The sequence below is a fragment of the Dama dama genome, chromosome 5, assembly GCF_033118175.1.
Source record: "Dama dama isolate Ldn47 chromosome 5, ASM3311817v1, whole genome shotgun sequence".
Lineage (NCBI taxonomy): Eukaryota > Metazoa > Chordata > Mammalia > Artiodactyla > Cervidae > Dama > Dama dama.
In genome coordinates, this window is record NC_083685.1 from 59552741 (window position 1) to 59656110 (window position 103370).

Sequence of the window (103370 nt, forward strand, 5' to 3'; positions counted from 1 at the left end):
AGAAATTCCTAGATATATTTTTACTATTTTTTTTAATTAAAAAAAATTTTTTTTGTTTTTTTGGGTTTTTTCCCTCTTTTATTTTCTTTTAAAATTCCCTATTACTCCTCTATTACTTCTTAATTTTCATTTTCTTTTATTTTCTTTTAAAGTCCTCTATTACTCCTCTATTACTCCTTAATTTTCATTTTCATATATTTTACTGTTTTTTAACTTAAAATTATTTTTTCTTTTTTTTCCTTTTTTCTCTTATTTTCTTTTAAACTCCTCTATTACTCCTTAATTTTCATTTTCATTTCACTATAACCTTGCAAAAAAAAAAAAACCTATTTTTAAAGTGAGCTTCACATATATTTCTTAAATTTTTTGTGTTTTTGTTTTTAATATTGCATTTTTAAGAGTCTAACCTCTAGATTTTTAATCTTTTTTTTCAGTATTTGATATCAATTTTGGACATTTAAGAATTCAATATTCAGTACCCATTTTTACTCAGGAGTGTGATGATTACTCTCTTCCCCTTTTGACTCTCCTTTTTCTCCCCCAGATCACCTCTATTTCCTCTCTCCCCCTCTCTTCTCAATCCAATTCTGTGAATCTCTGTGGGTGTTCTGGGCTGTGGAGAACACTTAGGGAACAGAGTACTGCCTAGATCTGTCTCTCCTCTCTTGAATCCCCCCTTTTCTCCTGCTCACCTCTATCTCCTTCCTCCCTCTCCTCTTCTTCATATAACTCTGTGAACCTCTCTGGGTGTCCCTCACTGTGGAGAACCTTTTCACCATTAACCTAGAAGTTTTATTATCAGTGCTGTGTAGTTGGAGAAGTCTTGAGGCTACTGGAAGAATAAGACTGAAATCCAGAGGCAGCAGACTTAAGCCCAAAACCTGAGAACACCAGAAAACTCCTGACTACAGGGAACATTAAGTAATAAGAGATCATCCAAAAGCCTCCATACCGACACTGAAACCAACCACCACCCAAGAGCCAATAAGTTCCAAAGCAAGACATACCACGCAAATTCTCCAGCAATGCAGGAGCATAGCCCTGAGCGTCAACATACAGGCTGCCCAAAGTCACACCAAACACATAGACCCATCTCAAAACACTACTGGACACTCCATTGCACTCCAGAGAGAAGAAATCCAGTTCCACGCACCAGAACACTGACACAAGCTTCCCTAACCAGGAAACCTTGACAAGTCAATCTTCCAACCCCACCCACTGGGTGAAACCTCCACAATAAAAAGGAACCACAGACCACCAGAATACAGAAAGACCACTCCAAACACAGCAATCTAAACAAGATGAAAAGGCAGAGAAATACCAAGCAGATAAAGGAACATGAAAAATGCCCACCAAGTCAAACAAAAGAGGAGGAGTTAGGGAATCTACCTGAAAAAGAATTTAGAATAATGATAATAAAAATGATCCAAAATCTTGAAAACAAAATGGAGTTACAGATAAATAGCCTGGAGACAAGGATTGAGAAGATGCAAGAAATGTTTAACAAGGACCTAGAAGAAATAAAAAAGAGTTACTTAGTAATGAATAATGCAATAAATGAGATAAAAAACACTCTGGAGGGAACCAACAGTAGAATAACAGAGGCAGAAGATAGGATAAGTGAGGTAGAAGATAAAATGGTGGAAATAAATGAAGCAGAGAGGAAAAAAGAAAAAAGAATCAAAAGAAATGAGGACAACTTCAGGGACTTCTGGGACAATGTGAAATGCCCCAACATTCAAATCATAGGCGTCCCAGAAGAGGAAGACAAAAAGAAAGGCCATGAGAAAATACTCAAGGAGATAATAGCTGAAAACTTCCCTAAAATGGGGAAGGAAATAGTCACACAAGTCCAAGAAACCCAGAGAGTCCCAAACAGGATAAACCCAAGGCGAAACACCCCAAGACACATATTAATCAAATTAACAAAGATCAAACACAAAGAACAAATATTAAAAGCAGCAAGGGAGAAACAACAAATAACACACAAAGGGATTCCCATAAGGATAACAGCTGATCTATCAATAGAAACTTTTCAGGCCAGAACGGAATGGCAGGACATACTTAAAGTAATGAAAGAGAATAACCTACAACCCAGATTACTGTACCCAGCAAGGATCTCATTCAGATATGAGGGAGAATTCAAAAGCTTCACAGACAAGCAAAAGTTGAGAGAATTCAGCACCACCAAACCAGCTCTTCAACAAATGCTAAAGGATCTTCTCTAGACAGGAAACACAGTAAGGTGGTATAAATGCGAACCCAAAACAACAAAGTAAATGCCAACGGGCCCATACCTATCAATAATTACCTTAAATGTAAATGGGTTGAACACCCCAACCAAAAGACAAAGACTGGCTGAATGGATACAAAAGCAAGACCCCTATATATGCTGTCTACAAGAGACCGACCTCAAAACAAGGGACACATACAGACTGAAAGTGAAGGGCTGGAAAAAAATATTTCACACAAACGGAGATCAAAAGAAAGCAGGAGTCACAATTCTCATATCAGATAAAATAGACTTTAAAATAAAGGCTGTGAAAAGAGACAAAGAAGGATACTACATAATGATCAAAGGATCAATCCAAGAAGAAGATATAACAATTATAAATATATATGCACCCAACATAGGAGCATGGCAATATGTAAGGCAAATGCTAATGAGTATGAAAGGGGAAATTAACAATCACACAATAATAGTGGGAGACTTTAATACCCCACTCTCACCTATGGATAGATCAACTAAACAGAAAATTAACAAGGAAACACAAACTTTAAATGACACAATGGACCAGCTACACACAATTGATATCTATAGGACATTTCACCCCAAAACAATCAATTTCACCTTTTTCTCAAGTGCACACAGAACCTTCTCCAGAATAGATCACATCCTGGGCCATAAATCTAGCCTTGGTAAATTCAAAAAAATTGAAATCATTCCAGTCATCTTTTCTGACCACAATGCAGTAAGATCAGATCTCAATTACAGGAAAAAAAATATTAAAAATCCCAACATATGGAGGCTAAATAGCACGCTTCTGAATAACCAACAAATCATAGAAGAAATCAAAAAAGAAATCAAAATATGCATAGAAATGAATGAAAATGAAAACACAACAACCCAAAACCTATGGGACACTGTAAAAGCAGTGCTAAGGGGAAGGTTCATAGCAATACAGGCTTACCTCAAGAAACAAGAAAAAAGTCAAATAAATAACCTAACTCTACACCTAAAGCAACTAGAGAAGGAAGAAATGAAAAACCCCAGGGTTAGTAGAAGGAAAGAAATCTTTAAAATTAGGGCAGAAATAAATGCAAAAGAAACAAAAGAGACCATGGCAAAAATCAACAAAGCTAAAAGCTGGTTTTTTGAAAAGATAAACAAAATTGACAAACCGTTAGCAAGACTCATTAAGAAACAAAGGAAGAAGAACCAAATTAATAAAATTAGAAAAGAAAATGGAGAGATCACAACAGACAACACTGAAATACAAAGGATCATAAGAGACTACTACCAGCAGCTCTATGCCAATAAAAGGGACAACTTGGATGAAATGGACAAATTCTTAGAAAAGTATAACTTTCCAAAACTGAACCAGGAAGAAATAGAAGATCTTAACAGACCCATCACAAGCAAGGAAATCGAAACCGTAATCAGAAATCTTCCAGCAAACAAAAGCCCAGGACCAGATGGCTTCACAGCTGAATTCTACCAAAAATTTAGAGAAGAGCTAACACCTATCTTACTCAAACTCTTCCAGAAAATTGCAGAAGAAGGTAAACTTCCAAACTCATTCTATGAGGCCACCATCACCCTAATACCAAAACCAGACAAAGATGCCACAAAAAAAAAGAAAACTACAGGCCAATATCACTGATGAACATAGATGCAAAAATCCTTAACAAAAATCTAGCAAACAGAATCCAACAACATATTAAAAAAAATCATACATCATGACCAAGTGGCCTTTATCCCAGGAATGCAAGGATTCTTTAATATCTGCAAATCAATCAGTGTAATATACCACATTAACAAATTGAAAGATAAAAACCATATGATTATCTCAATAGATGCAGAAAAAGCCTTTGACAAAATTCAACATCCATTTATGATTAAAACTCTCCAGAAAGCAGGAATAGAAGGAACATACCTCAACATAATAAAAGCTATATATGACAAACCCACAGCAAGCATTACCCTCAATGGTGAAAAACTGAAAGCATTTCCCCTAAAATCAGGAACAAGACAAGGGTGCCCACTCTCACCACTACTATTCAACATAGTTTTGGAAGTGTTGGCCACAGCAATCAGAGCAGAAAAAGAAATAAAAAGAATCCAGACAGGAAAAGAAGAAGTGAAACTCTCACTGTTAGCAGATGACATAATCCTCTACATAGAAAACCCTAAAGACTCTACCAGAAAATTACTAGAGCTAATCAACGAATATAATAAAGTTGCAGGATATAAAATTAACACACAGAAATCCCTTGCATTCCTATACACTAACAATGAGAAAACAGAAAGAGAAATTAAGGAAACAATACCATTCACCATTGCAACAAAAAGAATAAAATACTTAGGAGTATATCTACCTAAAGAAACAAAAGACCTATACATAGAAAACTATAAAACATTGATGAAAGAAATCAAAGAGGACACAAATAGATGGAGAAATATACCGTGTTCATGGATTGGAAGAATCAATATTGTGAAAATGACTATACTACCCAAAGCAACCTATAGATTCAATGCAATCCCTATCAAGCTACCAACGGTATTCTTCACAGAACTAGAACAAATAATTTCACAATTTGTATGGAAATACAAAAAACCTCAAATAGCCAAAGCAATCTTGAGAAAGAAGAATGGAACTGGAGGAATCAACCTGCCTGACTTCACGGTCTACTACAAAGCCACAGTCATCAAGACAGTATGGTACTGGCATAAAGACAGAAATACAGATCAATGGAACAGAATAGAAAGCCCAGAGATAAATCCACATACCTATGGACACCTTATCTTCGACAAAGGAGGCAAGAATACACAATGGAAAAAAGACAAGTGGTGCTGGGGAAACTGGTCAACCACTTGTAAAAGAATGAAACTAGAACACTTTCTAACACCATACACAAAAATAAACTCAAAATGGATTAAAGATCTAAATGTAAGACCAGAAACTATAAAACTCCTAGAGGAGAACATAGGCAAAACACTCTCCGACATAAATCACAACAAGATCCTCTATGACCCACCTCCCAGAATATTGGAAATAAAAGCAAAAATAAACAAATGGGACCTAATTAAACTTAAAAGCTTTTGCACAACAAAGGAAACTATAAGCAAGGTGAAAAGACAGCCTTCAGAATGGGAGAAAATAATAGCAAATGAAGAAACAGACAAAGGATTATTCTCAAAAATATACAAGCAACTCCTGCAGCTCAATTCCAGAAAAATTAATGACCCAATCAAAAAATGGGCCAAAGATCTAAACAGACATTTCTCCAAAGAAGACATACAGATGGCTAACAAACACATGAAAAGATGCTCAACATCACTTATCATCAGAGAAATGCAAATCAAAACCTCAAGAGGTAACAATACACACCAGTCAGGATGGCTGCTATCCAAAAGTCTACAAGCAATAAATGCTGGAGAGGGTGTGGAGAAAAGGGAACCCTCTTACACTGTTGGTGGGATTGCAAACTAATACAGCCACTATGGAGAACAGTGTGGAGATTCCTTAAAAAACTGGAAATAGAACTGCCATATGACCCAGCAATCCCACTCCTGGGCATACACACTGAGGAAACCAGATCTGAAAGAGACATGTGCACCCCAATGTTCATTGCAGCACTGTTTATAATAGCCAGGACATGGAAGCAACCTAGATGCCTATCAGCAGACGAATGGATAAGGAAGCTGTGGTACATATACACTATGGAATATTACTCAGCCATTAAAAAGAATTCATTTGAGTCCGTTCTAATGAGATGGATGAAACTGGAGCCCATTAGACAGAGTGAAGTAAGCCAGAAAGATAAAGACCAATACAGTATACTAATGCATAAATATGGAATTTAAAAAGATGGTAAAGATAACCCTATATGCAAAACAGAAAAAGAGACACAAATGTACAGAACAGATTTTGGACTCTGTGGGAGAAGGTGAGGGTGGGATGTTCTGAGAGAATAGCATTGAAACAAGTATACTATCAAGGGTGAAACAGATCACCAGCCCAGGTTGGATGCATGAGACAAGTGCTCAGGGCTGGTGTACTGGGAAGACTCAGAGGGATGGGATGGGGAGGGAAGCAGGAGGGGGGGATCGGGATGGGGAACACATGTAAATCCATGGCTGAGTCATGTCAATGTATGGGAAAAACCACTACAATATTGTAAAGTAATTAGCCTCCAACTAATAAAAATAAATGGAAAAAAAAAAACAACAACTGAGGCATAGGGCTATGAAATAACTTATTCAAAGTCACTTAGCTCATGAGTGACAGAGGGGCTGGACCCTTCTCCAAAGCCCATGCTGAGTCTGGTGCATGGTCAGCCCTCAGTAAATCATTGTTGACAGTGAAAAATGCACTTGTTGCAAGGTAGGGAAAGGACTTCGGACTGGATCCGAAGTCCTTAGACTCTACACCCAGTAATTGTTCCATTAAGGTTTAGACATACTTTGACTTTCTCTTGCTTCTGCATGCAATTATACTCTTCTGAGCCTGCTAAGTGTCCCTTAGTTTCCATAAAAGAACAAAGAAGCAAAATCAGGCAGGAGTCACCTGTGCTTCAAGCTGAGGCTGTGCCACTCATAAGGCACTCTCAGGGGATCTTTACAACTTTTATGCCATAGATCCCCTTGGACATCTGGTGAAGTTTCTAGAACCCAATGCAAAAAACAATATTTTTAAATATGTTACAAGGAAGTCAACTTTTTAAAATTAAAGTTTTCAAAATATTAAAAAAAAACTAATTTGCAACTTATGTGCTCATTTATTAATGCATTAAATGAGATGTAGCAGTAGATTTAATAACTATTCTTAAAGCAACAATGAGTATGAATGATATTTTGAGATACCTGTAACCCTTATAATGTGATTCCAATGTATCTTTGATTTCTATTGTTAACAGAGATACAGTTAATGTTAATATCTGATTTATATCCATAAGTAATGAAAATACAAAATTTCAGTCACTATGAAATTAATGAAAATAAAAATTTCTTCTCATCAAAGTTCATGGCCCCCTCACCCTCTTATATTAAAAAATCAATTGAAGTTAATTACTTATAGATAAATCTTTTCAAAAACTAAATTATAAAAAAGAATCTAATTCAAAAATGCCCACAGCAAATATATATATCATATACATAAAATCCATTGATTCACACATGAAATATTCACTTCAATATGAATGATCCAATGTGAGGCAAGGCTCTGGTTAGATAGCATCGCTGACTCAACAGACATGAAGTTGAGCAAATTCTGGAGAGTGGAGAACAGGGAAGCCTGCCATGTTGCAGTCCATGAGGTCACAGAGTCAGACATGACTCAGCAACCAAAGAACAAGGAAACTCCAAAAATAAGCATGTGTAACACCTGGTTCCAAACTGGGAAAGGAGGGCTGCATATTGTCACCCTGCTTATTTAATTTATATGCAGAGTACATCATGAGAAACGCTAGGCTAGATGAAGCGCAAGCTGGAATCAAGATTACCAGGAGGAATACCAATAACCTCAGATATGCACCACCCTTATGGCAGAAAGTGAAGAAGAGCTAAAAAGTCTCTTGATGAAAGTGAAAGAGGAGAGTGAAAATGCTGGCTCAAAACTCAACATTCAGAAAACTAAGATATGGCATCCAGTCCCATCACTTAATGGCAAATAGTTCGGGAAACAATGGAAACACTAACAGACTTTATTTTCTTGAGCTCCAAAATCACTGCAGATGGTGATTGCAGCCATGAAATTAAAGATGCTTGCTCCTTGGAAGCAAAGCTATGACCAACCTAGACAGCATATTAAAAAGCAGAGACATTACTTTGCCCAACAAAGGTCTGTATAGTCAAAGTTATAGTTTTTTCAGTAGTCATGTATGGATGTGAGAGTTCAACTATAAAGAAAGTTGAGCACCAAAGAATTGATGGTTTTGAGCTGTGGTGCTGGAGAAGACCCTTGAGAGTCCCTTGGACTGCAAGGAGATCCGACCAGTCCATCCTAGAGGAAATCAGTCCTGAATAGTCAGAAGAACTGATGCTGAAGCTGAAACTCCAATATTTTGGGCACCTGATGCGAAGAACTGACTCATCAGAAAAGACCCTGATGATGGGAAATATTGAAGGCAGGAGGAGAAGGGGACGACAGAGGATGAGATGGTTGGATGGACATGAGTTTGAACAAGCTCTGGGAGTCGGTGAAGGACAGGGAAGCCTGGCATGCTGCAGTCTATGGGGTCGCAAAGAGTTGGACACGACTGAGTGACTGAACTGAACTGAATTTTATTAGCTTTTTATTAAAATGTGTCCTGTCTGCACCAACAGCCCACACAATGTTAAAAATCATTTTACCTTCCTTGTGTTCGGTAGGTAGAATAGGAAAAAGGAGTCCAAAATGGCAGTGGTTAAAAGACAAAGAAAGGGAAAAGCCTGCAAAAATGGAACAAAAGAAAATCCACAGACCAGTGTGAGAACCTCAGGTGAAACAAACATGCCCCCTTCTTGGCTGGCTCAATTTGCATCGGGCAGGATCAATGGGGAGGAGACAAAAGATATAAAATGAGGAGGCCAAGACAGATTGAGGCCTCTCTTTTGGGGTCGGTCCGCCCTCAGGCCTCGAGGGTGTACTATCCTTTGTTTGCCAAATAAAACTCTGAGCTGTAACTGAACTGTAACACTGGTATGCCATTTCAAATCTTTGCTGCCACAAGACAGAACCAAGGAAATTACACAGTCTCCTGACACTTGGCCACCCAGTCCTCCCCTCTCTCTGCCTCCCACATCCAGTTTATTTGATTTACTTAAAAAAAATCTAAAATTGGCCCTAGGAGCACACCCTCCCTTATGTGGCCACTAACAAAGGAGGACCTCCAAAAAGAGGAGAGCAGCAAATAACCAGGTCCAGATGACAAGTGAAGTCTGAGCCAGACCTTGATTTCAGCCCAGTGAATGCTCAGCAGAGAAAATGCCACCTGACCTACTGAAATCATGAAACCCAGCAGGACCCTGTGGGGCTCCTGTGCACTGAAGGCTTTCTATGTCTCCACCATCCACACCGGCCATTTCCTGTGTGTGGGAAACAAATAGGCTTTAGCCTCCACGACCTTCCCTGAGTTCCAAAGGGCAAGTTCAAACAGTTGCTGATCAGGGAAGGGAGGAGATGCAGAGACAAGGGAGGAGCAGCCAAGAAAAGATAGAGCAGGCTTGGGGCAAGGCCCTGGTCTCCCTGCAAGGGATACACAGAACAGTATTTTTGAGCTCTTCTTCAGAACTAAAACCCTCAACAAATGGAAGACGTTAACATGATGAAGCATTCTTCATTCCAGACACAAGGTCACAGTTTAATAACCTTGAGAATCACAGAAGCTCATCAGGAGATCATCTGAGGCCAGATTAAAGGCGTGCTGGCCCTGCACACACCCTGATCCTTATCAACCCCCCCCCCCCAAACCATATCTATAAAACTCCTCACCAAGCCCCCCCACCCACCTCCATGGTGGGACATATGTATTTATTTGAGGGCATTAGCCCACTGTGCTCCCCTTTGTCTGGCAGAGCAATACACCTGTTCTTCTCTACTTCACCAAAACTCTGGCTCAGAGATTCAGTTCAGTGTTGGTGCACAGTGGCTGCATTTTGACCTCGATCATGAGATAATCAATTTGTACTGTTGTAAGCCACTAATTCTGGTAATTTGTTACCTAGCAATAGAAAACAGATACACAGTAGATGTAACAACTTGCCCTTCACCTTAAGAGGGATGCCTTGGCATGTCCAAATGACTAGGCCTTAGAAAATACACAAAATGATGACCCAGTCTACACATCTGGAGAAGAGCCCACCCTGACTCCTGGTGCAGAGCTCTCCTCTCTGTTCAACACTGGCCCTTGATCATCCACTCAGTAAACATGATCAAAGCTCCTTCTAATTTCTTACATGTAGCAAGAGAAAAGTCTGTGTTCACTCTCAAGTACATTTAGTTTAGCAAGTGATAAAGAATTTGCCTGCAATGCAGGAGATGTGGGTTCAATCCCTGGATTGGGAAGATCCACCGGAGAAGGAAAGGGCAACCCACTCCAGTATTTTTGCCTGGGAAATCCCATGGACAGAGGAGCCTGACAGGCTACCATCCATTGGGTCACCAAAAGAGTTGAACATGACTTAGTGACTAAACAACAACAACAAATCAAAACAAACATCCACACTTGATAAAATCATGTAAATTGCTACTGACACTGTTTCAGACTTAAGAACCTTCAAATAGAAACAAAGGTCAAAGCAAAGTGGAAGGATGGCTTGGAAGTTTATTGTTTCTTTTCCTTCCAGAATTTCAACAACAACTAATATCTGTTGAGCATGCTATTATAAGGCACTCTACCAGGCATAATAGAAAAAAAGCGGGGTATAAAACACAGTCCTAGCCTTTTAAAATTTGATCGAGTGCTTAGAATACAAACATAGAATATAACCAACTCTTTATGATAGTGTATTCTAACTACTAAATGAAAGATACAGAATAAAGAATAATCAATGAGGCCCAAACAGTCAGGAAAGATACTATAGGGACTTCCCTGGTGGTCCAGTGGTTAGGACTCCACACTTCCAATGCAGAGGGTACAGGTTCAGTCCCTGGTCAGGGAACTAGATCCTACATACCAAAAAAAGCAAAGGTACTACATATATCTGAATCACTTTGTTGTATACCTGAAACTAACAGAACACTGTAAATCAACTATACTTCAGTAAGAGGAAATAGCAACAGTGTGCAGACTGGACAGTGTACAGAGAATCATGAAAGCTATCATTCCACTTGTCAACAAAAATTGATCAGTTGATCAAAGAAAGAAACGGAAAATTTTATTTGAACCAACTTGAAGATTATAACCTGGGAACAGCCTCTGTCCATCAGAGGTCAAAGAAGTTATATAAGTTTTTGAGACAGAGTGCTATACATTAAAAGATGTGCTCATCTTCTAAGAAGTTTTAAAAGTTTCCTCAGGAAACTCAAACAAGGGCTCTCTATCAACCTAGAAGGGTGGGATGGGGAGGGAGGTGGGAGGGAGGTTCAAAAAGGTGGGGATATATGTATACCTGTGGCTGATTCATGCTGATGTTCAACAAAAAACAACAAAATTCTGTAAAGCAATTATCCTTCAATTAATAAATACATAAATATTTAAGAAGATGTATTATTCACAGTTTATACAGTCTAGTGAGCAGTAGGTTATGGGTCATCATGGTCTCTTACCATGATTTAGAAGGTTTTAAGCTAAGGATATATGAATATTCATGAGGGGCATGGGTGATAGATGCATATTCATCAAGGGGCTTAAGCCCAGGAGAATTCGGCAGAGAACTAGAGCAACAGGTTGACAGAGTCCAGGCTTGGGTTCACTGCAGTCATGAGGGTCAGGAAGGTCAGCAGCATCATTCCTTAGGTTCCAGTTAATCTGGTGGTTGAGTGGTTTGAATTCTGAGAAACAGCTCAAGAAAGTGCTTCATGCCAATCTCTACTTTTGGAACAGAACTGGGAGTCTTTACAACTGATACATTGTCTCCTGGTACAGTTTGTCTCCCTGGCCTCGTTATAACTGTTTGTTTTTACTTTCTTTTGTTCCCTTAAAATCTTTCATTCCTAAGGTCTATTCTTCTACAAGGGCAAGAATTGTCTTAGATCCCAAAATGACTTCGGCCTAAAATAGCTTCTCTTATGTTAAGAAAACGTTGTCTGGTCCTCCTCCCCCTGACTCCGCCCAGGAGACTCCTTGCTCTTACAGGTTGTAAGCTCCTTATCTGCTTACAGGTCTCCCTTGAGCAAAAGTTTTTTTTAAAAGTTATGAGAAAAGCAGTTGAGAGGGAATAAGTTGTAACACTGCTAATTCTTTTCTTGAAAGTGTTGCCAGTTAAGACTAAAGAAAAATCCTTTTCCTTCAGTCAGCACTAAAGTGGATGATGTGATCTTGTGGCCGTGTGGTGCGCGTGAGCCCCGCAGGACCGGGGAGGCACGGCTGCCGCGGGGAGGAGGCCCAGGCTGAGCGTGAGGGAGGCCCCGGCCCCTCTGCGCCGGTGTCTGGCAGAGCCGGTGTGAGACAAAGAGACAATCCTTCCCAGCCGCCGGGATAATCAAAGAGCTTTGGCCGGAACTTCGAGCACGCACCGAGATAGTAAGGAGCCAGACGAAAAGCACAGACTGTGGCGCGGAAACGGATTAATAAGGAACTTAGTGCTTTGGCCCCGTGACCCTCCAGCACAATGTTCTGCATGTCCAGTTGGGGATGATATGTTTCATTGGCAAGCCACAGTTATGGGACCTAGTGACAGTCCATATCAAGGCGGTGTATTCTTTTTGACAATTCATTTTCCTACAGACTACCCCTTCAAACCACCTAAGGTTGCATTTACAACAAGAATTTATCATCCAAATATTAACAGTAATGGCAGTATTTGTCTCAATATTCTAAGATCACAGTGGTCTCCTGCTTTAACTATTTCTAAAGTTCTTTTATCCATTTGTTCACTGCTATGTGATCCAAACCCAGATGACCCCCTAGTGCCAGAGATTGCACGAATATATAAAACAGACAGAGATAAGTACAACAGAGTATCTCGGGAATGGACTCAGAAATATGCCATGTGATGCTACCTTAAAGTCAGAATAACCTGCATTATAGCTGGTATAAACTTTAAATTACTGTTAATAAATAAATAAACTGGATGATGAGGCCTCCTCAATAAATATTACTCTATATTACTTATATGTAATACATAATATGAGGACTTCCCAGGTGGTTCAGTGGTAAAGAATCGCCTTCCAATACAAGAGATGCAGGTTTGATCGCTGGCTCAGGAACATCCCCTGGAGAAGGAAATGGCAACCCACTCCAGTGTTCTTGTCCAAAGAGCTCCATGGACAAAGAAGAACCTGGCAGGCTATAGTCCGTGGGGTCTCAAAAGAGCTGGACATGACTTTGAAACTAAACAACAACAATATATAACATATTTGTAATAAATAAATAAATGAATGTTAGAAATATCAGTTCATATCAGTAGGCTTCCATAAGACAGTGTCTAGCTTTACAAACCACCTTTAGGGAAAAAACAAAAATAAAATCCAGCTCTATCTAACAATTTGTAACTGTATACACACACACACACACACACACACACAAATCTCCTAAGAGCAAAATAATCTGATTAAGAAACTATAGCTTCCCCCTTAAAGCTGAAATTTTTTATAAGGCCATTAGTGATAATGACAAAGATATAACTGTTGTAATATACCATGATAGTTCTTTATTAGAGATTTTAAGGGTTAACTATAATTGGAAAGAAAACTAAACCACCATGCCTCATTTTGGTATTATATATTTTTGCATAAAATTTTAACTAGTCTTCAGTTGCAAATTTTGCTCTCACTCTGCTTGATTTCAACCTCTTTTCAGAAAATATATGTCATGTAGTTCTGGGCTCCCTGAGGATAACCAGTATGGTCAGTTCAGTGTTGCTGTAAACTTCAGATCTAGATATTGTCACCCATTTGCTCTTTCCAAAGACAGGGCACTTATTTCAGGACACCTGTCCTACTGTATTAGCTTTTAAAAAAAAATGCTGGTGACAGTGTAGCTGAAAATTCAAATGGAAAAGAATTGGAAAGGGTCAGCATCTTTCCTTCTGCTGATTTTTTAAAACTGATTCTTGAGAAGACTGTTTCCGTGCAGCACGACCAGGCTACGGCACCGCTGATCCTATCATTTGCATGCAAGTCCCTTCGTTATCAATATAGATGGCCACACGGTTCATTCAACCTGTAGTGATGAGAATCAAGCGTGAAGATGGCTGAAATAATTGGGTCAAATCTGCAGCATGCCAATTCAGTGGTCACATAAAATTGAGGGCATATTCAAAAATTATAACAAATCACTCTCTGCAGGTAAAAAAGGAGTGATGCTAGTGAGGTATCAGCCCATTTCGGAAGGACACTAGCACGTAAAATGATGTAAATGATGCACTTATGTAGGAGCAGAATAAAAATAAACAACATTGTTTACTATCAAAGAAAGGTAGGCAGACTTATGTCCCAAACATCTGATTTCCAGTTCATTCCCTCTCATAATAAAAATTAGTCAAGTAATGGAAGCATTGGGGAGTCAGGATATTTTAAGCTATTATTTCACATACCTTCTGTGCTGCAGTCCCCAGCATTTTTGGCACCAGTGACTGATATCGTGGAAGACAACTTTTAAGCAGACCAGGGAAGAGAGGCGATGGTTTCAGGATGATTTGAGGGTATTACCCTTATTGTGCACTCTCTTTCTGTTATTATTACATCAGCTCCACCTCAGATCATCAGGCTTTAGATCCCGGAAGTTGGAGACCCCAGATTATGTTACACTGGGTTGGCTGTGTCACTCCAAATCCATCCTCTAACCTTCTTTGCTGCATTCTCTGCCCTGGGAGGCTCATGTGCTTGGACTACATCAACAGGCTCCTTTGTCCTCTGGTTCTCAGTTGGTTTGGGTCAATAAGGGACATGAATGTGACATCAAGGAAGGCAGGAGGGTGGGGTCCAGCACTAATGGTTTCTGCTCCCCTTGGAGGGACCATCCCTCCACAGACAGTCATAACTCTTTTTCTTTTTTTTAATTCTTAGCAAGATTCTGACATGTTTACTTGAATAAACACTCCTAGGATTGTTGCAAGCCTTTAGTTAATATCCAGAATTCTGAAAAGGTAATTTTGGCAAGTGTTGGCCAGTGTGTTTATCACTTTTATGGAGGAGCAGGTTTGGGACAGCCATAACTCTTATCATTCAGATGTTAACCTCCTTCTGATGTTGTAGGAAAAAGAGTGAGATGCAAGAGGATGGTCAGATCCCAGGTAATGTCCAAGTCCCTGGGACAGCCCCCAAGTATGGGTTTTTGGCTTCGCACAGGGAAGAATTCAACAGCAAGCCATAGCAAAGAGAAAGAAGGTTAATTCAGGAAGGAAACACACTCCATAGACAGAGTGTGAGCCATCTTGGAAGGAAAGAGGCCCCAGGGTATGCAGTTGTCGGATTTTATGGACATGGGTAATTACTTAGGCTAATGAGTGGGAAGAGTATTCTAGCTATTGGGGGGATGGGGTGGGGATTTCCAGGAACTGGGCCACCTACCATGGGATCACTTTATGACGTTTTGTGATCATCGTCCGTATAGTCAAAGCTATGGTTTTTCCAGTAGTCATACACAGATGTGAGAGTTGGTCCATAAAGAAAGCTGAGCACCGAAGAATTGATGCTTTCAAATTGTAGTGTTACAGAAGACTCTTGAGAGTCCCTTAGACTGTAAGAAGACCAAACCAGTCAATCCTAAAGGAAATCAACCGTGAATACTCATTGGAACAACTGATGCTGAAGCTCCAGTACTCTGGCTCCCTGATGTGAAGAGCTGACTCATCAGAAAAGACTCTGATGCTGGGAAAGATTGAAGGCAGAAGGAGAAGCGGGTGGGAGAGGATCAGATGGTTAGACAGAATCACTGACTAAAGGACACAAATTTAAGCAAACTCCAGGAGATAGAAGAGGACAGAGGAGCCTGGCGTGAAGCAGTCCACGGGGTTGCCAAGAGTTCCATATGACGTAGCAACTGAACAACAAGAAGAACCATCATGGCACCTGGGGTGTGTTACAGTGAGTGTATACTGAGGCTCAAGGTCAAGCAGAAGTTGAGTTCACCATCTTGGACCTAATTGGTTCTAATCAGTTTATGTCTTGTCCTGGGGCTATATCATTCTTTTAAAGGTTGCACACTGCCCTCTTCCAGTCTCACTAGGACAGCATTTTCGAGATTCATTTAAGTTGGATTCGTAATTTGCTCTTTTTTTTATTCTACCTAGTATTCCTAGTATATCACAATTGTTTATCTATCTGCCAACATATGTTTGTGTTTCTTTGTGAATGTCTTCTTTGTTCTTACATAAAATCCTAATACTTGCTGGGTTATAGTTTTACAAGGAAGTAAAACACTGTAAGTAATGTTAGAAGGAACAACTAGTTTTTCAAAGTAATTGAATTATGTTGCACTCCTAAGTGATATTATGAGAGCCACAGCTGATTCACATCATTACTGTCATATCTTTTTTGGTCAATCTTTTTTTTAAGTGATTTATAGTTGATTTACAATGTTGTGTTAGTTTCAGATGTACAGCAGTCGTTCAGTTAGATATACATATGTATCTTATACATATGCTACACATATATCATACACATCTCATAGCTCTTTTTAGATGACCCATTCCTTCCGCACAGCCTCCCCACCTTCGTGTTCCCATAACTGCATCCTCCGCTTTGCTATTACTGCACCATCTTAAGTGGTTTCTATGCTCCTTGAACAAATCTTTGTAAATAGTCCCTGGAGTGGGAATGGATAAAAAAGATGTGGAACATGTATACAATGGAATAATATTCTGCTATAAAGAAGAAGGGCTTCCCTGATAGCTCAGTTGGTAAAGAATCTGCCTGCAATACAGGAGACCCTGGTTTGATTCCTGGGTCAGGAAGATCCACTGGAGAAGGGATAGGTAGGCTACCCACTCTAGTATTCTTGAGCTTCTCTGGTGTCTCAGCTGGTAAAGAATCCACCTCCAATATGGGAGACCTGGGTTTGATTCCTGGGTTGGAAAGATCCCCTGGAGAAGGGAATGGCAACTGACTCTAATATTCTGGCCTGGCTTCCCCAATGGCTCAAGTGGTAAAGAATCTGTATGCAGCACAGGAGACACAGGAGATTAGAGTTCGATCCCTGGGTCAGGAAGATCCCCTGGAGGAGGAAACGGCAACCCACTCCAGTATTCTTGCCTGGAAAATCCCATAGACAGAGGAGCCTGATGGGCTACAGTCCATGGGGCTGCAGAGTCAGACATGACTGAGCACACACTAGGGCTGTAAAAAAGAATGAATAATGCCACACGCAGCAACATGGACCTAGTGATTGTCACACTGAGTGAAGACAAGTGGGACAGAGAAAGACAAGTATCACATGATGTCGCTTAGATGTGGAATCTAAAAAACAGGCTCGAATGACCTTACCTACAAAACAGGAATGGAGTAACAAATGTAGAAAGCAAACTTCTGGTTACCAAAGTATAAGCGAAGGGGAGGGATACAACAGGAGATTGGGACTGTCATATACACATGCTATATATGTAACAGATAACTAATATGGACCCACTGTATAGCACAAGGAACTCAGTACTCTCTAATGGCTTACATGGGAAAAGAATCTAAAAAAGAGTGAATATATAATATGTGTAACTGCTTCACTTTGCTGTACACTTGAAACTAACACAACATTGTAAATCAGCTATAAAGTGAAAGTGAAGTCGCTCAGTCATGTCCAGCTCTTTGGGCTCCCATGGACTGTAACCTAACATGCTCCTCCATCTATGGGATTTTCCAGGCAAGAGTACTCAAGTGGGTTGCCATTTCCTTCTCAGAGGATCTTCCCAACCCAGGGATCGAACCCAGGTCTCCCACATTATAGGCAGACACTTAACCATCTGAGCCACCAGGGAAGTCCGTAAAAATCAACTATACTCCAATAAAATTATTTTTTTAAGTCCCTCCATTGAACACTCTTCAAATCACCTAGTTTGACCAACCATGACTGAACTGCACAACTGTAATCATTATTTAGAATTATTTGCCAGCTAGTGTTAATTCAAAACAATTGTTTGAAAATAACAAAAGGTGTGGCTGTTTCCCTCCACCATGTGTATACTTCCATTGATAAATCTGAGACAAGATTCATGGAATGTATCTTCAATGTTATCTCAGACCTTCTTCAGGGATATATGGCCTCACTTTTATTAAAATGGTTATAGGTCTAAAAACTGCCTTGGGGAAGGAAAGCAAGTAATTCCATCAGGTCTACTCAAGTCAGGCTTCCATTCACCAAATGTGTAATTTTGGTGATACGAATCACCTGGTCATCCAGTTTAATCTTTATTGGGGGACAATTCTCCATGGCATTTCTGTTTGCTTTTGTTCTGGAATATCCTTCCAAGGATATTCATATAGCAAACAGGCTTGTACATTAGGAATACTTTGAACCTCCACCAGAGTTTCCTCTGGCTTATCCCTGTCCAAGGATATTTCACCATATTTCAGGTCCCGGTGAAATATACATACACACACACACACACTTTTTTTTTCTTCCCTGGTAGCTCAAATGGTAAAGAATCTATTTGCAATGCTGGAGACCCAGCTTTGGTCTCTGGGATGGGATGATCCCCTGGAGAAGGGAATGACAACCCACTCCAGTCTTCTTGCCTGGAGAATCTCATAGACAGAGGAGACTGGCGGGCTACAGTCCATGGGGTTGCAAAGAGTCAGACATGACTGAGCAATTAACACTTCTACTTTGAAACAACCTTGAAAAGTAGAGATAGCATTCTCTTTTAGCGAAAAGAACACATTTGTTTCCTGACTTGGAGGATAAAGACAATGTCTCTCTCCAGGGCAAAGGTTGACAGGTTTACTTTCAGGTCATTATGCAAGATGGGGTTTTACTAAGCTCCGAGTTCCTCAACTGCAAACTCCTTCCAGTGCAGCATACCTCTGGGTGACTTGGGAGACAAGAGGAACCAGTGAAACATGAAGCTCCTACTGCCTGCTGTGCTGTTCATAGAAGGTCCTTTGTCTCTGGTCCAGATGTCTCAGGTTTTGTCAGCATCTATGAAACTGTAGCAGGCAGACCTGTTCACTTGCTGGGGTACAAATCTCAGCCCCTTCACAGTTATTAACAATCCAAGGACTCCTAACCCGATGACCCAGCATCCTGAAGCCATGTGTTTCTACATCAGTCACTAATTTTGTGATCATTTGTTATGGCAGCAACAGAAAATATGTCAGGCAAGGTATTTTTGTACTAAGTCTTCCTTCCCGGGGGCACTGACCACAGACCCAGGGTTCCTGAGAATAAGGAAAACTGAAAAGCTTAGTTCTGGGACACTTGCCTGATTCTTATATCCTGACTTAGCAAGGATCCTAGGAAGAGTGTCAAGGAAGAAGGGAGAAAACAGACACTGCTCCCCTGTTTTCCTCTCCTCTTCAAGTGAGAAAATTGAAAAGTGCATATCATAAGGTTTACACTCTAGGAATAAAAGAAAAAAGGTCTAGTTTGACATCCACAAAGTAAAGATTATACGAACATATCAATAGGAGCACCAATTACATAGGCCCTAGCCTGGTGAAGTCCACTCAGAGCTATGCATGCACAGAATAAGGGCTTCCCTGGTGGCTCAGATGGTAAAGAATTGGCCTGCAACATGGGACACCCAGGCTCAATTCCTGGGTTGGGAAGATCCTCTGGAGAAGGGAATGACTACCCATGCCTGGAGAACTCCAAGGACAGAGAAGTCTGGGGTCACAAAGAGTCGGACATGACTGAGTAACTAATATATATGCACAGAGAATCACTCTACAGGGCAGGAGAGGAATCAGTTCTCACCCCATCCCTATATTCAACCCACATAAAATCATGTAGAACTTGTACTCATGAGTTTACACAGGGCAACCAATACAGCCTGAAATACATGAAAAAAGTAAGAGGTAAAACTAAAGCTCCACAGAGAGCTTGGCTCACCTGTGAAAAAGGAAACTTCTCCCACCCTAGGGCAAAATCCTCCCATGAATTCTCCTTACCTCATGAAGAAAGCCTTCTTTCTGTGGGGATCACCACAGTCGAGCATCTAAAGTATACTAAATGATACGGGGATTTTTGCTTAAATCCTAAAGGAATCTGTCTCCATAAAAAATGTTTCTTTCCTCAACAGATAATGCACAGAATCTTCTTCCTAACCAAACACACCTTTTCTCCTCCCAAATGTCCTAAATTATCTAGCTGTGAATCTCAAAATTATTAAAACTTTTTACATTGCTTTTAGCCTGTGACTTGATAGTCAAATGTCACTTAAACCAGTCTGAAAATAAAAAATCAATTAAAAAAGAAAACTTCCCCATCACATAGAGCTACTGGAAAGTTCATCTCATGAGTAATAATTTATAGACAAGGTAATATATTATTTACCAAGCAAGTCGTTTGCATCATTTACAGCGTCCTCTTCGCTTGAGTAACAAACAACAACATATACCACACTAAGGATTATCAGGTGGCTTAAGATACTTCATCACCTTTCTTGTGAGGTAATTGGAGATCCTGACAGTCACTAATCCAGTAATTCCAGTAACATGCTTTTGAAGAAGACAGCAAATGTGCTATTTAAATATTTCAGTAGTTTAAATAAAGAGCCTTTATAAAGAAAAGCCAATATAAAAGTTAATGTACTGATAGAATAAACCTAAATCAAGAATATGAAAATTAGGGACTTCCCTGGCAGTCTGGTGGTTAAGACTCCACACCTGCTAAGCAGGAGCACAGGTTTGATCCCTGATCTGGGAACTTAGATCACAAATGCTGGGTGACCATAAAGCAAAACAAACAACAACAACAAATTTAAAAATAAAAAGTTGGAAGAGTGATGGGAGAGTTTAAATTTTTGAGAGACATCTGGTCAGACACTATATGAATGTCTACAATTAGGTTGTTTGAACTTTAATTCCTTAATAAATGGAGCTATTAGAAATTTCACTGGCCTAAAAACACCATGTGGAGAAGGCAATGGCACCCCACTCCAGTACTCTCACCTGGAAAAGCCCATGGATGGAAGAGCCTGGTAGGCTGCAGTCCATGGAGTCGCTAAGAGTCAGACACAACTGAGCAACTTCACTTTCACTTTTCCTTTCATGCACTGGAAAAGGAAATGGCAACCCACTCCAGTGTTCTTGCCTGGAGAATCCCAGGGACGGGGGAGCCTGGTGGGCTGCCGTCTATGGAGTCGCACAGAGTCAGACACGACTGAAGCGACTTAGCAGCAGCAACAAGAATATCATGAAAAAATTACTAAGTTCTAAGGGAAGGAAAGTTATGACCAACCTAGACAGCATATTAAAAAGCAGAGACATTACTTTGTCAACAAAGGTCTGTCTAGTCAAGGCTATGGTTTTTCCAGTGGTCATGTATGGATGTGAGAGTGGGACTATAAAGAAAGCTGAGAGCTAAAGAATTGATGCTTTTGAACTGTGGTATTGGAGAAGACTCTTGAGAGTCCCTTGGACTGCAAGGAGATCCAACCAGTCCATCCTAAAGGAGATCAGTCCTGGGTGTGCATTGGAAGGACTAATGTTGAAGCTGAAACTCCAATACTTTGGCCACCTGATGCGAAGAACTGACTCATTTGAGAAGACCCTGATGTTGGGAAAGATTGAGGGCAGGAGGAGAAGGGGACAACAGAGGATGAGATGGTTGGATGGCAACACTGACTCAATGGACATGGGTTTGGGTGGACTCCGGGAGTTGGTGATGAACAGGGAAGCCTGGCGTGCTGCGGTTCATGGGGTCTCAAAGAGTCAGACACGACTGAGCAACTGAACTGAATTGAACTGAAGGGTGCAATGAAACAAGAAGATTTAGGGACAAACTGAGGTTTAAAGGACATTGAGAGCCTGCTCAGAGTAGAATCACAGAAGTATCCACCATGCAGTCTCAGGCTTAGGGTCAGGGCTAGTTTCTACATAATTACACACGGTGGGGCCTTTTCTTTCACATGGCCTGACTCTAAAGAAAAGGACTTCCTGGAAGTCCAGGGTTAGGATTTCCACTTTCACTGCAGGGGCCCAGATTCTATCCCTGGGTGGGGAACTCACAGCCACAACCACTTGTGAGATCTTGTGGCTTAAGATCTCACAAGCCACATAGTGTGACAAAAAAAAAAAAAAAAATTTGTGTCCTGGATTTACTTAAACACAAAAACAAGTCCTAATAATAACAACAACAAAAAACATTATTTTTCAATGTTGATTTGGGGACAGAACTACTATAGAGTTCCCTAAATATTAAGTGTGAGAAAGTCTGCTGAAATTTAAATACACTACTCGTGAAGAAATGGTGGAACTTTATGTTGAGATTCATTCAGCAACTTCATAACAGCCCATTATAAACTTTTTGAAATTTATTCTAAATTAGGAGTTGGAAGACTAGTACTATAAAAGGCCAGATAGTAAATATTTCTAAATATTTTTTTTACAACTTTAAAAATGTAAAAGCCAAAAAGAAGTGAGTATAGTCACATCATCCAGCCAATCTCCAGATCGCTTTACATCTTGCAAAACTGAAATTCTGTCCCCATTGAACTAACAATCCCCCATTTCCCCTGTACACCAATGTATATAGCAATATTGGGCACTGTTAGTGGATCAGAAGGAGGATTCTCTGATCAAGGTCAAAAGCAGCAGAGAAGGATCATATCCATACCTCCTTCTCCAGGTACACACACCAGTGTTCACAGCAGCATTATTCAAAATGGGCAAAAAATGGAAAGAACCTCATTGTCCATTGACAAACGAATGGATATACAAAATGTGGTTTATACCTACAGTGCAATACTGCTTGTGCCCAGCTGCTCAGCCGTGTCCAACTCTTTGAGAACAAAACCAATATTCCATTGTATGTATAAACCACACTTTATCCATTCATCTGCTGACGGACAGTTGGGTTCTTTCCATTTTTTGCCGATTTTGAATAATGTCCCTGTGAACATTGGTTTCCACTTTCTGCTTGTTGTGAATAATGCTTCTATGAACATTGGGGAATAGATTATCATTTAGCCTTAAAAAAGACGGAAATCCTGATAGGTGCTACAACACAGATAAACCCTGAGAACATTATGCTAACTAAAGTAAGTCAGACACCAAAGGACAAATATTCCATGCCTCCACTTCTATACAGTACGAATACCTAGAGGAGTCAAATTCAAAAAGAGGCAGAAAGTAGAAAAGTGGTCACTACTAGTAGAACAGGGTCTGGGGCAAAGTGGAATGGAGACTTAGTGTTTAATGAGCACAGAACTTCAGCTGCACGATGAAAACGGCCCAGAGGCGGGCAGTGGTGACAGTGGCACAGCAGTGTGAATGAGCTTATCACCACTGAATTGTAACCTCTTAAAAAGAGTCAAAATGGTAAACTTTATGTTATGTGTATTTTACCACAATTAAAAAAAATGTAAAAACTGTTCTAGGTCAGAGTCATACAGAAGCAGACTAGTGACCACAACTGGGTTGCATTCTATAGTTTGCTTTAAGTCACTGAATGAAATGAAACCACTAAATGAAATGAACAAAATGACATAAAATAATTTTTAAAATTATAATTCATTTTTATTTCAATGTGAACATATTACAATGTCATATTTAATATACTTATTGCAGTTACCAAAATTTATAAACACAACTACAGTATTTATGGATCAAAAAATACTGGAGTCTCTTTAAGATGAGGTAGAATGTATGTAAAGACAGGATGTAAAGACAGGGTGATACACACAAGTATCCACAGCTTTACCTGTTGGAGAGGTAGGGAGGTACAGGAGAGGTAGAGATGAATTAATCATGGTGTCTGCAACAAAGCATAAAACGTAGCCTGAAAGATGTGGTGGGTGGGAGGGGTGGAAAAAAAAAAGAAAAGAAAGATGTGGTGGGTAAAGCTGAAACGATGGGTGAAAATACCCAGTTTCAAAGTTCAGATTTCAAAGTCTGGTATTACAGCCTATACCACTTTTACCTTCTTCCCCACTCACCTGGTGCGTAGTAAACCATTTTCCTTCCATCTGGCCGGGGCAGGGGTGGGGAGCGCAGTGACACATTACAAAATTAAGCATACTGCTGGAGATTTGCCCTGAGCTCCCCCCTGCATTCTTGCAACATTTAAACCTAAAACTCACTTAATTCTTTGATTGGTTGGCACAATCTCAGACTCTGAAGGCAACATATTCCTAAAGGAGAAAAGCCTGAGGCAATTTCTCCAGTCTTCAAGTCAGCTCAAAGCAAAAAAAAAAAAAAAAATCAATAATCAGTTTCAGACTAGGTAGAGGGTATATACATACATCGACAAAAGATATTGTTTCAGTTATCGATTCACTGGAACAAATCCAGCAAAGAACCCTAAACTCAGTGAGGGAAAACCATTTCATTTTACTCATGGACTTTTTTTAACTTCATTTTTTTAGAACAGTTTTAGGTTTACAATAAAATGGAAAGAAATGTACAGAGAGAATTCCCACATCCCCTCCACTCCCACACATGCATGGCCTCCCCCCATCATCAGCATGATTCACCTGAATGGTACATTTTTCATCAAGGATGAATCTAAACTGATCCATCATAATCACCCAAAGACCATAGTTAACCATCTAGAGTCCACAGTTTACCTTAGGGTTCACTCTTGGTTTTTGTACATTCTGGGTTAGGACAAAATTATAATGACATATATTCATCATTATCATATCATATAGAATATTTTCACTGCCCTAAAAAACCCGCTGGGTTCTGCCTATTCATCTGGCAATTACTGATCCCATCTGACAATTATTCATCTTTTTATTGTTTCCATAGTTTTGTCTTTTCCAGAATGTCATACACTTGGAATCATATTGTATGTAGGCTTTTCAGATTGGCTTCTTTCACTTGGTAATACGAATTTAAGATTCCTCCATGTCTTTTCATTGCTTGATAGCTCAGTTCTTTTTAGTGCTGAATAATACTCCATTGTCTGAATGCATCACTGTTTATTAACCTGTTAATCTACCAAAAGACATCTTGGTTGCTTCCAAATTTGGACAATTATGAACAAAGGTGCTATAGACATCCATGTGCAGGTGATTTTTTTTTTTTTTTTTTTTTGTGGACATAAGGTTTCAACTATCTTTGGATAACCAATAAGGAGTGTGATTGGTGGATTGTATACTAAGAGTGTATTTCATTTTGTGAGAAACCACCAAACTGTCTTCCAAAGTAGCTGTACCATTTCTCACTCCCACTAGCAGTGCGTGAGAGTTCACACACTGGTGAAATCCTCACCAGCATTTGGTGTTGTCAGTTCCAGATTCTGGCCATTTTAATAGGGATGTGGTGGTATGTTGTTGTTTTAACTTGCATTTCTCAGATTACATATGATGTGGAGCATCTTTCCACTATATCTGGTATCTTTGACATCTGGTATTATTTGACATCTGGATATCTTCTTGGGTGAGTTCTGCAAAGAAAGTTGGCCCATGTTTTAATTAAGCTTTTGTTTCCTTACTGCTGCATTTTAAGAGCTCTTTGTACACTTTTGGATCACAGTCCTTTAACAGATGTGACTTTTCCAAATTTTCCTCCCAGTCTGTGCCTTTCTCCTAGTTCTCTTGAGCTCATGGATTCTTCAGGCCAGGAATCAGGGTAAGGCAGAGCTGGAATGGTTTCCTCTGGTCCACAAGTTTAGCACCTCAGCTTGAAAGACTCAAAATGCTGATGGGTGACTCCAGTTCTGGGAGCCAGAATCAGCTTCTCCTCTCACATGGTAGGCACTTGGGCTGGATACCTGGAGGGCTGGGCTCAGCTGTCACTGTCACTCAGCATATCTTCAAGGGAGCTTCTGATGTATATTTGGCTCTTCACAGCACATCAGCCTCTGGCAGACTTCTTACATGATGGCTGAGAGTTCAGAAAGCAAGTATTCCAACAGACAAGGTAGAGTGGCCTAGCCTCTGAAGTCACATGGTAACTATGATCACCTTTCACTATACTCTAGTGGTCCAATCAGCCATGCCCCACCTATATTTAAGGGAGGGGATTCAGAGTCTCTATCTGTATGGGACAAGTAAAGAAATTGCAGCCACATTTTAAAACCATCACAGACATATTTACATAGAGAAATGGGAGGATACAGGCCAAGGGCTTAACAATGTGCACCTCTCAGAATCCCTCAAAGCAAATTTTGCTAACCTATTATTTTAAGTCAGACTAATCCAAACATACCCTCCATGGATGGCAACCTTTCACCTACTTATTTTCAAAGGACACAGTAACATCAGCAGAAATTCATTTTCTCTATGTACATTGCATCAAGAATGACTAACAGCTTGCTTTTGACCTTAGAACCACCTGCTAGTCATAACCATTTACTTTTCAAACGCGATCAAGTTCAGATCCATGCTCAAACTTAGGCTAACTCATATTCAGAAAGAATACAGAGAATACCTATAGCAAGTCAGGAGAAGAAAATGCCAACCCACTCCAGGATTCTTGCCTGGAAAATCCCACTGACAGAGGAACCTGGCAGGCCATGGGGTTGCAAAGAGTCGGACATGACTGAGCAACTAAACATAGCAAGTAAAGCAAGGAGATGAGGATAAGGCCAACACTATGGTTGCTGAAATCAGAGGCCGTTCCCTGTCTCAGTGATTACTAGGCTTTAGGATTTCATGGGCCAAGAATAATTTCAAAAGTAAACCAAATGGAGCAAATAAAGTTACTTTCTTATTTTCCAAAGTAAAAATATTTAGAAAGCAACTATTCTTTTATTATCCTCACATGAAAGGAAAATAGAATAATTTCAAAATAAAGCATAATCATTTAGAAAGAATAGATTAGACTAAATAAAAAACTACATAATTTTTTTCCCTCATTTCTCTGCTGACCTGCAGAAACTTCACTGTGGATGAAGTTCACATACTGGGGAGGGAAACCACCTGTATATTTGACATTCCAGTCCCTTCCCTTCCTTGCTTTATTCTTTTTTTTTTTTCATTTATTTTTATTAGTTGGAGGCTAATTACTTTACAATATTGTAGTGGTTTTTCCCATACATTGACATGAATCAGCCATGGATTTACATGTGTTCCCCATCCCCATCACCCCTCCCGCCTCCCTCCCCCATCCCATCCCTCTGGGTCTTCCCAGTGCACCAGCCCCGAGCACTTGTCTCATGCATCCAACCTGGGCTGGTGATCTGTTTCACCCTTGATAGTATACTTGTTTCAATGCTGTTCTCTCAGAACATCCCATCCTCGCCTTCTCCCACAGAGTCTAAAAGTCTGTTCTGTACATCTGTGTCTCTTTTTCTGTTTTGCATATAGGGTTATCTTTACCATCTTTTTAAATTCCATATTTATGCATTAGTATACTGTATTGGTCTTTATCTTTCTGGCTTACTTCACTCTGTCTAATGGGCTCCAGTTTCATCCATCTCATTAGAACTGACTCAAATGAATTCTTTTTAATGGCTGAGTAATATTCCATAGTGTATATGTACCACAGCTTCCTTATCCGTTCGTCTGCTGATAGGCATCTAGGTTGCTTCCATGTCCTGGCTATTATAAACAGTGCTGCAGTGAACATTGGGGTGCACATGTCTCTTTCAGATCTGGTTTCCTCGGTGTGTATGCCCAGGAGTGGGATTGCTGGGTCATATGGCAGTTCTATTTCCAGTTTTTTAAGGAATCTCCACACTGTTCTCCATAGTGGCTGTACTAGTTTGCATTCCCACCAACAATGTAAGAGGGTTCCCTTTTCTCCACACCCTCTCCAGCATTTATTGCTTGTAGACTTTTGGAAAGCAGCCATTCTGACTGGCATGTAATGGTACCTCATTGTGGTTTTGACTTGCATTTCTCTGATAATGTGTGATGTTGAGCATCTTTTCATGTGTTTGTTAGCCATCTGTATGTCTTCTTTGGAGAAATGTCTGTTTAGTTCTTTGGCCCATTTTTTGATTGGGTCATTTGTTTTTCTGGAATTGAGCTGCAGGAGTTGCAGCTCAATTAATTGAGATTAATCCTTTGTCTATTGCTTCATTTCCTATTATTTTCTCCCATTCTGAGGGCTGTCTTTTTCACCTTGCTTATAGTTTCCTTTGTTGTGCAAAAGCTTTTAAGTTTAATTAGGTCCCATTTGTTTAGTTTTGCTTTTATTTCCAATATTCTGGGAGGTGGGTCATAGAGGATCTTGCTGTGATTTATGTTGGAGAGTGTTTTGCCTATGTTCTCCTCTAGGAGTTTTATCGTTTCTGGCCTTACATTTAGATCTTTAATCCATTTTGAGTTTATTTTTGTGTATGGTGTTAGAAGGTGTTCTAGTTTCATTCTTTTACAAGTGGTTGACCAGTTTTCCCAGCACCACTTGTTAAAGAGGTTGTCTTTTTTCCATTGTATATCCTTGCCTCCTTTGTTGAAGATAAGGTGTCCATAGGTTTGTGGATTTATCTCTGGGCTTTCTATTCTGTTCCATTCTTGCTTTATTCTAGTAGTTCTAGAACTTCAGCTTGCTCCTAGAAATTCAATCTAAAAGACAAATAAGGAAATGATTATAACACACAACAAGTGCTATAAGCATATGGGGAGCAAGGGGGAATCAAGGAAAGTTCCACAAATTATGTGAAAAAGATTTGTCCAAGAGAAGGAATGGGGAAGATTATTATGGATGCCAATGACTGTAGCTGAAAGGCACAGGGGCAATCTATGTATCCAAGGCAACCATATGGTGTACCAAAAAAGTAAGTAGTGATTATACTTGGTTGTAGAGTAAATGTTACTTTATTTTTCTATTTTCCAAAATTTAACAATGGAGCATGTATTAATTAATGATCAGAAAATTTTAAAATAATGATATCAATTTTATAGGTTAGCTTAGGAAGAACAAACAAAAGGCCCATTTCCCCTTAAAAAAAGCAGTATTAAAAGAGGCCAGGGGGACTTCCCTGGTGGTCCAGTGGCTAAGACTCCAAGCTCCCAATGAAGGGGGCCAGGGTTCAATCCCTGGTCAGGGAACTAGATCCCATGTGCCACAACTAAGACCCAGTGCAGCCAAATCATAAATAAATAAAATTATTAAAAAAAAAAAAAAAGAGGCCAGGTTGTAAAAAGGAGATGCTATCAAGCTGCAGGCTCTAGCTAGGACAGATGACACTAGGGAAGACGACATTCTGCCAGTGCCTCTGTCAGAATCCTAGGCTCAGTATATTCAATACTGTAGGACTTCTTGTCTATAGATGGTCATTATCAGAAATTCTCAGGTGGTAGGTATGGACAGATCCAATGCTCAAGTCAGACACCAAGGTTAGAATCCTGGCTCTACCACTAACTAGTTCAACAAGTTCCTCAAACTTTATCCTTAAATACTTGAATCTGTTTTCTTATCTGTGACATGGAAAACAGCCTATCTTTTAGGAATTTTGTACAGATCAACTGATATAATGTAAGAAAAGCACTCAAAACAGTGCCTGACCCTCAAGAAAATAACAGATACAAGACATATTTGTGTATCAATTAAGAAGTAGATAATTTGTTTGCTCACTCCAGTATTCTTGCCTGGAGAATCTCATGGACGGAGGAGCCTGGTAGGCTATAGTCCACGGGGGTCGCAAAGAGCCGAACACGACTTAGCGACTTCACTTTCACTTCACTATTCGTTTAGAAAGTCTTTAAGATCCCACCATTGTTTGCCTCAAAGCTTTAAGCACGTAAAACTTCTTTGTCAGTAGTAATGTAAACATTTTGAAACTTAAATATATGCCAGTTTTTACCAAGTTCCAAATGCGGTAAAGATATTCAGTACTGCTTTTAAAATTAAGCTATCCCTAGAATGTTCTTTCAGAGGATCCCTAAATAGCTAAGTGGCTCCACCCCTAGATTTTAGCAATTGACACAAAACTAGGAGGACGTTTCCCACTTTCGCTTATTCCAGTGGACTCCCCTATCCACTCCCAGGGAGAATCGCAGATCTTTGGGTCAGAGAAAGGTTCAGCTCTAAGGTAATGGCTTCTTACACAGCCTTTCTTAAAGCTGGAATACAGTCAGCAGAACAGTGTAGTAGGAGTTCCTCAAATGTTCTCAAAAGACTTGTACAGCTTGCAGAACCTTCCTGGACCACTGAGCCAGCCGGGAGCAACTCCACAACTTCCCCACATCTCAGCTTCTTCCACCCCGGTAGCTACGCGCCCAGAAGCCCCGCCCCGAAAAGCGACCAATCAGAGAGTGAGAAGTGAGCCGGATGGGGCGGGCCTATCTTGCGCAGTCCTCGAATCACCAACTTCAGACAGCGAGGGCGGAAACGGAAGCCCTGGTTTGGCCTTGGGTTCCGCCTTGGGGGAATGTCCCGAAAGAACAAGTGAAGAAATCCTGAGGCTGGTGGGTTGGCGTTCTCTTCTGTTATCTGTCCGCGGAGTAGTCAGTGACGCCTGCAGCCGCGGCAGGGAGGGAACGCCACCACCCAAGGAAAGAGCGAGAAGGCCGGCAGCCGCGGGGCAGAAACGAACAGAGTGCAGGGTCTTTACAGGCTGGTCCCGTTCGGCGCCGCTCCCCTCGAGGCCATGGTGCCGGCGGAGCTCTGGGCAATCCCCAGGTGAGGGCAGCGGCTCTGCCGGAGATTCCACCGCGGAAGAACTGGGTCGATGCTTTGTGGGGAAGAAAGAATGTTGCCCTCACTGCTCCCCGGTAGCCCCGTGAGCGGCCGCGTTTGTGGCAGCAGCAGCAGCAGCAGCAACAGTAAGCACGGCGTGGCCCGAGGAGGCGGTTCAGGCTGCTGGTAGAGTCGCTCGTCGGCTCTTTTTCCGTAATATGCGAGACGAAAAAACAGCCCAAGAACAGGGCTCCGCGTTACCATCTACTTCGAGCTTTTTTTCCTTCCTACGTGGAGCTGATTTATGCGGAAACATGCCTTGCACTTGTACCTGGAGGAACTGGAGACAGTGGATTCGACCTTTAGCGGTGGTTCTCTACCTGTTGTCCATAGTGGTTGCGGTTCCCCTCTGCGTTTGGGAATTACAGAAACTGGAGGTAAGAGGGTCCCGCATCATCAGCCGCTACCCTCTCTTCTACCGTCCTGTCCATCTGAGGTAGCCTGTTTTTACCCGGATGCTCCAGGCTTTAATATCCTGAAAAACATGTCATGCAATGAACCCTAGCAGAACCGATGTCTGGCTTCTGGTTGTTCACGGTTTTTCAGAGCATGCTACTGGTGGAGGTAGAACTGAGAAAATAAAATATATTACTATAGCAGCTTCGGAGATCACTGTTTTGCAGGCAGTCATCCATTTCCTGAAAGTAAGATAACTTTATTCCTGAAATCTGTTCTGTTCAAGTACTGAACTTAGTTAGATCTACCTTAAGGACCAGGTGTAGAATATTATTAGCATTTAACTAGCTTCCTTAATTAAAGGGTTGAGTTGGTTCGACTTTGTTCTTTGTTTTTACTTTAAAATTGAACTCTTAGCCAACAAAGTTTTCAGGGAAAAATGCCCTGTATGTTTTTTGATGTCATATTCTTATTATGACATCAGTGAAGTACTATAAGCTGAAAGACACCAAGGTAAATACTTAACTAAGCACTTTGTAAAAAAAAGTTGAAATGAACTTTTAAGTTTGAAGTCAATAAAACCCAAGGGACTACTTTTACTTAGAAACAGCTGTTTCACAAGAGTTATGACAAGACCATGGCAATTTGGGGCCTTTTGTGTGGAAATATTTTTATATAATTAAATTGCATTAATATATGTTTGTTTTCCATATGTTCACTCAATTTTTTTGTTCACTTTCCCATACTAGCATAGCCCATATAGTTTTTTTTTTTAATGTTAGTAGACTATTACACTACATTAAGTATTTCTCATTCGTTAGAAATTTAGGTTATTTCCATAATTTGTCTACCAAACTTCATGTATAGACATCTTAATACGACTAGAGATTTCTTACTTTTAAGTATTTCTCTAGACTCTGAAATATAGGAACTATTTTAAAGATTAATTATATGTATCATAATCTAATTTAAGATTTCTCTTAGTTGTTGGTGTCAGTGACAAATAGTAGTCAATCTAAGAAAGAAATGGAAAATTTTATTCAAGACAAACAGAATTATAGCCTGGGAGACAACCTCTCAGAGAGCTCTGAGCCCTGTTCTGAAGAGATACAGGGGAAGCCTGTATATATGTGATTCTGGCTAAGGAGGCAGATGCAGTCAAGTACTAGGTAGAAGATCACTAGTCACAAGCAACAGGCTTGAATTTAGTGAGTTTCTAAGGTGGCTCAGACGGTAAAAGCCTCTGCCTACAATGCGGGAGACCCTGGTTCAATTGCTGGGTCGGGAAGATCCCCTGGAGAAGGAAATGGCAACCCACTCCGGTACTCTTGCCTGGAAAATCCCATGGACAGAGGAGCCTGATAGGCTACAATCCATGGGGTTACAAAGAGTCAGACAGGACTGAGCAACTTCACTTTCACTTTCACTAAGTATGGAAAGATGCAAGAATCCAGGTTCATAAAAAAATTTCTCCTGAAAGTATCTGTCTGAAGGCCAGTTTTGCTAATTTTCCCAGAGTCTGCACCGCCCCCCCCCAACACTCCGGATTCCTTCCAGGGTGTATTGTAAGTCAGCACCCACAGTGGCTAGTGACTTGATCTCAAAGAACTGGGTGGGCAGTATTTGTTATTTTACAGTCCTTTCACTTTCATTCTTAATTTAAACCAAAGTTTGGGAGGCATTTTGTGACCAATTTGTCCCATGGGACTGGGAATGCTTGTTCTCAGGTCAAATAAGGATTCTCAAGTTACGCCATTCAATGTACTATTACTGACGCGATTCAATGTACTATTACTGAATTAAGCCCTGTCAGCAGTGACCAAAAGCCGATGGGCCTCTGTCTTATGTTACTGTCCAGGAAATGGTTCCCTCTTGTTGCTTGTTCCCAGGAAGAAAAAGTTACACTGTTACAGTCATGGATCTTATATAACTATGTATTAGGTCAGTCATTTCAAGTGGCCTAATCATTAGTTTTATTGGAAATTCAGACACACATTTGGTAGTGCCAGAACCAATAACCATAAACAGGCATGAATGCAAGTAATTTAGTTAGTAACATTACTAAGGTTATAAGTAAGTATTTAAGTTTGAACTTTGTTACAGCCCAGCATCTCCCCAGGTCTGACCACTCTTCAGCCCCAGTCACCATCTTTAAGGGGAGTGATAACGTTGGCATTGCACATAAAGCTTAGCAGTGGACATGAACTTGGGCAAACTTCAGGAGATGGTGAGGGACAGGGAGGCCTGGTGTGCTGCAGTCCATGGGGTCGCGAAGAGTCAGACAACTCGGCGACTGAACAACTAGAGAAAAGCTCACCAGAGACGTCTGCACTTACAGGTCAAGTAGTGGGTCATCATGACCCCTCTCAGAATCGAGAGAGGAATGCTGTCTTCTAAGGAGAGAAAGTGATCATTCTGTTTGAGCAAGTACGTCTGCCATTGGCGAGGTCTGGCTAACATAGTGCAGATGCACAATGTACCCCAGAGGGGCGGGAGGATGCCAAAAGTCAGAGACAAAGTTCTGTGTGAAAATTTTTATTTCATCATTGATGTCAGCTCTACTTTTTCTGTACCAGCTTTGAATGAATGTTTTAATCTACCATCCCTTCTGCTAACACCCTGAGCCAAATTATCATCATGTATTGCCTGGACTATTCTGAACACACTAGCCAAAGTATCTAGTGAAAACATAAGTCACGTTATGCATGTCCTCATAAAGTTTTCCAGTCACTGCTAGTCCCGGATTAAAAGCCAGTATATCCCTGACTGTGGCATCAAGCCCCAGCATGATCTGAACCCACCCCTCCCTGTCTCACTCTGACTTTCTCTCCTTAGTTCCTGAACCTCCTCCACACTGGCTTTGCTCAAACATGTAGGGCACGCTCCCTCCTTAGGGCCTTTGCACGTCATAATATGCCTTTCCCGAGATGGTATTTTCATTGTTTGTGTCCTTCAGGTTTTTCCTTCAGTGTCACCCAGCTCCCCTGTTTAAAAATTACCAGCTTCTTTTCCTCAACTCTTCATATCCTCTTCCCTTCTTTATATTTCTTAGGACTCACCAGCATAGAACATGATTTATATTTTACTTGTTTTCTCCTTTTGCCCAAATGTCTGATACTTAACATATGATTGTTTGAGTCCTAGTGATATTGTATTCCGTATGGTTAGAGAGAGAAACGTGGCACCTGCTCTCATGGCACTCAGTGATGGAGACCAGCACAACCAACAAAAACAGATCAGTAACTGATGTAAAATGCGGTGAGGAAATGAAACAAATCTGACAAGTGAAGCGCAGGGCAGCATTGGTACACATCCTCCAAAAACAACTCTACCAGCCTGTGGAAAATTAAGTGGAAGTGGAAAGAAGTTAGAAAGCTCTTCAAGGTGGTTCAGAGGTAGTGGGTGCACAGGCTATGATGACTTATGGCCCAAGTCAGGATAGCAGAAATAGAGATGGAAAAGTGAATTTTAAGCATCATGGAAATTGAAGAAACAGAGCTTGACAGGGGATATGATTGAGGAAGAGAGGCAGTGAGAGAAAGGGGGACGTCAAGAACCACTCTGAGGTTTCAGTCTTGAACAACAAGGTACATGGTGATGCCAGGTCCCAAGATGGAAACTCGATGGATTCAGGTTTGAGAGCACTTGAGTTCTGCTTGGGACGCATAGTTCAAGGTCTGTGAGAGACATTCACACGGGCTCGTCAAATATGCGTGTGCTAAGTTGTTTCAGTCGTGTCTGACTCTCTGCGACCCCACGGGCTGCAGCCTGCCAGGCTCCTGTGTCCATGGGGCTGCTCCAGGCAAGAATACTGGAGTGAGTTGCCACCTCCTCAGGGGATCTGCCTGACCGTTCCCATTGCAGGCAGATTCTTTACCGACTGAGCTATGAGGGAAACCCCAGAGGCATCTGGGCAAAAGCTAAAAGTAAATGTGGAGTGAAGAAGTGCTATCAGTATATGAAGACAGGTTTTTGTTCATTTTGTTTGTTTTGAGTATTTTTTTTTAACTCAGGAGAATGAATGGCACAGTAGATAGAAAGGAGTGTGGATTAAGTGAGGGCCTCCCCACCATTGTATTTTGTTGTTAAGATGTTAGAGACACTACTACAGCATGTCCCTAAGATAAGGTGTAATTTTCTTCATGCTTTAAAGTCCTGAAACAAGAATTATCCCCATTTTACAGATGTGGAAACTGAGACTTGGAATGGCTAAAGTGACACTGTGCTAAGTACTTAGTAATCAATCATGCTCATTATTTACTGGATGAGTTTATGTCTTTAAAATGCTTAGCGCTGTCCCCAGCACATAGTGGGTGCTCAGTAAGCCCCTAATTACCACTCTTTTGTTTTTAAAATAGCACTGTTGTTATTGCTATTTATTTGCTGTTGTTATAGTGGGGCACCAGTGTGATAGCATTTTTGGATCACATTTTCACCGGGATTAGGTTCACAACTGTAATGTAAAGCAAAGTTATATGCATCTGATTAAGCACTGGAAAAAGTAGTTGACATGTTTAGAGCCGGTATTGTATGAAAAAAAATACTTAAATCTTTTAAACACCACAGTCACAATGCTCACGCTGTGAGAAGTCAGTGGGAACTGAGGAAGCAAACTGGAGGTTCGGCTAGCCCATCCCAGGCCCATGAGGAATATGCTCAGGACTGGAGCGGCCAGATGACCATCTGTGCCACCATCTGTCTCACTCTTACTGGGCTGAGCATGTGTTTACATATATAGAGGTCACGTAAGTGACCTGCACCCCTGATGCCGCACTGCCCTGCTAGTCCTGTGTCCCAAGAGGCCGCTCTCTGAGCGTGCTTCCTGCTTCTCCCTCAGGAGAAGTGAGCTCAGAAAGCCCTCCTGCTTCTCTCTGCTCTCTGCTCTGAAGGCCGTTGGCTGAGGGACAGCTGACTCAGTTCTGGATGCTGGTCTGTAATGGTTTTTTCTTTCCTCTCTGCTTTCTTCAAATTACCTTAGGAAAAAAATCTACACTACTTGTCTCCTTTTTTCTGAGCCCAAAAGTGGCTGATAAATTTAATATTAATCGCATCCTTCTGTCAGTGTGTCTCAAGTGTGAGTAATTTATTTAGAGAGAAATGTAAATTAAAATAAATGTAATAATCATATTAATAATTTGTGCAGATACCTAGAGTAAGATCTTATTTTATATTACCTTAGTAGAACATATTATATAATTTTATTATATTTTATTATAACGTTACATAAACATGTACACACATACGATAGGTTCAATTTCTTATGCATACAGCTTTTTAAATAGCTCAAAAACCAAAACAGTTATAAGACCAGTGATTCAAATTAGTAGCATTAATGTGGACGAATGATGCTTTTCTAAACTGGAATCACCACTTGCAATGTAAAACTAGTACTAACTCTCCTATGCAAGATTTCTAAAATTTGGAATCACTATACTGAAATGAGTCCATTCTCCAGTCACTTGTTTTATGATCATTTGAAAAAGAACTTCATTACAGCATACTGAGGATGCTTGGCTTTAGTCATGAGCACATCTGTTTTCTCTCAAGTCTGCCACCAAGTTCTACCTTTTAGCGCTAAAGCAGTCATAAAAACAAATGTAGGCATTAAAAGTACTTGGCAATACTGTTCTTAATGATCACCTTATAATAAAGAAGATCTAGGGTAAGTTACTATTATTGCCATCATTAAAATGAGTTGTTGTTTAATTGCTAAGTCATATCCAGCTCTTTTGTGACCCCATGGACTGCAGCTCTCCAGTCTCCTCTGTCCATGGGATTTCCCAGGCAAGAATACTGGAGTGAGTTGCCATTTCCTTCTCCAGGGTGTCTTCTTGACTCAGGAATCGAACATGAGTCTCCTGCATTGGCAGGCGGATTCTTTACCACAGAGCCACCAGGGAAGCCCAGTACTGAATTTTAAATGAAATTGAGTCAAGCAGAAATCTCTGGAAAATTATTGCTCAGACATTCTTTTTAGAATCTTCACCTCTGCATATTCACTTTTGATTTACTGCTTTATTAATTTCCAGCATTCAGCAAGACTTTTTAATCTTCTTTTGAAGTTTTCCGTACAGTTGAATGTAGAAATTCATTGTTATAAAAATACATTTGTTCTCTATACTTTTGTTTTCTACTTCTGTAATCTTTGACTCTTGATGAAAAAAAAATCTTGTTCAAAACAGCAAAAGATAGAAGTTGTGGACTTCAGTTCTGTTTCCATTAACTGCTCAAACTCCTCAAATACTAAAAATAAATTCCCAGCTTTTTTGCTTTAAAAAGCTAACATTTGCTTTTTTTTTTTTTAATTAAAAGGATTCACTTTCAGGAGTACAAGGAATAAAATTTATTCCAGAGGGCTCCTCAGATGGAACAGAGGTTCAAATAAATTTTTTTTTTACCAGAAAATGAGTGAATTACTTTAGCTCTGCCTTAGGATGAAGCAGTTCAAATTATATTTTTAGAAACTGAGCTTTTAAAGGAAAAATATTGATCAGATATTGACCTTAAAAATTAGATCTTTTGAAAATGTCTTGTCCTGAGTTGATAATATTGTGTATAAGAGACATGCGTGTGTCATGTCCAACTCTGCGACCCTGTGGACTGGAGCCTGCCAGGCTCCTCTGTCCTTGGAATTTTCCAAGCAAGAATACTGGAGTAGGTTGCCATTTCCTCCTCCAGGGGGTTCTCCCTATCCAGGCATCAAACCTGCATGTCATGCATCTCCTGTATTGGCAGGCAGATTCTTCACCACTGAGCCACCTGCAAAGCCCTGCGTACTCTGACAGGGCAATCTGTATCAGCATGGGTCCTCTGGACAGGTCCCTTGAACACTGGCGGTACTTATTAGCCAATGGGAGGATTAAAAGACATGATGCATGTAAAGAACTTAGCAAAGTTATCAGGCAAAGTGTTCTCAGTAAGTGTTCTATTCATATTTTGTGTAACAGTAAAATTTGCAGAAAACTTTGGTAAATTTTATCCCAACTTAAAAACAGAGGAATAAACCAGAAGATTTTTAGATTTGACTTATAGAAAATTCTAAAATTGCTGTACATCCTTAATCACAAAAATCAAATATAAAAGGCCAATAACAATCTGAGGGAAATGACATGGGATTAATATTCTTAATGTATGCAGCGCTGTAACTAAAGACCATATGAGGAAAAATCCACCCCCTCCTTCCATAAAAGCACAAATAGGCTGTTATTGAAGAAGAAATAAAAATAGCCACTAGTTATTTGGAAAAGACTGAACCTCAGTAATAAATAAAATTTTAAAATACAAAAATCATATTTACCTGTTTAGTTTTAATATCAGAGAATTATACCATTATGTTCTTTGCTTCTTAAGGTTGGAATACACACCAAGGCTTGGTTTATTGCTGGAATCTTTTTGCTGTTGACTATACCTATCTCGCTTTGGGTGATACTACAACATTTAGTGCATTATACACAACCTGAACTACAGAAACCCATAATAAGGTAAGTCCTTATATGTTGATTCTACTAGTGTTGTGTTGGCTTATCTCATAAAATGTAAATGTTATGTAAAATGTAAAAAAATTTTTATCATGTAAAATGTTTTAAATTTATGTTTTTTGCTTTCTAAATAGGATTCTTTGGATGGTACCCATATACAGTTTGGATAGTGTAAGTATGCTTCATTTTAACTCATTAACTAGAAACTTGTTTTATGATACTAACTATAATTAATGTAATAAAAATAATGTTATTTGGCAGTAAGGAGTCAGGTTAATAAGTGTTTTTAATGTTAATAAAGAAGATAAAGCATAACCATAGATATGGCAGATGTTTTAAAATTTCAAATGAGTTGTTCTTAGTCCTCTAAAGATTGTAATACTTAAAATTACCTTATCATCCTCTTTATTTATTACAATATTTATTTAGACCAAAATAGAAATCTTCCCCAGTGGAACTGAGTATATGTAATTGTTACAAATAACTGCTTTAATTTGATTAAATATAAAGAAAATGCCTTTAACATCATTTTCTATGGTCATGTCAAGAAGTTTCGGATTATATTAATATTGAAGAACTCAAGTACATAATGTAACTTTTCTCTTCATATTCATTGTTCACCCCCCAACACAAATGTTTTTGTTTACCAATATGCAAGATGTTTATTGCTTTAAAAATTCATTTCACAGATTGCATGGTAGCCCTCATAACATTAAAATTTAGCAAGTTTGATATAAGTATGTGACAAGACAACTCAGGTTTTAAAATAGGCCTATTGCAAGTGCCATGAATTGCAGTGGTAATTCCTTTTATTGTAGTCAGAACTGTTTTTAACATCTATGCTTCTTCATAGTGGATAGCTTTGAAATATCCCAGCATTGCAATATATGTGGATACCTGCAGAGAATGTTATGAAGCTTATGTCATTTACAACTTCATGGGATTCCTTACCAATTATCTAACTAACCGCTATCCAAATCTGGTATTAATCATTGAAGCCAAAGATCAGCAGAAACATTTCCCTCCTTTGTGTTGCTGTCCACCATGGACTATGGGAGAGTAAGTATGTTTGGTTTTAATTCTTTAAGTTTGGTTTTACTTAAACAGATATAAGTGTCATTTCTCTGCAGTATGTAATGTTCTATATGCAGGATAAAAAGTATAAGACAGAGTCCCTACCCTCATGTAGTTCATAGTCAAGTTTGAAGACTTAAAAAACAAGTTTTTATAATCCACACATACGAGTTAGTTTTTTTTACATTATTTACCCTAAATAGAAAACTGACAAAGTTGTGGGGGGGGAAACCTTAGAAATCATTTAATCAACATTCTTTTACGATTGGAAACCAGAGCCTGCATAGATTAACTTCCTCGAATCACACAGCAAGTTAATGGCAAAATCGGGTCTAAGACTCAAGGAGAAGATAGTCTAGGTGGGGAAACGGCATTGGACATGAAGTAAGAGCAACAAATAGCAGTGTTTATTCTAGTTATAGGTAAGTTAGTTGACCTTATTATTCATTCATGTAGGACGGAAAGGAAATAAAGCCTGCAAAGTTAAGTTGAACCTAAGATTTCATTCACTCTATGAATGAACCACTGGATGTTTTTCAGCAGGAAACATTTGAAGACTGGCATTTTAGAAAGATTAATTTTAAAATACTATACAAGACTCATTAGGAGGAGAGGAGTCCAGAGGGGGAAATAAATTATGTTATTAGAATAGTTCGTTTGTGAGATAAGCTGAAAAAGAGGGGTGTGGAATTGAAATAGAAAGGAAAGATAATAAGAGAATCCAATGGAGAATCAATAAGACTTGATTGCAGATAGATGGGTATGTAGGTGAAATTTGCAAGCCAAGGTGGGTGGAATGACTTGGAGGAATCAGTGTAGATATACGCCCTAGGGTTAGCTACATTGCCTTCCATGCAATACAGAACCACTTCGACAGCATCAGCACCAAATGTAAGTGTCTCCTTAACACCCTTGCAATGACAGGAAGCCGCCTGGCTATTTGAAATAATAAACTCCTAAGGTGTTTATTTGACAAATATGTATTGAACACCTAGTATGTGCTAGTATATAGATATATCATAATACATATAACAGATGTAGAACTCATGGAACTTACAGCTTGGTTAGGAATTAAATGAAGACACAAATATATAGTTAGTCACTTCAGGAAGCACTGTGAGGGAAAAACAACAAGAGCCTATGAAGGAGGATAGTGAGAATAACGGTTAGGGGTGGAAGGATATTGTACTCAACTCCAAATACAGTCAGAACAAACAGGGATTTATAGCCAAAGAGATTGGGGTGGTCACTGGATGGAAAATTACCAAGAGGAGACATCAGGGTAGGGGGATTCTCTCTAAACTGCCCTAAAAAGAATGTTACTTAAGGCAGACCAAGAAGACATCAAGAGTGAGGGATGAGGAGCTGGATTCAATATCAAGGGTAATCAGATATTGGGGGATAGGGTGAAATGATGGAGGGGCAGGATTTTTTGCTCAGACTGATTTCCCAGGCCAAGAACAGGGCCTAGCTGATGCCTAGTTGAAAAGAAGGCTAAGAGGAACCCTGTCTAAAGTTTGGTCCAGGAGAGAGATTATCAAGTGAGAAGCCATTATAGGATGTTAAGCAGAGGGCTGATATCCACATTTCATTTTCAGAGATTACTGTATTCTTTGTGTACTGAACTGGAAGTGGGCATAAATGCAAGAGATTGCAGTGGTCTAGTAAATATGATGATGATGGTGGAGGTGGCAATGGCAGCTTGGCTTTGATCAGGACTCCTCTGTTAATACAGAACCTGAGATGTGGTCCTAGCTGCCTCTTCAGGCTGGCTCATCCCAGTTAGTAGGTGGTCAGCTAAAACCCAGAACCTTTTTCAAGTGATGCTATAGACCAAAATTTCCCTTTTCTGTGCTTGTGCAATTTATTTGTTCCTAACTACACAACTATAAACCAGGTTTTCTTTCCTTGAAGACTTTAAACGACCAAAGCCATGCAGTTTGGGGATATGGTTTTAGTAATATAAAACTTCTCATTCTCTTGTATATAAATACAGTTTAGGATACCAGTCTCCTTCTGTTGGATAACTGGTGTTATATGTCTGATCATTAATCAACCTGTTGCTGTTGAGGATAATTCAGTATGATGCTTTGGTTTTAAGCATTATACTGAATTTAAGATGCAAGTTTCCAGTCTTTAGATGTAAAACTGCATCTGCTTTTTAGACTATGATTTATGTGACATATGCAGTGAGCACAATGAGTTTTCTTCTATGAAGACCTAGAAGACCTCCTAGAACTCACACCAAAAATAGGTGTTCTACTTATCATTGGGGATTGGAATGCAAAAGTAGGAAGTCAAGAGATACCTGGAGTAACAGGCAAGTTTGGCCTTGGATAGCAAAATGAAGCAGGGCAAAGGCTAACTGAATTGTGCCAAGAGAATGTACTGGTCATAGCAAACACTCTTTTTCAACAGCCCAAGAGCGATTTACACAAAGACATCACCAAATGGTCAATACCACAATCAAATTGATGACATTCTTTGTAGCCGGAGATGGAGAAGCTGTATACAGTCAGCAAAAACAAGACCTGAAGCTGACTGTAGTTCAGATCATCAGCTTCTCATAGCAAAATTCAGACTTAAACTAAAGAAAGTGGGGAAAACCACTAGGCCAACCAGGTACGACTTAAATCCCCTATGACTATGTAGTACAGGTTATGAATAGATTCAAGAGATTAGATCTAGTAAACAGTGTGCCTGAAGAACTATGGTCGGAGGTCTGTAATATTGTGCAGGAGGCAGCAAACAAAACCATCCCAAAGAAAAAGACAAGCAAGAAGGCAAAGTGCTTATTTGAGGATGCCTTACAAATTGCTAAAGAGAAAAGCAAAAAGCAAGGGAGAAAGGGAAAGGTCCATCCAAGTACATACAGAGTGCCAAAGAACAGTATAGAGAGACAAGAAGGCCTTCTTCAATGAACAATGCATAAAACTAGAAGAAAACAACAGAAGGGGAAGGACTAGAGATCTCTTCAGGAAAACTGGAAATATCAAGGGAACATTTTGCCCAAAGTTGAGCACAATAAAGGACAAAAATGGTAGAGACCTAGTAGGTACTGAAGAGAACAAGAAGAACTGGAAGGAATACACTTAAGAACTGTACAAAAAAATCTTAATGTACTGGATTAATAAGATGGTGTGGTCAGTCACCCAGAGCCAGACATTCTGGAGAGTGAGATCAAGTGTGCTTTAGGAAGCACTGCTTTTAATAAAGCAAATGGATGCTGTGGAATTCCGATAGAACTATTCAAACCCCTAAAGGATTATGCCATCAAGGTGTTGCATTCAATGTGTCAGCAACTCTGGAAGACCCAGCAGTGGTCACAGGACTAGAAAAGGTCAGTCCTCATCCCAAAATTCCTAGGAAGGGTAGTACTAAAGAATGTTCTAAACATCAGACAGCTTCACTCATTTCCCATGGTAGTCGGGGCTTTCCTGGTGGCTCAGCAGGAAAGAATCTGCCTCCAGTGCAGGAGACCTGGGTTTGATCCCTGGGTAGGGAAGATCCCCTGGAGGAGGTCATGGCAACCCACTGTAGTACTCTTGCCTAGAGAATCCCATGGACAGAGGAGCCTGGCAGGCTGTAGTCTCTAGGGTTGCACAGAGTCAGACATGACTGAAGCGACTAAGCAGCAGCAGCCCATGTTAGTAAGGTTGTGCTTCAAATCTTGCCGGCTAGGAATTATGCAGACCAAGAACTTCCAGGTGTCCAAGCTGGGCTTAGAAAAGGAAGAGGGACCAGAGGTCAAATTGCCAGCCTTCACTGGATCATAGAGAAAGCTAGGGAATTTCAGAAAAACATCTACCTCTGTTTCATCAACTGTGCTAAAGCCTTTGACTGTGTGGATCATAATAAACTGTGGAAAACCCTTAAAAGAGGTGGGAATAACAGAACATCTTACCTGTCTCCTGAGAAACCTGTATGTAGGCCAAGAAGCGACAGTTAGGACCCTGTATGGAACAACTGATAGTTTCAAGATTGAGAGGGGAGTACGAGAGGGCTGTCTGCTGTCACCCTGTTTGTTTAACCTGTATGCTGAGCACATCATGAGAAATGCTGGGTTGGTGAGTTACAAACTGGCATCAAGATAGGCAGGAGCAAGATCAACAACCTCAGATATGTGGATGATACCACTCTAAAGGCTGAAAGCAAAAAGGAACTAAAGACCCTCTTGATGAGGTTGAGGGAAGAGAGTGAAAGAGCCAGCTTAAAATTAAAATAACTAAGATCATGGCATCCGGTCCCATCACTTCATGGCAAATAGAAGGGGAAAAGGTCGAAGTAGTGACAGGTTTCCTCTTCTTGGCTATGAAATCACTGCAGGTGGTGACTGCAGCCATGAAATCAGAAGATGATTGCTTCTTGGCAGGAAAACGCTAACAGACCTATACAGTGTGTTGAAAAGCAGAGACATTACTCTGCTGACCAAGGTCCTTGTAGTCTTGGCTATGGTCTTCCCAGTGGTCATGTACAATTGTGAGAGCTAGACTGTAAAAAAGGCAGAATGCCAAAGAGTTCATGCCTTCGAACTGTGGTGCTGGAGAAGACTCCTGAAATTCCTTTGGACAACAAGGAGATCCATCAATCTTAAAAGAAATCAACCCTGAATACTCGTTAGAAGGACTGATGCAGAAGCTGAAGCTCCAGTATTTTGGTCATCTGATGCAAACAGCTGACTCATTGGAAAAGATCCTGATGCTGGGAAAGATTGAAGGCAGAAGGAGAAGAGGGAGTCAGAGGATGAGATGGCTGGATGGCATCACCAGTGTAATGGACATGAACTTGGGCAAACTTCGGGAGTTGCTGAGGGACAGAGAGGCCTGGCGTGATGCAGTCCATGGGGTCACAAAGAGTGGTGCACGACTGGACGACTGAACAACATAGACCATACATGAAATGACAACCACAAGAAGTCTATTTAAAATCTCATTGCCCCATGAATTGGTTTTCATATTTAACATTTCTTTCATCCAGTAAGGTTTTTAAATTTCCATTTGGATTTCTTCTTTACACAAGTTATTTTGAAGTATATTTTAAAATTTCCAAATATAAAGATTTTTAAATTTTTTTTCATTATATATTTGCATTGTAGTCAGAGAATGTACTATAAGACAGTCTTCAAACGTGGTTAAGATTTATTTCATGCCCACTAGTACATGACCAGTTTTTGTGATGGGTCTCTGTATGCTTGAAGAGAATGTATGTGCTGTACTAATGAGTGGCTCTGTTACATTTATGCACATGAGGTCAGTCTTATATTATTCAGTTTGTCTGCATTTGTGTTGATTTTACCTACTTGTTCTGTCAGTTAGTGAAAGAGACGTTGAAACTCTGTCACTGATAGTTTGTCAGTTTTTGCTTTATATTTAGATGCTGTTTCTGTTCAGGAGGGCTCGCATAGTGGCTCAGTGGTAAAGACTCCACCTGCAATGCAGGAGACACAGGAGATGTGTGTTCAGTCCCTGGGTTGGAAGGGTCCCCTGGAGGAGGAAATGGCAGCACACTCCAGTACTCTTGCCTGGAGAATCCCATGGACAGAGGAGCCTGGCAGGCTACAATCCATGGGGTTGCAAAGAGTTGGACATGACTGAGTATGCATGCAAGTTATCTGTTCTGGAACTTTTTTTTTTTTTTGGTCTTAAAGTTATTTTGATGTTAACAGATATCCTATCTTTCCTTTGTTTAGTATTTGCCTGGCTTAACTTTCTCTGCCTTTTATTTTCAGGAAAAGATAGAGAAAGTTAGTTGTACAACTTTGAGTGTTTTTAGGTATATTACTTTTTTTTGGGTGGTCCTACACAGAATGACTCATAGTTTCATTGAGTTAGACAAGGCTGTGGTCCATGTTGGGCTTCCCTGATGGCTCAGAGGGTAAAGCATCTGCCTGTGATGTGGGAGACCCAGGTTCGATCCCTGGGTCGGGAAGATCCCCTGGAGAAGGAAATGGCAACCCACTCCAGTATTCTTGCCTGGAGAATCCCATGGACAGAGGAGCCTGGGGGGCTACAGTCCAGAGGGTCGCAAAAAGTCAGACACCACTGAGCGATCAGTTTGATTAGTTTTCTGTGATTGTGTTTTCATTCTGTCTGCCCTCTGAAGGAAAATATAAGAGGCTTATGGAAGCTTCCTGATGGTAGAGACTGACTGTGAGGGAAATTGGGTCTTGTTCTGATGGGTGGGGCCATGCTCAGTAAATCTTTAATCCAATTTTCTGTTGATGGGTGGGGCTGTGTTCCCTTCCCTCCCTGTTTGACCTGAGACCAAACTGTGGTGGAGGTAATTAAGATGATGGCACCTCCTTCAAAAGGTCCCATGCAGGAACTGCCAAACTGCTGCATTTGGTGCCTGCAGCAGGCCACCGCCGACCCACGCCCGCCAGAGACTCCTGGACACTCACAGGCAAGTCTGGGTCAGTCTCTTGTGGGGCCACTGCTCCTTTCTCCTGGGTTCTGCTGCACACAAGGTTCTGTTTGTGGCTCAGATCATGAACTCCTTATTGCAAAATTCAGACTTAAATTTGAAGAAAGTAGGGAAAACCACTAGACTGTTCAGGTATGACCTAAATCATCTCCCTTACAATTATACAGTGGAAGTACAAATAGATTCAAGGGATTAGATCTGATAGAGTGCCTGAAGAACTATGGATGGAGGTTCGTGACTTTGTCCAGGAGGCAGTGATCAAGACCATCCCCAAGAAAAACAAATGCAAAAAGGCAAAATGGTTGTCTGACGAGGCCTTACAAATAGCTGAGAAAAGAAGAGATGCAAAAGGCAAAGGAGAAAAGGATAGATATACCCATTTGAATGCAGAGTTCCAAGGAGAGAACTTGGTCTCTGCCTTCCTTAGCAATCAATGCAAAGAAATAAAGGAAAACAATAGAATGAAAAAGACTAGAGATCTCTTCAAGAAAACTAGAGATACTAAGGGAACATTTCATGCAAAGACGGGTACAATAAAGGACAGAAATGGTATGGACCTAACGGAAGCAGAAGATATTATGAAGAGGTGGCAAGAATACACAGAACAACTATATAAAAAAGATCTTCATGACCCAGATAACCACGATGGTGTGATCACTCACCTAGAGCCAGACATCCTGGAATGTGAAGTCAAGTGGGCCTTAGGAAGCATCATTATGAACAAAGCTAGTGGAGGTGATGGAATTCCAGTTGAGCTATTTAAGGCAGAGGAACCAGAGATCAAATTGCCAACATCTGTTGGATCATCAAAAAGGCAAGAGTTCCAGAAAAACATCTATTTCTGCTTTATTGACTAGGCCAGAGCCTTTGACTTGTGCGGATCACAACAAACTGTGGAAAATTCTTCAAGAGATGGGAATGCCAGACAACCTTATCTGCTTCCTGAGAAATCTCTATGCAGGTGAAGAAGCAGCAGTTAGACCTGGACATGGAACAACAGACTGGTTCCAAATAGGGAAAGGAGTACGTCAAGGCTGCATATTGTCACCCTGCTTGTTTAACTTATATGCAGAGTACATCATGAGAAATGCTGGGCTGGAAGAAGCACAAGCTGGAATCAAGATTGCCAGGAAAAATATCAATAACCTCAGATATGCAGATGACACCATCCTTATGGCAGAAGGCGAAGAAGAACTAAACAGCCTCTTGTTGAAAGTGAAAGAGGACAGTGAAAAAGCTGACTTAAAACTCAGCATTCAGAAAACTAAGATCATGGCATCCAGTCCCATCACTTCATGGCAAATATATGGGGAAACAATGGAAACAGTGACAGACTTTAATTTTGGGGGCTCTAAAATCACTGCAGATGGTGACCTCAGCCATGAAATTAAAAGACACTTGCTCCTTGGAATAAAAGCTATGATCAACCTAGACAGCATATTAAAAAGCAGAGACATTACTTTGCTGACAAAAGTCCATCTAGTCAAAGCTATGGTTTTTCCAGTAGTCACGTATGAATGTGAGAGTTGGACTATAAAGAAAGCTGAGTGCCGAAGAACTGAAGCTTTTGAACTGTGATGTTGGAGAAGACTCTTTAGAGTCCCTTGGACTGCAAGGAGATCCAACAGCCCATCCTAAAGGAGATCAGTCCTGGGTGTTCATTGGAGGGACTGATGCTGAGCTGAAACTCCAGTACTTTGGCCACCTGATGCAAAGAACTGACTCATTGTTAAAGACCCTGATGGTGGGAAAGATTGAAGGCAGGAGGAGGAGAGGATGACAGATGATGAGATGGTTGTATGGCATTACCTACACCATGGACATGAGTTTGAGCAAGCTCTGGGAGTTGGTGATGGACAGGGAGGCCTGGCATGCTGCAGTCAATGGTGTTGCAAGGAGTCAGACGCGACTGAACGACTGAACTGAACTTTTTTTTTTAATTTAGTGATTTTTTTAATTCTAATCTGACAATCCATCACTTGTACAAGATATACTATTTATATTTTTGTGATTATCTATGTATTCATTTATAATTTTGCCATTTTTTATTTATATCTCACTTTTCTAATTTCCTTTTTTTAAATGATTACATTTTCAAAATAAACTTAATTTGGAATAATTTTAAATTTACAGTAAAGTTGCAAAGACAAAAGAGAGATTTTCTATTACTCTTCATCCAGCTTCCCCTAATATTAACATCTTATTGTAATCCTGGTACATTCATCAAAAGGAAGAAGTAACAATGGTATAATACTATTGCTGCTGCTGCTAAGTTGCTTCAGTCTTGTCCGACCCTGTGCAACTCCATAGACGGCAGCCCGCCAGGTTCCCCCATCCCTGGGATTCTCTGGGCAAGAATACTGGAGTGGGTTGCCATTTCCTTCTCCAATGCATGAGAGTGAAAAGTGAAAGTGAAGTCGATCAGTGTCTGACTCTTAGCAACCCCATGGCCTGCAGCTTACCAGGCTCCTCCACCCATGGGATTTTCCAGGCAAGAGTACTGGAGTGGGTTGTCATTGCCTTCTCCATTAATACTATTAATTGCAGACTATTCAGATCTCTTCATGTTTTTCCACTAATGTCCTTTTTCTGTTCCAGAATGCACCCCAGGAATCTGGGTTGCATTTAGCCTCTTTTTAAAAGTACAGATTTTCATTAAATACTTTGAAAATGTACATTAGAAGTTTGAGACGATCCTTCTAATTATTTAATAAAGATTTTTACAAATAATTTTGAAGTTTTTCAAACGTGTGGGATACCTATGTAGTAAAATATAATAGACAAGTCTATTTTATACCACCCACATTTAACAAAAATAAATATATTACAGATCCGTGATTCCTTATTTCCAATTGTTTATATGTATACATGCATGTGTGTGTGCATGCTAAGTCACTTCAGTTGTGTCCAGCTCTTTGTGACCCTGTGGACTATAGCCCACCAGGCTCCTCTGTCCATGGGATTCTCCAGGCAAGAATCCTGGAGTGGGTTGCCATGCTCTCCTCCAGGGGACCTTCCCCACCCAGGGATTGAAACTCAATCTTATGTCTCCATTGACAGGTGGATTCTTTCCCACTAACACCACCTGGGATATTATTTATATATATTTATATATTTTTATATATATTTATATATATATAGATATATATTTATAGATATATCTATATATATATATAGATATATATTTATATATATCTATATATATCTCCTTAAAAACCGAAGCTTTTTCATAGCTTATCTAATGTTAAAACTTTATATTGAGTATTTGTAATTTGAAGGTGGCTGTCTTACCATTATGGAATACGTATGTCTCACTGCAGCTCTGTCAGCGTTGAGTTACAGGCACTGCTCCAGATGCGCCTGGTAGTTGTTTACCTGTGTTTGTTGATGTTTTTCTTATTCCCTTTTTTTTTTTTTGCCCTCATTACTAGTTTGGAAGTTATACTTTCTAGTCTTTAATCTTAAAAAAATAGATATCAATTTGTATAGAATGTTTTTGTAATGCTTTTATAGATTTAACTACAGTGTCACAGTTTGTTCATTACTCCTTGCATCTCAGATCTTCTATCTGGATCATTTCCTTCTTTCTAATGTATGGGTCTTAAAATTTCTTGCAGTGTCAGCATAGCAGTGGCAAATTTTCTCAGATACACTTATCCAAAAGTGTCTTTATTTTTGCCTTCATTCTTGAAAGATTGTTTTGCTGGATGTAATTCTTTGTTGACAAAAATTGTCTACAAACATTGTGGAGATTTTATTCCACCCTATCCTGGCATCAGTTGTCACTGTTAAGCCTCTACTTTCCATCTAGCTGTCATTCAATTATATTAGTAGGTGACCTTCCGTTATATTAGTAGGTGCAGTCTTCAGCTGCATTTTTAAGACCCTGTCTTTGATATTTCGAGGTTTCACTACAAAGTATCTAGGGTTTTTTTGGTCTTAGTCCTGTTTAATTTACAGTGCGCCTCAGTCTGTAGATTTGCGTGTTTGATCGGTTCGGAAAAGTTCTCAGCCATAATCTCTTCTGAGTTCGCTCTTCCTCTGCTCCTCCCTAACTTTGAATATATGTTAGACCCTCTGGTTCTGTTCTGTTCTTTGTGTCGGCATTTTTGCACTCTGGCCCATTTCTTCAGGTACACCTTCCAGTTCATTAATTCTCCACAGCTTTCAAAGGTATCAAATTGACTAATACGTTTGCTTAGTCATCCTGGGGGTCTTAAGTTTGATTTGACAATCAGTTCGCAGAGCACTGCAGGTTTAACTCAACTCCTGCTTAGTTTAGCTTTGTAGGGAGCACAGCATGTGTGGTCCAGACATTTCCATCAAGGGTTCTTGCTACACCCCCAGGTGCAGCTTCCGGACACACCTCCACAGGGGCACTCAGTTGTCAGTGGGAGCGGACTCCCTCGGCACAGAGAAGGCACTCAGCATGTAGAACCCCATCAGTTTTTCCTTCAGTCCTGGTAACCCAGGGCCTCAAGATCTGTGTGTCAGACTCGTTCTTCTCAGTTCAGATGTAATTCTTAAACTAGGGGATTTGTAATACATAGAACTGATAAAAGAGTCTCAAATAAACATTTGCCCTCAGAGCATCTTGGTCTTTTTAAGAAAGTTCCACAAGGCTCTCAGGTAGAGGCCTTTTTTTTTTTTTTTTTTTTTTGGTAGTAGCTGTTTGGGGACTTTTTTGTTTTGTTTTTGTTTGTGAATTTTCCCCTATGTTAAGTGAGCTCAGTGATTAAAAACTGTTTTATACAGGATCTTTGTTTTGTTCTTTCAGAGTATCTAGTCAGTGATACTGTCTGGAATGATGTATATACAAAGGCCAAGCTTGAAAGGAAACTGAATCCTAAATGTAAATATCATTTTCTCAGTACACTTTCATACATGCAAGCCTACATGTAATTTATTTGGTACTTGGTTTTTCTTCCAGAAACACACAGGGACCCACTTCCATTCTTTTTGTTCCTGTTCTGTGCTGCACTACTCAGGAATTTGAAATTAGACATAGAAAGGAAAATCTTTCAGATGTCGTTGTTACATAATTTAAAAAACAGTATTTAAATAATGTGTTTGCTTCCACCCACATTCTTCCCCAGAAGCCGTTTAGAATGACTAAATTAAAAGAATTATTCTAAAAAGGAGTAGATGTATGTATATGTATAACTGAATCACTTTGCTGTACAATTAAAACTAACACAACATTGTAAATAAAAATAATTTTTAAAAATTAAATATAAATATGGCATCATTTGTCAAAATTATTTTAATTTGGGGGCTTTGGAGAAAACCTGACAGTATAAAATTAGTAATTCAAATGCTAAATTCTTTTTCTTTGACAGAGTATTGCTGTTTAGATGCAAACTGGGTGTATTACAATATACAGTCGTCAGACCATTCACCACCATCATTGCTTTGTAAGTACACAGAACTTAAATTATTTTGTTTTTTTTAATTCTCATGCTCTTACCTATGAAACACCTGAGTAGAAAGCATGTAAAACTTGTTACTTGTTTATAACACATCTCGTCTTTTATAAAAACAGTATGTATAAACCCTGCTATGTTAGAATAAATGAGGTGACCGTTTATAGGCAAGGAATCACATAGAATTCTTCTAAATAATATTCCCTCTAGAGATTTCTAGAAAGCATTTTCAAAATAATCTTTTTCAAGTGTTAATATTCACACAGCTTTACAGAAACATCTAGTACATGAAGTTGAAGTATGCCACTTGAGATTCATTACATGGCTTTATTTTCTAAATGAGTACTGTATTTTAAAGAAGAAAACATATTTTTCCTTTTTAAAAATTCGGTCAAGTCTTAGCATTTGAGGTAAAATGGGGCATCATTAAGCTGCCTGGTAAAACTATTCCCTAAAAATTTAAGAACATCAAATAGATTGTGTGTCTTATCTGCTTATCATGCTAGCATGCTGTCTGTTCACAAGAATGGGAAGAAAGGTGAAAGAAGCATCCAGCTCTTTATTATGCTTTTGTGCTACCAGTTCTTCAGCAGCATTTGCCTTGGAATTAAGATTAATTTACCTTTTTTTAAGGCTGCTTTATTTATACAAGTAAATACTTAGATCTGGGTTATCATAAAAGTTGCCTGCAAGACAATTTGGGGGGGGAAATTATAGTTTAGTTATAAAGGTGCATTACTTGTTTTTAAAATTAGGCAGCATCATTTTTTTTAATCTAATAATTACCCTTTCTAATTCAATGTTTTTGTCTTTTGGATTTATTTCAAATTGGAGAGATAATCATATGGTAACATTTCTAGAAAAATGTTTTTAATTTTTGAACCACCTCTGTGGCCAAAATCAAGTGATTATCTACAGAAACTTTGAAATAATCTTACTTCTAAATTTAAGTATTGGGGCTTCCCTAAGCGGGCCAGTGGTTAAGACTGCACTCCTACGGCAAAGGGCATGGGTTCAATCCCTGGTCAGGAAACTAAGATCCCGCATGCCATGTGGTACAGCCAGATTAATCAATTAATTAACTATTAATGTCAATGTTGTATTTTAAAATATATTTTTGACTTAATTATTCATTAAGTCTCATTTTTACCATTTTTTTTTTTTTTTTTAGAGTCTGTGAGTTACTTGGTATATATGATGAAGGGAACTTTAGCTTTTCAAATGCTTGGACTTACTTGGTTATCATAAACAATATGTCTCAGTTGGTAAGTAAATATTCATCTTAACTATACTTAATTTAGATCTATAACTAAAATTTTTTAGGGAAAGTTTCTTCTGGAATAAAGCTTAATTGTAACTTTAATATTGAACTTGATTTATAGGAAGAATTTGAAACTTTAAATCTTTATACATAAGTACTTATACATTGAATTGTTTATGTAATGTGGCTCAGGGGCACAGTGTTTTTTTTTTTAAACACCAAAAACACTTTGTATTGGGGTATAGTCAGTTAACACTCTTGTGATAGGTTCAGGTGAGCAGTGAAGGGACTCAGCCACACATCTGCATGTATCCATTCTCCCCAAACTGCACGGAATTGTTGATTGTATTTTTTCATTGGTTCTGGTATTCATTGCATAGTTACATGGATATGTCATTAGTAAAAGCATAATGCCTCTCCTTAAAATAAATATCCTAGGTATATTCAGTAAAAAAATGTCTTACTGGTATATGACATTATAGGGTTTTAATAAAAGTGGGAGAGTAAAATTCTCTCATATATTTGTAATTGAAAATTGAGAATGCCAAGTTTTTTTTAAATGTTATAGAAACTGAAATGAAATGAATCCTTTCAACTTAAGGTGCACTTTATTGAAAATCTTTTAATGTAAATATTGAGATTTTTTTAATTGGAGGATAATTGCTTTACAATGTTGTGTTGGTTTCTGCCATACAACAACACAAATCAGCCGTAAGTTTTATGTGTACATATACACATCTTCCCCCCTCTAGAGCCTGCCTCCCCCTCCTGTCCCACCCCTCTGGGCCATCACAGGACACCGCACTGTGCTGCTTGGGTTACGAGAAGCTTCCCACTTGCTGATTATTTCACACATGATTATGTGTATGTGTCAGTGCTGCTTTCTCAGTGCGTCCTACCTGCTCCTTCCCCCGCCATGTCCACAAGCCAGTTCTCTACATCTGAGTCCCCATCCCTTCCCTACGAATAGGTTCATCAGTACGTTTTCTAGATTCCATGTATATGCATTAACACACGATACTTGTTTTTCTCTATATACTCGTTTCACTCTATATAACCGACTCTGGGTTCATTCAGCTCACTACAACTGACTTAAATTCTTTCCTCTTTATGGTTGAGTTATATTCCATTGTATATATGTACCACATCTTTATCCATTTATCTGTCAACGGACATCTAAGTCGCTTCCATGTCCTGGCTGTTGTCAGTAGTGCTGCAGTGAACATTGGGATACATGTGTCTTTTTGAATTGTGGTTTTCTCAGGGTTTGCCCAGGAGTGGGATTTGCTGGGTCATATGGTAGTTTTATTCCTAGTTTGTTAAGCATTCTCTATACTGTTCTCCATAGTGGCTGTATCAATTTACATTCCCACCAACAATGCAGTAGGATTCCCATTTCTCCAGCATATATTGTTTGTAGTTTTTTTGATGATGGCCATTCTGATTGAGGTGTGTTGAAAATCTTTAATGCTTTCTCCAAAATAATAGTTTAGGTACAGTGGCATGCACGTGAGTTATTAGAGATTTATAATAAAAATTAAATGCTTATGTATTCAGAGCTTTTCCACGTTTGTATTTTCTGGAACCAATAATTCCATTTTTGGGAATGCCTCCTCAAGAAATGGCCAGAAGTACTTTTGCTTTCAATATGTTTGTATAGAAAAGGCCTATTGCTTACAAAAGCCTGGAAATAGTCCAAAGGCAGTTACTTAATCAAATATATGGAAGGAGGTACTTTAAGTGGAAAAACATAAGGCAACAAAATTTTATATTTATGATACCTGTTAAAAACCATCTTATGTGTAGAAAAGAATGGTTGGATGATGGGACTATGGACAACTTTATACTTTACTGCTTTCATATTCTAAAATATTTTAAATGAGCATTTTATAGTGGGGAAAATAAACTTTTAGGAAAATGTTTATTGCTGTGCAATGCTAATTACAACTGATTTTTTAAAATAATATCTTGAGCACTTACCTTTAAAAAGTAAATTCAGCAGGATTAACATACTGCCCTCAAGAAAAACGGTCTCCCTGATTCCTTACTTTCTGATTTCATGGGCATAGTTTTATTGAAATAGTACTTATTTAACGTGTTCACTTAGAAATAATATATGTACAGTTGGTAGTAAGCTGAGCCCTTATAAAATGAATGGTAACTTGTATGTAAAAGCTGTTAATAAGCAGACAGATGTTTTTATTTTGGTTAAATGAGAGCCTTTTCTTCCATTCACGGTAGTCACTTCTTACTGTGTTTTTTGTGGGCCCTGTAAATGAACAATTAAAATCATTTTCAGAGATGATGTTACACATCTCTTCTGAAAATTTTCATATTGTATATTTTCATCCGTAGTAAACGATTTAAAAGCTTCTTGTTAATCTAAAAGGAGCATAATAAAGCCTAGAAAATTTTGCCTGAAAAATTACTCTGTACCAGGCCTGGTCTGTGACTTTGATATTTCTAATACCATATTTATTTATTCTTATTGAATACATTTAATTGTTTAATTGTTTCTAGTTTGCCATGTATTGTCTCTTGCTGTTTTATAAAGTGCTGAAGGAAGAACTGAGTCCAATCCAACCTGTTGGCAAATTTCTTTGTGTTAAGCTGGTGGTTTTTGTTTCTTTTTGGTAAGTGTTGCTTTCTCTTAAATGTTGCCATTTCCTAAAGGGCAGTAAAACTTAGAATTTGTTAAGTCTTAATTTGGAAAAGGAATTAAAATATCTACTTACCTTTTAAAAAGTTCATTCTTTTAGCCGTCCTTGGTTTTTCAGAAATAATCAGATGGTCACATAACATTTATAAGAAAATACTTTGAGACACTAAATGTCAACACTAAGGGAATCACTAAAATAAGTCATGTTTTTTTCATATAGTACAGTGTGAAAGATACACATGATACAGAGTACTTAATAATGTGAGAAAATGTTCATTAGTAAAAATTTTAAAACAGATGACAAAACTATACATGGTCCCAGTTTAGTAAAGGGGGTTGGGTGATAGGGTCCTGGAAACAAATATACTAAGTATAACAATATACAAATAATACAAAGAGGGGGGAAAGAAAAGTCTTTGCAATTACACCACCCAAAATGAATGACATTGTGGCCCACATCGTTTATAAAACCACAGAAAGAACGTCATACTATAAAAACCTGTAGAACTCAATGTATACTGTATAATGTATTTAGTATACTGTAGTTATAGTTCTTTGTAAATACAGTGAGAATATAATTTTGTTGTTATTGGGTTTTTTGCTTTTGCCACACACAGTATTCTAATATATGGATACAACTTTTTAATCAGCTTCTTATTGACATTTGGGTTGTTCCTAATTTATTTGTTTATTTATTTTTTTACCATTACAGGTAATACAGAAGTGAATATTCTTGCATATAGATATATGAAACCTTATCTCATTTTAGCTGTTTAACAAGACTGGTTCCAAAACAAAAAGAAAAATAAGACTGGTTCCAAAATGTTCTTTAAAATAATCTAAATAACCAGTTAATATGTGCATAAATTAACATTTAAGTATCTGTCCTTTTATTTCATTTTAAATTCCTGTCGAATAAGGTGTTAGGCATGGTCTGTGTATAGGACCAACTTAAAATGTAATGACATGCACACTTTCAAAACAAAAAAGACTGTAAACCAAGTACCGAAGTTCTAAGAATATATGATCAAAATTCATATGACGAAACTGTACTAGACAAGTCAGTGTGTAAAGCAAACGTGTCTAATACAGTTATACAGTGTCTTCGGGAATACGCTGTAAAGGCAGGGTGGTCATGGTCCACAGGTTGTGCTGGGGTTTGACTTTTTAAATGGCATATTTTTTAAACAACTGCTGGTTTTGTGCTTGATATAGATTTGGCGTTTACCTTTTCCTAACATATAGGCAAGCAGTAGTTATTGCTTTGTTGGTAAAAGTTGGCGTTATTTCTGAAAAGCATACATGGGAATGGCAGACGGTAGAAGCGGTGGCCACAGGACTCCAGGTAAGCAGTGCTGACTCCCAGCAGCACTTCACTGTTTGTTAAGCATTGTTACATATTATCTCCTGAAGCTGACAGCAGACACATGTGCAGGCTCTGGGGCTACTGTTACCCTCACTCTACACGTGAGGGAATGGGGAACCCCACAAAAATTGGCCATACTTCCTGGTTCTTCTACAAATTAGTAACAGAACCTAGATTTCGTTATTCCTACTCAATTTGTCTGTTCTGCATTTCTCTGAGTCCTCGGCTAGTGGAAGAGAATACATTGTACTTGGCCAAGAAATACTTGATTGAAGTAGTACAAAATTGAGTTAAACTTCTGGCATTTTGTGTTTTTGTGAAGAGGTCAAAAATCATTATTTTGGAAAATGAAAATATGAGTACAGTCTTGTGAGGGAAAAAACAGCTGTTGATACTCAAGTATTTTTGAAAAGAGACACAGTGCTTTTTGCCTGCAAAACTAGATTTAAAATCCAATGTGGCTGATGATGATGTTGATGTTGTTGTTGTAGGACTTTATTATCTGTATTGAGATGTTCCTTGCTGCTATCGCTCATCACTACACTTTCTCATATAAACCATATGTCCAAGAAGCGGAAGAGGGCTCATGCTTTGATTCCTTTCTTGCTATGTGGGACGTTTCAGATATTAGGGATGATATTTCTGAACAAGTAAGGCATGTTGGTAAGTACCAGCCATTTTATTCATTCTAATAGGCTATTGTGGTTCTCCTGCCCAGTCTGTAGAAGAGGTTTTTGAAAAGACTTTGTGTAAAACAGTACCACAATAAGGCTCTCCAAATTGGGAGGGGGGGAAAGGAGCTTAACATTTAGCATGGCAACATTATAGTGGATTTAAAAATAACCTAACTTTTGGCTAACTCAGAAAATTTTATTTTACTTTAAAGGAAGGACTGTCATGGGACATCCTAGGAAAAAGTTTTTTCCTGAGGATCAAGATCAAAATGAACATACAAGCTTGTTATCATCATCATCACAAGATGCAATATCCGTTGCCTCTTCAGTGCCACCCTCACCCATGGGTCACTATCAAGGGTTTGGACACACTGTGACCCCCCAGACTACACCGACTACAGCTAATGTATCTGATGACATAGGCAACGATACTGCAGGGGAGAGGAAAGAGCCGTCAGAGAAGCCCGCGGCCTCCTGAGCAATGTGCAGGAGCAGACTGCGCTACCACCGTGTTACTTCATCACCTGGTGTCCCGCTGCTCAGGACTCTGTGCTTAGGACAAGCCATTAATGCAGGATTTCAACACAACGGCAAAAACCAGGTACAGCCACCTGATCTATACAACTAGGTTTTGTATATCACAAGTAATCAGTCTAAATATTCTAGACTTAGACTTGACTTCTTAACACTACAGAGTATCACATACTCAAATGATAGACAATGACTACTAACCATTCCTGACATTACAGTACTCTATCAAGAGGAGGACATTTTAAAAAATCAGTGCTTCCTACCACTGCTGCATGAATATAATGCTCTGGAACTAGCAGAAAGTATAATTCAGAACTGCGAATTAGTGGACCTCAATCATAATCATGTGCCATATATGCTTACCTAACAATTATTTCTCTATTTCTCAAATGAATGTCTTTCAATAAATGAGAATTTATCATTTATTTTCTGCAACCTTTTATATCTCTTGTGATTAGAGGCACAGCAGAAAAACTTAAGCCCCCCAAATTAAAGGGTTGAAAATCATATACCTAACAGTGAGAGATGCCTGTGTCTTACATTCCTACTAGGAGAAGCGTCTAGGACCTAATCTATTAATCTTAAAACAACTACTGTCTAAAAAATCATTATCTGCACCAAGGTGAACAGACTAATAGGTTATCTAGGACCTGGAGATGAAAAGAATGAACTGGACGAAAGAGTGGAAGAATAAGAAACTTGTGATAGAGTCTGCTCTTCTTTAGGGCTACTAAAGGTGTCAGCAAACATAAATCTGGGCTGAGTAGTCCTGTTTATCAGACCCCAGTCACAAGACTTGCAGATACTCTCTGGGAGAAATTTACTACTTAGGTTAGATAGAGTTCCTCTAATTCTTAATCTCAACCCATTGCGCCTAACATTTTACACTGAAAATAAATATAGAAAGTGCCAGGTAGTATGTTGCAAATAGCAAGGGTAAGTATTTATTTCTCAAAATCTGTGCTTTATATATTTAAGTGCACACACACACACACACAGGTACACAATAATTAGGTACAAAGTTTTTATTGTCTATTATAAATGAAACATTTCTACTGAAAGTAAAGTTGGGCAGTATACTACTAAAGGCAAGGAGAACAGACAGTGTGGAGAGAAGGTACATCTTATTTTCTGCGTGGCTTACCTACGGAGCACACAGTATATACAATGTATGATAATCTTTATTAATCTATTTCAGGTCTGTGAAATCTGGACTAATTTTTTTTTTTCTTACTGTGTTTTCACATCAGAACTTTGAAAAATACTGGTTTAGGTTTAACTCTTTCTGAATTCATCAGCTTTAAAATTTTTCTTTGCTTAAGGTAGACCAGGAAAAATGCTGCTTCCTAAGATTTTTTTTGTCCTTTTACTCTTAAATTACATTTAGTCTGTAGCTTAAAAGTCTTACTCAGATTTGCATTCCCAAAACACAAAACTGAGAAGGTGGTTCAGAAGTATTTGAACATTTACAAGAAGCAAGCTTAGAATTTACAGGTAGACATAAACATCCTCAATCTTCAGTGGAAACCAACTTTTTGAGGTACCCTCACCAAAAGTTCAGATTTAAGGAAAATAGCCAGAATGTCTCAAAAATGAATAGGAGACTCAAAATTCCTTATCTTTACAGCTTTAGAGTACAGACTAACAAGTTTGGCAAAATTTAATTATAATTAAAACCAAGCAATAAAAAGTTCCTAATTTGAAAAATTAATGACAGCCTTTGCCAGAAAGGAAGTCTGCAGCAAGATTTTTGTAATAACGCTACTCTTTAGTTAGGGCCTTTTAAATACACTTTATTAATGTCAATTTTTAAAAAATATTTGACCATTTCAAGGACTTAAATACACCTCCATTTTATGATTACAATCCCACTACTAATTCAGACTAGAAGAACTGGAAACCCGCTGCTCTACTTCCACATTTTTTCATTAGAAAACTGCTCTTCATTGCTTTATGGTGATGCTGACGTTGCTTTTGTGGTGCTGGATATTGAGAACAAGTTCGTCTCCCATTTCCACTTGGATGGGATTGTCTAAAACAACTGCAGCCTGTTTCCAGTGAGAGGCTTCACTCGAAGTATCTAACATAATCTCATCATCAAGGTACATGTGATACCAAAATGGAATGGCAGTCACTTGTCCAGATTTACAAATGCGTACCTATGAACATTAAGAGATCACAAGAATCCCATCAGATGGAGTAGACTTGGATAAGTCTTTGTCTTTTTAGTCAGTTTTAGATCCAAATTTTATAAAGAAATACATTTAATAACCCAGTTCAAATTAATTACCAACCTATTCTAGTCACTGATATTTACCCAAACTCAGGTCTGGATACTGTTTAGAAAGTAACATTTAAATTCAAAGAAAGTGGCTAAAGCTATTTTAAGTATGTAAAGTATTACATAATCTAAGATAGTTCTGAATATGACAAGAATGATCATTTTACCTTTACTTCTCTGTTAGAGGTGTTCAAATATGGCGTCATTAAGTCTAATCTTAAGAGCTCCACTGGTTTGCTTAAAGGTATACAAGGCAATGAGGATAGGTCCAAAAATACACGAATAGGTACCTAAAGAAAGTATAAAAGTTTTGCTTTTAATTCAGTCCTTTTTGTGACCCAAGTTTCTTGCTTTGTACTTAGCTCAGTGATATGGTGCTTTTTATATCAACTACCTCATTTAATTGCCACATCAACCTTAAAGCAAAAAAAGACTTCCACGACTCCAGTTTTATAGGAAGAATGAACAAACCAAGTTTTAGGTTTGTTAAATAACTTTCTATGATTTCAACTGCTCAGATAAAAGCAGATTAAACAGCTCCCAAAACTGTTAAACAAGGATGTGCTTATGTGTGAAGATGAATTAATAAGCAAATAGCACAGCATTAATTATTATACTATTTAAGAAAATATGCCAAATTCCACTGAACAATTAATAGATTTCATTTTGAAAACTGTTTATTATCTGGAAGACAGTGGTTCTCAACTTTGCAAATTATGATTAAAAAAAAAAAAAAATCACTTCCTTAGTAGCTCAGACAGTAAAGAATCTGCCCATAATGCAGGAGACCTGGGTTCTATCCCCGAGTCAAGATCCCCTAGAGGAGGGAATGGCAACCCACACCAGAACTCTTGCCGGGAAAGTCCCATGGACAGAGGAGTCTGATGGGCTATAGTCCCTGGGGTCGCAAAGAGTGGGAAAAGCCTGAGTGACCGAGCACACCACGGAGGAGGGGACGAGACAACAGCTCAGGAAATGAGCGAGCGGACTAGGAAACGTAGAATCGCCCAGCGAGCTTATGGAGCCTCTTGGGATGACTGGTCATACGTTGAAGTAAGGCCACCGTCAACATGTTCAGCTGCAGGGGTACCAGTGTAGAGAAGGCAGAAAGTTGGGTTTAACCGAGGTGGGACTGCCCCCAGGCCAGCAGAAAAATGGCAGCATGAAACTGTATCGACCGTGGAATATAAGCTGTTAAAGAAAGGAGGATATGAGGTGGGAGGCAGGGTGAAAAGATGGCAGGATTAAAATATTGTAGATTCTGATGGAATCAAAGAACTGTTGATGTCAGGATCAAAGAGAAGCTAGAAAGACAGTAGAAGGTGGTATTTTTGGACTACAAACTTAGGTCTTCTGGTAAGTACATTTTCTTTATTAAACTCTCCAAAAAACAGAGATTAAATAAACTCCAAAACTTTAGCCTGCTCTGAAAAAATCATTTCCTCTAAAAAATTTATATTTGTTGAGCAAATACTGTTCATGGAAGATCTAACAATGCATATTCAAGAGCTTACTACCACCTATAGGCTTTAGATATCACTCCTTTAATTTAGTACTCAACACCCCACTTCCCAAAATGCTGTTCTGGCTTACTCAGCAGATTCCACCTCTTTCCCAGCCCAAACCTCTTCCCTAGACATTCCATCTATTCCACAATTACAACTGACGAATTTTACTTTGCTGCTGGTACTTTTGCCAGCACTATATTCTTGTTTTCCAAACAGTAAGTAACCCCTTTTCCTTGAGCTCCTACACTCACTCTTGCTCCCTGCAGTCTGAATGCCCAGACATGAGCTGCTCCCGCCTTCCCCTGCCAGCCTCAAGTCTCAAGTGTGATTAAGAGCTCATGTTGAGAACAGAGGTCTCCTGGTGGCTGCTGTTTTAGACAAGGATCATAATTTTTCATAAGACTAAACCTGGTACCCTATTTTTCATTTACAACAGCTGTTCAGAACAAGAGTTATAGACTTCTGTCAGGAACAGAATTCTTGGCTATACTAACTGTAAGGTTTGATTTTTACCACTAGTAAGTTCCTTGGCTCTAGAAAACTGAGTACCAGAGCAATCCAGTTAAACACAGTGACTACAAACCTACAGAGAGAGAGGGTAGACTGTGGGTGACGGCCACCCGGCTGAACTTCTTTCCTAAACACTTACCTGAAACTGGTTAATGAAGGGCGCTATAGTGAAGCCAAGAGTTCGCTCCGCCCCCCGGACAGCACTCTCCTCCATCAGCGTCTGTGACTCCACGAGCAACCCAAACATCAGCACGTGCTGGGGAAAGATCCTGCCTCCAGACTGGAGCAAACACCTGGAGGAGGACAAGTGCTTTAAAAAGCATCTCGATTCCCTACATTTTATAAACATCAGTAACCAAATCACTGGGGATCTAAGACAGTATACAGTGTAATGGTCTTTAGACTGGTAGCTGGCTGGTAGTTCACCATGGCAGACTGGTAGACCCCCTGAAAAGTAACCAGTGAGCTGGATGAGTGCAAGTTTTCAGGTTCGGGAAGAGTCATCAGTGGCTATTAAAACTAGAGGCTGAAAGTTTAATTAGGACAAGGATATTTAAGAGTCTCAAAGTTTCACCCCCATAAATGACTTATCACAAAGGGAAAAGAGCAAGTTGAGTGGAAAAACCTCATGGATACAACTTAAACCAACTCATCTAAATTCAGATCCACAGATCTAGGATAAAGCAACATATATGCCTCCTAATGTGACCAAACTTCTGTGGTATTCCTCTCTCAAATGAATACTCTGACTCTAGTAAGAAACATGAGGAACATTCTACAAAATAAAAGGCCTCCACTTTTCGAAACTGTGAATGTCACAAAAGGCTGAGGAACTGTTGCAGAATAAAGGAGACTAAAACTAAATGCAGTGTGTGACCCTGGATTGAATTCTGGACCTATGAAGGGCATTACTGCCACAAGTGGTGAAATATCCAAGTAAGACTTTGTTTCCCTTAGATATCAGTACTATGTCCATATAGATTTCCTCCTTTTGATAAGTGTGTGATGATTATATAAAATGTCCTTTTTCTTACAAAATACACACTGAAGTATTTAGGGGTACAGGAATATGGTATCTGAAACTTTAAGTGTTCAGAGAGATAATAAAGCGTATGTGGCAATACAGTAACAATCTGTGAACCTGGATGTAAGGTTCATGTGTGGTTTTTTGTACTATTCTCTAACTTCTCTGTAAGCTTGAAATTATTTCAGAATAAAAAGTTAAACACTGAAAGAAAAAAGTGATTAAAAATCCAAATACTCTGAAGTCAAGTGTATGAATAAAGGGCTAACAAAACACCTTCTCTTCCTACAATTATCTTGGATTCACTTTTGTTTCCCTGGAAATTCTATAAAGGTGGAATGTCAGCTGAGTTATCAACAACACTGCTTATGATTTAAAAAAAAAAAAGTTTTTAAATGTTTCTTAATGGGTACATGCACCTGAACTAGGAAAACTATACACTATAAACGTCCATTGGGAAGGTACACCACCTCTGGGCTTCCCGGAGTGTGGGGTAACTTGTAACCACATGTTCCTATTGCTAGAGCTTGGAAGCTACGCCTATGGGAGAAGTTCCCATCTGAAACATGAGGCGCTCAGGCCAAGGCAGCTCCCACGCCCACATATACAGTCTTGTCTCCACACCCATGAGCTCTGGGAGGTGTGAGAGCAGTGTGGGGCGGGCTTGGGGGGCAGGGTCACTGCCGCCATCCAATGAAAGAGGCGTGGAAGATACATTAAGGTACTTTAATCATTTGCCACATTTGAAATCAAACGTTAAATCCCTCATCCTTACTGAACAATCCAAATCGGTTTCCACTTGAACTTCTAGACAGGCTGCTACTACAGACAGCTGGACTTCATACTATCATATAGACCTTTCATAGTAAGCTTTTACTATTAAATATTTCTAGTCAGTAAGGATCTATTTATAAAAATACAGGACAGAGTTTTTGACCAATACATACATTTGTGCATACCTAAAAAATTAGCTCCTATACATTTCTAAAATTGTATGCTATGCAGTTTTCCTGAAAAGATCATTAAAATCTTGACAAACTATAAAACATCACATTCCTCAAAACCACTTTGGCACTTCGGCTCTTAAGTTTCAAATTATTTTAATATTAATTCTGTTTTTACTAAACTGATTATCTCAACCATTTAAAATGATCTAAAACCTGAATATCAATAACAGTCACAAGACATGGCAACTAAATGTAATACAGACCACTTGATTAGAACTCAACTGGGGAGGAAAAAAAGCAACGAAGAATATTACTGGGATAAGCAGGGGAAATTTTAACACAGACTATCTGTTAAATAATAGTATTTGATCTCTGTTAAGCTTCCTGAGTGTGATCATCTTACTGCGATATGTAGGGGAAAGCCCCTGTTCTAAGGAGACACGTGCTCAGCTGTTAAAGTGAAGGGGGAAGGTCAGGAGGCCAACAACCATCATGGTTCAGCAGAGAAAACAGTCTTGTGTGTGCTGTACCTTTTCTTGCAATTTTTCTTAAGTTTGACATTTTTCAAAGTAAAAACCTGACAGAGAAGTTGACAAAAGTTAAACAGGCTGCTCTCATTAACAGCCTGCCCTAAAGACTAGCTGACAGGGAGCCAAATCATAACCAGGTCATTTCATGAGCAAAGAAACAGCAAAGAAAGAGATGAATCCTGAGTGTCATGGCCTCAGACTGACTGAGACAAGTCTTCATCAGAAGTCAGGAAGATCTGTCTGCACGAAGTACATGGTCATTTAAGTTGTGATAAGTTCTTACATAAATTAGCCTAAAAGTGGACCCCACTGACCCCAATGCTTTACTCATTTTCATTATTCCTGTCCTACCAACTCTTAGCATTTTGGGTAAAGTCTAGTAGAAACTGAATCTCCACACAATTAGTAAAATCACATACCTCAACAAAATCACACAGCTCACAATCACACAGCTCTTAAAAAAATTCCAATCCATGCCTTTACCAAATCATATACAATTTTAATATCTCCCTAAAGAATTGAAAAAACTTACCCATTTCCCTCAAATGGATCAAGTTTATTCCTGACAACTCAAGGTACTAAATTTTCTGAACTGAAGTTATCTGCTAATTGTAATCCATTTAAATGAAACCAGATCTAATTTTTCTTAAGATCACAAAGTCTTACATGCGATACTAAGCCACAGCCCTGCATGATGCTTGACTAATTCCCTCCACCCCTATATAGCCACAAGAGGGTACTGTTCTATGAAATCAGTAAACAAAAAGCACACAGGTTAGTAACAGCCAGCCTTCTAGCCATAAAATCTATAGGAGACAGAACAGGAGGGAGGGTAATACAGTTAAATCACTTAGGGAGTAACCAGAAAATCAGGCTAAACAAAGTAAAAAGTACATCAGGGGATACCTAAAAAGTCAGAAAGGTTGGATCATGTACTAAAAGCCATGCCAGAGATAAACACGTCACGAAAGCAAGTATGCAGATTATTTTAAAAGGCCACGTTCACACTATTTTAATCTAAAATCCTGTACAAATCCTCCTTGACCCAGTGTTACCACTACTAACGGGAATGTGTCTTACTTATGTGTAGATAAAACAGTAACTCCCTGAAGCTCTGCTTGGCTTTCCTGACACTGAGTGTTTTGTTGTCACACCAAGGCAGCTGCCAGACTCCTCAGTGGAATCCTCTGCAAAGCCAATAATATTTCTGAACCATCTGTGCCTTCAAGGAAAAAAATAAAAATTGTTCCAACTCAAAAGTCTAACCATAAATGGCAAAAATTCTGAAGAAACTCTTCACTGTTTCCTTGTGATCCAACACAAAAGTGTTTTAAAACAGGTTTAAATTAAAAAACAAAAAAAGTCCACCAAGCTTTTAAACTGTCTCCTGTATTTTAATCTACTGGGACTGAAAAAATAATTAAGAATAAACATTTTAAAACAGTAACAACAAAGGAACTTAACAGTTTGTGAAATGGCTTGTTTTTTCCTTGACCTTTCTTTGGGAGGGCTGGTATTCAGTGATGTGACAGATGCCTTTTATCCTTATCCTAAAAACAATCTCGCCTCCCAACCCTGAACTTCATCCTCTTTGACTGGTCCTGAGGCCTCTCTGCTGTCAGTAACTAAAGATGATAATGAAAGGCCTGGGTGAGAGTCTGCACACCACTGGCCCCAGGACCAAGGGAAGCCGTGTCCACCTCCAGAGGAGCTGGCAAGGAGCCTGTGCACAAGCTTATTAGGCTGAAGGGACGGAGGACTGGTTCTCTCCCGTTACTCAGGAGGCGTCCCGAGGGGAGAAGGGGAACCCTGGCTAACAGGCTGGTCAAAGGGTTATGAGCATTTTTTTTTTTTAATTAATGTATTTATTCTTGGCTGTGCTGGGTCTTCAGCACAGGCTTCTCTCCAGCTGCAGAGCTCAGGGGCTGCTCTCCAGTTGCAGCAAACAGGCTTCTCACTGCAGCAGCATCTCACTGCAGCGGCGTCTCACTGCAGCAGCGTCTCTTGTTGCCGAGGACGAGCTCGCGGGCTCCGGAGCACAGGCTCAGCAGGTGTGGTGCACGGGCCCAGATGCCCTGCGGCATGTGGGATCGTCCCCGACCAGGGACTAGACCCATGTCTCCGGCACTGGAAGGCAGGTTCCTGGCCACTGAACCACCAGGGAAGCCTGCTACTAGCGTTGCGTCACCAGAGGTGCCACACATCCTGCAACACACTGTCCCCGTCCCACCCAAGCCACTGGTAGGACCCCTCCCTCTACTGAGAGAGACATCAAAAAGGGACTGTAGGCAGCATATAAGTTGTTTCCCACTAAAATAACTATCAGTCCATCAATGAGTGGATAAGCAAAATGTGACAACATAATACATACAAAGGAACATTATTCCACCTTAACAAGGAAGGAAATTCTTACATGTACTACAACATGGATGAACCTGGAGAACATGATGCTAAGTGACATAAACAGTCTCTCACACGCACACAAAACTGCATGATTCCAGTCATATGATGCAGAGTAGTCGAACTCAGGAGCAGAGTAGAATGGTGGTTGTAAGCAGCTGCAGGGAGGGTGGGATGAAGAATTACTGTTTAATGGCTATAAAGTTTCAGTTTTACAAGATGAAAAGAGTTATGAGAATGGAAGTAATGACTGCACAATATTAATAAAATATTTATAATAATACCACTGAACTTAGAGATGGCTAAGATGAAAAATTTCATGTTATGTTCATTTTACCACAATAAAAAAAAAATCAGAAAAAGAATTAAAACTAAAAATAAACCGTTAGGTAAACAGTACATCTTTCCACAGTGATTCTGCCAAATAAGTCAAACCTTATTTGTGTGACAAATTCGGGGAGCTAAAATGCCTTCAAAGGCATCTAGTCCAGGACCCCTCATTTCATAACTGAAGACAACAGGTATTAAATGGCTTACAGAAAATGTTACTACTTTAGGAATTCAGGGACAAATTTGAGACTAGATTCACACCCTTTCAGCTCCTTGTTCCACAATCTAAAGTACACTTGTTTAAAATTTTAAGAGAGAGAGAGTATGAGTATATATTTCTATGTATGTATGTCAGACCTCTATATCCCCATAATCTAGGGTATGTACAAGTTTGTTTTAAACAATACAAAATGGTAGTGATTTTTACTGGTTACCTCATATGAAAAGTGCGGTTAACAAAAGAAAATGCACATGAAACCTAAAATATAGTTAACTATATAAGCAAATGCTTTTTTCCTGACAATCTGCCTTCTGCTGCCACAATTTGGTATGCATTCTCACCAGTGCTCCTATACTGTTTATATACCACAAAAGTTAAAACCTATAAATTCAGGGGGGATTCCTTTAGGGGGAAAAAAAAAACAAAAACTCAATAATAACATGCACAGAAAAAGAAAGACACAAAGTCACAGGTCCTGAAAAGCAAAGCTTGAGGAACACACAATGATCATGACTCATTGGTGCAGTTATGCTATTAAGGAACTAAAAGAGTTTACATGAAGTCTGAGCTCAAATAATACAAAGGTTGTATTTTTGTGTTTTACCTGGATATTGCAGCCTTTTCCATTATTTCCTGCTGAATGAGTCCAGATGGCTCAATGACATCCAATATAATTATACTCCACAATTTGTCTGATTTTGGCCTTTGCAACACAGCAGACTCATCTTCCACGTGTCTCAACCAAAACTCAAGTGTGTCTTTAGGAAAGTGATTGGCTTCACATATGAGGTCCAGAGTGACACGATGCTGGTCTTTCTCCACAGAACTGTAAGGTTTAACCTGCCCAAGGGTGCCAGCAATCACAGGCAGAACAGAGAAGCCCTCAGACACATCTAACACATACAAAGGCTCAGGGATGCTCCGGTCAGCATTACTCAGTCCACTTTCACAGCTCATCTCGTTATTCTGACACTGAGTATCCATGGCCTGACTCAGTTTCTCCGGAGTCAATGAAGACAACACTTTCTTCATTGCCATTTTAAAGCCTTCATGGTATGGGATGTTATTAAGCAAAGCAATTTCTGTAGATTCCAATACACACGTCTGCTCCACAACATCTGGCTTACTGGTCTGAAGGTTGGCCAGAGCACTACAGAGTTCAGCCTCATTTCCGAAAGACAGCAAGTCTTTATTCCTGGTAAAACTTTTCCCCCCCTCCATCTCATGTTCTGAATGGAAGACATTGATACTCTGGATTCTTAAGTAACAATCTTGACAAGACACTTCCATCATCACCTGGTCCCCAGGCTTTATCCAGTAGTCTTTGTAAAACAGGAAAAAAGGGAAAAAAAACATGTAATCAATGAATATGAGTATTTATAAGCCCAAGGATCACACAAACACCTCCGTCCTCCCCCCATGTTTTAAACAACTACAGGAAAGACTACATTTATGGACTTAATTACAATTAAGTGAATTAATCTGTCTTTAAAAAAAACTAGGGAAATGCCTTCAGCTTTACATAAGGAAAAATTGATGTCTGAAGAGCCAATTAACTTACAGCATAATAGATTCAACAGCTCATTATTCGACCCTAACTAACAGCATTATAGTGCTTTTACTGTAATCACTATGTATCATCAATGACCCCCATAATAGAGGGTGGGGGAAGGACTATAGGAGACTCCCAATCTTCTTTGTTAACGAGGCCAGCAATAACAAAGATAGATGAAATTCAGAAATCAATACCAAACCTCACTTTAGCTTAAAGGGACATTCTTTTCTCTAAGAGAAATTTCTGAAAAAACAAGGCAGCATTCAATAGCACCTTATCAGTAATATTTCTTAACTGTAAGTGTTTAGATATTCTTAAATGTTTAGAAATCTGAAAAGGTAAGGAAGGACTAAGTCCTACAATAAAAACTACATCGTGGACTTCCCTGGTAGTACAGTGGTTAGGAATCTGCCCTCCCATGCAGGGGACACAGGTCCGATCCCTGAACCGGGAAGATTCCACATGCCGCCGGCTCTAAAGTCCACCACTACTGAAGCCCGTGCGTCTAGAGCCTGCACTCCATCACAAAAGCAGCCACTCAAAAAGAAGCCTGCGCATTGCAGAAAAAGAGGAGCCCCTCTCATCACAACCAGCAATGAGAACCCAGTGCAACCAAAAATAAATAAATAAAAGTAACGATAATAAAAAGACTATATTGTCCATGAGCTTTCACATGTGGTAAAACTTTATAAAGTGTAAACATAATTGCATTTTCTTATCAGCCATAGAGCCCGTTGAAAATACAAGTTGCTATTCTTGTGTTTACACGTTTAAAATATCCTTTCCCTAAGGATTTTTTAAAAAATACCATATAAGTTACTGAGAGTTAGAATAAACAAACAAAATTTTAAAATGTTACTTATTCAGTGCTAGTCACTATGGTAGGCATTTTACATTCGATATGTCTAATAACTCCTACAACAATCCTGCAAAGTAGACAGCATTGTCACCCCTCACTTTTCTTTTTCTTTCTTAGCACAACCGCAACACAGCTTACAGGATCCTAGTTCCCTGGCCAGGGATTGAAACCGGCGCCCCCACGACAGAAGCTGGGAGTCCTAACCCCTGGACCACCAGGGAATTCCCAGCACCCTTCCATTTTTATAAATCACATAACAAAAGCTCTAAGAAATAACCAGCAAGACCAGCAAAGGAGTATTAGCAAAGATCTGATTTCAAATTTATCTGACTGAGTCTAGAACCATACTCTGCCATAATACTATACTGATTCCATGACTTAACGGGCTTGCCAAATTAGATCCTTGATGGACAGACTATACAGAAGTAAATATTACCTTCCAGTTATAAAACAGTAGAATTTTTCTCTGTAATACAACTGCTGTAAACTATATTGAACCACACCAAATTACTAGTAAAAACTTTCTTTATAAAAAGTTATCTTTGGGACTTTCCCTGGTAGTCCAGTGGCTAAGACTCCATGCTCCCAATGCAGGGGGCCCATGTTCGATCTCTGTTCAGCGAACTAGATCCCAAATGCCACAACTAAGAGATCCCACATGATAAAAAATATATATATATATTTTTACAAAGTAAGTAAATAAAAAGTATCTTTAATATAGGACTTCCCTAGGTAAGTTCATGGATTCATGAACTCTAAACTGCAAGATTTTGTACTTATATGAGTGTGCATATTTTTAGGGCCTGGGGCTCCACAGATGCCATCAGATTCTGTGAGCAATAAAAATTTTTGCTCTGTAAGTAATATTTCTCCACTGTGTTCCCAAAAAATGGACTAGCATTTCTCTCATCTACTCATAACAAGAGTAATCAGAGCCGAAAAAATGATTTAATGATACATATTTTTGAATGGTATGCAGCAGATTTGTGTTTTAACCTTTTTTTTTTTTAATATTGGAGTATAGTTGATTAACAATGTTGTGTTAGTTCCAGGTGTATAGCAGTTGTACATAAACACGTATCTATTCTTTTTCAAATTCTTTTCCCATTTAGGTTATTACAGAGTGTTCGGCAGCGTTCCCTGTGCACTACAGTGGACCCTTGTTGGTTATCTAGTTTAAATGTAGCAGTGTGTACAGGTCGACTTAAGACTCTCTTCTTAACCATACATATCACTTAAAACTACTTTTAAAAAACAAAGAAAGAGCAAATTTTGAAAGATTTAACCAGTCTCCCTTGACTGGAAACTTCACATTCAATTTTCTGACACTGACTCAAATGCTTAGAGGATTAAGACAACATTTTTTTTTTTTTTTTAAGAAAAACAACAAAAAAATTAGACAAGATATACCTGCAAGATCATGAACAGGGTAGACGGCCTGTTCCCAGCATGTTTCCTCACTAGGACTTGTGGATAAACTGTGCTCGTCATCAAGCTGGAGTACAAACCAAACCACAATGGCATCAAGTATGCCTTCCTTAGTGACGGGGATACCAATCTTATCAGGTTTGTTAGTTGCAAGGCTTTTTAATTCCTGATAAAAAGGTAAAAGGAATAAGAGAATTTTAGACATTTAATACATGCATGCCCCAGTATCATATCACTTCCCATTTCTATAAGTTCTCAGCCCCGCCCAGAACCCTTAGGGGACCAAAATCACAGCACACCTATAACCATCTAAGCATACTAAATGGGAAGATGTGATATACAGTATATGGTAGGGAATACCGCGAGTCATTACAATGAGGCAGATACATACTACTGATGTAGAAAAAGTCCACGACATACTGTTGAATGAAGGTAGCAAGTGGTGAAGCAAGAGGGATTATTCTATTCTAAAAAATGTGTGTGTGCATTCGTGTGTGTGTGTGTGTGTGTGTGTGTGCAGATTAGAAAAGCAAGTCTGAAAAGATATATTTCAAGCTGGTGACCTGGGGAAAGAAGGACCCAGATTTGAAAAAGGAAGATACATACTTTTTCTTCTTCCTTTTTAATGTATTACTTGAAAATGTTAAACAGGCAGATATTACTTTCAAATTTAAGGTCTTAATAAGGTGTTTTTTGGGGGGCTGTTGCGGAGAAGAAACATTAAAATATTGGAACAATGTTGGTGAACACGTGGAGATTCGGGGAGCAGGATGCTCTTGGAGACGACATGGAAGCCCTGTTTGCCTTCGCTCACCCCTATCCCTAAGCATCTCATGTGACTGTCCCCAAGTTACATCCCTGTCTAATAAGCCTAATAAGTAAAAAGGGTAATAAGTAATGCTTAAGAGCCTAATAAGTAACATGCTTCCCTGATTTTGTAAGCCACTCTAGTAAATAATAGAACTCAGATCATTGGAACTTAACAATTTATGGATTATCACTTAGTAAAGAATCCACCTGCAATGCAGGAGACGCCAGTTGGGGAGAAGTCAATTCCTGGGTTGGGAAGTTCCACCGGAGAAGGGATAGGCTACCCACTCCAGTATTCTTGGGCTTCCCCTGTGGCTCAGCTGATAAAGAATCTGCCTGCAATGCGGAAGACCTGGGTTCGATCCCTGGGTTGGGAAGATCCCCTGGAAAAGGGAACGGCTATCCACTCCAGTAGAGAATTCCATGGACCGTATAGTCCATGGGGCCACAAAGAGTCAGACATGACTGAGTGACTTTCACTCACTTTGAAGCACAGATGTTAACCTGGGTTTGTGTCTGGAGACTGAGGAGGGGTGGGGGAAGGGGTAAGGACCGAGGAAGGGAGGTGTGTAGTCATGCAGGGATGAGGACTTAAAAGAACAAAAAAAATTGTAACACTGCTGTATCAGAAAACAAATGCTGGCAAAGCTCAGCCTCAGCAATGCCAAAGTATTAATTTAGTTCCAAATCACCTCAAAACAAAACAAAAAAACCTATTAACAATTAATAGGGGAAAGCTTTTATTAAATTATAAAGATCTTAGGTGAAAATGACACTCACAAAGTCTTCTGTCCCCTGGCAAGTTTCATCTCAAAATCTTAATGTACTTAAGGTTAATATACTTAAACATTTAGCCTTACTTAGAGATCACCAGAGAAGGACTCGATGTAACTTTCTCAAACTCCTTGAGCTCTTTCTCTGCTCAGTGCAGGCCCTCACACACACACACAGATACATTAGGATGATACCAGCTTCCTGGTTTGCCCAAGACTGTTTCTCAGGAACCTCTCAGTCCTGCGCAAGCCAAGACGGCTGGTCACCCTAACACCCAGACAACCTAGAGATCTGAGTTATGTTTCATGTCAAGGAAAACTGTTAATCTGAAATGAAAGACAGAGAAAAGCTGGAAGATCTAGGTTATAATTCCTGCCCTTGCATTCATATCGGGGGGGTGGGGAGGAATTAACGTAACAGCACAAGGATAATTATAACTGTATTGCAATGCCGTTTTAAGAGCAACCTCAGGACTTCCTTGATGTTACAGTGGATAAGAATCCACCTGCCAATGCAGGGGAAACAGGTTTGATCCCTGGTCTGGGAAGATCCCACATGCCGCGGGACAACTAAGCTCTCACGCGGCAACTGCTGAAGCCTGCAAGTCCTAGGTCCTGTGCTCCGCAACAAGAGAGGACACTGCGATAAGAAGCCCCTGCTCTGCAACAGAGGAGCCGTCACTCGTCACAACTAGAAAAAGTCCAGGCGCAGCAACGAAGACCCAGTACAACCAAAAATAAACAAATAAGCGAGCCACCTCAGAACACATGTGAAAGCGCCAGGTACGTTGCACAGTCCCAAAACCTTTGGGATTTTTTTCCTCTGTATTTAAAAGTAAAGTAACTAGCCTCCAACTAATAAATGAAAAATAAATAAAGTTTTATTTATTATAAAATTTATTATAAAATATTATATATTAATAAATAAATAGTTTTAAAATTAAAGTTTATAAAACTTAAAAAAAAATAAAAGTAAAGCAAATAATCATTTTCCTTACACACAGTAAGTGGAATCCCATGCATACTCCTAAGACTGTCCTATGTATTAACTATTTTAAACAATGCATGAAATTTAATGCTTAAAACCAGTAACTAAATATTTATTTTTACCTGAAGATTGTTGAAATCTACTGTCATAATTTCAAAGCACTCTGTCAAAGCCAAATATCCTCCAGGAACTCGACTCATCTTCTCGGTTGTATAAGGTTCAATTGTTTCTTCTCCATCTACAGAAGAATAAGCTGGGCTCTGAAATTTCACATTAGTTGGCAAACAGATTCCAGCAACGTCCTTAACACCCACCCTGGTGAGAAGGGGAATGAGAGAGGAAAGGGAAAAAGATGAGCTGGTTTTTTTTTTTCTTTTTTTTTTTAAAGAATCAAGTAACACTGTCTAATATTGAATCCAGCAAAAATAAGCACAAAAATGCAATAAAATATCATAGACAAAGGTTTCTTAAACACATTGACATACACAATCACTAACTATAAATGAAAACAAATAATAGGTGTACATTAAAATTAAGAATTCCCCTCATCAAAAGATATCCAGGAAGAATGTTAAAGGCAAGCCACTGAGTAAAAGACATTTGTAATACATCTACTCAACAAAGAACAAATATCCAAAATATATTTTTTAATGCCCACAATAAAAGAAATCCAAAAATGGGCAAAAGACTCAGACACTTCACAAAAGAACAAATAGCCAATATGAAAAGTCAGTCGTGAGGGAAATGAAATTAAAGCCATGCTACACAACCAACAGAATGGGGAAAATAAACAGTCCATATCAAGTATTGAAAAGTATACAGGCTTAAAAAAAAAAAGAAAAGTATACAGGCTTGTATACTACTGGTAGGAATGTAAAATTAAAAAGACCACTTTGGAAGAGTTTCATAGTTCCTATTCAGGCTGAACATGACTATTCTAGATTCACTCCCACCTTTTTCTTTCTGTGTGTAATCATATGTATGTATGTTGCTCAGACCCACTATACTTATTTTCCTCTGCTCTTAACTCTTTATTTTGAAAATGATTTCAAATTTACAGAAAGGCTCCCAGTGTGGTCTAAAGAACTCTCACATCCTTTAACCACATTCATCAAGTTTTTAATAGCCTACCACATTATTTGTACCATATTCTCTCTCTCTCCACATATACTCTTTCTTCTGAACCAGTTGAGAGAAAATTGCATTCATCATACCCATTTATCCTTTCATAGATATATTTCAGTGTATCTTTATTATAAACAAAAGGATATTTTCTTAGTCACAACACATCAAATGCAGTATTATTTCATCTTCATATTAGAATATAGTTCATATTCTGTATTTAGTAACTGAATCAATAAATCAAAACTGTCTTATATAATTTCCCCCCTGCTCCCAATACAGGATCATGGTTTCAATTTAGCTGTCCTATCCTTTAAATCTCTTCAATTTTTGTTTCTCATGATGTGGACAATTTTATTTTGTTTTGGTCATACCATGTTGCTTGCATGATCTTAGTTCCATTTATTAATCTATTTGTTTAAGTAGGGATTTATGGATTCTTACTTTATTCAATGGAACTGCCTTTATATATCTTGGTGCTTAAAATGTCCAAGATTCTGCCAGTGGGAGACACTTCCAAACATGCTCCTGTGACCTTTAATCACCCACATCATTTTCTTCAGCAGTTCCTTAAATTTCTGACCCAAGTTATTTCACAGTCATCTTCAGTCTGTTCTGCCCCAGTCTGGGAAGCAGCCATTTCTTCAAGGAGTTACAGTTCCCCATGGTGAGGAATGGTATTCAAAAGCCAAGATTTGAGGGCCATGTATGCTCACTGCTCCTAGAATTATGGCTTCTTTTTCACTAATCGTCATTAACTTCTTTCCCTCTCTACATATGCACCTTAACTGTTTCCTTTAAAGTACTGCACCGGAAAAAAAAATAAAGTACTGCACTGGGTGAATGCTTCATCAGATGCTTTTTGGTTTTTCCAATTACAGTGTTATAGTAAGCATCCCTGTACACATTTATTAGGACAAATTATCAGAAGTAGAAACATTACATAAAAGACTATACACAGCTTTAGTTTTGTTAGACAACGCCAAATTGAGCTACTAAAATGTTGCACCAAAAGGGTATACATTTTCCCCATATCTATGAGAAAATAGGCTTCCCTGGTGGCTCAGTGGTAAAGAATCCATCTGCCAATGCAGGAGACCCAGGTTCAATGCCTGGGCCAGGAAGATCCCCTGGAGAAGGGAACGGTAACCCACTCCAGTATTCTTGTCTGGGAAATCCCACGAACAAGGAACCTGGTGGGCTACAGTTCATGGGGTCTCAAAAAAGTCGGACACAACTTAGCAACTAAACAACAACATGAGAAAGTAGGATATTATCTCTTTCGTTGGCCCCACTGTGTGGCTTGCAGGATCTCACTTTCCTGACCAGGGATCAAACCTGGGGCCTTGGCAGTGAAAGTGTGGCGTCCCAACCACGGGGCCACCAGGGAATTCCCCTTATCAATCATTTTTAATGTTTCAGAATGTAAACAGTTAAAAATGTTATCCTATTGATTTAATTTCCATTTCTCTCATTAATAGACAATTGCAAATATGTTTCAGTTCAGTTCAGTCGCTCAGTCCTGTCTGACTCTTTGCAACACCATGGACTGCAGCCCGCCAGGCCTCCCTGTCCATCACCAACTCACGGAGTTCACCCAAACTCATGTCCATTGAGTCGGTGATGCCATCCAACCATCTCATCCTCTGTCATCCCTTTCTCCTCCCGCCCTCAATCCTTCCCAACATCAGGGTCTTCTCAAATGAGTCAGCTCTTCGCATCAGGTGGCCAAAGTATTGGAGTTTCAGCTTCAACATCAGTCCTTCCAGTGAACTCTCAGGATTGATCACCTTTAGGACGCACTGGCTGATCTCCTTGCAGTCCAAGGGACTCTCAAGAGTCTTCTCCAACTTAGCTTTATTCTAAAAGTTGGAAATTTTACCTCAGCTTGTCATCTGCCTTTTAACTTTATACTGTCTTTCACCAGGTATTCAATTTTCTTTTAATGTGTTAAATTTGTCCATCTTTTATGGCTTCTAGATCCTCCCTCTGTTTTGCTTTGGAAAGCCTTCACCACTTAATGAATTTTTTATACTTAGATACTTAATTCATTTTGGAATCAAAAGTAAAGATCTAACTTTAACCATTTGAAGGACAGGGAGGCTGGTGTGCTGCAGTCCAAGGAGTTGCAAAGAGTCAGACACGACTGAGCACCTGAAGAACAACAATTTTACCCAAGTGAAGCACTTCATCTCCATTTACTGAACAGTTTATCCTTTCTCCACTCAAATGAAATACCTCATCTGTATCACATACTAAATCCCTATAAATTCAAAGGTGTATCTAGAGTATTGTGTTACACTGATCTATTTTTTCTATTTCTGCATCAATAAATTACTGTTTTTCATTTCTAGTTTTTATATCTAATAAACCAAGTTTCTTAAAACCTAAAACCTCTAAACTCTGGGAACTGCAACACTAGGAAACTACTCTTAAGAAACCATGAAGCACATCTATTAACATGAAGAGGCTCACTAGAGCTAATATATTTACTGATATTTTAATAGATTTACTGATACTGATCATTTTTACTGAAGCAAAATGAAATTTATACACACACACATTTACTTACACAGAGCTGACAACCAACTAGCTCACTCTAATTCAGCCAATCTGCTGGCAAAGGCCACTTTCTGGTTAGTGCCTGTGCCTGACCAATCACTAACTACTTTACTTATCACCCTGTAACATACACTGAGGAGTGTAAGGAGGAATATACTATGAAGATAAGCAGTAGTTATCTACCAGTGAGGCGCTCAGGATGATTTTTATTTTCTTCTTTCAATCACCAGTATTTCCTAAAATATTTATGTGTTACATTTACTACTACTGAGTTATCAGATGGAGGACCTCCTTAAAAAGTCCTGAAACAATATGGATCAACATTTCAGCAAAATAAAAAATTCATTAATGTTCAAAAAAAAGAACCAAGAAGTTTTTATAACTAAAAAAAATTTTCACCTGTATCACACTGCATAAATCTCAGAATCTCAAGGGTACAAAGATCCTGAAATTTCATCCCATGCACCAATAAAACATTATAATATCAACAGTTATTAAGAACAGAAAACTGGGAGAAATAAAATTATTTTCACACGGAAATTTTTATTTCACTCTAAAATTAGTTTGAACTTAGTATTTTTCTCATGAATCTATCACACATCAAAAGGATACTATGTTGTATCAAAATTAAATTCTCCACTAGAAAACTGAAAGCTGATTGTTAATCCAAGAGTCTTATTTTTGAAGAAAGTTTTAAAGACAAAAAAAAAAGCAAAAATAAAATTAAGACTGGAATAAATATCATGAATTTAAAGGTCAGAAGATAATACATTCTCATCCGCAAGTCCACTAAATAACCTTTTAAGTATAGGCAACTCCTCAAAATTACTGAAATATTTTTTAATATTTACTGTTTAAATAATCACTTACCTATGATGTCTTCTTATCTCTGCACATTCTACTGCCATCCCAAATATAACAGCACTTGCTGGTATAACTTTCCCATATTTTTCACAATTACCATTTTCACCCTTGGTCTAAAAATATAACAGTAAAAATTATATTCTGCTACTGTGATGTCAAAATATTTTTGTCAAAATATGTGTGTATGAAAAAAAAAAATATGTGTGTATGATGGTAAGCTATGAAAATTTATAAGAAAGCTTAGAAAAACAATAGTTAATGATAAGCAGATTAAGTTTTTTTTCCTTTAAAAGTTTATTTCCATTTATATATATATATGAATGTATAAGTATACATATATCATATATATGTGTGTGTGTATATACATATAAATTTTTTTCTTTTTTTAAGTACTAGTAAGAAGAAAGGGAGGGAGGGAGGTGGGAGCTAGAAGCCTCTAATTTGCACACAAGAAAAGATCTTTGGGTATGACTTTAATGAAGAGGCCAAAATCACCATTACCTACTTGAAAAACAAACTGCTCTTTTTTCAACCTTTCATTAGCTATTTTAAATCCAAATAATTTTCTGTAAGTAGTCAATTCTTATTACATGTTAAAACCCTTTCTTTCATAATACATATATCAATATATACATGAAAGCTACAGTTTATGGGCCACAGTAGAGGATTTCAATGTAAAATACAACTTAGCAATTATACGAGTCAATTCTGTCCAGCCTAGGTCCAAGTGGTACCTTAAAATCATACCACACCAGTTACCCACTACATTCCCTTTTAGTAAATTTGCCAAATATACAATATGAGCAGTGAAGCTTTACAGCTCAAAATACTTCCATTTCTCAACCTCACTCGAGAATTCTAGAGTCAATCCCTTCATCACATAACCTCAATTCCTAAGAACTCCTGCCTGTATACCCCACTTGGGCACACAAGAATACACTGCACTATGTTATTAAACGTATTTTGTTCACACGGATTTTTTGCCAGCTATATAGTATGTACCTCAATAGTGGGACGCATCTCCTATTGCTTTGCAACTATGCTAGGGGCTCAATGAACCATCTACTGAATAATGAATTCTTAATCAAATTTAAGTGTTTTCATGCTGCTTACCTTTGGCTGCAAAAGTAAATGCTCCCATGCATGAATCAAACTCTCCACAATTCCTTCTCCAAATAAACCTGCATCGACAGTTTCTGTTACAACTAGGGACACTCTATAGAATGATTTTTTAAAGATATATGTAAGTAAAATATCATACTATTTATGTAAAAGATGTCAAAGCTGAGAGAAGGAAGAATATATTATAGACACAGCACAAATATAAAATTTTCATACATTTCATGTTTAACATCTACCCTTGAATCCTAAGGAACTCTAATGTTGCTCCAAGGCTCCTCTGTTCTCCACTGGCAGCTTCCTGGCAGGGACAGTAGGGGTCACAGACAAACTTCACTTGACCTGCTGCCTCCTGGGTTATTCTTTCATTGCCTAGACCCTAAGGATTGGTTCATATCCATTACTTTTACCAGTCCCGCTCCTTAACCCTGAGTAACTGGACATCCATCCCCAATGTTCTATACAAATACTTCCTACCATCAGTGACTCCCCTACAGTGCAGGAGAGAGCCTCCCCTCCAAACCCTTCCCCCACTTCCATTACCCATGTTTACCTCTCATATGTTGACTGTCCCCCTCCTGTCGCCTCTCGTGCTTTACCCACACCTGGAGTTTTCACCAAAGCCTAACCCGCAGAGTTCTGGTCTCTCTCTATTCTTTCTAGAAAATCTCACCCAAAAACACACCCAAAAAAAGTTTCTCCCTTCATCGAACTTCTTTAGTACTCACTGCCAATATCATTCATTTCTGTAGTTACAAGAAAAAGATATTTTCAAGCAGAGCCTCTGGAGAAGGAAATGGCAACCCACTCCAGTATTCTTGCCTAAGAAATCCCAAGGAGAGGGGACCCTGGCAGGCTACAGTCCACAGGGTCGCAAAGAGTTGGACATGACTTAGTGACTAGACAAGAACAGATTATTATTATTATAAACCATATCTCTTCATTCAAAGCCAATACATCCTTTCTATAGAACTATGTGTGAGAAAAAAGTGGATTAAGGTAATGTAACTTTGACTCACACTATGTACTGAATTGGGTACCAACCAAAAGTCACACTGAAGCGCTAACTCCCAGTGTGACTGTATTTGGAGATAGATCTTTACGAGGTTAATTAAGGTTCAGTGAGGTCATAAGAGTGAAGTCCTAATCTGATGGGACCTGTGTCCTAATAAAAGTGGAGGTGATCAAAGCACTGATCTCTCTCTCCTCGCGGGCACAGAGGAAAGGCCATGTAAGGACACAACAGGACGACCATCTGTAAAGCCAGCAAGAGAGCTCCTGCCGGAAACCAAATCTGCCAGCACCCATGATCATGGACTTCCAGCCTCCAGAGCTGTGAGAAGATAAACGTCTGCAATTCCAGCCACTCTAGTCTGTGGGATTTTGTTAACGGCAGCCTGATCAGACTAAGACAATTGAGGACACTATTTCTATAAAATGTATTTAATATCTGCCTCAACAATCTAACAGGACTTCTTTCATGAAAACAAACCTAGAGACAATTGAAAAGCATAACTATCGTGTAAATTTAAATATTCTTATACATATACGGAAGAAAACTTTTCAAAATCATAGTCCCATGGATGACAGAGTACAAAAAAGCCCTGTTTCAATGTGAACTGAATTTAAGTAAAACAAAAAGAGAGACTGCCCAGGGGAGGTAGTAACACAAGTGCTACACAGAGAAAGTGTATCTAAAAACGATAGTTTGTTGGACCAGACGATTTTTAAATCCCCTCTAGCTCTAAAATTCCATCCCCTTGTAATATGGATCAAAATGAAATAACACTAAAAAGTTGAGACTTACGACATAATATTCAAAGCATTTGAAAAGGGGAAGTCAAAATACGTTGACAGCTGATGCTTCCAAAGCTTTCATTTTAGCCAAGAATATTACCACCGAATGGGATTAAGTCCATCAAGCTTAATCTACTCACGCATTACGTTTACAATTTTTAAATAGCTATGTACCATAGGAGGCATGATTCATTTTCACAACCAGAATACCAGAATGAACAAAGATAAAGTAACTTGCTAAAGCTGATGTTTATTGATTAAATCCCTTGCTGCATATTTTTCTCAAGATCTCCAAATCTTCTTTGTCAAGAATATGACATTATGAAAATTCATCTTATGCTGAACTATCCTATATCTGTACCTTCACAATATAAAGGTTTCAGCATTTCTATTTGGACTAGAAGCTAGAAATGTGAATATCTTAATTCTTAAGAAGTAAAATAGTGGATTATAAACAGTAAAATTAGTTCATGGCGTAGTACCTTTCAGGAATGTGTTTTGGAATTTTTATGTCAAGCGACTTCATGTGTAAGAGTTTGATCCCTTCTTCCATCTTGTTTGCTGCCACTACATCACAGGCAAGTTCATACATGGTCTTGGATAACTCACAGGCATAGACAGAATGTGCTCCAGCTTTCCTGGCAAACATGCTACAGGGGGAAAAAGTGTTCCATCAAAAAAATTTCTTTTCAAATTTCAGTGAAATTATGAAACACGGGGTTTTCCTTTTATTCTTTACCACAATCATTATTTACTCTGCATTTGAAAAAACGAACTAATATTCTCGCCAAGAAACAAATCAGACAATAAATCATAACATCCACGTTACTAAGACAACTGTCATGCAGAAGGCTAATAGCTTTTAAAAACTAGACTCAACCAGAATGTTAATGTAAAACCTACTTGTAAAAGCATTATTCAAAATTTCAATGATAACTCCAAATGTTTCTTGATGGCTATGTCAAGTTCTTAATAAAGAAAAAGTTATAGTGAAAATGACAATAATAATAGCTGCATGAATAATCTTAACAAGATTATGAGAAATAAATTAATCTCTATTTTTAAATTTCACTGTCAAAATTTTCGACATTTGATAAAATCTTTAATTTACATTAGTATACATGTATATGTAATTAAAACACAATTCCAACAAACCTAAGTATTCCAGTTCCTGCTCCAATATCCAAAACACTTTTGGAGCCCGAACACACCGCCTTTTGGATTGCTGCGTTATAAATCGTGTTCCTTTTGGTGTCATTAAGCATGATAAAGTGCCAGCGTTCCACCAACCAGTTTGCAACACGATAAAAATTCTCCTTTGCATCACTGAAATCAGGGTTTAGCTTCACTGCTTTATGAAAATACCCAGCTGCTTCATCTCTAAAGCCCATTCTAGAATGAAAAATGACAAATGAAACATTCAACTATACACTGTTAATGCCTTGGTTCATGTCACTCATCTAGTCTGAGAACCCCCCTCCAGCACCCCAAATCCTACCCAACACAAGTGCCGTCTCCTTGGGAAGCCTTCAGTGAGGACTGCGAGTCTCATTTACTTCTTTCCTTTCTGAATCCCTATTATATTTATGCATTCCAGGACACTAACAAGGGCCTGACTATGAAATAACTACTTTACTATCGTATAGTAGAAGCTCTCCTAGTCATCTTCCATTTAAACAACTTTCTAGAACACCAGGTTTCTAAAAACCACCTCCACTGTAAAAAATACTAATGCCTATGGCTAGCAGGTGTCTCTCTGCTGTGCCTTCAACTGAGCAGAATGGTCATCAAGAGTTAGCATATTTGCAGCCAGACCAATTTACACTTGTTACTAGAATTATATATTTTGTTGTACTTGTTACAAAAATTATATATTTTAATTAAAAATAACAGAAACCAAGTGAATATGACTGCAAAAAGAGAGTCATTGTGTCTGAAGAAAAAAAATCAAAGGTGAGTCACCCAAAAATTACTACTGAATTATATATGAGCAAATCAATAACAAAAGACGGAAGGAAAAAAACTTATCAAACCACCTTGCTTCTTAAACCATCTAAAAACTCCCTCTCTTTGTAAAATAGCTACCCACCTGTAGGCCAACACACTTGTACTGCACAGGGTTAGCTGCTGTGTAGCTCCCACACCAGATTTCAGAGCCATCAGAGTGGCCCAGGCTCTCCTCAACAAGTGAGATACCTGACCACGTGCTTGGATTTACGCAAACTGCTCTTCAGGTTTCTAAATGTTTACTCACAATCTCTATTCCTATACCTCTCTATTACTGACGGGTGATTTATGCACCACACCAGCGTATGGTCCACATGATGAAGAGAACTGAGCCGGCAGAACCCTTCCATACTCATGCTTCTTTGCAAGCAGCTCTAAGCATCCCATGAATTTTAGAGAAACAGAATCAGACTATTCATTTTGGGTATGGTATAAGCAAAAAAAAAAAAAACATTGCAGAACCCAAAGAGTGAATGGCACTCTTAGGAAAGGAAATGCCAAGTTTCCAGGAAGTTCTGGAGAACAGGTTTACAAGAAGGTTCCCCAGCAAGGGACCTCAGTGACTTCTCTGCCACCCTGGCAATCAGGCTATGTCCTCTCCAACAAGGTCTGTATATCTCAGTCCAGGGAAAGGAACTCTTTCATGGATACCTGATCTCGGCCCCAAGGGCAGCAGCTATTACACAGTATATGATGTAAAATTATTATATATTGTGTCTACTACTCCTACATGCTTCTGAGTTCTCTTTACTTCTCACTAGCCAACTCTCTAGTCTGAGCCCTTTAAAGTTAATAATTCTTTGTAGTAAACTTTCCCTGCTCAAATTACTGTACTACACATTTATCCAATCCAGACGGATCCAGAATAATTCTGAACTTGTAATACTGAAACCAACGCACACCTGAAGAGATGCTCCCCCATACTGTTGCAAATCACTTCATCATCAGGAAACAGTTCCAAGGCTTGCTCATAGCAGCCAAGTAGGTCTTGTGTTCTACTGAGAGCATCAAGTTCTTCAGCCCATCTGAAGAGCGTATACTGAAAAGTTTCCTTCACAAAAGAGAACAGTAAATTAGTCAATAACATAAATGATGAAAGCATACTCAACACAACTTGAAGAGTCCACAGAAAATAAAACTTAATGACAATTGAAAATTACCTTAAGTCTTATTTGGCTTTAATAGGCCTGTTTACTGAATAAACAAATGCATAAATGAGTAAATTTTATCACCTACATGGTAGTAAAAGGCAAAATTAAGACAGTTTGACATTCATCCCCAAGGCATCACCTACACTGATGGATGCAACATCTACATGTCAAATCAAGACCCTCTCTTCTGTACCTCAGGCCCATAATTACCGCTCCCTAGTAGTCATCTCAACCAGGGACTGCACCCTTACCCAATCTCAGACTCAGCTCAACCCAAACATTTCCTGACCAGTGCGCAGAGAAGAGCACTGAACAACAATCCTGTTCCTATCCTGACAGAGGCCTCACAGAGAGAAATTCAACATACAATTTTGAAAAAAATTCAAAGTGTTCTAAACTGAACCCGTAACATTCTTCTCACAAAGGTTAAGGTACCACTCAACCTCAGACTGTGAAGTCACCTTATAATGCTACATTAACTCCAAAACAATTAATTTCAAACCCAGCCAATTCTCTCTCATTTTCGTTAAATCTGTCACCTCCTCTCCCCGCGTTGTGGGGGCCTTTCACTCATACTTCATGCCTCTTTGCACCCAATACAATGTGGGCCTTGTGACCACTTGCTGCTGCTGCTAAGTCGCTCAGTTGCGTCCAACTCTGTTCAACCCTATAGACGGCAGCCCACCAGGCTCCTCCGTCCCTGGGATTCTCCAGGCAAGAACACTGGAGTGGGTTGCCATTTTCTTCTCCGATGCATGAAAGTGAAAAGTGAAAGGGAAGTCGCTCAGTCATGTCTGACTCTTAGCAACCCCATGGACTGCAGCCCACCAGGCGCCTCCATCCATGGGATTCTCCAGGCAAGAACACTGGAGTGGGGTGCCACTGCCTTCTCCAGTGACCACTTGCTAGACAACAGCAATTGCCTTCCCACAGTCACCCTCGCTCCCGTCCCATCTCCCTCCCAACATTCTCCACGCTGCAACCCGGTGTAGACAGAGCAGCCTGCAGTCATTCCAGCTTTATCACGGACAACATTTATATCATCTTCCCATATTTTCTACAGGAGAGTTAAACCTGAAACAGAATTTTAATGGAATTCACTAGAGAGACAAGGATAGGATGAAGATTCTAGGGTGTGGGAGGAAAAAAAAAACACAGATTACATAAAATGGATTGGGGAATTTATAGGTAAGGAGCTTGGCGTGGCTGAAGTGTGAGGATGGGAAGTAGAAGGAAATAAGACTAAAGAAATAGGTCTTTCACAGAGGCCCATGAAAAGAAATATGAGACTTTGTTTTGCAGGAAATAGAGCTAGTTACTTAACCCTACTGAACATCAGGAATTGAAATACAAACTTTATATATATTTTTAATACACACCGTCCCTGTTTTACAAGAGGAAACTTAGGAGCAAAGAACTGAGGGAAAAGCACTTGGATGGATCCATTATTCTATGTCTGCCTACCTAGAAGAGCAAACTCAATCTCAAGGTAACACTTTCTCCTCCTTGAGGCTAGCTGGTCCTGGAATTTACATTAAGTTTTTGTGAACTATAAATGTCTATACAAAATTGACATCTATTGGGAAGAAGTCGGGGATTCTGGGATCCTATCCAAAATATCAACAGTCTTGAGGTTGAGAAACCTTCCATGAAATAAAGCAAAGTAGCTTCAGGTTGAAAACTGAATGCAAAATTAAGCTAAATCATTTTTTGAAATTCTTCTAAAGTAACCTGAAAAAAAAAAAAAAGTACAGAACTTCAACAGAGTAACTCTCAGAAATAATCTAATAACTGAAACTTAAAGAATGCATCACCAAATGATTACTTCAGGCTAATTCCAAATTTAATTCAGCATTGTTTCCACAACAGTAGAGAGGAGAGACAAGTGCAAATGCCCTGGGGCAGGAGCTTTCTAGAATTAGATACAGGACGTGACAGAAGATCACTGAAGGCCTCATGTGCAATATAACCTTTGAATTTGAATGAAGTGCAAGTTTTGAAATGGACGAATGACACCACTTGGCTTTTGTTATGAAAAGCTCACGTTGGCTGTGTTGCAGAAGACAGTCTAGTTTCTCTAGCCAAAGCGAACTGCAAAAGTCAACAGGGGATGATTGAGGCTTGAATCAGGCTAGTAAAAAAGAAGGTGGTGAAAAGGAATACGATTCTGGATGTACCTTTCGAGGGTCAGCAAACGATATTTTCTAACAGGCTGGTTGCGGTTCCGAATAAAACAGTCAACGGTGAACAGTAAACATTAATAACAACCACTAGGCACTTATAGACCACACTCCTCCAACTTCCTAAGTATTAATTTACTTATACAAGAACAGAGGCTCGACCTGCGGGAGAAGGGCCCTCCTCACCTTCACATCGTCTTTCAGCTCCGGCGCCAGGCTGAGCACAAGGAGGTAGTGGGCATAGGCGGTGCCGAAGTCCTGCGAACTCAGGCAATGCTCTGCGCTCTGCAAGGACCGCGACACCAGCTCGTCCCGCCCAGCTGCCCCGGCGCCACTCCCGGCGCCCCGGCGGGGCCTGGGCCGCGAGTTCGGCATGACAGAGTCACCGGCAGAAATCTGCGCCAGTATCACCAACGGGAAGATGCTCTGGTAAACGGAAGGAGCAAACAGTCTCGGTGACACGACTTCCACGTAACTAACCGGAGCGCCAGAACCTGCACAGGTAACCTATTCCCTGGCCACCACTAGTTCGCCCACCTTCGCCAGGCAGAAGCCCCGCCCCTTCCCGGTGGGGCGGGCCCCATTGGCTGGCGGCGCCCGCTGCGCGAACGTCTGCACGCCCGACGTGAGCACGTTGCCCCCCCCCCCCATTTAGGCGATAAGGCGTCCACCGCGCGTGCGCTTAGGAGACCTTCCCTAATGACTTCTTTCTTGTTTGGGCGTTTGACAAGAAACAATAATAGCTTTCTCCCTCTTTCCTGACTTCAGGAATCTGTGACCTCAGCTGGGACACCTAAACTCGGCCGCCCCAACCAAGCCGAAGCTGCACCCGCCCGCGAGGGAGGTGATATGTGTGAGGAGAGATGGTCAGGCATTTGTGGTGATGTGTAAGCCCTTTGGGTCGTGATCACTAGATCTCCAAGTGGCGAAAGTGGAAAGAACTCAGAGATAGCAGAAGCACACCAAATGGGGTCGAGGAAATGCTTTCACCGACGTTTTAAAAATCATCCTCACAGATCATGCTCATCTTACAGACTGAGAGGGATATCCTGAGATGGTACTTGCCCAGGAAAATCACACACAGGCACGGTTCAAATTCGAGTCCCTGACTTCCTGTTCCGTTTTCTCAAAGACACACTTAGGATTTATCTCAACTCTTCGAGGTTATCACTACTGTATACTGGTTACGTTATTACATTTAAAAATTTTTCTACATTCAAGTGTGGACCCTAAGGGGTAAATTCAGAACTTTTAAATCCGAGGGGGTCAGTTCACTTCAGTTCCGTCGCTCAGGCGTGTCCGACTCTTTGCGACCCCATGGACTGCAGCACGCCAGGCCTCCCTGTCCATCACCAATGCCCGGAGCCTACTCAAACTCATCTCTATCATGTAGGTGATGCCATCCGACCATTTCATCCTCTGTCGTCCCCTTCTCCCTCCGCCTTCAATCTTTCCCAGCATCAGGGTCTTCAATGAGTCAGTTCTCTGCATCAGGTGGCCAAAGTATTGGAGTTTAAGCTTCAGCATCAGTCCTTTCAATGAATATTCAGAACTGATTTCCTTTAGGATTGACTGGTTTGCTCTCCTTGTAGTCCAAGGATCTCTCAAGAGTCTTCTCCAACACCACAGTTCAAAAGCGTCAATTCTTCCATGCTCAGCTTTCTTTATAGTCCAACTTCCATATCCTTCCTAAACGGAGGGGGTGGTGCATAGGAATTACAGCTGAAAAAAGCCATTCTTTTCCCTAGTTTCATACACCCAGATAGTGAATGTTTACTTAAGGAACAAAAAAGGGGGAGCATTTTGCATGTCAAACTGACAGACTTTGGGGACTCCAGTGCTCAGAAATGCATCATTTACATGCCTTTTTGCCTTCTCTTTTGACCTGGTTATCTGAACCACTCTTCCTTACAGCACTTAGGTAAATTCTAATCAGTTCTTCAAAATCCAGATCACTAGATTGTGGCCTGCTGTGATAGCCAGAAAATTCCTCAAGGACAGGATTATTTTTAATAATTTTTTAACTCTGCACCTGGCAGAGTCTGGCTCAAAGTAAGCAATTAGATTTTTAAAAATTTTAGTGGAAACTACATCACCCCACTCGGTTTTGCAGCTTAAGACTTTACCAACCATTTAAGGTCCTTATTTCTCTCTCAATCTCAATTGCTCCTTTCTGTACTAAATTTAAGATTGAACTGTATTTATTTCAGTATATGGGGAGAATCATCAGTAACTGATCTATAGTGAGAATAGAAGAGATTTTCTTTGGAACCAAACTGAGAATTAACTGCCAGGCAAACAGGCTGTTGGATAGCTCTGAGGAACTGTTTCATGGAAACCTGGTTTCAGCACAGTTTTATATATTGTCAGAACAAAGAGTGTCAAACATGACAGAGCTACATTCTTTCAGGTTTCAAAGAGACAGAGCAGCACATACACAGTGAGTGGGTACGGCCTTCTGCTCGGGGAAGAAAGCCTTATCATCGATTGACTACAGACCTGACCATTGACGCTCCAGGAAGAGAGAGGCACTTCTGTCTTTAAAATGGACACTTTTCTTCTGGGCAGTGGTTTTCTTGAATGGTTAAAGCGAATGTACAATGTATGTTTAAATAGGCTACAAAGCAGGCTGTTCTGCTTAGCACAAAGTTTAAGTTAAATCACGTATAAGCAAGAATGACTTCCCCATACCTTAGTATGTGAACATTTCTTCCTTCATCACCTCACACAGCTGAAATGCTAAGGGCTCTTTCGTCCCAGCAGGATGTAGTAGAACATGAAAAGACTACTTAACTGAAAAAAAAAAGTGCATTCTAGTCCAAGCTTGATCCTTACTGGCCCATTCAAGAACCTTTCCTTAAGAGTATTTGAAAAAAGACCTAACAAAGCTGCTTCTCCTACTTTGGACACAAGATGGACTGGACCATCAAATGAGATGCTATATGTATCAGCATTTTGTATATAATATACATTTAATGCTATGCATTATTACTGTTATATAGGCTCCTTTAAAACATAGCTGGATTGTTAAAAATTAGATCACTGACACCTTTAAGCATTTGATCAGAAGTCTATACAACTCATATCTTTTAAGAGACCATTGTAGTAGACCGCTGAGACCATGCTCTAAAGCCCTTGCTCTGCAACAAGAGAAGCCACCGTGATGAGAAGCCTTTGCACCACCACTAGAGAGTAACCCCCACTCACCACAACTAGAGAAAGCCCACTTGCAGCAACAAAGTCCCAGCGCAGCCAAAACATTAATTTTAAAAAAGAGCCCTTGGAGCTTAAAAATGATTGCTAAAAGTAAGGAAAGTGTCACAGAAAAAAAAAAAATAATAATAAATGTCAAATGTAATTGGCTGGACTTTCTCTCCAGAAAGCAGAAGGAGGCTTCCTAATCATTCTCTCCAGAGATTTTGGTTGGGGGGAATCACTTCAGACTTTATCATTCTGTCACCTTCGTGAGTCCCTGCTTCTGCTGAATTATGCAGTACTTCATTTTATAGATGATCTTGTATGCCAGGGTATGCTTTCCCATTCCACAGGGCAAGGTTTCTTTTCTCTTGTTTTGCCTTGTTTTGTTTTTTTCAATCTGTTTGGTTTGTTAAGATAACCAAACTACTTAAAACATTTAGACTGCATGAAACTCAAAGTGGACATATTCTTACCAAGTCAATATAGGCTGAGATGGAGAGAAAACTTGACAGGAAGTAGAGAAAGGGCAGAAAAGAAAAGAAGCCAACTTCAGTTGTTTTGTCATCTCCTATAGCATCAACCTGTGGGCAGTGACTACTGCTAAAAAAAAAAAAAAAAAAAAAAAAATGCTAAGGATGCTCCCTGCCCCTTCTGAAAAACTTCAGATAACTTTGTGAGCTACTAAGTCTCACTAACTTACACTGAATATTCTAGATACAGAAATCACAGGTTATTTGCATTTCTTTGTGGTTTATCTTTAACACTCTCTTAGACACTAGGGAAAGTCACTTGAAAAAAAAATGGAACTGACACAAATAGCATGGGACATTTGCTCACCACAAGAAACTGAGATAGAAAACATATTTTAAGTATTATTTTTTCTTCCTTTATTACCTCATTCATGAGACTTAGAATTCCTCAAGACTATATATGTTTATTGAAGACTAACTATATTTATTGAAATTACTTTTCAGTTCTTTTGAAAGAACTGAAAGAACTATGTTTCATAGTTCTTTCATAGTTTGAAAGAACTATGTTTGATCACAAAGAACCCTGAAGTATGATGCGAAGCAAATGCACAATGTACATTTTAGTTCTTGGTCCTTAGTCAAAGGTTTCTTTGAAAATATTGAAAGCATCATTCCTCCTCTCCAACCAAAACTGTAATCTTTAACGACTCTTAAGAGTCTGATTCCTTCATTTATATGCTTTTTTTTTCCACCCTCTTTTAAGGTTCTAAGAAAAACCTCACTGATGGGGAAAACCACTGCTGACTCAGAAGCAGGTTTAGTTGTGGTTATCTTTCACCGTGTTCTAGGCAGCTTGTCAACAAACCACATATGCCAAACAAGGAAGCAAAACCAACTGAAGGGCTCTCAGCTTCCCAGTGTGCAAAAGTTGAAGGTTAAGAGGGGGAAGAACGCTCACAGGAAGTTCATTAACAAGGGATTAAACAGCTTACTGGACACAAGGTATCTTGGGTTTATATCTTCTGAGGAGACCCCTATGTTTTTCGCAAGATCTTGTATGTTCTATGGTTTGGAGTCTTGTTCTCAGCTCTGTGCATTTTAGCGTCATTTTGGCAGCTTTTAAACAATATCCACACCTGGGCCTCATTTCCAAAGATGCTGATTTAATTGGCCTGCAGTGGAGTCTAAGAATGAGTCTTCTTAAAGAGCTCCCTGGAGAGGCTAATGTGCATACCAGGAATGCAGGGTAAGGGGCAAGTTGTTTTCTTTTTTAATTGGAGTATAATGGCTTTACAGCATTGTGTTAGTTTCTGCTATACACCGAAGGGAATCAACTATATATATACACATATGTCCGCTCCCTCTTGAACCTCCAACCACCCCATCGCACACCTCTGAGACAGGGCACCGAACTGAGCTTGTGCTGTGCGCCAGCTTCCCGCAAGCTCTCTGTTGTACACAGAGCAGTGCATAGATGTCAGTCTTACCCTTCCAGTTCATCTCACTCTCCTCTTCCTTGGGGAAGGCTTCTGTAGGGTTGCTGGTGTATTTGAAGTACGTAGAGTAGGCAGTTTAGGCATAAAGGCAGTTTGGGGAGTGGGAATATAATTTGTTTATGGCTTAACAAGAATTGTGAAGAGCCAACTAAATTCTTTGGGGTTGAAGTGATTGTTGTATGATGAAAAATAAAATGTTCATCATATTGAATTATTTGTTGGAAAGAAAATTTTACAATTGAATCAACAAAACACTACAGTCATAGTACAACTGCTTGGCTATTAACATTTGCATTAATGGATTCTCACTAAATATTCCCAGTTTCTTCCATTTTTAAAAAAGCTTTTACTGTACTTAGGATTCTTGTTGCTGTTGTTTTACGCAACCCTTTCTAATTGTTCCTTGTACATTTCAAAATCTAGAACTCAAAGTTAGGTGTAAAACTAACAACAGCAAAACCAATGCTGAGTTGAAAATCTGAGTGTACTGGGGCTTATACTAGTGTGACAACAGAGTTCAGAGGCAGTGAAAGAGAAATCCATGTATCAACTGTGCTTGGCTCTGGAGAACCTGCCAGAGTCTCCTGCTGGAAATACCAACCAAAATGTTGGTGCCAGAGATGGATTCCAAGGAATCTGAATAGAGCATGTCCTGACAAAGCATTCAGAAAAATGCTAAAAATCCACTTAGAGGAAAAAATCTAAACCTGGGAGTCACTTCAACTCTTTGCTCTCCTCTCCCTATTCCCCATCAATCATGACTAGTCCAGGTCCCAGCAGGAAAAAACTCAGAGGGCTAATCAGTTAAAGAGAGTTTAATCAAAGGACTGTTGACAGAGGTCAGGGAGGTTCAGGGAATCAGCAAAGCTCACGAGGTGTCCAGAGACCAGCAACACCTGGAAGCTATTACCATCCTTTGTCCTGAAGAAGCAGAAGGAGAGGCCTACTTTACCAGAACCCGGAAAGAGTTGTAGGTATGGAAGAGAGGCCACCTAACTGGAAATACGGCCGTCCGCAGAGCAGAGAATTCCCTGACCTTTTTCTCCCCCTACCTACCAATCTCTTAGTGATGCCTCCTACTAGCAGTACCCAATCCAAAGCCAGCCAGCATAGAATCTTAGATGACACAGTTCAGAGAGTCAGTCACCCTCCAGGGCACAGAGCAGGACAAAGAAAGGTATAAAATGCTTCTGTAGCACAAATGGAGAATAATCAGTGAAATTACCAAGTTTTACCTCTTGACTTCCTAAATTTAAAAAAAAATCTTCCCCCTCCTCTGATTACTTGCTGCCACTGCCTGCATTCATCTTTTAATCTTTCCCCTTGTCTATTATAATGGCCTCTCATCCCCTAGGCTTCAGTCATGCACCTCTTAAATTCATCTTTCATCTTCATTGCTGTAGCTGAAATGATCTAAAAAGCAAATTTCACAAATTCATTGGCTCCCCAGCACCTAGAGCTGTGTGTTATAAACTTTTTAAACAAATAAGTTGTGTGGAGAATAATTCTAAATCCTAATCAAAGGTTTCCCTCAGGACAGGAAAGGCAAGAGTCATGTTGAATGTGTAACTTTCCACACTGAGATTGTTCTAGATTGTACCAAGTGTGAATTGTACAGTCCACACTTAGAATGTGCTATTTGAGAATGCATTAAAGATCTGGGGTTCCTTAGTAGCTAAAAGCCCCAAGAATGTCTACTTATAGTGTCCTCCCTGAGCAAAATAAAATAGTTGACCCAATTAGAGTTCAGACCTGTGGAAGTTAATGAGTTGATAAGGGCAGTTTCGACTTCTTTTTCTAGCACCCTTGAAGAAGGAAATGGCAACGCACTCCAGTATTCTTGCCTGGAGAATCCCATGGACCAAAGAGCCTGGGAGGCGACAATCCACGGGGTCACAAAGAGTTGACACGACTGAGCGACTTCTCTTCACTTCTTCTAGAGTCTGGGAGCTGCAACCAGTGACTGAACGAGAGAAGGCACCACAATGAAAAGCCCGTGCACTGCAACTAGAGAGTAGCCTCCACTCGCTGCAGGTAGAGAAAAGCCCATGCCGCAAGAAGGCCCAGAGCAGCCCCCCAAAAAAGGCCAACTCCAGGTCCCAGGCTAGGCTTTCTGATGTTGACTTTTTACACCCTTTACATCAAAGGGCTCTCTGTAAGGAGATGTTTTAGCTCAGTGATTGTCAGAGGCTACTGTCTGAATCTGAACCCTAGCCCTGCCATTTACCACTGAGGCATCTTTAACAAGTTGTTACTTAACTTCTAGACCTGAATTTCCTTGTACATAAAATGAGGATCACACGGTACCTATCTCTTAGCTTTGTTGTAACGATTAAATAAGTTAATAGTAGTAATAATAGTGTCAGTCTCTAAGTCAGGCCTGACTCTTTGTGACCCCACAGACTGTAGCCCACCAGGCTCCTCTGTCCATGGAATTCTCCAGGCAAGAATACTGGAGTGGATAGCCATTCCCTTGTCCAGGGGAATCTTCCCGACTCAGGGGTTGAACCCGAGTCTCCCCATCGCAGGCAGATTCTTTCCTCTCTGAGCCACCAGGGAAGCCCATGGTTATGGTACCCAGGTCATGTTAAGCCCTCAGTAAGAGTTACTTGTTCTTACTCCAGCTTCCCCTGGAGGGGAACTCATGGTTCTCAGAGGAGCCAGGCTTCCACACAAGAGGGGCTGTATCGCCTGTCAGTTACCCGAGTCTTATTTGGACCTGGAGACCTGTAACGGGGGTGGGGGAGAGGGGAGAGGAGAAAGGAGACAAGAAATCTTTCCTCCTCTTCCTACTGCCTCCCAAATAAACTGACATCTGCCTTGAGAGCTTTAAGTGCTTAATTCAGCCTTCTCCCACAATTGAGTTAAGGAAAGGAAGCAAATACAGTGTTTTTCTTGGTGCAATATAAAGGATAGATCTTAAACTGTGGTGACAAACCCACAGGTTTTTTGACCTTGGTGGAAAGTAATGCTCACAGAAGATTCCTGTGACCTAGTCCTTGTGCAAGGTTCTCACTGGATGTGAACCAGATTATTACAGGCCCTGTGGAAATAGTAACTCATCTTGTGATCTGTCTTCAGAGCAGTCGGCTTAAACTATTCAGGACTCATGCTTTCCAAGCCAAAGATACCCTCTCCAACCCCCTTACGTGTAAGATTTTGATCAACACCCAACACCTTTAGGTCAGGGAACTATTTTGCATATGATGGGATAATGGTTAGGAGGCGTCCCATGTGGTGCTAATGGTAAAGACTCTGCCTGCCAATGCAGGAGACTCAAGAAACTCTAGTTCCACCCCTGGGTCGGGAAGATTCCCTGGAGAAGGGAATGGCCATTCGCTCCAGTATTCTTGCCTGGAGAATCCCACGGACAGAGGAGCCTGGACAGAGGAGTCGTACAGAGTCGGACACGACTGAGTGACTGAGCGGAGCAGCAGAGGGATAAAGCTTAACTGAGCTGCTCCCATTCAAGCAGATGTCAGAACCAGAGCTCTGACGCCCAGACGGGCTTCCACGCCCTCCCCCACTCAGTAAAGCCTGAGGGGTTTCGTTGAGCCCAGTTTGAAGCCACTCCCATATGAGGTTAAGTCTAAGCTCCTCAAGTAAGCCCAGGCTACATGATTTGGCTCCCACTTAACCCCTCTAGCCTCAGTCTCCAACATTTCCTGCTTCACTGTCTTCATTCACATTTTGGCTACGGTAGTTCTCCCTCCCTTTATATAATGTGTTCCATCTAATATGCTCTGCTCACTCCATGTCGTCTTTACTTAGTTCAAACTTCTCCACTTCTCCAAATTGCTAATTTAGGCAAAGTATTCTTTCTCTGATTTCTCATAGTCACCTACCCATAACTCCATTTTAGCACATTTGGTTTTGGTTTTAGTCGCGAAGTCGTGTCCAATTCTTCGGCAACCCCATGGGCTGTAGCCTGCCAGGCTCCTCTGTCCATGGGATTTTCCAGGCAAGAATACTGGAGTGGGTTGCCATTCCCTTCTTCAGGGGCTCTTCCCAATCTCCTGCATATCCTGCATTGGCAGCTGGATTCTTTACCACTGAGCCACCAGGGAAGCCCCAATTGTATAAATGAAGTGATGTGTTTATCCTCTTGACTAGAAAGTAAGTTCCTGGGACTCAGGAAGTATGCCTTATTCATTCTTTATCTGCAGCATTCTGAATAACAGCTAGAATTAATGAAGTCATTAAATGTCTGATGGGGGCTATCCTGGTGGCCCAGTGGCTAAGACTGCACTTCCAATGAGTTGCCAGGACCAGAGATGCACCTAAATCCAATCAGGGTAGCAGCATACAGAATAAATAAAATCTGAGGAGTATGAATAAATTAAGTTTTCTCAGTATATTGTAATTCACCTTTGTAATGAGAAATTTTTGTGACTCACTGAAAGTGGGAGTTGGAAAGTTAGAATTTTTTTTCCTGGCCACACTGGGTCTTTATTCTATGTGAACTTTATCTAGTTTCAGTGAATGCGAGCTACTCTCCCTTGTGGTGTAAGGGCTTCCCATTGTGATGGCTTCTCTTGTTGCAGAGCACAGGTTCTAGAGCTTGAGCTCAGGAGTCATGGTGCATGGGCTTTTGACCATGGTGTGTGGGATCTTCCCAGATTGAACCCGTGTCCCCTGCATTAGCAGGTGGATTCTTAACCACTGGACCACCAGGGAAGTCCAGAAAGTTAGGATTTATTGATGTTTCTCAGGGGAGTCTGTATTGAATGCATTCTGTATTGTAGGGACTGTTTTAAATAATGTAATGTTTCACCAATCAGCATCTTCCCTCTCTTTTTCTGGGACCTGTGTTATCTTTACCAGGTTATTGGGTTTCCCAGGTGGCTCTGTGGTAAAGAATCTACCTGCCCATCCTAGAGATGCAAGAGACTCAGGTTCAGTTCCTCAGTAGAGAAGATCCCCTGGAGGAGGGCATGGCAACCCATTCCAGTATTCTTGCCTGGAGAATCCCATGGACAGAGGAGCCTGGTGGACTGTGGTCCATGGGTTTTCAAAAGACTTGGACACAACTTAGTGACTAAACCACAACAATACAATTTACTACACTTCTCTTCTATTGTCTTGCTTCCCTGGTAGCTCAGCTGGTAAAGAATCCGCCTGCAATGCAAGAGACCTGGGTTGGGCAGATCCCCTGGAGAAGGGAAAGGCTACCCATTCCAGTATTGTGGCCTGGAGAATTTGTGTCGCAAAGAGTCGGACACAATTGAGCGACTTTCACTTTCACTTTCTCCTATTGTCTTAAGCCCAGTAGATCCTGTGGGAAAATTGCATGTTCTTTCAAGTTCCCAATCCTGTGGCCACAGTTGATTTCTTCAGGCTTGAGGGTATAACCCAAATATTTTCTAACAGGAAGTAAGAATGAAACGGGAAAAAAGTAGACTCTCTGGTAGCCAACTTCTAAGTTGTAAAACCTGGCAGTTATCAGTGACCATGTTCCTTGTCATATGGAGGAAACTAGGATAAGTTGCAGGGGACAGAGCTAACAGAGTAAAGCTGAACGGGGACAAAGAGGAAGGTATTATGGGTTGGTTGTTCAGTCATTCCTTGGATTCTGTGAATCATGAAGTTTTCCTTTGTGTCTAAGCTAAAGCTGAATTTGTCTCTGTCACTTGTAATGAAATCATGATTCATGCACATGTGTAATTCCACTTAATCCTCACACCAATACTTTTAAGCAGTGACCGCAATTGACGTTTTACAAATGAGTCCCAGAGTTAGAGATGGACGTTTTCCCTGGTACCCTACCTACAAGAAATATTTTACAATAACACCCAGCTACATTATTCTCAGACCATCAGCTCCTTATTGAAAAATTCATGCTTAAGTTGAAGAAAGTAGGGGAAACCACTAGGCTATTCAACAACAACAACGTGCACACTCAATCATGTCCAACTCTTTGTGACCCCACGGACTGTAACCTGTCAGTCTCCTCGGTCCATGGGATTTTTCCAGCAAGGATATTGGAATGGGTTGCCATTCAGGTATGACCTAAATCAAATCCCATATGATTATACAGTAGAGGTGACAAATAGATTCAAGGGATTAGATTTGGTAGACAGAGTGCCTCAAGAACTATTAACAGCGATTCATAACAGTGTACAGGAAGCAGTGACCAAAACCATCCCAAAGCAAAAATAATGCAAGAAGGTAAAGTGGTTGTCTGAGGAGCCTTTATAAATAGCTGAGAAAATAAGAGAAGCGAAAGACAAAGGAGAAAGGGAAAGATGTACCCAACTGAATAAAGTTCCAGAGAATAGCAAGGAGAGATAAGAAGGGCTTCTTAATAAAATGATGAAAGGAATAGAGGAAAACAATAGAATAGGAATAACTAGAGATCTCTTCAAGAAAATTGGAGATATCAAGGGAATATTTCGTGCAAGGATGGGCACGATAAAGGACAGAAATGGTAAGGACCTAACAGAAGAAGAGACTAAGAACAGGTGGCAAGAATACACAGAAGAACTGTACGAAAGAGGTCTTATTGACCTGAATAACCACGATGGTGTGGTCACTCACCTAGAGCCAGACATTCTGGAGTGTGAAGTCAAATGGGCCTCAGGAAGCATTACTATGAATAAAGTTAGGGGAGGTGATGGAATTCCAGCTGAGCTATTTAAAATCCTAAAAGACAATCCTGTTAAAGTGCTTCATTCAATATGTCAACAAATTTGGAAAACTCAGCAGTGGCCACAGGATTGGAAAAGGTCAGTTTTCATTCCAGTTCCAAAGAGGGGCAATGCCAAAGATTGTTCAGACTTCCATGCAGTTGCACTTACTTCACATGATAGTAAGATTATGCTCAAAATCCTTCAAGCTAGGCTTCAATAGTGCATGAACCAACAACTTCCAGATATGCAAGCTGGGTTTAGAAAAAGGCAGAGGTACAAGAGATTAAATTGCCAACATTTGTTGGATCATGGAGAAAGCAAGGAAATTCCAGAAAAATATCTACTTCTGTTTCATTGGCTATGCTAAAGCCTTTTGACTGTGGGTCATAGCAAACTGTGGAAAATTCCTAAAGAGATAGGAATACCAGAACACCTTACTTGTCTCCTGAGAAATCTGCATGCAAGTCAAGAAGCAATAATTAGAACCTGACATGGAAATACTGACTAGTTCCAAAATAGGAAAGAAGTATGACAAGGGTGTATATTGTCACCCTACTTATTTAACTTCTATGCAAAGCACATAATGTGAATTGCCAGGCTGGATGAATGACAAGCTGGAATCAAGATTGCTGGGAGAAATATCAGCAACCTCAGATATGCAGATGATATCACTCTAATGCCAGAAAGTGAAGAGGAACTAAAGAGACTTTTGATGAGGGTAAAAGAGGAGAATGAAAATGCTGGTTTGAAACTCAACATTCAGTAAACTAAGATCATGGCATGCAGTCCCATAACTTTAAGCAATTAGAAGAGGAAAAAGTAGAAGCAGTCACAGATATTTCTCTTGGGCTCCAAAATCACTGTGGGCAGTGAACTATAGCTATGAAATTAAAAGACACTTGCTCCTTAAAGGAAAGCTATGACAAACCTAGTTAGCATATTATAAATAAAAAGCAGAAACATCACTTTGCTGACAAACGTGCATATAGTCAAAGCTATGATTTTTCCAGTAGTCATGTATGGATGTGAGAATTGGGCCATAAAGAAAGCTGAAAAAAAGTGAAAGTGTAGTCACTCAGTTGTGTCCAACTCTTTGCAGCTCCCTGGACTGTAGCCCGCCAGGCTCCTCTGTCCATAGAATTCTCTGGGCAAGAATACGGGACTGGACTGCCATTCCCTCCTCCAGGGGATCTTCCTGATACAGGGATCAACCCAGGGTCTCCCGCATTGCAGGCAGATTCTCTACCGTCTGAGCCACCAGGGAAGGCTGAGTGCCAAAGAATTGATGCTTTCGAATTGTGGTGCTGGAGAAGATGCTTGAGAGCCCCTTGGACTGCAGAGAAATGAAACCAATCCATCCTAAAGGGAATCAATCCTGAATGTCCATTGGAAGGACTAATGCTGAAACTGAAGCTGAAGTTCCAATACTTTGCTCACCTGATGTGGAGCCAACACTTTGGAAAAGACCCTGTGCTGGGAAAGATTGAAGGTGAAAGGAGAAGGGACAGTAGAGAATGAGATAGTTGGGTACCATCACCAAATCAATGGATGAGAATTTGAGCAAACTCCAGGAGATGGCGAAGGACAGGGAAGCCTGGCGTGCCTCAGTCCATGGGGTTGAAAAGAGTCAGACACAACTTAGCAACTAAACAACAACAACAACATTACTATACCTACCCTGCTTGCCAAGCAATTTTTCAGCTTGCTGTCTTCCAAAGGTACAAAAACACTGGGAAACAGTGACTCCAAAATGATCAGATATTGATTGTTTTGCCAGTAACAGTTCACATTATGAAATAATGTATTAATATTATTATTTATAAATTAGTTTATGATGAGTTTGGTTAGTGTGAATCATTTCTGAGAATTGGACGTAATGCTTTCGAGTTTAAGAATCTGAAAAGTTGAGGGTCATATTGGACTAAGCCTTCTTAGGGACTGGCTTTGCCTCGAACACTTGTACAAACTCTTTCTGGCACAGCTTAGAAAGAGAATCTGCACAGCTGCCATAAACTAAGATTCCTCAAGATGTCAAAGATAGAGGTTCCATCAACAATTGAGTCCTGGCCACAAACTTGAACTCTCTAGTCTGTCCTATCGCAACAAAGATTTTTTTTTTAATTATTAGTTTCCTACAGTGCTTTTTGTCTCTAGATTAGCTATTATCAAGGTTTAAAATGGGCTGAGGTGACATCAGTTAAAATAGTGAAGTGAGGAACTCCAAATTCCACCCCTCCATAAAAGCAACCAAAACTAGACAAAAGACTGTCAGAATCAACTTTCTTTGAACTCTGGAAATTAGCCAAAGGCCTGCAACAACCTGGCAAAAATGTTTTTTCAAGGAAAATAGCTGGTTCTTAGTACGTATTAATGGGATTCCAGTCCCATCTCCCACTCCTTATATCAGCAGTAGCTGGAAAAATAACAGCCTGCATTTCTGGTACCAGAATGAGTAAAGAATTGTTATTAGTTATTTGTTCTGATCTGCCTGGTGGCTCCCTAGAATGGTGACTCAAAGGCATATATCTATTTTGCCTAACTCCAACTTCCCTGGTGGCTCAGTGGTAAAGAATCTACCTGCCAATGCAGTAGACACAGGTTCGATCCCTGGGTCAGAAAGATCCCTTGGAAAATAAAATGGCAACCCACACTAGTATTCTTGCCTGGGAAATCCCGCAGACAGAGGAGTCTGGTGGGGTACAGTCCATGGGGTTGCAAAAGAGTCAGACACAACTTAGTGACTAAACGAGAACAGCAACTAGCCTAGTACTAAAGCTCCTTCCCAGCGGTATTTGTTGAAAATCCTTATAGTCTACTGTCTTAGGTTGCTGCTGCCAAGGTGATCATTCGTAACTGGGGCAAACAGTAAACCAAACAAAAAGCTTGTGAGGAAAATGAGTGTCCTATAAGGACTTGCAAAGCTTTGACAGTCTTGAGAAGGTCAAAGGCCAAATGCATGCATAAGGTTGTATGAATGCTCAGGAAGACCCCCCCAAAAAAAACCTCTGAAACTCTCACCTCCTACTGACTTTACAGATCTAAGGCTAGTGTTGAAAGTAGGCCACAATAAACACATATGGGTCCTCTGCAAAGACTGGAAGATTTTCTGGTTGCAGGTACAGGTATACCTTATTATGTTTCACTTTATTGCACTTTGCAGACATTGCATTCTTTACAAATCAAAGGTTTGTGGCAACCCTCCATCAAGCAAGTCTACCAGCACCATTTTTCCAATAGCATTTGCTCATTTCATGTCTCTGTGTGTCAGGAAGATACCCTGGAGAAGGGAATGGCAACCCACTCCAGTATTCTTGTCTGAGAAATCCCATGGACAGAGGAGCCTGACAGGTAATAGTACATGGGATCACAAAGAGTCGGGCATGACTGAGCACAAGGCACCCTGATGTCACATTTTAGTAGTCTCACCATTTTTCAAACTGTCTCATTATTATTATGCTTCTTACAGTGAGCTGTGACCAGTGATCTTTGATGTTACTATTTTAATTGTTTTGGGGCTCCACGAACCATGCCCATATAAGACAGAGAACATAATCAATAAATGCTATGTGTGTTTTGACTGTTCCATCAGCCTGCTGTTCCCTATCTTTCTCCCTATCCTAGGGCCTCCCTGTTCCCTGAGACACAAAAGTTTTTAAATTAGGACAGTTAATAACCCTACAATGGCATCTAAGTTTTCAAGTGAAAGGAAGCTTTGTCACTAAGTCATGTCCGACTCTTTGCAACTCCATGGACTATAGCCCACCAGGCTTCTCTGACCATGGGATTTCCCAGGCAAGTGGGAGTGGGTTGCCATTCCCTTCTTCAGGGGATCTTCCCAACCCAGGAATTGAATCCGTGTCTTCTGCAGCTCCTGCATTGGTAGGTAGATTCTTTACCACTGCACCACCTAGGAAGCCTCACATGTCTCTCAATTTAAAAAATTAGAAATGATTAAACTTAGTGAGGAAATCATGCCAGGCTGAAACCTAGGCCTCTTGAACCAGTTGTCCAAGTTGTGAATACAAAGGAAAAGTTCTTATAAAGAAATTAAAAGTGCTACTCCAGTGAATACATGAATGATAAGAAAGCAAAACAGCCTTATTACTGATAAGGAGAAAGTTTTAGTGAATCAAACCATCCACAACATCTCCTTAAGCCAAAGCCTAATGCAGAGCAAAGCCCTAACTCTTCAGCTCTGTGAAGGTTGAGAGAGGCACGGAAGCTGCAGAAGAAAAGTTTGAAGCTAGCCGAGGTTGGTTCATAAGGTTTAAAAAAAGAAGCCATCTCTATAACATAAAAGTGCAAGGTGAAGTAGCAAGGACTGTTCAAGAAGCTATAGCAAGTCATCAAGATCTAAGATAATTAATGAAGGTAGTTACACTAAACAACAGGTTTTCAATGTAGATGAAACAACCTTATATTGGAGGAAGATGCCATCGAGGACTATGATATCTAGAGAGAAGTCAATGTCTGCCTTCAAAACTTCAAAGGACAGGTTGACTCTTTTGCTGGGGCCAGTGCAGCTGGTGACTTTAAGTTGAAGCCAATGCTCACTTACTATTCTGAAACTCCTAGGACCTTTAAGAATCATGTTAAATCTACTCTGCCTGTACTCTGTAAGTGGAACAACAAAGCTGGGATGACAGCCTATCTGTTTACAACATGGTTTACTGAATATTTTAAGCCCAATGTTAAGAGCTACTGCTCAGAAAATGGTTTCCTTTGAAAATACTCCATTCATTGACAATGAACCTGGTCATCCAAGAGTCTCTGGTATGGATTTACAATGCTGAT

At 39.7% G+C, this 103370-nt stretch overlaps 3 protein-coding genes across 6 annotated transcripts; 2 read left to right on the forward strand and 1 right to left on the reverse strand.

Annotated features, from left to right (window-relative positions):
- Positions 1-12488: 12488 nt before the first annotated feature.
- On the forward strand, positions 12489-12887 carry LOC133055809 (ubiquitin-conjugating enzyme E2 D3-like). Its single transcript, XM_061140909.1, has one exon. The coding sequence runs from the start codon at positions 12504-12506 to the stop codon at positions 12858-12860; it is 357 nt and encodes a 118-aa protein (XP_060996892.1). The 5' UTR covers positions 12489-12503; the 3' UTR covers positions 12861-12887.
- A 17317-nt stretch (positions 12888-30204) lies between these two features.
- On the forward strand, positions 30205-58243 carry TMEM184C (transmembrane protein 184C). Its single transcript, XM_061142464.1, has 10 exons — positions 30205-30910; positions 38280-38410; positions 38542-38578; positions 39261-39466; positions 51244-51318; positions 52499-52592; positions 55109-55221; positions 56493-56592; positions 57105-57276; positions 57500-58243. The coding sequence occupies exons 1-10, from the start codon at positions 30692-30694 to the stop codon at positions 57763-57765; spliced, it is 1413 nt and encodes a 470-aa protein (XP_060998447.1). The 5' UTR covers positions 30205-30691; the 3' UTR covers positions 57766-58243.
- Positions 58244-58631: 388 nt separating this feature from the next.
- PRMT9 (protein arginine methyltransferase 9) lies at positions 58632-87337 on the reverse strand. Of its 4 annotated transcripts, XM_061142459.1 has the most exons (12): positions 86970-87337; positions 84355-84503; positions 82601-82837; positions 81928-82095; positions 79643-79745; positions 78536-78642; positions 74104-74296; positions 71393-71576; positions 68173-68890; positions 62257-62410; positions 60267-60389; positions 58632-59977 (listed from the first exon to the last, which is right to left on the reverse strand). In XM_061142459.1, the coding sequence occupies exons 1-12, from the start codon at positions 87156-87158 to the stop codon at positions 59762-59764; spliced, it is 2541 nt and encodes an 846-aa protein (XP_060998442.1). In that variant the 5' UTR covers positions 87159-87337; the 3' UTR covers positions 58632-59761. The 4 variants fall into 4 exon arrangements, with proteins under 4 accessions (XP_060998442.1, XP_060998443.1, XP_060998446.1 ...); XM_061142460.1 differs by lacking the exon at positions 78536-78642 and having other exon boundaries at positions 74104-74219; positions 79643-79710; XM_061142462.1 differs by lacking the exons at positions 58632-59977; positions 60267-60389; positions 62257-62410 and adding an exon at positions 63250-67176.
- Between the last annotated feature and the right edge of the window lie 16033 nt (positions 87338-103370).

Coding starts and splice junctions, on each gene's coding strand:
- LOC133055809 (XM_061140909.1), top strand. CDS start 12,504: ATGTTTCATTGGCAAGCCACAGTTATGGGACCTAGTGACAGTCCATAT.
- TMEM184C (XM_061142464.1), top strand. CDS start 30,692: ATGCGAGACGAAAAAACAGCCCAAGAACAGGGCTCCGCGTTACCATCT. Junction 39,467..51,243: donor CCACCATGGACTATGGGAGA/GTAAGTATGTTT, acceptor TTTCTTTGACAG/AGTATTGCTGTTTAGATGCA. Junction 57,277..57,499: donor TGAACAAGTAAGGCATGTTG/GTAAGTACCAGC, acceptor TTTACTTTAAAG/GAAGGACTGTCATGGGACAT.
- PRMT9 (XM_061142459.1), bottom strand. CDS start 87,158: ATGCCGAACTCGCGGCCCAGGCCCCGCCGGGGCGCCGGGAGTGGCGCC. Junction 71,577..74,103: donor TAGATTTCAACAATCTTCAG/GTAAAAATAAAT, acceptor CCTTTTTATCAG/GAATTAAAAAGCCTTGCAAC. Junction 60,390..62,256: donor CCTTCATTAACCAGTTTCAG/GTAAGTGTTTAG, acceptor TACTTTCTTTAG/GTACCTATTCGTGTATTTTT.